The sequence below is a fragment of the Clinocottus analis genome, unplaced genomic scaffold (assembly GCF_023055335.1).
Source record: "Clinocottus analis isolate CAN_PGR_092001 unplaced genomic scaffold, fCliAna1.0.p SCAF_16, whole genome shotgun sequence".
NCBI classification, from domain to species: domain Eukaryota; kingdom Metazoa; phylum Chordata; class Actinopteri; order Perciformes; family Cottidae; genus Clinocottus; species Clinocottus analis.
In genome coordinates, this window is record NW_027175887.1 from 11471232 (window position 1) to 11615410 (window position 144179).

Genomic DNA, 144179 nt, shown 5'->3' on the forward strand with positions numbered 1-144179 from the left:
ACCAGGTTTGTCAAAGGGATTCTCACATTGAGGAGTGACATTTTAAAGCATATGGCACCTCTTTAAGTCTGTGGAAAAGAACAGCCGGTGGAACATTCCCTCTCCAGACTCCATCAGCGAAGAAGAGAGCGAGTGTTGAATATTCATAACCATATTCATGACAGCATAAGGTATCCACTGGGATGTCGGAGGGGCAGGTCACGGCTTTGAGCGTACTCACCTCACTGACGATTCTGTTAGATATCCGCACACAAGGGATTTTGGTAAGAGAGCCCAAACTCTCTGAGCCTCCATGTTGTGTCAAAGGTCAATGCTCCATTGACCCCGGGAGGCCGCTGGGAGCTAAAGGCCAATCAAATAAATTCCACCTGGCCAAGACTGGGGGTGGGGGTCAAAGGTTCTGTTTTTGTACGTGAGTGTCGATATCTGATCCCACACGGTGAGGGCGGCGACTCACTGTGACCCGCTCACAAACAGCCCATTAGTCATTTTGTATTTTGCTTGTTCGCTTTCAGACCAGTTAGTCATTTGTTTGTTCTCTGGATAAAAGGAAGAATTTGTTTGTCCCGAAATAATCTACTTTTCCCCCTCCATCTGCTCTTTTCACTTTGTGTGAGTCAAAGGAACAGACTAATTGGTGCATTAAAAACAGCCTGAAGCCTGAAAGCGAGGCGGGGAGTACACGGTCTCCAAGGTACCCGAGGATTGGGACAGAGAAAAGAGTTAAGAAGAGAAGAAGGGGAACCGAGACAAAGAGAAATAGAAACGATAGAAAAACAAACTAACAAACAAGCCCGAATGAAAGACACAGCCAGCCTTCTCACTTGCGCAGACACTTGTGAATGCATGTGTTGAATTTGTATATATTCGTCGTAGACAAATTGCAACACAGAGCGAGCGTCTGATGCCCGCTCAGGCGCTCGCTCTGTGCTGGAGAAACGAGGGGGAGGCCAGCGCGTCGGTCGCACCAAACCTGGCAGGAACCCCGTGTTTCTGAAATACAAGACTCTCACACTGAGCCTTGTTTGTTTGTCTGCTTTTCTATTTTCATCCCCTGCTCACCATCGCAACAACACCGCTTTCTCTTTTCTCTTTCGCCAAGAGCTGCGACGATAACCCGTCATTCTTGCTCTCTCTCTCCGAGGCCAACAGTGATTTTCTGCCCATGTCTCATTCAGTTCCTTTGTGTTTCACGCACAAAGTGACACGAGGACAGATTGCGTTTCATAATGAAGCGTAGCAGATGCATCAGCTGTAGCTTTAATGTTCGGTCCTATAGCTCTGTGCCCCGTACTGTAGAACATTATACATTGTGTGTATTAATGCAATGCAGGTTACATCATCCAACCTCAGATGATGACACCCTGCTGCCAGGCTTTCTTTAATGCGTCTGTCAGCAAGTCAGTGAAGCCATGTTGGCAAAAAGAGCCAAGGCCTGTCATATGTCTGATTTCTGCTTGCCTGAGTGTGCAATCAGCTTATTTTTACTCAAACGAACCTCTTCAGTTGACTTGATTCAATTCTGATTCTAAAGACATACAATTGATGGATGAAAGTGATTGGGCTGTGAAATGTCAGTGGTAGATTTATTCCTATACGCTGCCTGATTACATTCTTCCTTTCTGACACAACAATGTTGATAACAAGCTCACTACCAAATCAAGATAACGTAGCTCGGGCTGTTCCAAATACCTTCTCTCGGGCTTCAGAGTTTTGGTAGCAATCAACAGCAAATTCTCAAGCCCAGGTAAGCCCAGGTATCATTCAGTTAGTTAATTTGGTTACTTGTATTTATTCATATTTTTCTCATCTCTGTCCCCACCATTGTAGGTTGTTTTTTTTAACCCCTGAAAACAAAGTTGGGCAAACTCGATATCTTCAAAGTGGATCTTGTGAGAGCCGAGAGTCTTTAAAAAACACAGAGGCAACACTGTCCACCTTTCCTGAACATTGCCAAATAGAGACACATTTATGTTGATACAGCCCACTTTCTTTTTAAAGAGAAATCCAGAACAAACACATCATTTTTCAATCAATTTAAAAGATGACACTAAATCTATCAGCCTGATTCAGAGAGGTACAGTACAGACCTTCACCTCTCAGCCTTTCATGCGTTTCTGAGATGCCAATTTTAGGGCATCCTGGCAGCTGGCATCTCTGCAACTGTCTTGCATCGTCTGGCACTCACCCGGCCTGCAGCAGCTGGAAGAGGGGGGCAGACTGACAGTCACAGACAGCAAAGATCAAGGAGAAGTAAAGATGGAGGGACACAGCCCATCTGCCATCCTCAGCAGCCAGGTCCTGTTCAGGGCTATAAAGGGGGCAGTGGTGAAGACCTTTCTATCTATTGAGATCTTTAACATGAGTAAAAGTTACAATATCACCATTTATTAATACTACAGCACACCCTATTCCAGTGAGTGATTGTTACCCTCCGTGGATATATGTGTAACTTAGCAGCGATGCCTTGATGTGAATCCATGTCTGAAATAACCCTGCCGTCCATTTCACCTTTCACTCTATTTCCTTTGATGTGGAGACATTTATTTCAGGTGACTGTGCAGAATATAATTTGCATGAGTGATCAGGCCTCTTAGTTGTTAGTGTGTGTGTGTGTGTGTGTGTGTGTGTGTGTGTGTGTGTGTGTGTGTGTGTGTGTGTGTGTCTGTGTGTGTGTGTGTGTGTGTGTGTGCGTGTAGGTGGGTGGACCCAGTCGGTGTGTTCTCGTGCTCACTCGGCTTTGTTCCGTTAGCGGGTGAGCAGAACAGCGGTTCTCTGGTGATCACTGACACAGTTTAGTACAGTGGGATGAGGTCAAAGGTGCACTGAGACTTTGCTCATATGAAGAAAATCAATGTCAAACTAAAGACATACATCTTATTTATAAAAAATAGTAGACATTTTGGTAAATACGCACCGCCTTCTGGTGAAGATATTGTTTAGATGATCCTCCACACCACTAACTATAAAGAAACTTGTTGTGGTGCCGGGCATGTGTAGGTTTAATCATGTGTCCCTTTACATGGAATATTATATATAGCTTTATGTATGTGTTATGCGAGTACATGCATGCCTTTGCCCTTCCCCACGAGCAGCATATTGATGTAGTATAGCCTTCCACAATGCTCGCTGAGATACTGCGGCCCCATCGTGCTCCCTAATAACTGTCTGCTCCAGCCCACCTGGCCTGTCCATTGTATCTATGTCGAGTGGATGTATGACAGCCCTGGAGCTGAGCACTGCCACCATCATGGAGCACTCAACATCTTCATGTATTTATGACTCTATTAAAAAAGCTGCACAAGGACAAGGGGTTGGTGAGCTGCCATTCTTCACTCTCCTCCTCTTTTCTTCATTTCTCTTAGTCATTAGTTCAGATTTATGTAACCTTCCCACTGATGGGAAGTAGATGAATGTACGGTTGGTATAAAAAGGAGTCGACATACAAATATTCTGTCTCTCGTCATTTTAAGGTGACATTTATGTAATTTATCACCAACATTGAATGTATAATTCCTGAATTATTGCTGGCTGGATTCTATACTGTGTATCGGTACAATTATTTGAGAAAGTATGGGGATACTGTGTGTGACAATGCAAACATTAATTGCCTGTTGCTGCCCGACATTAAAGGGTAGAAGAAAGTTCAAGCTCAAAGAAGATGATGACCCTTTCACACCAGCGTTACTGTTAGTGAATAAAATAGTCTTTATGAGGACAAAGCATTTGGCAGTTTTGAAATTACAACCTTTACACATACTGGGAGATAAATGCGGTGTTGTTTCCAAATGTGCAATGACGAGCGCCGATGAAATGAGGTTCATCCCATTAATTGAGGGCCAAACAGCTCTAGTTGGATAATGAAGCATAATAATGTTTGCTTACTAAAGCGACTGTAATATGCTTGTGATATAATTTTCTATACACACCATAACATTCGTTGTGGCCTATATACTGTACGCATCATCGTCATCGTCGTCGTCGTCGTCATCATCATCATCATCAGTTTGTTGGGGTTTTCTAAATCTGCGCTTTGGATTTACAGAAATTTACTTTACAGGGCAAACTTTTTTAAAAGAGTTGAACGTAGAGAAGAATACTGTGATAGGTGTAAACAATACAGTTATGATTCAATTATTGCAAGTTTTGTCTTTTGACGTTGTTGTTATTAATAGTAATAATAATGGTCCAAAATATGTTATATAGTGTAAAATGCCTAGTTTTAAGTCACAAACCTGTAATTGACTGTAAAAAGTTCAGATCAAGTACTACATCTCCTTCCAAGAAGTCATCTCTGCTCGGTCAGTCCAAATGCTTTGATTAAAAACCACAAAAATGTTCAGACTGCAGCATCATATCGCCTAAATGAGCAATATGTACCATACTTAAATACATTAACTTAAATGTGCCAGACTTAGTTCAAAAATGGCTGTGGCCAGAGGAGGAAATCAGAATGTTTGGCAGCTGCATGAAAACTGATTACTGTAATGCATCTCAATAAATTCTCAAATGTCCTGCCCCAACCAGATATCGCCCCCAAAAAAAACTAGTTTCATGAAAACGACATGACTCCTTCAGGAAACGAAGGACGGCATTTACTTCTCTCACAGAAAAGCTCATCATGCTTAATTTTACAGCGGGGAGAAATGTTCAACTTCAAAGGACACATGACATATTTCAAGAGAAGCATAGAGATGTGTACTTTATGTGATTGTGCGCATGTTAATGTAAAGAGTTTTCTCGAGAATGGGTATCTGCAACCTCCAAATAGAGACATCTGAAAGGTTAAACAGCCGCGTATGGAAATGAAGTGCCCATAGATAAAAGTCTGAGGATGTACAACTCAAGGCCGAGGAACATAAGCTGTAATGTTTATTTAATTATGTTTCACTAAACTTCTTATTCAGAACGCCTCACAAAGTGTAAGCTCTAGGAAAACAACTGTCAGGAAAATCTATGGTGGTTTTAATAGCCTTTCCACCAGCGTGCTCATTATGTGTGTCTCTCAACAATATGTAGAGCCACATTGAGGAGTAAATTAGTGCTTGAATTGATGCAACTTTGTAGGTATGAGAGAAACTTCAATTACTAAAGATTTAGTAATATGAGCTGTCGCAAGGCAGTTTAATACATTGCAAACAAAGAGCTATTATTATAAAGGAGCACAGTAAATTGTCTCTGTAACATCCATGTTGACGCTTTACTCCTTTTCAAACTCGTACAGTCAATAAATTGGGATACAACTAGTATTTTTGTGGTTCACCATTTCATTTTTCTCCTCGTATAAAAAACATCACACTAGCTTGACAATGATGTCATGGAATCATTTTCTCATCAATAACACCCCCCCCCCCCACACACACACACACACACACACACACACACACAGTGTAACTAACAATCTCCACCTGTGATTTGTGATAATGCACAAAAATCCAAGTATTATTTTCCACCGTAGTGCAAATTCTACTGAAAATTTGCAGAACTGGAAAATGACACCAGTAATAAGAGGTGATCTGTATGCTTGATCCAGTTTGGACACCATTAGGATGGAAGGGCCTGCACAAAAGAGAAAAAGAAACTGAAGCACAAAAGCACAAGGTACAATTACAAATGTGGATGTGTGCCACTCAGGTCACCTAACAGGTCTGTGCATGTATATAGCTGCCATTTTGTGAAACCATGTAGTTTCTGTCCAGTCTCAAAACTGTGTTTGACTCGCACCTACTTAAGCCCTCCAGTTGTGAAGTGCTCAGGGTCCATGACCACTTAAAGCCCCTTAACACTACACAACATCATTCACTCATTTATACACTGATGGGAGGAGCCACCTGTCCAGCAGAGTTAAGGACCCAGATGCAGTATAACAAGCCTTCCAGAGTCGCTTCAACCCACTTTATCCCAGGCAGATTACAATAGAAAACACCGTCCGCTGAGCTCAGCGGACTGTGCTGAGCTCCACTGAGGTCGGTATCTTGGTCGGGGACAATAGGCTATGCCAAGGTAGTCTACATGGGCAGGCGCAGCAACGAGAGAATAATCAGAGAATAATAACTGTAGGAGGGCCTGGCATGAAAGCAAAGAACAAGGTTAACGATCTGGCTGTGAGTGTGAGTGAAGTTGGAACTTAAGTAAGTAAGCAGAGTGAAACAGGTGCGAGTGATGGAGCTAACGAGATGGGTGTAACTAACAGGTGTACAGCGTGAGCTGATTAGGTGAGTGAGCGACAGAGTGGCAGGAGAAACTGGACAAGTGAACTGTGACAGTCAGTACATAATGTGTTGTGGCGATGGTTTATCACACAGTTAGGTGTCTACTTCCAGACAAATCATTGACATTGATTGCTTTCCTTGTACTTAAAACTTGTATTGATTTGGCTCAGCTGTCTGATGTTACCTCATCGACGCCCTGACAGAGACATGCACAGACATACATGACCAAACGAATTGCGTCATGCTAAGTTCACCCACGGAGATCGTTTGCAGCACAAAACAGCTTCCGCAGCCTTGGATCAACACAAACCATCACATGACCACACACACAAACACACACACACACACACACACACACACACACACACACACACACACACACACACACACACACACAGCTTTCAGGCATACAATCCCTTACAACAGCGTCTGCTGATACATGGCAGTTCATCAATCTTTTGTGCCTCTCAGGTGTTCCCGCTCTCACTCTCTCACACACACACAGACACACACACACACACACCCACACACACACGCACACCTCTGTGCCCCAGTGTAACTTCTGGCTCTGCTGGGACAAAGCCGTGGGTGGGTCTCAGGTGATGAGGGAAAAAGAGGTTGATGAGTCTAAACTACCCCAAGAAATCACTTCTTTTCTCTCTGATTCATATTCCGTTTGAGTCGCTCCTTCTCCACGCCCCCCCCCCCCCCCCCCCCCATCCACCTCCAGATGTGATAAATGAGTCACTCCGACCGTGCGCGCTACAATCTTAAATCATATGCACCATTTACCGTCATCGGCATCTAAACAACCTTCTCTTACATGGGGAGAGAATACGATCTCCAAGGACAGAAAGAAACTCTTTTTCTCTTCATGTCAAATATTGTGTGTGGTTGAACTTGACTTCTTCACATTAACTAGCAGTATCCCTGGGCTACAGGCACAGTGTCCTTGTAAAAGTGTGGGTAGGACCCTAGGATTGGGAAATGCAAGTGGAGAGTGTAGTGTGAAGTGATTAGGTCTTTGTCAAACTGCCTCTGGCTGCTCTTCGACTGACTTCTGCCAAGGAGACAGTAGAGCAGGAGGAGGAGGAGGAGTAGGGTTTAGAAGTGTGCAGGTAAGTGAAAATAGAAATGAACACTGAATCTATTGAGGGTTGCTAGTTACGATCCCACCAGGACTTAACACCCAAGCCTGAAGCTTTCTGTCACTTTTCGCTCATTGTTTGAGGTTTTCTGGACTTTGGAGCAGAAAAAGGGAACTCCAGTGGGATACCCACATCTCTCCTGTTCTTCTGCTTTGTAAGTAATGAAAGACAAAGGATCAAAAGTTGGAGGACTTCTCTTAAATTAACTTAACTTCACATTTTGGTGTCATGGTAAAGTGTGGTGTTTGGCTTATTATCATACCGGTTTGAAAATGTTTACATCGGCAGAACTCTCACGATACCTGGAGCTAAGAAAGCAAATTCATTAATTAATTTATTTACATCCACAGTCAGACATAAACATGTATTAAATGGGGCTGAATGAAAGAGGATTACAGTCGTCATTAGGGAGCCGTCCAAAAACTAATCCTCGCCAATAACAAAACGGAAATGAATATCCATTAAACGCAAGAATCGTTCCTCTAAATGTGAGCAACATTTTGCACGATCGTAGCATCTCCCAACTGCTTAAAAGTGATGTCATCAATAGTTCAGTTGTAACCTTCACTAACAAATCCAAGCAGATATGTCTGCAATTCAAACTGACGCCGAATGGCCTGTTTGACGACTGCTGAGTAACGATGCATCGACAGAAAAGAGAGACTAGATCCTCATCGAATTTAGTATTTCTAGTATAAGTACCTCCTCTCTTGGGAACACAGCAAGAGTGAGGAGAAAGTAATATTTGGGGAAAAGCCTGATAAAGAAGTGCAGAACAGCAGAGGAGGGAGAAGGAGGTGAGAGACACAACACCCACAGTCAGCTCTCTCCCACTCCTCCTGGGCCTGTGGGCCATTGATCTGCCTGCTGGAAGCAACACTTCTAGTGGTTTGGGGGAGGGCACAAGGGGAGCGGGCTCACAGACTAATCGAACGGCCAAATGAAAATTGAGAGGCAATTTAGGGAGCCTATAGCACAGAGGATCCTTTATGAAACAGGAGCCTGGAGTGTGTGCTTGTGTGGGTGTGTTAGTGCGCTGAAGAGAGGATGGGGTGACATGAAAGAAAGAAACAGAGAGGGAAGAGACGGCGATCAATTCAACACATTAGAGACTCCGACCAGATCAGCATCTCTCCTGGCAGGGAAAAACACCCGCTTCCTCTCCTCCCATTCTTGCCTGCTCCGCAACATCTTCCCCTCTTCTTCTATATTTTCCTTGCTCTTACCAGTTGCGCTGCTTCTTTCTTTCTGATGACAATAGTTGGCTGCCTGAGAGCACGAAGGCTGCAATACATGTGGTGGGGTTGAATGAGGTGTGAAGTCAGGAGGGTGTGACGAGCCGTTGCAGTGGCATCGTGGTCTCCCCGTCACTCAATTTGGTCATTTGCAGTAGCATCACAGTTGCCATTAGCGCTCGTGCGTGCACGCAGTTGTCAGGTGTCCTCGTTTTGTTACACTGTTTGCAATGATGAGTGACAATAATGCAAAAGACATGACATCTAACTCTCAGACAGAATTATATGTCTGTTGATAAATACTATATCAGCTCTAGATGACAATGAATACACAGTCTGTGTTTTTCTGACATTTTTTGCATCTCTCAATTTTAAGATCCTGAATTACATTTTTGTTCCCAGCACTGACAGCTAGGCCCGCATCAGACTGTGGAGTCTTGATTCTTGTTCATATTGACAAGCTGTATATGGTCTCAACCGTGACATTATTGTATATCTCCCACCCTGTATTATCAAACCCCAAAAAACTGATATAATGTGACCAGTCAATTGGGGAACAAACTGTTAACCAAAAAAGATCCACTAGATGGCCGAAGAGTTTACGACAACAGTTTGAGTTCCACAGAGTTTACAAGGTATACCGAAAGAAGTTTCCACTGAGAATGAAGAAGGTGAGTCACTAATATCATTACTGTGTAATGTATGCAGCACAGCTCACTGAGTCACCAGGATTTCCTGAGTGGGACCGTTCTCAATAACAGAGAAAAGTTGCCTTCTTCAGCCATGCCTCCCTGCCTGCTGGCAATTACAGCTCCACTGGCTGAATCATTAGAGTAATTTACTTTGAAGACACAAACTGCCCCACCATCTCCCTCCGGCATTGGACCAGCACGCTCACATGTCGACCAAGTCGATATAAATGATCATCTTTCTCTGCTCTCTTATAGCAATGAGCTCTGAAGTTCTATGCACTCAGGTGCAGCATTCACAACACTCACAGGACCTGTATTGTGTCCAGCAGACTAGAACCTCTTTACATCGATATACCAATAGGGACAGAGAGTCATAGTAGTGCATTGTGTTTTCAATTGTTATTTTATGTGACTTTAACTACTCTTTTTTTTTTGATTGAACAAGTGTTATATGGTCCAGAAACTGTGCATGTTGCTCTGCTCTGACGCGTGTTCAACCATTAATATGCATGGTGAAAGGACATGGTCTCTTTGACACGGCTGTGTTCAGTCCGTTTTTATTTACATCGGTATTTGTGCCCTTAACCCCATTTTTGTACCGCTGGTGCAGGTATACATGTGGTACTAACAGCAATCCACACACCCATTACATGTAACTCCATGTTCAATACATTGGATTTATATTTGCAAAACTATGACTGATCAGTTTCATAAGCACATTGTACAAAGGGGGCTATGCTTTGTATATACATTTACACCATGATAAGTATCAACCAATCTCACATGGAGGAAGTGATAAGCTGGGAGTTGATTAGTTAATAAAAATGCAGCAAATGCACACACACACACACACACACACACACACGCAATTAAATCCGGTCATCATCCATTTCGTTTAGCCCAGTCTGTGTGGTATATGACATTTTCCAGAAAATCATTTTGTCAATTAATCAAATGTCAGTCTGGGAAAAGCAAATGGCAGGTGTTGGCTGATAAAAGGGATCACTTATGGAGGTTGGGGGGGGGGGGGGGGGGGGCATAAAAATAACTGCTGAATACCAAGTAGAAGCTGGAGCATTAAACTGGAATCTACAGAGTGAGGGATTGTACAATCATGGTGCTGCACCTTCATCACACAGCATTGTGATACTTGGCCTTGGATACAGACAACAAAGACATGTGTGGAGTGGGTGAGTCATTTTCACCTTACATTCTTTCTAAGTCAATTTTATCACTCTCTGCAAACCATTCTTTCTACCTTGGTTCTTTCACTACTCCTGAAATGATGTGTTACTGGTCAGAGTTTGAAATAAAGTGTCTGCTGTGTTTTAACCCTGCAGCTGATTTGACAGTTTTTTCCCCTCCCTCTGCCTCTCCCTCCACTCTGAGGTGGCATTGGACCACAGTTGTGCGCCCACCGGCAGACCCATCCATATTCAGTTTGGCTCTTCTCTGAAGCGGGAGCAGAGTGCCAGGACAGAGAGGAGAGCGGTGCCATGCCTCAGAGGACGTCTGTGTGTGGCCGAGGATCCATATTCAGACCGGGCTGCCTCTCTTTGGCTTCATCAGAGACAGTTTGCAGACAGAGTCATAAAGACACTGGGACATAAATGCTTTAGGAAAGCCTGACAAGTCTCGTGATTATATATTTCCATCATTTATTTATTCTAATCTGTTGGAGAAATGTCCCGTCGGGGAAAAAAAGCAACTCTGGAGGGAATAGCTGACTAAAACAAAAAGGGGGAGCTTCGGGGGCAATGAAATGAGAAATATGACCTAAAATGGTGATGCCACTACACAGAAGTCCTTAAAATGTATTTTCAGGATACATCGATGCACAAATGATCCAGTCTTTCTTGCGAATGTTATTTTTTAACTACTGAATTGGCTGATTTACAAGCTATAACAGTGTAAAACAGGCATGTGTGTGACTATACACTCATATTGGAGTATTTTTGTGTGTATTTTAAATAAAAGAAGTGATACAGCCAGCTTCAGAAGAAATAAAGAAGTCTACCTCCATGAGCTGTTTAGATGAGAGCTGTGAGCACCCTCTAGTGTTTGAAACCCACATTGAACTCTGCGATAAAAAAAAAAGATGAATGACAGCTGAATGGCAGATGCCACCCTCAGCATCACACACTGTGTGTAATAGCACGAAAAGCTCTGATCTGATGGACAACGCATTGACTTCCTGTTATCCTGCTGTCCTACCAGATATTTTAATATTGAATATTCAGCTTTTCAATCTCAGGAGGAAAATATGTGATATGCAACAGTTATAAAGGGGCAGTGGCAGCAACATCGTAATAAGTGTCTCAAGAGGACTTCATCATCTGTAAAATGCGTGTTCAAACACAAAGAGTAGCTCAGTGTGACTAATATTACTCCCTAAAACTATAGGGATGCACATTTTACAGTAGTTTTTTGCTAACAGATAGCCGACCCTCGTTAACTGACCATTGACAGACTAGATTCGTGCCGGGGCCTTGCATGCAGAGTGTGTGGTTGAAGTGCCTAACAAGCTGCCCATGCTGCAACAAAGACTGATGCACCAACAGATTCAATCCATCGTTTATCTCCAGCTGCGGTGTTTGCGCAAAACAGGCGGCTCCTGTTCACCTCTTTGGTATGTATATACAGCGTCATGGGCACATGCAGACAACTACCGATCTACAACATCAGTTTGTTTTGCTGCTAGGTCGTCAGCTGTGTGTCAGCCGGGCGAGAGACAGAGAGAGAGAGAGAGAGAGAGAGAGAGAGAGTGTGTTACAACAAAGCCTGCTCAGGTTCACTTAAGGTGGCCCGACCTTTAAGGTGGACCAGCTATACTCTCCTATCCTTAACACATGCTGAGACCACATCACAGCCACACCCAGTCACATACGTCAGGGGGAAGAGAAAAGGTGCACCTCTGGTTGGGTGACGCAATGAACGCCATTAAAACCAATTACATATAATGTGTTTGTTGTTGGGGACACAATCTCAACAATACACAATGACAGACACCACCCCTTCCTGCAACACAACTCTGACTCAGTGTATGACACCTTTATGTGGGAGCCACTCGTCACTCATGATGGCTTGAAAATTACTCCGTTGCCTTAGTTTCCTCACCTACACAAACCCACACTTATGTACTACACGCACACGCTACACACACACACACACACACACACACACACACACACACACACACACACACACACACACACACACACACACACACACACACACACACACACACACACCATTTTATAATTAGCTTGCACATTTTCTCTGTTGTTTTTCCGGTGTTGATGGACTCACCTTGACAGTCCTATTAGCACAAAGCAAAAGAAAACACTGAACACTGAGGGAAAATCATTTCCTCCAGCTATAATATAGCCTGCCCTTTACACCTAGATTCAATAATGACACATTCGGACCATATCTACCCTATTCTCACTTTTCTCTTTCCAATTTAGTTTGCCGTGCCATGCAAGTGAAAGGAGGAAGGCTGAAGAAGAGCTGATATCAAACCTGCCTTTTTAAAGGAGTAACATTTCTCTAGAAAGAAAGATTTTGTACAAAATGGCGTGAAACTATACAATACAAATTGTGCACAGCAGCAGCAAAGAAACTTTCAGTCGAAAGAGAAACATACAATAAGAAATGAGGTTTGTTAGAGGTTTGAAAAGGTCAGTACGTGTTGGACTTGGTTAGTGAAATGCAGCAAACAGACAAATGGCCCTGAAGTACGCAAGCAAGTTGCAACTTTAGTTTCTACGTTGGAAACTAAATGATTATGTCAAAAGTTGCAAAGTGAAGCGTCATGTTAATTGCAGTATTAAAGTAATGCCTTGAGGAAAATACATTTTTAAAGGTCAGCGCAGAAAATGAACGCAAAGCAAGTCTAAGTGCAATTAAGCCAAAAAGACCTCAACTGGTATTTTGTAGATATACTTGATCCACAGACCGTCTTTGTCAATTATGGATTGATTATTATTTGGTGCCGTTTCTTTTATTAAACTGCTATTAATTTGAGCAGAGGACAAAAACAGGTGCAACTCAGTCTTCACTGACATGCATTCACACTTGGCATTAAAATTAGTTTTTCCGTATTCAGAAAGCATATCCAGATCTAAATTGCATGTTAATACCGAATGGGGTCTATACAATTACATGTATTATCTTATAAATACATATAATATTGGAATATATTCCAACGTATGTTTTAAGGAAGAAAATGTGGGCCACTTTAGACGAGAAGGTGGCCTCGCACCGGAAATCCTGGCTCCTTTACGCCGGTCAAACCGACGATCATTGCTGGGTACAAAACGGATTAATTCCAGTAACTGTGTTTGTGTATTTGCCATAACGGAGAGCCGGGCTGAATGAGGATGAGGTGTCACTGCCGCAGCTTGAATCACCATCAAAAGACTCACATAGACGTAGTAGAAAGGTGTTCACTTCATCAACATTCAATGGATTTAAATCACTTTGCTGTGCGCTTTCTACTCAGAACTCACCATTATCATGTCTCATTTCTATATTAGAATAGAAGATACATGTTGATTAAGACTGCAGTTAGCGTATCCACAATATTGTATTTAAAAATAGAATGCCTTGATTAAAGATAGAAATACAACTCATACACACAGTGTGTACATATGAAACAGTAATATATATATATATATATATATATATATATATATATATATATATATATATATATATATATAGAGGCATTAAGTTGTCATGTTGAGCATTTGCATTAAATGCAGTGCACAAAGAGACTCGCACACTCGTACATACTTCCATTACAAACAACCATTTACATACAACTGTACACGCACATCTTGTTGAGTGATAATTCATTGAGGAGGCACATGAAATATGATTTTTTTTATCATTTGACTTGCCGCCTGTCTGAATCCAATCACCTCCCGCATTACCAGCAATGGGAATACATTATGCAGATTGGATGACCTTTACCATAAACCCCTGCTTCAGGAGTCTCAGCACCGTCCTGCTGAAATTGGACAGAAATACACCAATAAACAAATAAATGAGCAATACGTGAGCACTCCCCCCCGACCCGTACACTCGTTACACGCACACACACACACACACACACACACACACACACACACACACACACAGCCTACACACTTCTATCTGGAGACATTGTGTACACTAACAATCTCCACCTGTGATTTTTGATGATAATGCAACAAAAATCCAAGTATTATTTTCCACCGTGGTGCAAATTCTACTGCAAATTTGCAGAACTGGAAAATGACACCAGTAAGAAGAGGTGATCCGTATGCTTGATCCAGTTTGGACACCATTAAGACGGAAGGGTCTGCACAAAAGCACAAAAGAGAAAAGAGAAAAAGAAACTGAAGCACAAAAGCACAAAAGCACAAGGTACGATTACAAATGTGGCTGTGTGCCACTCAGTTGGCCTTGCAGCTGCACAGGTCGCCTAACAGGTCTGTACATGTATATATAGCTGCCATTTTGTGAAACCATGTAGTTTCTGTCCAGTCTGAAAACTGCGTTTAACTAGCACCTACTTAAGCCCTCCAGTTGTGAAGTGCTCGGGGTCCATGGCCTCTGCGTCCGCCCAGCCTATTAGCTCAGGTAGGCCCCATCACCCAGCTCACCCATGCATGAGATAGACCCTCTGTAATACAAATTGTCTGCACCACTTACGGTTGCTCCAGCGGAGAGCAAACATGACAGCCTTTAATTGGCAAGGCTCTCAGCGTGGGACAGGCATCAGGGGGGAGAGTGGAAGGGGGTGAGGAGGGAGAGGACAGGAGGGGAAAGAAGGGGAGAGGGAGTAAAGGAAGGGACGAAAGGGAAAAGGGAGAGAGGTGGATGGAGGAGAGATAACAGAGGAGACGGGAGGTGAGGAAGAGGGGCAATGTGAAGCTGACAAAAACTCATTTCCCACCGAATCCCATTAACATTTTACACACTTAAGGAGTTAAGAAAGCCGTCTTTCACTTGTGCTGAATCAAGGGAGTGTGTGTGTGTGTGTGTGTGTGTGTGTGTGTGTGTGTGTGTGTGTGTGTGCGTGTGTGTGTGTGTGTGTGTGTGTTACTGGAAAATGTAACTTTCAGGCTTAACAGATACAATAATACAATTTAAATCTTAAAGAAATCTAAAGTTTGATTTATGACGAATGAAACAGAACACAACTCTTTGATGCAACATTTAGAAACATGACATCAAAAGAGCTCCAAAAGAGAGTCATTATGTTTTAATAAGTGTTCTTTTCCGAGTTGTTTTATCTTTTCACAGCAATCATTGAAAGGTATGAATGCATGTATTGCCTGTTTCTGAATTCCATTTAAACTAAAGCAGAGGTTTACAAAGTGGGAGGCAGGCCTCCACGAGGAGGTCCACACAGTCTCATTAGATATTAGGTGATCAATGTGATGGATAATCCTGTGACTTCTCGTATGATCTCTTGACAGTTATGGTTGGCGTGTTAGCGTGTTAACATTTTCTCAATAACACTGAAAACAAAGTGGGGGAGGGGAGGGTGCTGGTAGAAAAGTTAAAGGCTGTTTTAAGTCATAAGATTACATTATGGGCACCGGGGAAATTATGACATATTGTACATTATTTTGCATGTGATTCAGTTGAACCTGAACAGTCGAACAAAGACATCCTTCCCTGTCTATGTGGCGGCTCATAAACTGCATAGAGTGTTAAACTGTTCAAATGAACACGACAATGCCTCAGATATTTCACCTGCTTCAACCTGAAGTCATTGAAGACGCAGTGGCTGCTGCTGTCTGAGCCTGGAGGCGGAACACACGCGCGCAATGATGGACGTTGCTGTCCCTACTCGCCAGAACTGCAATTCCTAACCAGCAACAGCAGGGGGCAGTGCAACCCTAATATTTTCTCTGGTATACGCTGCAATCCACGGTCCCGAGAGTTCATCCAGTTTTTTCACATTCACGTGTGAATCAAAAAGAAACTCATCTTCAAATCTGATACAAAGAGCTTTGCAGCGTTTTGTTATTTCTTGTATCCTTGAGCTTTTGTCATATTTTCTCACTAAGCTGAACGCGTTCAACATTTTCTCCTCCGGTTTTGACGTCATCACCCATTCCCAGTCGACACAGGTGCAACGTTTGTAAACTCAAAGCACAGCTAGAATGTAGGGACCTGATAAAGATGTGATCCGTTGATGTCAGGATCCAGAGATGCGAACTGCTCCTCATTTACAAGGGACATTAATATGTGTACAGCTGAGAACTTTAGAATATTGGCATTCATGAAACAGCATCAGCAGAGGAGCAAGGATATAATTGTGTTGCATTCCTTAAAAAACAGAAAACAGCCCCAACAGGTGAGCAAATCAATCGCTGTCCTTGGAAAGGATCATTAATAAAGGCAAGCATAGAAAGATACTTTGTACGGTGGACATACACAAATTCAAACAGGCATAAATGCACACATACTTGTGTATATTACAACGACAGTGCAGCATTAAGTGTTATCTCAGACTGTGTTAAAAAGTGTGATGGAGTCTTTACTCCACAAACATGACGACGCACGCACGACCTGGAAACTGAATTGAAAGATCCTACTGACAGACAGGTCTGCCACGTGTTTCTCCACCCACGCGCCAACGTAGGGACACACACACACACACACACACACACACACACAGAGCGAGTGAGTTCTATAATCTCTTAATCTCTCCTGGGAGAATCAGAATGGTTGTGTTGAGCAGGAGAGAAAGTAGATATGTTTGAGAACAGGTGTGCGCGTGTGTTTCTCTATGTATGTGTGTGTTTGTCTTAACGTGTGTGTATTTTTCTGTGTGCATTTGTGTTCATCTTGATATGTATTTCCATGTTTGCCTGCGTGAATATGTGTCTCTGTGTGTGCTGTGTCTGCCTGTGAGTTCCTGTATGTGTGTATTCCTGAATGTGTGTGTGAGTTGTGAAGTTTAATTAAAGGCCCGTTGGCGCTGAAAGACCCTCTAACAACACTCCAGTAAGAAACAGTGGCGACACAATATGTCTCTTTCGGGTAAAGGCAACAAACTGCAACAATGCAAACAACTTGAAGGGAAAAATAGTGTAAAACTAAACCTTGGTAAAACAAACATGGGCTCCGTATTCACTGCTTGCCATCCTTGCTATCAGCAGTCTTTATATCGGGCACCGCAGCTCCTGGGAAGAGTTTGAACACAAGGACTCCAGCAAAAGGTAAGTGAGCACGTTTCAAAAGTCACAATCCACCGTCCACATCTTGAGCTGTCACTACCACCACCCTCAGGGCCCTGCTATTAGCACTGCAATCATTTAAATTCTGACTGCAGCGGCTGAAGTAGCCATGAATTAATTATCTCCGTAATAACACTATTTTGGTTTAACAGTCTGTTTGGCAATTGTTGAACCAGCCAAACCTTGAACGGCCCCTTTACGCGACCATCATCCCTGTTCCTGTTATGTGGGAGGAGGGACTACCTGCTGTCCACGTCAGGGTTCATTTATTTCCATCCGGATAGCACATGCTTGAGAAATGTAGATCATCTTATTACTTCATTAAGTATTTAATTGCCTTGTCTCAGAGGGCATCGACATATTTAGCATTTTTATTATTCAGCGTACACGCTCTGTGAGCAGATCTTGCTCTGAGTCTTCCCCTCGGCTGTGTGAGGCAGAGATGCGTTGAGGCCTCGCCCCAAAAATCGGAGCTAGGGGTTATGAGATGAAGCAAGAGCGCCTCTCACTTGTCTTGCTTGTGCACTAAATCTTTTCATTTAACAGGATGCTTTATTTATGGGATGAGGGAACCTTACACCATGGGCGGACGGCTCAGTGCCTCAGTCCGTTGACGGCAGGGAGCAATTTGAGGAAAGATGAAAAAAGGGATGTGACCCTTTTTAAAAAGGAAAAATGAATGAAACGTGACCCTCAGTTCAAATCTGTCCAAAAAAAAAGAACAGCTAGCCTCCACAACTACCCTACTGGCTACGTCATAACAAATCACAGACGTGACAGACAAAAGGGAAGGAGCGTATTTGAGTTGCTCTTGCGTGAGAGAGGGAGGAATTCAGGACTATTAAAAACTCAATCAGTTTGCCCAACTATCCTGCAGCCAAGTGATGACACGACATCAGTTGTGTAAAGCCATTGAAACTCACTTGCTGAATTCCGAAAGGACGGGGAACGTTGTTTGCCTTCAAGTTGTTAGAAATCAAGTCAAGTGTTTATCGCGAAGGCAGAACGAGATTAAACTGATTTCCATTCGGGGAGGGGAGGAGAGGGGAAACAAAATGAGCGCGGCAATTTCACGACACAATATGAAACGAAGCACAAAGCGAGCCGTGTGCATGCGTGTGTGTGTGTGTGTGTGTGTGTGTGTGTGTCTGCGTGGCTCTGTGTACACAGATATCAAAGGGTCTTTGAGGTGGTGGAGCTGCGTCTGCGTTGAGGCCTTCAGTTCTTTCAGCCAGAGACTGTTGCGTTGCCATGGAAACGCCTGTTGAACGAGGGTTCTATGAATCTTTCAGCAGCCCCCCCCCTTTTTCTTTTTTTTTTTTCTTCCTCCGACCGCATGGGAGCTTTTCATAACCCACACAACATACACAACTTTTCCGTAGCGGGGAGGGCGCCCAGGCGCCACGCAGAGTGTCTTCACGGCGCATCAGCGCAGGGGGGCTGTTTACTATTTCTGCAAAAAAATAAACACCGGAGCAATGCATGCAGGAACATACGGCATTTACACAAAAGCAAAGCGGCCGAGTGGACCTCATGGATGCTAAAAGGATCCTTAAGGCGAGCACAGCAACAACCTTCTCCTCTTTCTATCTCTCCGTCTCTTTCAGTGGGCCATGAGCGCCGGGTGAACACGAAACTGCCAACAAATGTGCTGCGCTTTATCTCGTGTCCTTGTACTGAAACAAAAACACACACACACACACACACACACACACAAATGAGTCGTGGTTTGGCCAAATAATCTCCAGAACATTGTGAGAATCTCAGAGCTACGCTTGCTGGATTTATCCAGTGTGGAAGATAATATGCAGCATCGTGGGGAGAAAAAAGAAGAAAATGAAATTTGATGCGTGGCAATCCGCTGCAGTGATTAGTGTTGTGATTGTGATGGGAATACAGACACGAATGCGAATCAATATTGCAACTCACCCTGAGAAGACGAGGGGAAGACTCTCAAACACACATTGGAGGTCCAGAGGTTTCCAGGTGTGCACACAACACGTTGCCATCACTGCCTGGCACTCTGGCCCCGTGGCCCCTTTGGCATTAATGACTAATAATCCACTTCAGCTTTGATGAGTCTTGGAGGCTATAGACAAAATGTTCTGGCTCATCAGCACTTCATCCGGGCATGCTTAAGTAATAACGGTGACACGGTGCTGGATTTAAAGAGGAGCCTTTTATCCTAATCGCGCCCTCTATATTTGCCTGGCTTTCTCTTTCTACTGTCATCAGCGTTAGCATGAATCCAGTAGTTTCATTTAACGTCACGGAGCAACACATAGTGGAGAGAACAGCTGTGCATGAAGCGCATCACATGGAATGTGTTATAAGATTGCACAAAAGTCACATCAACCCCTTGGTCACGTTTCAGGAGGTGTTTATGAGGAAAAGGGAAATATTGACCAAACCCTCAGCTCAGGCAGATCTCGGTCCTGCCCACCAGGCAAAGCATTCTGGGACATTCAATCTCCCTTTCATCCAAAGGGCGAGATTTCATTTTGTAAGGACGACTGCGCTCAGTCGAGGAGACACTTGAAGATCAAACTCTTGCTAGTTTTCACCTCAGCTTTTGAGTGTTCTGACATTTCTAAGGGCAAGAGTTCTAAGTGAGTCTGTGTGTTCTGAATGTAGTTTTCAATGCTTTTGGGGTTTCTTTCCGGAAAAGAAAGCAGCACTGTGGTTGAAGTGCTGGATAATACAGTACAGTACAATAGTATTAGTAAAAAGTACAAAAAGTAATGAAAACTTGTAATTAACTAAATAAATTAATGTCCTTTATGTATTATATTACCATTTACTTTGGGCTTTTATGCTTTCCACTTTATAATCGCATACAATAGCATGTATCAACAGCATTGCATATGAATGTAAGCCACCTATTTTACTACAGTAATCAATTACTCTGTTATTACTGTTATACATTAGAGGCTGATGTTATCAGCACAGGCCTCTATGTAAAACGACTGGTTTTAACCTCACGCTAGTACAAGCACTGGTGTAAATGTCAACGTAGGAGTTTTCTTTGAATAGATCCATTAGTTTTTACAACATTGCAGTTTTTAAGCCCGGTGCTGACATAAAATTAATGAGTAAGGGATATTGTCTTTTCAATATGCGTAGGCTGATTTTTGAATTCTCTCCAAATTCAGCGCTTGTGCATGCAGTGCATCAGGCTCTCAAGCTATGGAGGTGGGGTTAGACAGAAGTGACTTTCAAAATGTTGTCAGTCAACAAAAAAAAGCTGGAAAATAAAGGTATTCGAAAAGTCTGTCAAATAAAGGCTTGTTGAAAGAAAGAGAGACTAATGTTTGCTCGACTGTCTTGTATGTTTGTGGAGCCAGATGTGTCACTTTGTCATGAGCATACACATTTGGAGAACACTACAATTGTGGCTGTCATGGTACAATCTGCTGTTGACAGTGCTCTAAGAAAGATGAAGAAATTGTAATAAAATTGAAATGCATGCCTGGGGGCCTAACATGCAAATGTGGTGACTGTGGGAGAATCCTAAAACTTTTTGATTTATTATTGTATTGTTGTCACCTGTATATTCAAACCTGCATCGAACTATTCAGCCACCTGGGAGCAGTGCAACAAACAAACTTATATAGGTTAATAATCTTTCACATTTTTGTTATGATTGTTCCTTGTTTGGCTGTGCTTTGGTCTCAAGCGCTCAGGCTCTTTTGCTGCTACTGTTCCATTATGTTCACCAGGTAGTTGCTGTGTCAGTGTGCTGTTTTGTGCTGGGCAGAGCCTTTTTTGTAAAAAAAAATAAATAAAAAAAACAGCTGCCTGCTGCTGGAAGCAAAGTGGAGGAAACTGAAAAAGTTAGTGGGCCACAAAACCTAAACAATGAGCCGATAGAGACAACACAGGACATCCAAGCCAGAGATATTTCTCGAGCATAAGCAACACCTTCTGCGTTATTACACATCAGCAGCTAACCATGCAAAACCAGTAAACCATCTTCTGACTTAAGACCCACGGGATAAGTGGCACAAATAACTAACTGACGGATGCTAAGAGTCTAAAGGCAGGAATGGATGGAATTGTAGTGGTGAGACCGATTAAAAAGTCATGAACTTTAAAAGTCATTTAAGATTTTGATTATTTTGCAAACGACAGGTTTTGGGATATGCTGGAGCTGGCAAAGGGCTTGATCAATCTCTTGAGTGAACTGATCAAGCGGGAGGTCAAATGTCAAGGTCAATAAGACATCTGCAATCTAAACGTGACAGATGTCATCACAAGAACGCCTTGAAAGGGCGGAGCTGCCACATGATATTAATCAGCAAAGAGATAAGATGGTCTTCTTAGTTATTATGCCATCCTCATCGCACTAATACTTGGCTCTTTTAATACGAAGACGTGTATTACAATGTGCACCTCTTCTCTTACATCGTCTTACGACAGATAGACGAGGCAGGCGAGAGGAATTCAGAGAGTGGAAGAATCCCCAAAGAGACTCAAGTGTGAGAAGAGAACACAGTAGAAGATGAATGTATTTTCTCTAATTAAAGCGAATGATGGCTTACCATGATCACTATAAGCTATCATTCAGTCTGCAGGCCTAATGAGCTATTATCCCCGCACGTGCCAAGCATCGAGAGACCGCAGCAGCCGTTTGTTTGTTTGTTCGTTGCTTCATGCCGCGCTTTCAGTGGCGAGAAAGACATTTTTCAATCCCCACTCCGGGAGTAAAAGGGTAATTGAAAACACATAACACACACGTAAACGGAAGAAAAGAAAACAACAACAAAAAAACGCTTGACGAATGAAAGGATGTATCAAGTGATTAAGCTCAGTCAGCGACTTTGATTGGCTCCAAATGCAGAAAAGGAATGGCTAATCAGTTCATTAAGTAACCATGTAAAGCGAGCTCTCCGGGCAGTGTTCATTAGTAACATCCTGGCATTCCTCCATACAGACCTTCACATGAAAAAGAGACACTGAGGCCTTGAAGCAGGTTTTTTTAGTGTTTTTCCACAGAGATGTGATGTCCTGGTAAGTACATCACTGAGAGACTGGAATGCCGTGTGATAAAATGATGAGTGACTTTAGTTTGAAAAATATTTTTAAGATTTATGGCGTTTGACCAAAGCTTGATTCAAATGCCTTTGCAAATCAATAACTTCCCGTATTTATGTGAAGCAAACCCAGCGTGAGGGAATGCGTACAGTTTAGCAAGTGGGTTTTAAATTGATTGACACGTGGCCCATGATAACGGCGCATGTTATATTACTGTGCAGTCCTACAGCTCAACATTGCACCCCTTGCCCGGGGTTATGGAAATATGGCTGATAGATGAGTTATATGTACTCTTTTGGGCCTTATTCAGGGATTCGCAATATTTGAATGACAATAATTAGCAAGCAACTCAAAGATCAGACTTGAAACGTGTTTTACCAGAATCAGTTTACATCTTGCTTTTTGCTTTGAGGCATCTGTAATGGCTCGACATTTGCTGCAGTGCTACAACACATCCATGTACAGCACAAGTATGCAGCAGGGAGACCATTAAATCTTACACTCCCTCAGATTTATGCACATATAAATGTACGTATGTGTTTGCATAATGTATCGGATATCCCTGGTAGAGCTGCAGTACCTCTTGTAATAGTCAACGTAAAGGCCAAACAATTCCTCTGTCAACCTTACGTTTCCTTAAATCATGAGAGAAATTTGGAGAACCCAACTAGCTTCAGCAATTTCTTTCACTGATTCCAAGTCTGCCATTTCACGTTTGTTATTTGTATCACTCATACTAGTTGTAAACTCAGCACAAGCAGCATCATGTTTGTTTATTTGCATCATCGCTCCCAACCCATTAATGCACATCATAACTTTACATTACTGATACATTCATGTTTCCATGAGCATTATTATTCTACAGTGTCCACCACTGCTGTTATTATCAGTAGTCGTAAAATTTCCATAATTATTCAGCTTACCACTCTCATTACATGAATGATTTATATAATATACATTGAATATATTGTTTATTCTGTACAAATGACATCTATTGTACTTCTGTCCATCCTGAGAGGGATCCTACTTTGTTGCTCTCCCGAAGGTTTCTTCCTTCTTTTTTATTTCTCCCTATTAAAGGTTTCTTTTTCCTGTCCCGATGTGAGGGTCCTGGGACAGAGGATGTCGTATGTTGTAAAGATTGTAAAGCCCTCTGAGGCAAATTTTCGATTCGGGGCTTTACAAAATAAATTGAATTGAAATTGAAGTGCACTCTGTTCAAGGCTGCAGTTACAGCAGGGGAGCTCAAATATTGACAACACATTGTTTCAACTCTAAGCATGTAAACCTCCTCTTCACATTGGTGAACAATAATCTTTTCACATCTTTGCATTCTTCTGCTGCTAACTGCATTATATTTTTGGTGCCATTGTGACACAGATGATCTCTGATCGCCTGCAGACATTGCCTCTTATTTTTTAGTTTGAATAAAGCGTCTTTTTTACACTGTCTAGCCATTGGCGTCTAGACGGCGTCTCGATATATATTTTTATTAATCCTTTATTAATCCCACAGTGGGGAAATTATTCTGTGCATTTTCCCATCCTTTGTAATTAAGGAGCAGTGTGCTGCTGTGAAGCACTGGGGCTCCAGTGTTTCGCTCAAGGACACTTCGACAAGTAAACTACTTGTTGTTTCAGGACGACCACTCTCTTCATCTACATGATCAATTTAAATAGTACAAAAGCACAAAGTACACGGACATAAAACATTGTTACGCCCTTAACAGATTACGCTGGTGTATTCGCGACTTGCCCATTCTTGGCGTTTTGCTAAAAGCTGATCTTCGTCAGGTCAGCTTTTCTGGTGTTGCGTCTCTCAAACAGAATACAGATCTAAGCTCAACATTGAGCATGAACTGAGAGTCATCATATCAAGACTGCAACCCTGTTTCAAGAAGATTTGGAGAGGGAAGCAGCTCATTGCAGCCGCGAACACTGATACATCCTGATGGCTCACACATATCTGCACTCATCTTGTTTTGTCTTGCACAGGTTGCACGTTATTGTGATTATCTTAAAAACGTATTCAGTGCAAAACAGGCGAATTGCAGCCACAATAGGCAATTTCTTTGTGGTGGGGCATGAACATGTTTGAGAACCACTGCAGTACGCCAATGGTCAATGCGGACGTACCTGTTAGGAGATTTGCACTCTACCGAGAGCACCTTTTCAGTTGTGGGTTAAATCGTGTGTAACCAGTTACTGATGCCGTGCCCTCTCCTTTAGCCCTATAAAACATCTATATTTAATGTCGGATTTCATTTAAAATCCTGAAGGGATGTTTCATAACGATTTCATGTTGGTTTAAGTTTCAAAACACCACATTCTGTACCATCTCGTCATGAACCGCAGCAGCACATTAATATGCCACACCGAGGCAGCATTCAGTGTGGTTATGTTTTATCAAACTGTTGAGCAGTGATGATTATGCACTTCGTAATTTTCTTCACTCCGTGTAACAGCTCTCTGCAGACATCTCCCACACACTCTTCCTTATGCTAACCTGACACTCAGGCTGAATTCACAAAACACCTATTACTGAAACTGAAGTAGACATCCAATTACATCGTGAGAGAACAACAGCAAGAAGTCAGACAGGGTTAAACACACAGGATTGACACATTCCTTTCTTTCTACTTAATGTTTCACACAAATGAGTAGAGATTTATTTAGGAAAATTAGGTCATGGTTTGCTGAATCTAGGCTGAACACAACTAGAGCTTGTTGATATGTCTGCATTCTTAATGTTGCATAAAAATGGCCTATAAATCATCTCATTTTTTCTATCCACATGGTGGCTGAGCTTGTAGTTTTAGAGCCTTTAACATAAAGTAGTTTTAGCAAAAACCAGCAGGCACGGCAACAGATGACTGCAGATTACCATGTAATAGATAACAATCCATCCCTGTGACGTGCAAAATCCATCAATATATTGAAATCTGTTACTGGGTTCAGTGAATGTGCATATGTATGTATGACTATGACGTACTTATTGTAGGGTTGAAGGCTGTGTGTGTGTGTTTTTTTTTTATGTTGCAACCAACTGTGTGAGTCAGCAACATTAGATGTGGTTTAAATTATGACAAAAAGAAACAATCACCTTCACTGCTGAAGAGGCTGTACAGACAATTGTTTATCACGGCACCTTGTGATTGGTGGCTGAGTGTCACTCAGTTAAAATGTTCAGCCATTACACGAGACTACGATGCACAACTGTGGCTATTCATAGTGAATGTGTTCTCATTTATCAATCACATATATTTGTACGATGTCATTGGCCATGATAGGTCAATCATTATTATCAAACATTAGAGAATGATTAACTGTTCAAACTAATTTTACAATATGATTGATCACGCAAAAGTAATGAATGGCCCTCTAATTGATATTTTACAGATTGCTCTTCACACTGCAAAACTTTCAGAATTTACATTTTTTATTTTTAATGAGTCTTTCTCACTAAGTTTCTCATCTCCACATTAACAAATCAGCCCAGCTGTGGCATACTTGTCTGTTCAAGTTAGTTTACCTCTTGAGATAGTTTGAACCTTAATTAAACTACAATACGATGTTGTTGCATTGTGTCAAATCTGAGGTTATCAATAAAGTGCAAGTCACATGTAAAATGCAGCCCCTAGTGCTGTGATCAAATCGTTTTATAAAAAAAACAACATTTAAATGGGTAAAATAAATCATAATATAAAAGGACACTTTTAGGTCCTATAGGCTGTTCAAGTTAACACGACACTCCTGCGAGTGGCCAGGTCTCAGCCCCAGCCATTATTTTGTAAACATCCGAAATACTTCAGCATTTGGAACAATCCCCCATCTCTCAGAAAATACTTCGTAATGCCGCCTTTAGACTTCAACTCTATTAACTGAAGGAGCACCATATTCTCTTTTCATCTTTTGGTTGGTTTGAGAACGCTTCTCTGCCAGACTTGTGGAGCTAGCTGCCTTTGTTCACAAAGAAGACGCTGTGTTGGTGCCTTTAGAAGGCAACTGTATAGCCTCACGCAGAACACAACACAAAAACACATATATTCTATGGTTTTTTTCCTCCCAAAGCCCGACTTGCAGGTTTTCTCTCACTGCTGCGAGCCTTCCTCTGGAGAGCACTTGAATCTGACACAAAGTCAGGGAAGGGTTGGATGGAAGGAGGGATGGATGAGCTGATGGATGGATGTGTATGATGTCTGGGGTAAAAGTATTTTACCTGAAGTCCTCTGGCAGCTGGAGCTCGCTGTCAGCCTGCAGCACCCTGGCGAGATGGAGATGAAGCTTTACCAAGTTTTGATAAAAAATAAAAAAAAAAAACACAGCAGGGAACTTTTCTCTTATTTTTGAAAGTGGGGGGAAATGATGCTCTTACTTGTGACTAATAGAGCAAGCAGCGGAGATACCCACCAAGTGAAATACAACTTCCTAAAACTGCACCACAACGATTGGTCTAGGAAATGAAACAATCGGGAACATGTTGACAGAGAACAACGATAAGAGATTTATTTTCATAAGCTATTCTGTAATATACTTTCCTAGACTAGACAAACAGCAAACACGCTGTTCAATTGGGAGTTTTGGGACAAAATCTGCTAACACGTTGTGAAATACTGAGGTGATAGTTTGTTGCAGACCAAAACTGAAAAATATGAGAGGAGTAAGAATGAAAAGAACATAGAGCTCAAAGGTTCAAGACATCTTTTTTCTGATTGAGGAAACTACATCTTTTTTTTTTCATCGAAAATCAGACTCAAAGCTGCCCTCAAGGGAAATAAAGAGGAATTATCTTCAAGAGTTATTGTTTGCACCCTGTGCGGACAAAGGATTACGGGCCAGAGGGCTGGAGCCCTGGAGGTGAGTCTGGAGGTGAGACGTTGAGCGGATAGAGAACGAGGTAAACTGGGTCAGAGAACAAAGGAATGGGAGCTGGTATTAAAGAAGCAGCAAATGTGGCTCATCTACTGCGAGTGTTGCAAAATATTGAAGATCTCGCACGCTCTGTTCTAAACACTCTTTTAATAATACAAATTTAGAACATAATCACTGGCTTGCGTGGCTGTCGAGATATTTCACACGCAGCCAGAAAACAATCCAGCTCCCATCACGAATCATCTTCCACCCCGTGAATCATCGTTCACTGTAATATATCAATAGCGCTTGCGCTGTATCTCAGCATCCGATCCTATTTGTCAGTGTAGCGCCTCAAGCCTGATATTCTAATGCTTACAGGATCTCGATTGGAGATAACGAAGGACAACTCTCATCTGTACGGCCCCAGCCTGCTCAGGCGGCATTAATCTCACTTGGTCCTGTTACACAGCGCTTTGTTTCCAGTCTGTTGATAATGGAACAAGTAAGTGCACAAAGAGTAGAGAACGACAGGGGAGGAAGAGGGAGAGACTTATAAGTACAAAAAAAAAAACAGCGGACCAGATATAAAAAGTTCAGGTACTATCAGTTTTTGCGTTTGTTCAGCACACTGCTGAGGTTTCTGAATAATTCACTGGGTGCTTAAATAGCTCCTTCCTTCAGGTACTGCGAGTTTGGGTGGCACAGGCTGCGAGGCTCGCTTATCGGGCACAGACAGAAACACGCGCAGGCAGAGTTGGGAGTTGGTTTAATTGGTTGAATGAGCTCAAATGGGATTAATCTACCTTCTCAGTGCTTTTCTCTTGTGCCATTTACTTTCATGCTTTCATTCTGCTATCTGTCTCTAATGCTTGTTTTTATTATTAAATCATCCATGCTTTATCTTTTTTCTAATGTTAATTTTTCTTCTCGCCTTTCCTCTACTGTCTAAATTTGTTTTTTTGTTGTCTGCCTTATTGTCCCTTCTCGACACTTTCATTTTATTCTTTTTTTTTTTTTACATTTCCTGCACCTCTCTTCTTTTACACTACCTCTATCTGGTCTCTGTGCAACCATTAATAATGCAGCAAAGCTGGGGTTCTTATTTTAAAGTGTTTGTTTTTGCATTGACGTCCAAAACACAAGCCCTCCTTAGAAGCAATCTTGTAATAATGTGTTACTGCTGATAGTATTCAACTACAAAGAAAATTATGCTTAACCTTCGGGCTCTTCCTGTTAGAAAAGCATGTATTAGTGAAATTGAAAGGAAGCTGGTTTTTTTGTTGCTTTAATGGCATATGTATTTGAGGAATAGTATAGATGGATGGGGAGCCTGTGGATCTATAGCTGAGGAACGTGTCTTTCAATTCAATGACAAAGTCTTTGGATTTCCTCAAGTCTTCTGTCGTCATCACTGTCCACAATAACTCTGAGCTTCAGAGGCTGAACCATGCTCAAATGGAATTGGTAAAGGAGACAACGCATGTAAAATGGCTTTTGTATTCCAACATGCACATTTTTAAATAATAGGCAACACGAGGGTCGGGTAATTCAGCAAAAGGGAATATTAGTGAATTGGATACCTTATCATCGGAAATTCTCACAATGATTACATTTGCTATCTTTGCATAAAGAAAAGAAGCTAAATACTTATGATATAAACCCTGGGAACTAGGGAAAGCTGCAGTAAAGCTGTTCTTGAGGCTAGTTGTTGACACTTTATGTGTGTTCCAGTCATCAGACTCTATTGTGAGCTGAAAGCCAAAAAGAACTGTAGTGAAACAGAAAGCTCATTCAAATGTTTTATTGAAGAAAAAGAAGCATCATCACAATGACCAACACATAAGAAATAAAACACCTACATTCAGATTTATGGATGTATAAATTACAGAAGAATGTTCTGCATGATCAAAAGAAAAAGCAGTCATTATGCGTCATAAACTATTTTAGAGAGCTACAATATAACAAACAACATGTTATAGGATCATTATTATTCATTTACATGTAAGTAACATTGTAAAGCTGCAGCAGGTTCAGATTCAACAAAACAATGCATCATATTTAATAAACTGTAACATTTAATGTGAATAGAAACTACACTTATAAATAAATGTGCTAACTAGAACCCTGGAGGGTCTCCAGCTCATCCCCATAGGAGAACCTGTTTGGTTCCTGGTACAACCTTTCCTCAACTTCCCTTTCAGAGGGTTTTATCTAGAACAAAGCACAAAGAGTTTTACCCAGAACCACATGCAAAGTTTCCACCCAAACGTTCCACAGAGAACCCTCATATGGTGGAACGCTTTCTCTCAAAATCTTCTCTGGAGGTTCTATCCAGATCTCACTACTGGGTTCCTATTGAGGTTCCTAAAGAACCGGGGCTACTTCACAACAAAGGCAAGAGGGAGAAGAAAAGGAGGAAGAGGAGGAGAAAGGAAGCCTCTGACCATTACAGCTCATTTCTTCTCTTGGTCTTCTTCTCTTCCTTGTGGAAGACTTTTCCATCCGGCTGCTTCTTCCAGCTCAGTTTGATGTCTTCGTCCAGCCCCTGGTCCTTCATCCTCTGTTTGAACTGAGAGACAAAAAATATTGACTTCCGTGATTGTGGCTGACAGAGAAGAACTCTTCACTAAAGCTGTTGTTCCTTTACATCCTGCATCCCTTCTCACACTGTCCTCATGTGGAAGCTCTCCTGTAACTCTATTTCCACTAGAGCAGCTTTGTTGTTTGCATGGTGTTTGGACAAAAGTCTAGCTTCAATAAGGTTGTGTCCACATTTTAGTGTTATGTTTGTTTCGAATGCGTTTAGGAGACCATTGTATCTTTAGTTAACTTTATTAGCTCAACATTAGCATAACATAGAGACTGTTCGTACAAATGCTCCCCTTCTGATATCACATACACATTCGCGCAGTGGTTTGGTTTTTAATATGAGGAAGATGTACCTGCTTCAAGAGGCTCTCCATCACCACCGGGTCATTCAGATCCAGAGAGGAGCTTCTCTTCACCCGAATTTTCACCACTCGCTTCAAAACAGGCTCAAAGTCTAAAACACAAACAACCTTCATCAGTCACAAGAATTCTTGCTGATAATAATCAACATCTTTGAATTTCTAACACTTTGAATGACACAAGAGAAACAAAATGGTAATTTTCCATCAGCTCAATCTTTAAATATGGGTGGTGCAAGAACACCTTAACTTAGCTTCACATGGTTTGCATTGCATTGGTGCATTTACAGAGGCCAGCCCTCTCCATCATCTGCAGTTGAACTGCACATTGCACAATGTGTTTTCTATCTATAACTTGATATTTATAGATTGCATATTAATCTACTTTTGATATTTTTAGGTGATGTTTTTGTTTTCTTTACTGCATCTGCAATTCAAGCAAACCTAAGTCCACATTAAAAGACTGAGTGAATGGTAGCTCACCAGTGTAGCAGATGAACGCTGACTTGACGTTACAGTTCAAGGTCACCCATTTTCCATTGGCACTAAAATCTGCTGCCACACAATCCTCAGAGGAACCACGATGATTATCACTCTTCCAGTTCTTAAATGAGGAGACACTTCCATCACTTCCATCAGACCATATCCATACATGTCTGTAAAGGCCGATCCAGGCTACTCCTCCTGAGGGTACCAGACTTTGTACCTTCAGGTTCTCCTCCATGTTCTTCACCATGGCCAGGTCTGTGTGGTGTTCTCTGCAGTAGCGCTGGCACTCGGGCCACCGCATTGCGGTTTTAATGAGGACAAATGTCTCATTCGGCCCTCAAAATAGAGCAGATTCATCAATTCAGAAGAATTTATAAATGCAGTTTGTGTCTATATATTGCATTCATCAGTGAAATACATTAATGACGAGACCAGTCCAGCGTGGATAGACCCAGATGTAGCTTCACCTGCAGCCTTGGAGGATGAGGAAGAGGAAGAGGAAGAAGAGGAGGAGAAGGACGAGGAGAGCTCAGCTTTTGGAAGCAGCAGCATTTCCTCCTCCTCTTCCTCCTCTACCTCTCCTCTTCCTTTTCTTCTCCTCTGAGACCCAGGACATTGCTAGACCCACTAGCACTAAGGGGGTCACGGGAGAACCAGAACTATGACTGAGAGTGGCAGACTGTCAGACCCTGCTGCAGTAAATGACAGCTTTTCTAAAGGGACCCTGGTGCTCAGCGACATTACCACTTTAGTCCACAGGGGGCGCCAGAATCAACACGACATGAAAGTTCCTCGTAGTAACTTTAATATTCTCACCTTTGACATCGATGCAGATGGCCGGGTAGGGATACCAACATCTGTCGTCGGCCCATTCCCCACCTGCTGAAGTCATCCATGCGCAGTGGGCTTCTCTGTAGCGGTTGCTCGGTTCTGAAGACTTCCATTGTCTGAACTTCGTCTCCCCGGGTTTGAAGTTTGTGTTTGACAGTGACCACCTCCAGCTGTCCAGGTCCTCGTACAGTCCTATCCAGGCCCGCTGAAAGCAATATGTTATTGTGATATGAAGAAATAGACTTTCAGTTATTTGAACTTCCCATTTACAGTCTTGATTGTGACAATCTGTCTGACTTGGAGAAGTTATTGGTGACGGCTGAGCTGATGGTTAGCAGCTAACGAAGTTAACAGTGCAAACAACGGCAACATGACTATTATGTATTTACATGGATGATATTTGATGAGATATTGATGCTGTAAATATCCATTACAGATTAACGGTATGTTGCATTAAATCATATGTTTTGTTTGTAAAATCTTAATCAGTAAAGTAACTGAAAAGTAATCTGAAAATGTAACATAATCTGAAATGTAACATAAAAAAAGCATTGAACTAAAATACTCAAGTGAAGTACACTACATACTTAGGTCCAGTTCATCTGCATACTTTCCACCACTGTGTGAATGTAAAACTTTCAGACTGTCACTGACGTAATAAAACTCACAAACTTGGAGTCGGCCAATCTGCTTAAATCCAGCATTGCGTTCAGGGTCTTCACGTCCTTCATGTCTCGTATGGTGACCAGGTCATTGTATTTCTCTCTGCAGTGACGCTGTGCATCAGTCATGTTCTTCCGCTCATAAACAACATGGTAGCGACGTACAGCAGCTGACGAGACGGCACACAGCCCTGGATTGACAAACAGTGAATTGATTCCATTTAATAGTAATAACATCATTCATTAATGCAAATTATCATTTTACATGAAAGTAAAACAGATACAGAAAGAAGGGGAAGTAAAAGGAATGTCACAGGAACCCATTAATTAAGAATATCATTGTAAAGTTGAAGATGTGAAAAGAATAAAAAGATATCGAAGTCTTGCCTGACGCAACGACGATGCTCAGGAGAAGTTTGTCCATCCTCGTCTCCTCTCCTCTCTGTCAGGCTGTTGTTGATGTGCAGACTGTCCTCTCTGTCAGGCTTTTGATGTGCAGCTCATGCAAAGTTCTGCAGCAACCTTTTCCCTGATGGATTTTAATATTATTTCACTTACTGTGCTTGCAGGCGCAGATCTCGTGTCTGTGACATCCTCTGACCTCTGGGTTACCTCTGTTCCCTAATGTACAGCATACATGAACGCTCCTATGCTGTTTTACTATTTCACGGTCACTTCAGGGAAAGTCATGGCTAAAAAAATACTTTTTGGGTATTTTCACCACAGTCAAATATCAACTTTGACCTAAACAGTATGTAAACACCGAGCCTCTTTGTAGGTTTCTGCTTGAAAATGACATACCCAAACTAAAATGGCTGTGTCTCTGCGACCACTAGCTATTGGAATAATCTTGGAGTTAATAAACAAGGATAATGTTAAGTTTTGCTCAGATGTGTAAATATCAGTCTAAGTCTTAAGAGTAAATGAAGTTGACACACAGAAAGAAATGTAAAGTTTTCAGGTCCGCCTAAAAAAATAGCACTTTTAGCATGATGTTTACCTTGAAGTGATGCATTCGTAAGCTTTAAAATTCTACCTCAAAGTTTTAACATAATGTTTGCATTGTTTTACTTTGATAAAGTGAAGCAGAACAAAGTTAGAGAGGATTTAGTCCAGAAAAAAAGTCAGGCGAGGGCTCACATTTGGTCACATTTGGAGAAGAAAAAAAGAAAAAAAATTCAGATTTATGTATTTATTTCTTTTTTTAAATTTATAAAACAACCAATATTTCCCTTTAAAATAAAACAAGCACACACATTAACAAAAGTAAGCAGTATTTGCTGATTGTACAGCAAATAAAGCGATTCATTTTTCTTCTCCATAACGTTGGTGACCGTAGAGGTGCAGCTCATGCAAAGTCCTGGGAACAATCATTTGCCTTCTGGACTTCAACATGATTTCACTGACAAAGAACAGGCTGTTAGTGAAAGTAGGCCATTTGTTTTTTCCTGGCCACCAGCTGAAGCGGGCTAGGTGAACCATCAACCTGGCATTCTGGCATCCCTAATGGACCCATGGAACTCTGTGGAAAAAGGTTCAAAATGAGACAACGTTGCAGGAGCATCACGTTCACCCGTGTCCAACATTTTCGCCGAAGGTGTAGCGGGTGCAACCTTGTTATCTGTAACAGGAAGCTCCTGGCCCCGCAGAAGGAACATTGTCACTCACAGGAATTACGAGCACCTTTAATTCCATTAGTTCTCTCATACTTGATTTTAGATTCCTTGTTTAATACCATACTTTTTTACCGAAACGTTAAAGTGCGACACACAACAAATTATCTTTCAAATCAACTCTTTGAAAACTGGGATTTACAATAAAGTCCGGTAACTCAAACCTCTGGTTACTCTCAACACAACTGCAATGACTTTTTTTTTTTTTTTTTCCCAAGGGAAGATCCCGGACGAGCCCCCAATTGTGTTATGTCCCCTTTTTTCTAGTCGAGGGGATGAAGAGGGACAGACACATGACAACTAAAGAAGATGTAAAAAGTCAAAGGTCAGAGTAACATTCAACAAGATGTATTTTCACTCAGGTGTATTTAAGCAAAAAGGTTCTCCATAATGTGGGAGACTGTAGAGATGCATCGCATGCAAAGTTCTGGCAACAATCATTTGCCTTTTGGGCTTCATCAAATTTAACAAACAAAGACAAGTGTCTGACCACGAACTAAATATAGTATTGTTTATCAATGTTTAACAAGATGTTTTTATAATCCGGTGTATTTAGACATGAAGGTTCTCCATAAAGTGGGAAGGTTGGGACAGGTTTGTTTTGTGCCAAAGAAATAGCAATCAAGCCTGGCCGCCAAGCTCAGGAAAGAAAACCAAACGGCTTAACAAAACAAATCCAGAGGGACAAACAACTAATAAACCTAATGTTTCAAGACACAGAGACGTTTTTGCACAAATGTAGAGGGTACCCCAAACTCTCCTCCTGTCCTCAACCTCCCACCAAAAACCTTAACACTGAACCTCAGTTTGAATCTGCACATGGCAGAGAACAATAACCTTGTATTGTTGTATTTGCATATATTTCAATTTTATTAGATACATTATATCGGGTGAAATTCACCCGACCTTAGTTCGCACGTTACCTGATTGGCACCTGAAGAGAAAAACAAGGGGGGAGAAGAAAAAAATGCATCTACAGGCGCTTTGTAATCAGCCTGATACGTAATATTGGTCATGAAGTGAAGGTTGGAGGGGTGCGATGAGAGAGCTGGCGTCTGGTGAGAGAGAGACAGAGAGAAATAGGGAGACATGAACCGGGTTGGGGAGAGATGTAGGAATGATATTTAACAGAAGATTCTATTTCAGTTGCCACCCGATTTTTGAGAAATAGGTCATGGTGGACAGCAACCAATTATTCAATATACACACAAATGGTAAAGTTCTATTCAACTGAAATATTTATTGGACTAACTGTATAATTTAACTACTAAACAGAAAGTGAATGAATGAACAATAAAATAAACACAATTAATGTAATGAAAAAAAGAATATGATGAAAGAGGACAAAGAACTAGAAAATGTCGCAAGAAATTCAGATGGTGTGGCGACTACTGCAGTAAAACGTTGCAATATATATATATATATATATATATATATATATATATATATATATATATATATATATATATATTATCGGCAGTGAGATATGTTCAGAATAAGATAATCCTTTATAAATCCTGCAGTGGGGAAATTGCAGGATTACAGCAGCAGTGCACAAAAGAGACACATGGTAAATACAAATCAAGAAAATATCAATGTGTATATACATATATGATGTTGTCATTCAATCAAACTTAATACAGACTCAAGGTGCAGATAAAAGAGAACCTTCTGAACCCCAGAGCTCAGTCCTTCATCGAACCTCTTCATCGATCTCCCAACTAGTCCAAATAGGGCCACTGGCGTGATACAGCAACAAAAAAAAAGTAATTAGAAATCAATGTTTTATGTTTATGACACTATTCCACAATATCATAATACAAATAAGTATGACTCAAAGGGACTCGAGAGTGACTTGGGAGAGCACCACGATTTTTTAAAATACTATTTTTTTCATACCGATAGCATGAAGCTACACATGATAAGAGCCTACCAAATCCCCTGGGAAACCAACCTTCACCAAGATACGCACAAAATTGGCATTTATGTCCAGAAAAATAATAATAATAATTGACTTACTGAAACATGATCAATCTTGTTCTTCTGGTCTCTATATCTTCCCTGCAGCCTGCAGCAGATGGAGCGAGTGAGAATTTTTAGTGTTGGCCAAGTTGATACGATCACTCGAAAATTCTGAACTAAAATAATTATTAAAAATACTTAACTCCACTCAATCAAAGCTAAACGAACTGTTTTGGTGCTTGAAATTGGTTTACCAAAGGTCTTATAATATGAATATACGAATAAAGGTCTAATACCAAATTGTGTATTATTGTTTTTTGAGTAGACGTTTTGTCTGTAACTACTTTTATCAAAATGAAAGAGAGACTGAGATGAAATTGGAGAGGAAAAAGTACAACCAACTTGACTAGGTCCATACCGCCACCTGTTGCACCGGAGTGGGAGCGTGTGTGTGCAGCTTCAGGGTGCTTTGCTGTCTCAGTGAGGAATCACAGTACAGAACCCACTCGCTGGCCGTCACCATGTTGAACCGGCGGAGAGCGAGAAGAGAGAGAATCATAGAGAAAAACAGAGGTGAGATCTGATTGGATGAAGAGCGTTAAGGAGCTTGCTTGAGGTAGACCAGCTCGCTGGCCAGACCAGAAGCAGACAGACCAGGCATGAGAAACATACAGGAGACAGGAGCTGTGCAATGAGATAATAAGCTACTAGGGACAACTAATTATAATGAATGTAGTGCGTTTGTAAAAAAAACAAAAAAATACATTATAAAATAGCTCTAACTTTGGGATTCTGTTTCGGCCAGCAGAGAAGGCCAAGCAGGCCACATTAGTATGTCCTGTTTTACATAAGACATTAAAACATAAAAGACAGAATTATTTCTGCGCCCTCTGACCTCTAGGTGAGGTTCTCTATGTTCTCTATGTGCAGCATATATAATCTCTCCTGTGCTGTTTTACTATGTCACTGTTTTATGTATGCTGGTGATGCCAGACTGTAAACATTTCACATAAAATTGCATATCATCCCATACTGTATTTCCTATAAGTACTGAAGGGTCCAATGCCATCTTAATGAGGTACACATGGGCTAAAGATACTGTTTAACTGCATTTTTTCACTAGTTCAACTTTTAGTTGTGAAGAAAACTTTGGAGGGGAAGGTGAAAATACTTTAACGTCAAGCTCCCGGCAGATGGATGATTTTTGTTGTTTCGGGCTTTGCACACCTGTTCATTTGTGTTGGGATGTACTGTTTCTGTCCCACTGAGTGGGAGTAAGCAACTGAATTTGTCACTTCGTCTATTCATATTTCAGGTTGTGGCAGCAGTTGGGTAGTATCGCCGTGGCCATCTACTCCCCCTTCCTATCTCACACTGCGTAGTGATGTTGTCAATGAGACTTTCGTGTGGGGATGCAGATGAACTTTAAGACACATTTTCCGAAACAAGTGAAGCCATTACATACATCTCAATTTCCTTTTCAAAAGCATATCCGCCATAGCTCGTCTTCCGAACTCACTTATTCTTTCTTGCACGCTCACCCCGGGTGAAGGAAAGGGGACGAGCAGATAGCGTCTTCTAAGATCTTCAGACATCAATGACTTGTCGCACAGCAGTCCACAGGTGCCGCCGAAGTCTTCCCAGTAGCACTAGCAGTCGCAGACGACGGTGGCAGGCCGTCCTCATCGAGAGCGAGAACTTCAAATAGGCCTCCAGATTTAAGTACCTGCACACACAGGAATACACACAAACACAGAGTGACTCAGTGTTAAGTCGCACACTTTCCTCAGACACACACGAAGAGCTCGGTTGCAGAAGAAGGTCTCCCTTCAAGCGTCAAACTGCGAGCTCCACACCCATGCGCTCAGTCAGGAACACCGCAACAACCCACTCTGAAGAAAAAGGAAGCGCTCAGAGAGGAAACAGATATTGCCACAGTGTCAGGCAGTTTCCCCCAAAAAGTTCTTCAACCTCACCAAGGCTTGATGAGCAGATCTTTTTTTCCTGTAGTATAAAATAAGCAGTGTTGCTATATTGGTGGATAAGACTCACAATAAATCTAAGATTTCCACCTCATAGTTGTTTGCAACCTGTCAGGCTGCAGTGTTGGGAAATGTAACGGGTAACAAATTATTACCCTGTTGAAAATGTCAAAAAGTAATGTAACTATGACCAACTATTTTTTTTGTAATTAAATTACACAATTTCTTCACATGTAAACAATACCTCTGCAGTCTAAAACCTTTGCATCAGAGGACTGACATAGCATCTAAATTTGCTCCTGCGGTATCATCACCACAAGCAATGGGCAACAGCATTGAAAAATGATTGCTGTATTAGGATTTTTTTTCTATAATCAAGTGTCAATCTCTTATTAGGTCAGGGTTGCACCATTTTCATTACTACATAAATCAACCTTATTAGGCAGATTGGATTGTGACCAATCCACATTAAATTCAGTGTTTCATCAATCATCTTTAAAACAGAGAACATGTCCCAGCAGTTAGGCGAGAGATGATTGTGTTGATCCATTTTAATATGATATAGCTAACCTTGTGCAACAAACACAGTTTGTAAATTGATCAGTGTTTCTTGATGTAAGGCTTTGAAAAACATGAACCTTAAATGGTTTGATGTGGTGAACTGCCCCATTCTCTCTGACCTCCTTAATTTAATCCATTAAAATGGAAGGCTGCATATTTTTTTTTTTTGCTGGACCCGAGGGCCCTGAAGCCCCGCCCCCGAGCGCTGTTTGCTTTGTTCTTCTAACTTTATTAATATTGATCGTGTCACGTGGCACCGCCCTCCCTCGGGTCCTCAGCAATGAACCCGCCAAGTGTGAAGTAGCATGAACACAGCGACAGACAGAAAGACAGTGTATGATGGAGTCGTCACTGAGTCAATGAAAATGCACTTCATACTAATGAGTAAACCAGACCACTCAGCAGGAGTGTATGTGTGTTTTTCATGGATCCATGTTGCATGTTGGAGCCGTTTGGCCGGCAGCAAGTCGAGAGACAGCCGAACACAACCAGCAGAAAGGAAGGTCAAGAGGAAATCCTTATTTTTTTAGAGGTTTATCGACAGAAATGTCCTGGAAAAAAATAAGAAAAAAAGTCCGGGGGGGCACGTCATTTGTCGATAAGGCAGGTAGTCAAAGACTGTCTCGGTTCGGCGTGTGCAATATCATGCATCCGCAACATCTGCTTCACAGAATGTGTCACTCAGCCACAGACACATAGCAGAAGTGTGGAGAGCGTTCCAGCGCCAAAGACAAAACAAGCACTGTGCTCTGCCGTGTGGTGAATGAAAACACAGCAACAGGGGGCATGCGTGTGTACACAACGGTGGGTAAAATTAGGAATTAGAGCAGGAAGGAGAGGGGAATGTCTCCATTCCGCGCGGGTCAGTGCGCAGCCTCGCTCCCCGTTTCCCTCTGAGACGGCTATAAAAGAATATCTGATGTGGATGCAGCGAGTGAGGGAGAGGCTGGGAGGACAAAAAGAATGCGATATCACTGTGGCGTTCGGAGCCAGCGGGTGTTATTTAATACCAAGTGAGTCCACGAAACCTATTCAAAACATCCAGATGTGCTTGCACACCTGCAACCAGAGGAATGACTGACAGAGCTGGGGATAGAGGAAAAGAGAGAAACAGAATTGCTTCTCTGAATTATTTCTCCGAGGTGCCGTGAGCCTCGGCCTCCAACGCTTTTCAAATGCTTTCTCGAGACAAAGGAGAGACCAGGGAGACAACGTCATTTCTTGTTATTTGAGCAACAAAAGCTGCATCATCGGCTGGTTTATTGCCCCCACAGAGACTGTGCCACAGAGCATGTCGTGCATCACAACGTAGACCCACAAAATATGATCAAATTTACTGTAAGCTGTTTTCATAATTGATTATAATCGATTGGAGTGTGAGCTCAAAGTATTGCAGGAGCAGAGACAGAAAACAGGTTTTTTTTTATTTTTTTCAAAAACCCCACCATTTTAAAAATAAAATTACCACTCAAGTGCAAGTCTAAGTATTTAAATAGAGACACCCCGACACACCCCCTGAAAACCAATGTGACGTCACTGTGTCGAAATCGTGACAGGGAACCTTTCAGAAGTAACAGTTCAGTTTGCCGTCAATCATGACGCTCAGATGAGGCTCAAGCTAATATCAGGCTCACGTGGCATTGCAATATATAATTAATGTCTGCAGGCAGCTTTAAAACTCATCAGGTCTTTGCTAAAAATCCATTTCCAAAGGAGACAGGTAACCAGTGGAGTGAAACTAAGATATGTGTCATTAGGATCTCCCTGTCAGGTCTGTATTCTGAAGCTACGGAGTGATAAAACAATGAATTACTTTCTCCATGTTGGCAAAGATTAGGTTTGATGCATTTCTCATAAGCAGAAATGCATCCTTCACCTGCTCATCAAAGGAGGTTGCTACGTTCTATTAATAGTTTTTCAGTCATGTGACTGGCGCGGAGACCTGGAGGGCAAAACAATGTTCCAACATGGAACTGTGAACTCTGTGGAGCGGCCGCACACGCCTGTCAAATTGTTTAGCTTTTTACAAACAAACTGAAAATCTGAGGCATGTGTGACCCATATACAGCAACCGCTGCCGCATTTCCATCACTATAAACAGCCAAGTCCCTGCCAAAGAGAATCCCTCCCCTTTTGCTGCTGTCAGGATGAAAGAGTACAAAAGTACAGACAGTTATCTGAACTTTCTATCTGGATGAATCAATGCCGTTTGGGAGGTGAAAGACAAAAAAAACTCTTCATCGTCGAAGCAAAGACGTGTGCTAATTAGGTGCCTAATGTTGGTTTCAAAGATTACACGACTTCTTGTCAGCGGGGAAACAGTGTGTAGAGTCAGCATATTTTCACATCTAACTCTGGGAATTAAGGGCTTATTTCAACCAAACTAGAGTTGGAGGGACTAACCGAGACAGTTTTGATGAGTTTTAATGGGTTTCTGTCAATTTTGAATGAAGCTTCTTTTTTTTTTACCATGATAAGTGAGCGTAAATTGACTGATTCTGTCATTGGAGTCTTGTTGCATTGAGGAGAGCATATTTTGTATGTTTTGAACAAGAAAGTATGGCCATCAGGACAGCAAAAGGCTGACTCTTGGAAAAGTGACTTTCCACTTGCCCGATTGGACAACAGCATGAGGCATCCCACTTGCCCAAACACAGTTTACTTGTTGCGTGCAAGCTAGCCGGCATCACTGTGGAGCAATGAAACTTTTTTTCCCCACTGTCAGGTGAACTACTCCTCCAGTTTAAATGACTCACCACCCGGATCGCTCCACAGAAGGAGGGATCGGTGCCATTTGTAAACCTTCCTTTGTTACCAGCTTTCAGAATACAGTACAACATCCTCCTTTTGGTCCACAAAGCACTTGCTGGTCGGGCTTCACAGAACATCTCAGACAGGCTGTCAGTTTACAACTGAAGCAGATCTCTCGGTTCACGAGGTAGAAATCTCCATGTGCCCGGAGCACTTTCTCAGTCCGGTGAGATGGCTTTGAGCATTTACACACCCAAAGAATGGAACAGTTTGCCTGCTCCTCGAAGACCTCCAACGCCCTTTTCTTTTAAATCGAAACTGAAGACCTTCTTTTGGCCTTTATCATTTTTTTACACACCGTATTAGTGCAGTGTGCTGTCGTTGGCGGGCAGCGGAAAGCAACATTTTCATGAACAAATGGCCTTGTGGTTTAAAAAATAGTACGTTGAAATAATCTCCCCTGGTGCATTTGAATAGAATGGCAACTTTGAGATAGGACTGTTGTTGAAGTTGTGAATTAAACTCTTTTAAAAATGACACAAAGTCAGCCAGCCTAAGGCATTGTACTGCCGCTCTTCTCCATTGGTATTCTTGTATTGTGTTCATGAATGTGGCAAACACTTTGTGTCCGACTATAAATGGACGGTTACATGATTAAAGAATTCTTGCAAAGACCTTTCTTTCAGTTTTTCTCCATTATGAAAGCTTCAATTGACAAACTGTAGAAAGTGAATTACACTTTACTCATGAATAGATTATGAAGCGTAAATGGTCCTTGAAAACCATTGAAATTGACTGTGAAATATTAAGCCTTAAAATTTTTGAAATCGAATGGCATATAACATTAATTGAAACTGAATGTGAAGATTCTGGGAATTGGTTGTTGAAACAGTGACGCATACTGCCACTTGAAGCTAGTTATAGCTATCAATGACCTCCTGATATTGTCGTCATCATTTAAAAATAGAAAATAAAAAAACAACCCCACTACGACTTCACCACCTCTATATGTGTCTTGGTATGAAACATAAAATGTTGTATGTCACAGTGGGCTCAAACAAACGAACAAGTGGAGGCACATCCGTGTCCCCACATTATCGTCGGATTTCTGGGAAACATTCCACTTCATTTGGTTAACATGGAGCACCTTAAATCCGCGTGTTGCCAAATCCTCTCCAAGCCAGAGAAAGCTTGTGGCTCACGGATGAAAAGGTAGAGGAGAAAGTGAGGGGATGGGGCGGCGGGGCACGGGGAAGAGGCAAGGAGAAAGAAGTGGGCGTGACACCTTTCAGAGGCGCATCACACTAATGAGAGCCATTTAGTGTGATGCGATGCAATATGGGAATCCCTCGGAGGGTTGTGAAAGTATTACGCTGGTGTTAAGCGGTACACGATTAAAGCTTCTTTATTTGGAGCTCAAATCATTCAGACTCAATTTAATTACATTCAATTAGTTGTCTCGGCAAACCGATTTTAATATTGCTTTTCCCTGTTTGTCGAAACAATAACTGGCACGCTTCACAGCTGAATGTGTTCCTGGAAAGCCGTCAACCAGTCAGCTCCAGGCTTATTCCAACTGCAGCGCCGGCTGGATGACTGGTGTGTTCAGAGCAGCAACTGGAGCATTCTGCAGCAATAACTACTGTTTATTAAGATGGACTGCACAGTGGTTGTACTTCATCTCATTAAACCATATATGCATGACAAGTAATGCAACAAAATACAAAATGAGTTCCTTCTCACCTTAACTACGATTGGTGTGTAATGCGTTTACTGTATCAAGGGAGAAAATATTAACGGTTCCACTTTGTAGCAAAGGAGGCTTGTGGCATATGTCTTTACACACTATAAATTAGCGATACATCAGTGACCACAGAAGCCCACAAACTCCAGCTGCTCTTGTGGCCACCTCACGGTGTCTCTCAGGTTTGTATATTTGATGAGATGAGGACCGTTCACCACAAAGAGCAACACCATCGACCACAGAGGTTGTCAAGAACACAGAGGGCTGCAGGCCAACACAGAGCAGAACACACCGTAAGACACACCATAAGCATGTTCGCTCCAGGCAATTTATAGTTTTAAGCCAACAAAAACACACCCAAAAATGTGAATATTAGCATCTTAATCACAATGCTTTAAAGAGCCAGAGTTAATGTACTCCACAACATTCATGGTGTCACTTACTTGTCATGGCTCCTCCCAAATTGCAATTATATTAGCTAAAGATATTAGCTGGGATTGCGTAATAACACCTTGTTAAGGAATGCATGCACAATGTCTTGAGTTTAGAACAAATGTAAATTTTAAAAAAAAATGTAGAAGATAAAAACATTATTCTTGTTGTTTATATCACAGATTTAATTATGCAACATTTACATATAATTGTAATTGTCTTCAGTGTGTTGACCGGTTTATGGGCGGAGCCACAGTTCTTTTTTTTTTCACGGGGAAACATCACACATGTCATGCATGTTAGGTTTATCTGGTCTAATGGTTTCTGACTTGGTGTCTTGGTCTGTGTAATCCAGCTGATACAGATAACCAGCTCTATCGTATTAAACTAGAGCAAACTACTTCCTCTCAGAATTTCTCAAGTCATTATCTTCAATGTTTCTCAGGATATAATTATTTTTGCAGCAAACAGAAAACAATCAGGTCATGCAACAAAGACACTGAATTATTCTCACATTAGAAGAAGCTACACATACTTCCTCAATGGATTTAGCTCTAAATACAGCATCCAAAAAACTGCTGAATGATGCAGTTGTTGAAAATACATTGCGTTGTGGAAAGTCTGCAACTCCGCAGACTTATCCGACCATGTTACTGTGGCAACACAATGGTATTTTGAGGTGAGATCTTGACCTTTTACTTGAGAAACAGTCATCTCAGATCACAGATTGTTTGACATGACGTGGCACTTACATCCTCCTCTGACTCCAGAGCTGGTTTGAGAAAACTTACATAATGTATCATCGAGCAGAGTTAGAGAAGTCTGGCATAGTTTTCATAATCTTTACTCCCGTTCATACATGTTCAGAAACATTTCCTGCATGGTGTCATGCGTGGATGGGAGCAGGGATCGATATGCCTGGTGACACCCCGTACATTGAAGCAGTAAATCGACAATAAGCATTCCCAAAGTTATTCTTTCCTCGTGAGCTAACCCAGAGCTCATAACCTGGATGCCATGCGCTACATCCGGCAGCTCTACACTTGCTCCAGACAACATCTGGCAGCCTTACACATCCAGAAGGCCCTGTCTCAATCTCCTGCGTCCCCTGGGTGCGGATGCTGCCAGGCCGGCCCTCCCTTCTGAATGCTGAGCCCAGCCTCGACCTGCTGCAGCTGGACCCGGAAAAGCTGCCACAATTGGCAGACAGCACCGGCGGTTATGATATTAAGACCTTTTGAGATACCGTTGATCGGTCAGTTATTTTTGGCTGGGTCCCAGAACTCAGCTGAGAATCTTAATGGCCACAGACTTCAGTGTCATTGTCAATAAGTGTCTGCTGCACTGGTTATTGCCCTTATCTTGTCAAGATTTCCTCATGGATTAAACTGAATTTTCAGACATACTTTTTTGCGACTTTACTTTCTTCTATCCTTCTCAAGAAATATGAACTAGGGAAGTGAACTGTGTCTGTATTAAATGTATTCTGTGAAAATAAAAGGCATGGATCAGGTGTACTGATGTATCATTCGTGATCTTACATGAGTGGTATGTATGTTTATTGAATTATGGTCTGTGCGTGAAGCGTTCTTTGTTGAATAATGAAATAAATGTTCTTATGGGGAAGTCTTACCCAAACCAATACAAGTGTTGTTTTAACTGCAATATGATTCAGTGAACAGACCTGTAACCACAGTGTTTTAAAATAAATTATTAAATTATAGCCACAAACCAGCTATTCAAAGTTGTGCACTCTGTACAGGATTTAAGAAACAGAAGAATAATAAGGCATCTTCCAATGTTGGCGTAGACTTATCAATTATGAATGGGAAATGTACTTGATCAATCTGTTTCACCCATCCAGTCTTTGATTTCTTTAGTATCAATGCAAACATGAAAAAATAATAATAATAATTAATTAAAGCGTCTTTGAGTACTTAGAAAAGAGCTATATGAAATTAAATTATTTGTATGATTATTATAATAATAATTATTATTGTTGTTAATAGACAACATTCTAAAGAAAAACTCGAGAATTGGCTTCATATTTATTTCATTTTATTATCAGATAAACTGTGTGGAAAGAATGTATTCTCAAGATATTGTTGCAGTTTGGGTTATTTTTAGATTTATTTATTCTTTTTGCTGCATTTATTTTTGTCTTTTTGAGTTAGCACTCCAAACTGTTTAGGAAGCGGAGTTTCTAGCAGGTGGTGTGCTGAGTTTCACTGACAGAAACTTGACTTCATAAACACGCGTTGTAACACACGTGTATGTTGATGAGGGAATTTCATGTTTTACTTTTGTGTCTCATTCTACAATCAGGTTTGTCTAATATTACAGTAGATTTACTCGTTGCGTGATTACTCCTTCAGGTATGAAATGTGTTACAGTGCATGGGCACTTGATCTGGGAGAAACGTCAGAATCAACATGCCTAGTTTCCATGGCAATCTCCTGCAACTTTAAGATCATAGCTCAAGCTCTTTAAAAACAAAGCCTTCCACTTAAGATGCTGTCGACATCTGAGCAAATCAGGACTAATATGCCTTCTTGTTGGAATGTGCGGTGGAAACAGAGGCGTTTCACAACATGGTGTCAAGTTCCATCAGAATCGGACTATTGGTGCCTCGGTTCTCCTGCCTCACATGGACAGACCAACAAACCAGCATTATTTGGGATGCTTATTTGTGTTGCTTCAGCTCAACGTTTCTCCCAGAGTGCACCCGAGCCGTCCTGCAGGCAGCTGCCTTCACTGCTCATCATGTAGATATATCTCAGTCCGCAATAAATGATCTTCATACAGCAAATCAAGTGTGACGCTCGCACATTCACGAGAGGTAATAAAGTGCACAACCCAGCAGAAACACATAAACTGCCCCACACACACACTCACCTTCAAATAAGGGAATGTTACATGAAGACTCATGGGACGGACTGCTCTTACTGTAGAGGTTAATTGATTTTTCAGTTGCTTCATTTCAAGTGGGAGTGTGTTTTTTTTCTGATCACAAAGCTGGAAGACGAGGCCCGCCGTTCTCTCGGGGTTGTGCGGCACATTCCTCAAACAGCCCTCTAAACACCGGGCTGTTATTAAAATACAGAAAGAGATTGAAAAAGAAATCTCTCAACAGTTAGTAATATCCATTGTCGTGCTAAAGGGACTGTGTGTGAGAGCTGAGTGCATTTTATATTACTCTCAACAGTCGAGGTATGGAGAGACGGGTCACAGGAGGACTAACTGCATTCTGAGCATTCCAATCGCAGCCGTTTAATTGATTTCCTTTATTTTATGGTTGTCGCTTCAAGCACGCACACACAAACATGCACATGTGTTTGCACACGGAAACACTGACTCATTATGGACGGGCGCTGGTGGCATGCAATGTGGTGTTTGTGGGCGGCCATTCCCTATGGCAGCGAGTGGATTACATCAAGTCAACCTGTGAGCCACCCTGTTTGTTTTCAGTCATGGAGCTGTGTGCTTTTGCCGGAGACTGTAAATTAGACGTCATCGCCGATTCCACATGATGCAATGCGCACAGCCTTGAGAGCAATGGAGCACGTCGCTCAGAGCAAAGCGTGAGCTCTTTAGAATAAATCTGTTCAATATGCCGGCAGACCCTGAGGCGTTCATAATAGTTTACCTGATAATAGGTTACTCCTCAAAACGCAGCAGAGCACTGTTGGAACGCTACGACAGAAGTCCTTTTGACCTCTGCTGAGCCAAATAAAAAAAATGTTCCACATCGCGTGACGGTGTCTTCTTTCATTTGCCTCTGCATGCCGAAGCTCAAGAAAAGCCAACGTGTCTCCGATAACCTTTCTTTCACGTGGTCCCACCCATTTCTTTTCAAAGTGAGCGCTTGAAGAGTCTGATGACATGACCAAGACAGAAAGAGATTAAGTTCTTTTCAATTTGAACTGGATGATTCTCTGCTCAATGCCATCCTGCACATCAAAGGAATTGGCGGGCTATTGAACTAAGTCAATCTGGGCTTTTTTTTTAATTTTTTTAAGAAGGCAGCTGTCCTACATCCAGCATGATAGTTGCATAAAAAGTCATTAATGATGCACATGTGGAGAAATAATGATCTAATTTCAATTGGATGTGTCTTGCAGCACTGCAATTGGAGGGAGAAAAGCTATCTATTTGTTCTACGCTGTATCCTCTTTGCCAATTAATTTACCAAGGCTAATCATCAGATGGCTGGATGTCTGTGTTACAAAAACTTAAGAGTCAAGTTCTGCTCTCTTAAAGGACATGAGGGAGTTACAGTAAAGTCTCTCTGAAACTGCATTTGATACAGAGCCTGATGTTAGTTATTATGTGTAATCTACAATGTGTGGGCTGGCAGAACAAATCACTCTGTGGCCATTCCCCTGCGATGCAACTCACTATGAGGTGACTATCCTGTAAGCACTTCTTTGTGCATCTAAAGGATGCACGGAGAGTACCGGCCACTATGTGAAATGGATAAATTGAAACTTTATATGATGCTTTATCCTCCGAAAAGACACGGATGCATTAGTAGGAAGTGGAAAAGGAAGTATAGGGTGAGATTACAGCCATAAAATCCACAGATGAAGGTGGTTCGTGTGATTGGATGGGTCAATCAAATACTGGACTTTTACACAAGAGACATTTTTGCTTCCTGTTTCTTTCCTGACTTTAACCAGGAGGTCAACCTAACTAAACCTAAGGTAAACAAAGCAGTCTTGGGTAAAATAAATAAATACAGAGATTAGGAGAAGGTCATGATTCGTGCACACAAGTTATTATCTTCTGCAACAATATAAAAATGACGTAATTTGCTTTTCCTGACTTCCAAGACACCTCTGTTAGTATAGTATGCTTGACAATTTAAAACTTGATAATCCCTGTATGGTTGCCGTGCCATAAGTGTTTGAATGGGTGTCAATGAGGTGAATGATATGTAGAGTAAAAGTACTTTAGACAAGAAAGATGCTGTACAAATACAAGTCCTTGAACTATTCCCATGCATACCAACATTTGCCGCTTTGCACAGCTCCAACCTCAGCGGGTCCAAACAGCCACATAACTGAGCTCACATGTGTGGGTGTGTTAACAGTATAATAACGTATCATATTCTCTAAGTTTCTAGAATTGTTTAGGTTTATCATACCATTTTTGCATTTAATGTCAAAATAACTGCAGCTTTTGAATACATGTGCTGAAGTAAAAAATACACTGTTTCACAAAAAAGTAAAAAATCCTTTAAAATTACACTAAAGGGCAGTACTACTTGAGTAAATGCACACGTTTACAAGAAGGCAATGTACAATATACTCGGTTCACTATGAATAATGAATCCACAACTCACACCAATATGCATATTGTAGGTCGACGGCAGCGGCATAGGGGCAGAGATTAGCAGCCAGCAGATGCCAAGACATCGCCTACAAGCAGATCTACAGCAGGCCAATAAAGCAGCTGCACATTGGCAAGCACACAAACAGCGACTCAACAAAGCCCGAGCATCAGCTCACGATATTCCACCAGCTTGAAGTGCTGTTGGAGGCTGACAGCTGATGCGAGGAACAAAAAGAGATGCTGAATAGCAGCAGCGGGGAGTGCGTAGCAAACACGATTATTCCCCCACAAAGTCGTTCAGGAGCAACATTACTGTTGGAAGGCGTAGTAGTTTGCAAAGGAGCCCTGGTCTGCCGCAGCCCGAAGCTGTGTAAATAGAGTGTTTATCACAAAGGGAGCGATGGATATATTACAGCAAGGAGAGTCATACTGTACAAAAGTATGTACCACTCAGTCAACACATTTTCACTCGTCAAATACTGACGCGAGGCCGGTTGCTCTTTGCTTTAAACTATGACGCTTTATGGATGTAGCAGGGATAAACCTCGGTCTAAACAGGAAGTTGGGTTTAGGCAACCAAACCACTTAGTTATGTGCAAGTAAAAGAGCGTGGTTGATGTTGACTTCACTGACCGACGCCTCTCATCACTACTGGGACTTCTTGTGGACACAAATGCAACATTAACAGCGTTTTCCTGGACAAAATGTCCCGTTTGTTTGTTTGTTTGAAAGCCTGTTGCATCGCAACCAGACCACTGATCAACGGTAACGGTCAGTACTTGACAAGTTGGTGGTGATAACAGGTCAACTGAGTCGTCTGAGTTGTTCGTGAGTGTATTCCCACTGTGCTTTATGCCTCTCGATGCTATATGTTTTCCATGTTACCTTCAAAACATAAAGAAAATACGTAATATATAGGCTACAGAAAACCTACAAAAGTGCAATTTCAAGAGCTGCAATTTATATAATGTTGTATTATTCAAAGCTTTTGGAGAGGAGAACATTCTCAGACTTTTATTCATAATGTCTTTCACTGCAACAAAGATTTAACGCTGAAAAAGCCACAACGCGTGTGTGCGTGTGTGTGTGTGTGTGTGTGTGTGTGTGTGTGTGTGTGTGTGTGTGCGTGTATGTGCATTTGTATCATGATTTCCTTGGATATTTTGTTCTTTGTTCATTGTCCAGAAGCGTGACTGCAGTGTGCATATTCCGAAAATCTGACTCACAGATTTCACATTTACGATGTGCTTCTCTCTCCTTTGTGTCCGTCTTGGTTCGCTTCCAAAGGCGTATGTGCTCTGTGTGCGTCCGCGTGTCCTACGTGTGTGTGCTAGCCTTGTGTAGGAGTTGTTCCGGCCACAGACAGCTCATGTGGATGAGCAGGTATCCAGCAGCAGGTGGATGGATGAGAGATGAAGGCAGGGTGAGAACACAGGAAGAGAAGTGACTAAACGTCCACGGGTCTGTCATGCGGGGTGAGTGTGGCTCCGTTCAGAGGCTCTGGGTGTGCAGCGTCCACTGCACCAGCGTCACGCTCAATAGGTGGAACTACAAAGTAGTGAAATGCCAAAATTGTGAGTAGGAAGGTCTGTAAAGGCTCGTGAAACAAGCTTGTTCAGAAGATGTCAGAGAACTGCTAAAGTCTGAATGGATTCATCCCCAAATGTGAATTAATTCAAAATGTCTTGGTAAATACGTGGTCTCACATTCACAAAGTATTTTCACCAGTTGTATGTTCACCTAATGATTTACCAAACTCTTTTAAAGGAGCAGTGCAGATTGCAACCAACTAAATACCCATCGTGAAAGACCTTATGTAAAGCCAGTGTTTCATGGAGACTCTGTGATCTCCAGATATGAAGAGCTTATTCAAAAGTGACAAACCACAATGTTTCTTAGTAGCAGGTAGTTAGTTATATTTAAATGAAAACATAGTTATGAATAGTTGATCCATTTCTGCCAATAAAGCGTCCCATTGGCCCTTCAAAGTGAATATGAGCAGGACAAATGCAGTTTCACACAACAGTTATCGAATCAATACTCCTTTCTTTTAAACTGTTGGTAATAAAAACGTTTTCATACAATTCTGCTAATGTTGCGGCTGTAGTTTGTGAATGTGTTTTATTGAATTTCATCATATTGAGAGGAGGAGAGGAGATTTATCCTTCAAACATATGAGGACCAGTGTGTGCATTTCTCTGTAAATCAGTGCTTTTGTTTTTCCAGACAAAAAAAAAGAGTCTCATTGCATTTAGTAAAGAGCAAATTGTACCTCTGAAATGTGTTCATTTATACGGGAAACTTCAGACAAGAGTTCAATCCCTGCTGACATCTTAACACTCGCTGAGGGCGCTTAAAAAAGTAAAGTTACTTCACCCCTGCACTCACCAGTTGCAACATGAAAGGGAAATAACTTTATCCCATCAACTTTGAAGTGAAAGTTGTCATCTATGCTCAGTCTTCAGTACTCCCTCTCCGCTTCTGCCAGCGCCGCGCTCACCGAGGTGGGAGTGGTGGGGATCAGGGAGGATATAAAGTTTCCATGGTGATTGTGTGTCCCTTTCCCCCCAGGGGACCTCTCATATGAGAAACTGCCTTCCTTAGCGTTGACTTCACCGGCCGCTCCCTGTCAGTCCCAGTTCTGTGTTCCCATTGTACGCTGAGTGTGCATTAATGCCGGCTGACATTCAGCTCTTAGGCCCTGTGAGCCGAGAGGAGCTGATGGCTGTGACGGGCAGCGCTGGAGTGCTGCACACCGCGCTAAGAGGGCATCCCGCATGGGCTATCACTGCCCCACCGCGTCATATTTTGAGGGAATTATCCTGAGAAATGAAAATTGATGAGGCAGTTTTGGGAAACAAGACGTCTCTGCGCTCGATAACAGCCATGCTGCGTGCGCTCCATTCATAATCTGAACTGAGTCGACGTCTGGCTTTGAAGTTTTTTCATATTCCACAATTCTAAGCAGGTATCAGACAGACGCCTGCTCCCTTATCTCAGTTTGACAAAACATGAAGGGAGCTCCAAACAAAACCTGCTGTGATTCTCTTCACTGTCTATCATCGTCAAAAGAGGCTAATGGTGTCATCTTGCCACCGACAAGCATCTGCCTGCAGATTTCTAAATATATAGAACCGATAACGTCAAATCGTGTTTCACATGCAACAGCATGGAACTGCTATGTACTTTGCTGCCGAAATAATTATCACTTCTTTTCTAATGTTGTTCACTGTGTATTTTGAGACGTGTTCACGTCCTGGAAAAGGCTTTGAGGTCTGTTTTCTTCGAAGGTTTGGCGCGTTGAACGGCGTGAGATTTGTGTCAGGGGGGATATTTGAACAAGTCTTTCACACAGTGAGGTTTGTGCCTCCCTCTTTCGATGGATACATTTTTCCCACTTGGACTGCAATCGACAATTTGAGGAACTGAAACAGCAACATTAATTTTACGTGCTATTTTTTTTTTTCCCTTGCTGTTCCTGTGAAACTGTTATCTAATGGTTATAGGATAAACTCCCACCAGCCAGATTAAAACAAACACCATGGATTATTTTTAGTTCTATCTGGCCCAGGTCACAAGTATTTTATTCACCACAACCACACACCACAATTAAACACGAACAAGCTTTCCAGTAAACCGTCGCATGGCTTTATTATGAGCAATGAACACATAAAATAATTACTGCAGCACTGCGTCCTCACATCAGCAGCCATATGTGCCATATCAGCCGAACACAAGAAAGTCTGTGAAAGCTGGCTCTACAAAAACATGTTTCAAAACGAGAAATGGAAAAAGAAAAATCCTCAGCAAGGTTTGAGAGCAACCTGGAACAAGACCCCATAACGCAGAGTGCACTGGCTGTTTGAATAGGGTTACGTATAAGTCATTATGTTATGCTCTATTGCATTATATTATTATCTGCATGAAATTTTAACAGCAAACTAGAGCCAACCTGTGACTGTATTCAGCATGTCCTTGGTGCCATTCAGCATCATATTTTCAAGGCATGTGTTTAAGTTTAAGTCAAGTGTTCGGTTTCATTAATGTGAAGTGAGAATGAGAATAAAAGTCATTTTCTTATGCACAAGAATGAGAGAAGGCAACGAGGGAGCTGGTTTTAATTAAAATCCAGTCATCAGACTCCTCATTTGAACTGTGGATTTCAATTGGAATTACTAATCCTTCAAGTTTGAGGTTAGACCAAGTGTTCCCTGTTGAAAGAAAAGAAAAGATATTTTAAACAAATGCAGACTCTGAGGGGCAAAGAGAGTGCAACAATCTCCTGATGCAAGAGCCCGGCCGATGTGAAGTTAGCAATCAATACTCACAGTATCATACTAGTGTGTATCATGTCCCTATCACGAAAGTTTGATGCTACAATTACATCATAAACTACACAAAGCCCGCATAGTCCTCCAGGTGGTATCACGCACGCATAAAAAGCAGGCACGCAACCGAGAGCCTGAACTCTCAAGTGTTTTTTTTTTTACACGTTAAAGCCTCAGCGCATTTAAACAGGTCATAACGAGTCAATGAGATAGACTCATGAGTTGGGATTCAGGGATGACGCAGCTACTGTATCCTGGAGCTGAATAACCGGAGCGCGCAGATGATGAGCGGAAGCGCCAGTGCGCACCTCCCTTTAATAATCTGGCTGAGCAGCGTCGCTGTCTTTTCAGCACCGCTCACTGACAATCCAGCCGACCGGAGAGGCAAGACAGACTGACTTCTCTGCAACCCTCTGTGGATTTTTACAGAATCAAGATTAAAAATTAGGACAACTTTTGCGTCCCTGTAAGAGGAGCTATCAGACCCTGACACCGAGTTCCCACCTGCTGAAAGTAAGAAATGAGATTTGTTGGTGTCATTTTCTTTTTTTTCTTTTTTTCTTTTTTTTGCAGGAGCGACCATGTGGTTTGTGGATGTATGATTTTATGATTTTTCACTGCGGATTTTGATTTTTTTTCTCTCTATCTCTCTCTCCATGGTTTCAATATAAACTAAGTTTGGTCTATTTAAAAGTCGAGAAAAATGCCTTCAACCACTTGAATGAACGAGTTGCTGTAATAAGTTTATTATTTCACGGGAGACTTCAAACCTTCCGTCAGTCATTCCAGAGCCTTTTTTTTTCCTCCTTTAAGTGGAATTTGCGATAGCCAGTCGGGATGCTGGTTCTAGTAGTTGGACTTTTATGCCTGGTCAGTGGACGCACGGTGCGGAGCCAGGGTGCTACAGGTAGCCGCTTCGTTTGTAACGCCATTCCCCCGGGCGCAGAGCCGGGCTGCGGGTATGGTCCCACGGGGAACCGTGTCCAGAGCAGCAGCCCCGTGGAGGACGAGCTGCGGAACACGATCATCCAGCTCCGGGAGACCATCCTGCAGCAGAAGGAGACCATCGTGAGCCAGCAGGGGACCATCAAGGAGCTTAACTCCAAGCTGGTGCGCTGCGAGGCGGCAGGCGAGGAGTCGCCGCAGGGCAAGTCCCGAGGTCAGGGCTCCAGGCGGAAGGAATACGTCAAGAACACCATGGGGGACCTGCCCCGGGACCCCGGCGATACCATCGACCAGCTGGGCAAGACCATGCAGAGTCTCAAGGGTCGGCTGGAGAACTTGGAGGTAATATTGCACAAAAATGCTGCTCGTGCGTAAACGAGCCAGATAAGCACTTTAAATTTAGTTTCCCCCGAAACATGTTAATTACTTCTATTAATAGCCACCAACAAAGCCACATGCAGTACACATTTTCATGCATTTTTTTTTTTAAATCAGAGATACACGCGCCTTGGTATTACATTTTATCCCTTTATATTCCTTACTATGGAGCGCTGCACACACGTCTGATAATAGGCCTGCTCCGTGCTGCAAGAGTCCTCTCAGGGGGATCGTGAGATCAAAGGGTCACGTAATAGGCATGTCACATCAAAACGTTTTTATCATTAAAAGTTAACTCTGAGGGCGAAGCCCGCGGTATAAGAGTCATCATTAAGAAATGAGCAACAACAAAAAAACATGTCAAAGGTGTAATCACGCGTGTGGGATCCGCAACGCAACCTTGAATAATGTATGCCAGTTGTATGTGTGTGTGTGTGTGTGTGTGTGTGTGTGTGTGTGTGTGTGTGTGTGTGTGTGTGTGTGTGTGTGTGTGTGTGTGTGTGTGTGTGTGTGTGTGTGTTCCACATCATGTTTTATTTGCACTCGTGCACACCCAGTTATTCATAACAGCTGATGAAACTAATTCTGCAGATTTCACCTGCATCAAATGCTAAATGGTTTAGTCGTTCATAAATTCCCGTTGCCCTGCACGGCTTTATCTCCACCAGCCTCAGGAGACCTGCTGTGTGCATTCATTCCACAAGCCTCTGAGATCACAACTGATATTGAGGTCACCTCGAGTGGAGTGCTTTACATACAGCAGAAGGCCAGCGTAAGCCATGGCTTTATCTCTTACGTCATGTTACCAGTGTAGTACATTTTTTAGCATCTGACAACCTCGATGACATAAACAATTACAATATTTAAATTCAAGGTTGTTTCTACACACGAGCATTGCCGATGCATCCATCTCTCTGGTCCTTTAGTCCTTTCCCCGTCTCCCTCTCTCCTTGATTGGTTGTTGTAATACCACGATCAAATCAAGGATATACTGCAGCTGTGAGGATACATATTATATGGTATTTTAATCACATATCTATTGATCTGCATCTGCTTAACATAATGATTGTAAGACTGACTGATAGTGCATGGATCCCTTGAGCGAGACCTCTCTAACTAATCAAACCCATACACAACTTAACAACTGCATAAAGGACCTCGTGTTTGCAGCAGCTTACCTGCGGTATCACTCATTTGAGCTATTCAGATGGCTCCAGTGTGTCTTGAAAGGTTAACCGAACACTGTCAATGGGTCACAAAGTGTGTGAATCCCAGACATCAGGACAGCATCTACACTTTAGAAATGAACATCTGAGGGCATTTTGCTGCATGATGAAAGCACTACAAGCGTGGGACTGTGCAGCTTTTTATCTCCCTCTTTTTTTAAAAAAAACCTTCTGCAATCACGCCTGGTGTGAACTCAGGCGACATCACTACCTTTAATACCCTGCCACGGTGTTTGGCAGGTCACCAATGAAAGTCGGCCGCAGGGACAAACTGTCTTCATTTTATTATTGCTGTATCCAAAACAATGGTGCTGAAGGATATCAGGGCTAAAGGGTCAATACAATCAGTCCTCTACTGCAAATCTAGATCTTAATGCAGACTGAATGCTTGTTTCCTTGCACAGGATTAATTGGATTAAATGTCTGTGTCATTGTTCGTATGTGTCACTCCCTTCTGCCCCATCCATCCATTCATGCATCGTCCATCATGCATCATCGGTCCATTCATTCATCCATCCATCTATCTATCTATCTATCCATCACCAATCCTCCATCCAATCATCCATCCAACCTCCATCCTTCATCCTACTTCCTTCATCATCCATCTACCATCCAACTTCCATCCATTAATTCATTAATCCATCCATCCATCCATCCATCCATCCATCCATCCATCCATCCATCCATCCATCCATCAATCCATTAATCCATCAATCCATCCATCCATCAATACACCACTCCATCCATCCATCCGTCATCCATCCATCCATGCAATATTTCCCTGTCGGCCTCCCAGCAGCAGAATTTGCGTCTCCCCAGCACAAACGTGTCAACTGGAGGGGTCTCGGTTCTGACTCCTCTGCCACCAGAGCTCCGTGAGTTGCTGCGGCAGCGTCTTGGGGCGCTGGAGGGCCAGCTTCTCCGGAAGGTGGCCGATCTGGAGGAGGAGAAGAGCCAGCTCTACAATGAAACTGCGGCCCACCGCCAACGCACCGAAAGCGCTCTCAACTCCCTCCTAGAGAGGATCACGGAGCTTGAGAAAAGTAAGTGATACAATGGGTGCTGTGAAATGTTGGCCAGAAGAAATGCCAGACTTTTTTTTGTCTGCCAGATTTAGCTCTAATTAGTCAATCCCTGTGTCCTGATGATGCAAGTAGAAACCTCATAACACAAGTCTTTTATTCTCGGAGCCGTTCTCGGAGCAGCTCCTGGTCTTGAAAAATAAGGCTTGGAAAGCAACACTGAATGTTTAATTAGTTTAAGAAGTATTGGAGAGATGTCCACACTCCAGGGAATCACTTTGATGGTAGACATCAGAATAACAGAATATCTTTGCTGAAAGCAAAATTACTTTTGAAGATTATGTCACCACTCACTGGACATCTCCTGTGAGACCCGTGTCCCCCGAGACGTCGTCGCTCGAGTCAGGGGCTGTAAGAGGAAACACGTTTCAACCAAAGTTGATTGCTCACAGGAGGTGTCCAGAACAGCACACCCACCTGTAGAATATAATGAGTCAATACAACAGCACCACAATAAATAGTATACCTTTGTGAGCCTTATTGAATTCAATTTACGTCAAGGCAATGAGAGAGGTGTTAAATCAATTCTACACTGACGTTTGAGGCTTTGTGGTGTTGTTTTGTCAGCTTGAAATGTGAAGTTTTCCTACTGATGATCACCCTTCTGTGAATGTGAAACATGATCTGGTTGTCTCCCTGCTCTCGGCTTACCATAACAAGTAGAGATTGAGTGCAGCACCCTGTGACCCTGAGAGGTTTGGGCTTGAGACTGTCGGAGAACATGATGACAATCTCCTGCTAGTGGCAGCGGACCATGTTTATTGCATCAACATCGGAAAAAGACTTTCTTCATTGCATCAAGTCATGAAAACATATTACAAACATATGTAATTATTGTCCATCAACAGGTAATAATGCCTTCAAATCACCCGAGGATTTCAAAGTGTCCCTCTCCCTCCGCACTAACTACTTGTATGGACGCATCAAGAAGAGCCTCCCAGAGATGTACGCCTTCACCGTGTGCATGTGGCTCAAGTCCAGCGCCAGTCCCGGCATAGGAACCCCGTTCTCGTACGGCGTGCCAGGCCAGGCCAACGAGATAGTCCTCATCGAATGGGGAAACAACCCCATTGAGCTGCTGGTTAACGATAAGGTAGGTCCACAATGAAAAACTGGCCCACGCTGTTCTTTAATTATTTGTTAATGGAGAGGAGAGCAAATTGGATTTGTTCCCTCTGCCCTGGTTTTGTGCAGAGGGAAGCTCAGAATCATTCATGATCGCCTGGCAGCAGCGCCGGCTGTAATGATGCTGGTAGAAGTGGATCAGCAGGGGCGCTAATTAAATGCAAAGAATGCATGAATATGTATGTTTATGTTTATGTTCATGTTGGCAGTTACTGTATGTACATGTGAGAACAATCAGGATTCAGCTCAGAGGACACTCGCTGACCATCAGCTCTGAATATTCAATTTTGCACCTTATAAACATTTCATATCATTGACCGACATTCCCCACACGCACACTCACACGCACACACACACACACACACACGCACACACACACACAAGAATACCAGTAATTCATGAGTGAACTGGTGCTGCCATGTGTGCTTATTTGAAGGCATCGCTGTCTTTGCTCTCTGTAGAAAATACTGTTGCTACTGTGAGGATTCAGTCAGTGAACGGGATTTAAATGACTGGAATAAAAGTGTTGGAAGTATAAATATTGTATGTCCTTTAGCCTTAATAGCAAAATAACTATAATTGTTACGCTGTGCTGCAATAATATGTTTTCTGAGGTGGTACAGTTGCTTCTGCAACAGTGTAACGTTGGATATGGGGGATTTCTTTGTAAAATGCCCTCCCTTCTTTTCCTTCCACTGTGTTGTTTACGTTGGCCGTTATTGGCACCGGCAGGTCTCCTCACAGTTTCCCCCTTTACCATGCATTATACATGTGTTCAAGTCAGACAGATGAGAGAAAGATGGTGGGAGAAAGGGATGTGAGTATAAGGGAAAAGAGGGGAGGGAACAGAAGAGCTGCAGCGCTTTTGGAGGCGACAGGGTGCCGAGGAGAGCGAGGGGAAAGAGCGAAAGATCAGACGATGCCAGGAAAAAGGAAGTTATAATGTAGCAGAGAGAGAAAAGCATCAGAGAAAAAGAGAGCGAAGTGGAGGAGAGGCAAGACTAGTGAATATGAATACCGTATGTGCGGCAGCACATCCATGTGTTGAACTTGTTCACAGTGATAACACGGTCCACTGGGGAATAGTTTCTAATACTGTTTATTTGGCTGCAAACTGAGAGGGAGGCAGAAAGCTGCCTCGCCTACCAACAAGTGCGACATTGTATTTTATATTTGTGGGTGGCTAGAGGGACTCTTTATTGTTGTAAAGTAGCATTTTCATCCGGATAGTCAGTATCTCAACTTTGTTATTGTGTCTCCCGCCCCAAAAGGTAAAACCACGTACGGCATGGTTATGGTTATAGTTATGGTATCTTCATTTTCCAATTAAAGGCACCTGCCAGAAGGTTCATCTCTAATGGTTTAAGCTGGTCTTGAACAACATTAAAAATTTGTTTGTGTGCATGTGTAATCTGATCGGAAATCTGGTGTCATCTGGAAGACAGTTTCCCCACATTTTCGAAAGTCTTTAACAGTTCTGTGCATTGTACCAGACCATTCAAAATTCATATGGTGGACTTGTTTTTCTTCGACACCGTACATGTGAGCTGATTTTTAACAAGACCTTTCTGACTGTTGGTAAGAAGTACATAAGTATATGACCTTCTTGAAACATTCTATCTGTAGAACCTTTTGGAGCTGAAGAAGAAAATGTCCTTTGAACCAGATGTAAAATCCAGCATATTTCTTTGCGTCAGACATTTTGACATTTACAGCAGGAGAAGCATATCCGTATATCAGTTCAGGTGTCAGGGTTCCAGCGGTGAGAAGTCAGAAAGTGTAATTCTAAAAAGGCCAGTGGGAAAATAATAATCTCTACTATTCTATTCACTAAAAAATTGTACCTTTTTATTTTTGCGATCGAGATAATTTGTCTTCTTTTAGATGAAAAACAGTGAGTCATGTATTCATAGTGTATGCTCTGTGGATATGGTGTTTAAATATTCAACTCTTTCTGTACAAAACGTCACTGCTGTTATATTTTAAGTTGTGCGGAATATTAAGCAAAAAAATATTTTTCATTTCTAAATTTCTAAATCTTTAACAGTCAGTGAGGCTGAGTCTCTTCCAACTCAGACTTCATAATGACAATGCTGCGTTCCCTGTCGTCCCAGTGGTGTTAAGATGCCACCAGGCATCCTCAACCAGGACAATTGCCTCTGTAATTGCAAGTGTCTTAGATTTTATTTCCAGTGGCTCTTCCCATCTTTTCAGGTTTATGTGCAACTGCAACAAGACACGACTGTGAAGTAACTCTGCAGGCTCAGAAGGAAAAAAGGCTAATGAGACACTCATAATCTCATGTGATGTTCTGTATCCTCAGAGGACCATGATGTCATTGGTTGGTAAAATCACCAGTTGTTTTTCTTTGATCTCTGAACAAAGCGCAAAAGCATAAGAGGACACAGTTTTGCTGTTAGCGACCCAACTGCTTTGAAGGATGTTCCATCCCTTGATGTCACCTGGGTAATCTAAATTTTATATGTCACACTGGCTGCATCTGGAAAATTCTCTGCAGAGGGCTGTCTCTTTGAAGCGCTAACCCTTCTAATTGCTGTCCTTGTTTCTAGCGTGCCCCAATTAATCTCAAATCTCTCTTGACTCCTCTTGCCCCCTTGTGCTCCTCCCTCCCTGCTCCTCGCTCTTGGGAACTCCGGACCAGGTGGCCCAGCTCCCTCTGTCAGTGAGTGACGGACGCTGGCACCACATCTGCATCACCTGGACGACCAGAGACGGCTTCTGGGAGGCTTACCAGGACGGCGAACGTCTGGGCACCGGGGACAACCTGGCCCCCTGGCACCCAATTAAACCTGGAGGGGTGATCATCCTGGGCCAGGAGCAGGTGAGAGCACGCGAAAAAGCTTAGCGGGTAAAGAACAGGTGTGCTCGCATGCGTTAGCGTGTGTGTGGCTGTGTATGTGTGTGTGTGTGTGTGTGTGTGTTTCCTTGTGTCACTAAGATCCCTCGGTGTGTTCTCCTCTGAGTTCAGTACCGGAGGCAGGGAGCAGGGGAGCGAGCGTAGGGAGGCTCTTCTCACGCCATCATGGCCCTTTCCGTTACCTCATTCGTCTACTTTTGAAAGGCACCTTTACGCCCTTTGGAGCTGGGTTAGCGAGTTATTTTAGCGGTTGACTTCATGACAGACCATGTATATATGAAAGAAATGTACAGTGACAGATGGATGAAATCCTCAGAGAGACATTACATCATATTGCATTAGAGAGGAGCCTAAGGACGGATGTTTCCTGCCTTCCCCACAAGGTGAGATTGCTGCATGTTGCAATGGTATTGGAAACTGCACAACACTTGGATATTTAAAAGTGGCAGCGCACTGAAAAATATTCAGAGCTGTTTGGCAGCTTGATGAAAATCAAACAGAATTGATGCGTTTTAATTCAAGTTTGATCACAATTCCGTCCGAAATGAACTCACAAACTCTCATCTCCTGCTTTTCCTTGAAGGACATAGTCGGAGGTCGTTTTGACGCCACGCAGGCCTTTGTGGGCGAGCTGAGCCAGTTCAACATGTGGGACCGAGTGCTGCGGCCCGTGGACATCATGGGTCTGGCCAACTGCTCCGCCTACATGCCGGGCAACGTGGTCCCTTGGATTGACGCTAATGTGGAAGTGTTTGGTGGTGCGAGTAAAGCTGCTCTGGAGATCTGTGAAGATCGGGCTTTTGATTCCTAAAGGATCTGATGCAAGGAAATTCAGCACTGCCGCAGGGATCGAGAGGCCGAGTAAATCTGACTGTTGCTTCAATCAAATCCCAAAGAAAAAAGGGAAGCGGTGCAAGATTTTTACATATTTATATGGTGTGACTGCGCATCTGTTGATGTGTCCATTGAATTTGAACCCTGCAGACATTACAGGAGACTTCAAATTAGTGTGCTCATCTGAAGAAGATATGCTGTTGCATCAGTCTACTGTAATGATATGACTTACTGTCATTCTGTGCTTTCTCTCCAGGAGATCAGCTTTCATTTGACTCCTCTTTGAAAACAGCTCTTTTTGGTTGCATTCCTTCTTCTGACAATGCTGCACTGTATTCGTAGTGAATGTGAGCTCAAGCAGGCTTTGATGTGCTGTGGAACAGTATGCCTGAGTTACATGGTAGATTCCTACACGCTGTGAGCTTCCTCCCCGTTTGAGGAGAAATGAGGCACCGAACCAGAAAGCACAGGGAAAAAGGGTGGAGGGTCATGAGTTCAAAGTGGACAAAGAACCACCTTCACTGTTGATTCCTTTGAAACATGACAAAATGTCTAAATTGTATGCATGAGCCCAAGCAGTGAATGGACGTCAGTTCAGAAGTGACAGTGCATGCTTTCTGTCAATATAGAGTGTGTGTGTGCGTGGTGCGTCGAAGCAAGCCAATGCAGCATTACGCAAGAGAGAGTGTGTGTGTGTGTGTGTGTATGTTCACGGGCGTATGGCTCGTCTTGCGTGTAAAAAGACCAGAGATTATGAGGGAGGGAGGACATTTTCATTCTTGTAAATCTATGCTTAATACCTCTCTGCCCCTTGAGCAGCTGCCATATCCCAAACAGCTTTATGGCTGGCTCTGCTCAGGTTAATAGCGATGTCGGACGGCTGCCCAGGACCGGCACACGACAGAGTTGTGGAGCCCTGCCGAGTGCCCAGTGAGGGCAGGGACTGGGCTTGACCTTCAAGGACAATCCTTAATTCCTCTTCTGGGTAGTAATTGTGATCATGAATGAGTATGGTGGTGAGCAATGCAAAGCTGAATGCGCTACAAAGATAGACAAATAAAAATCCCTAGTTGCAGACGTCAAACGGGAGAAGCACTCGACGGACATTTTGAATGTCTTAATCGGCTTCTCACTGAACAAAAAGACAAGTTTTGTTCAATGGATGTGGTTTATTTTTAAAAGAATGAAGAAAGTCAATGGATTTTGGAGCAGCTTAGTGAATAAAATTGATGCAGCTTGATTTGTGTTCTTTAATGTTGTGGTGAACATTTGTTTTAATGCTGTTCGTCAGTATAATAGTATCAAGCCTGGTGCTGGAGCCTCATAAGAAGACACTGCAAAAGAGGCAACAAAGACATTAGCATCGCTATCACCTCCAAAGTTTATTTTTTTCTTCCTTGTAGAATTTCTTTGCTGAGTAGACACTAGCACACAAGCCAACGAACAGCTTCTATCCACCTGAGAAAAAAAATGCAGTAAAAAAAATAAATAAAAACAAGATGGAGTCGGTTACTGGACAGCACAGAATGTTGTAAAAGGGAGGGTGCACTTCTTGGATATGTCACCAACACAACGAGAATGTTCCTCTTTTGAGTGTCTTTGTTAACAATGTTTCAATGTAAAGTCAAGAGACGTCTGTTAAGTTGAAAGTGTATTCTTTTGCTGTTTCTGCTCATGATTTTTGTCCATTAGCAGCACAAAATGTCTGAAAAAGTACCCACAAAATGCAGAAGTACTTCAAGAGATGCTTTGTTTATATGGTGAATGGCCTTTTTGTAAAAACCATATGTGCTTTTGCTTGTTCAAACTTTTCTTTTTTAGCTTTTACAGCACTGACAGCTCAATAGCACTTCAGTAGAGGGACACAAGAAAAAGATAAGTGTGTTCGCTAAATCATTGTTTTAAAGTCACCTTTCTGACGTCTAGTTGAATGTCCTTTTGCACCCAATAAAAGAGTGAACCAATTCCAGGTGTGGCAATTAACGCAGCGACTCAAAAACATGACAGATTGCATTGCATTAGTGATGAGGTCAGAGTTGAATGTAACCTAGCCAAGGTCATGCAGCATTTATGTTTCTTAATAAGAAAATTGTGTTCTTTGATTGAAATGATCACTTCTCTTTTTTTTACATTTCCGGTCCCACGATTTCAAACAGACATGTTTGTGTTTGTCTACTTGGTATAGCCATATCATTTGTATGACTAGCCATAATAAACATGCACGGATACGTCCTCTCATCTGGGCAATGTCATGTTGTCAGCAGTGGACAAATCCTCTGGACTGGCAGACGTCCAGGTGGAAATGAAATAATCTGCCCATGTGGATTATGGGCGCTGCCACAATGTAGGACACTGTGAGCCTTCTTCATTCTCCGCAGCTCTTTGTGTCGATGCGGCTGCCAGTATGTTGGTGGTGACGCACCAGGGGGGCTTGTTTTTTTAACAACAATCTGAGGCCTCTAATAGACACCCAGAATTGTGAAATACGTGTGTTGTTGTTGTTTCTTTTAGCATATTCTTTACTTCTAATTTTATATGTGTTGCTGCTGTAACATTCGCTGCACATCATGATGCTCTCAAATGTTAAGCACTAATGAATTATTAAAGAAAAACATATCGACTTGTGTTTAAATAAGTGAAACATGTTGCAGATTGTCCTCAGAAGCCCGGAGAACCAAAAACTGAAAAAGATATGAATCATGGGTTCATTTGTAAAACACCACGTGGTTCCTCATCCAATTTTTATCTACACGAAGATGCAATGTGCATATTACATTTTATGCAAATGAAACAACCATTTCAGAATTCCGTTGCCACAAGACGAAGTTGGTGCAAGGCACGAAGCCGCAAAACATTTCTGTGTTTGAGTCCCGGTTTCATTCATCCGTCTTGCTGTCAATGGAAAAAACGAGGAAGCGTGTGTGTTGGAGGAAGAGGAGGGTCCGTGTCACCCGTCGGGAAATATTTGGAGGGGTTTACGACAAACTGATTGTTGCTGACAGATCATATCTCATGCTTTAATTGCAGCTGTTCTCCATCAAGTCGGTTGAGTATTAACTAGGCATGAGACAAATGATCTTTCAGAAAGGTGTTGCATGGAACTAATGAAACCTAAGTGGGAAGATATCGTATCATCTGTCCACATGACGGTGGTGTGATTCCCCAGGATATGTGACTGAAAGCAACTCTTTGTTGGTAAATTGGGAAGAGTAGATTTGTTCAAGTGATTGAGTTTTTCTCCCACTGCGGTGGAGTTTGTAAGGGAAATCCCGGAGGGTTTCGTGAAGAAATTATCTCAGCAGCTGCTGCAGATGTAATGATAACAGTACATCATTTAAAACAAATTACCATCCCAGCGACATCGCCAACTTCCTTCATTTCACATGACTGGACAGAGCGACAGTGAATTATTATTTGGCACAAGTTTCTTAAAGCTTTCTTTCACGCCCGTACGCTCTTCTCTCAGCACTTGAGATAATCTGGCTTTTCCAACATCGCCCGAGGTTGTTTTGAAGTGTGTGAAAATCCCGTAATTAAAATCGAATCACAATTTGATTGCCATTGGATACATGTGCTGATCTGCAGAGGGTGGAGGAGATGGGTGTAGGGCGAGGGGTGGATTTAAAGTGCCATTCTGCTTCTAGCACCCTCTCGCTCTCACACACGGGTCCCAATGGAGCTCCAAAGACGAATTGCAGTAAAAAGAAAAACTAAAAAAAACTGCAAGAAAAACAACTTTCGGGATTGAGACTTTGGCTTGGTAATTAAAGCCTGATGGAAGAAAAGCCTGTGCAGAAGGCAAAGCTCTCCGAGGCATTTGAAAACTGCTGTTTTCTTGGATGTCACAGACTGTTAGAGAGACCCACAAAGCCCCATTAGCCTGTATCACTGCCTTTATAAAATTATGCATAACATTTTTTTATATTTTGTTCCCATCTTTGATTCTGTCCGGCAGCCATTTTTTAAATCCGACACACAAGGGCTCTCACTTTTCTTTCGGACAATATGTTCTCTAAATATACATTGTTTATTAGTATCAGTGAAGTATTGATCACCTATTTATGGGGGACAGACAGCGCACATGTTTTCTCCAGGAGAGGAGGTTCAACATCCTTGCATACCTAACGCTTTACATGCTTCTGCTCAAGAGGCAGAAGGGTGCTGTTTCAAGGGACTGAGAATAAAAAGAGGAAAGGCAGAGATGACGTGAGGGAGGGATGAACAAATTAATCAGCAAAGAAAAGGAAACAGCTGCTGTATGTGTGCAATGCCACCTCACTGAAGATCAAAGAGCCTGTGGATGCGAGATGAACATATCCATTCATCTTTATTCACTTGAGTAATGCACATATCTATATAGCATCTGTACAGCAGAATATATTAAATCAGACATTTCTTCTTACAAAGCTTCACTGCCACACTGTTCTCTATTTCAGAGGATGATACAAAATATGTTCCAACAAAGACCACATTTATAACAATATCTGGGAATCTGCTTAAGAAACTTTAATATAGAAATCTGAAAGACAGGCTGTAATTTTATATTTGCCAGGATGAGAGCATATGACTCTGCCACAATCTCTTCAGCACCTGTGTGGACTGCAAATTCAACACAGTCCTCTTCTGTCTGTCTTTCAACAAGCAGAGATGCTCTGCAGCTCCACATTTCTCATTGTGCATCACTGAATGTTGTTGTATTCAAAACACTTGTGTTCCATCGCAATAAATAAAGAAGTTGACTGCAAAATAGCTTGCGCCTATCTGTCTTTCCTTGTGTGAAACATTTACTGGGAAGTGTGTGAACTTGGTGGGTTCTGCTCAGTTTCAAGGTCATTAAACATCCTTCAGTATCTTTCATGTTGGCTCAATGACACGTTTCTTGCTATATATTAAACATGGAGCTACAACCAGTCGCATGTTAGCTTAGCTTAGCACAAAGACTGGACACTGGGGGAAACCGCTTGCCTGGTTTTGTCCTAAATCGCAGAAACTGACTCAATATATCTTGACAAATCGTGGTTTTTATTTTGGCTGCGCGCAGCAGCAGCTTCTTGGAACCTCTGTTGCGTGGCCGGCAGCCACATAGTGATGACAAGATTTGTGACAAACAAACAAGTTACATCATGTTATTAAGAGAGCTTTAGAGATACTGCTTGTTTGATTTTGATATCTTTGGACAGAGCCAGGTGCTAGCCAGACTGTATGCTAAGCTAGGCTAACCGGCTAGCTTTATCTTCGCAGTATGAACATGAAAGTGGTATCAGTCTTCTCATCTCACTAAATCTCCGAAAGAAAGTACAGAAGCCTGTTTCCCGACGTGTCAAACTACTCCTTTACACAAATACTACAGTATGTCATTGGTTTATATTTAATTCATTCACATGGGAAATTCACATTGGCACATTGGCACATTTTTGGATGCTTCTGACCCTCAATAGAAAGGAAATTCGAACAGCTGTGAGAATCAGTGACGTAGAAAAGAAGAACAAAATGTGACCTGAGTTGAGCAGGTGCGAATATTAAACTCACCTAAGACCGCAAGTGCGATAAACAAATCAGCGCCTCTTGACTGGAGATTAAACACAGAAAGTCATCACTTTATTATCTGATGTCGATTCATAGGATAGACTCTCAAAGTCACCCAGTAATAAACCAGACATGTGACTCTCCATGATCCTTTTATCTTTGTGAAATCTAATCAGATGTCGACAGCTCGCCTTCCCCCAGAGGTGCCGTGGATAAGTGTATTATCGAGATCATTCCACCGCTGCTAACGAAGTCACCACCAGCCAGTGTTTCCTACCCAAGAGACGAACCCACCCTCCAGTATATCCAGCACGCGCTTGCGGTGTGATTAAGCCGCTGCTCTCTGCTGACGTTACTAGATCACGTGACGTTCATCAGGAAAAGGATCTGGGGATATAAAACCTTATATTTGTGGACATAAATCCATGCAGGCTCTATTTAAAGAGCGGTGTACTATTTATGAATGTGAACTTCCTGTTTCCACTGGCTGAAAGTAAGCCCATGCATCCTGTTTCGGATCAGGCAACCAACTCTAGTTTATTACTCACAGATAAGAGGCTACGGGTCCGCGACAGATGGGGAACATGGCCGAGCATGTTTCAGTGACTAGTCTTTTGAAAAAAAAACAATAGTTTTAGCTGGATGTTTGAGGGTTTTTTTCAACTGAGGGAGGACACTGGATACGCAGAATAACAGAGAGCCGGAAAAATAAGCATCTGTGTGTCAAAGAGTGGTGTGAGAGGAATGGTTATTGCATGATGAGCGCAAGGCAGCTGAAATCAACAGCCTCGTTGCCAAGGTCGCTAGCATCCCGTTACCCATATGTTGCTCTTGCAGCCTCCACGTGGCTTAGAGGATGCTGGGCCAAGCTTCAGCAGATGTGTTGTGTCTTCGCGCGTGCTTTACAGAGAAGAAGTGTCCGGTTTACCATATGAATGTGGGTGCGCTCATGCTGCTCGAACACAGCGTACCTTGTTAGAGATCGGATCGATTGAATTAGTCCGTGATTTGTCACTCTGGGATTTTCAGAAACGCTAAGAGCCTGTATTTGTTTAAACTTAACTTTGAGCCACACACAGATGTATAGCTAATGAGAGTTTTCTGCACACAAGCATGCTTTGCCAAATAGGACACAGGCGGAAAGTCCATGAGGCAATACACTGGATCAACAGAGAGGAATTGCGTAATTTGATTATGTTTCCGCCTTGCTCCATTTTAGGCAACTCAATTCTTGTTGACAACGCGTCATGAATAGCGTCAACACCATTAACTAATCAAGCACTAATACATTCTGTTACGAAGGCGGCGAGATGCTATCGATATGCTCAGTTGGAGGAGATTTAGAGGCAGGCAGGCACTCAGGAGACTGTCGTTCACCTGAGTTACAGTGGCCATGATTGATCGCAGCAAGAGTTTTGACTGACTCATTGTGCCAAAGACTTTCAAGGTTGTTCACATTAACAGCAGTACATTTTGCATAATTGATACCAGGCTTGTACTACAAGTCATTCTTCATGAGGCTATAGACAACAAAAGGCATCCTATTACTCACTCCTCAGCTCCGGATGTGATCCAGCTGGATATGAGTACGGACATGTGGTTTATGGACTTAAGAAGTTTGCATTAAAAGTTGTTTTGGAAGCCGTTTTATGGCTCTGACACAGCTGAGATGGTAATTCTGCTTTAAATGTTGAAGTGTGCATCTGTTGCTTAAAAGATCTTTTTGTTTGCAGCCAGCAGATTTCCAAAATCAAGTTTGTGTTCCAAATCCTGACGTCTCTCTTATCCTCTTGTGGGATTTATGAACTAGAGCCCCATGCTATGATGTTTAAAGGGCTGGAGGACATTGCGTTATTTCCACTGCTTTTCAAAGTGGTGCCCTTTGAGGACAATTCAAAGAGTGTGTAAATATGTGCCCACTCAAAGGTGAGTTACACGTCCATGGTTAATCAGCTAAAGAAGAAATGCACAAGCACGCACACAAACACAAACCTTTAACCTCTGCATCCAAAATGCATGATCATTCTCTCCCTGAATCTTCATTCTGGGAGGATGCTGCTGCTGAATCATGAATTAGGAGCAGCATTGGTTACGCCATGATACATACCTTCATCCCTTCTTGACTGATGTCCTTCTAGCAAACAGGACACAAACGCGACAATGTAAATTCAAGATTTTGCTGTGGAAACGCTCTCATATTCCCAATGGATTCTAAACTCGATGTATTTGCAGAGAGGAAAAAAGTGCAATACATTTAATGGAAAGATAAGTCCATGAATTACACGTTACACAAAGCTTCTCTTGTCTGTCATACGGCAGATTTAGACGGTGAGGCGTAGATTCAGAGGGATTAGGAAGGTGTAATTAACCCAGATGCAAACCTTGAGTATTTAGGGAAGGAAATCGTGATGACAGAAACAGCAATTAGCGCGTTTGCATGTGTGTGTATTTGTGTGCAAAGAGCCTTCAAACGCTCTCAGTTAAGGTCCCGGAGCACAGAGCTTTGCAGCAAGGCAATGACAGCTCTTGTCTCATTCAGACAAGATTTGTGGGCGAGATGTCTCAGAGCAGCATTACGAGCTTTTGTAGCTTGGAGATGTGACTTTGGCGTGATCAAAAAGTGTCTGGATTCCAAAAGGAGTTCTGCATAAACACAATTACGTGATCATTGCTCATATAAATGCCTGCCGCCGGCGGCCATGGAGGTGAGTTTCAAAATAGTATCTGTTTGCATGTTTAAATGTGAATCTACGCCCTGCACCCGGCTTCAGGCAGCATTACATTATCCACTTGTTTTCTCCCTGGAGAAGAACTTCATTTGTGTGGCATTTTAAAGATTACACTGATTAGCCCCGTAAGGTTGCTGCAACGGCGGGTCAACAGAAGGTGGGAAAACAGGGCTGCATCGATCACGGCTACATGGCCCCTCTGCTGCTGCGTTGCTTAATATCCTTCATCGCTAATGAGAGCATTTTCTCCGTGACATTTACCGATGGCAGTCAATGCACAAGCTGCTCTGATTCTGGATCCGTTAAAGTGTTCGGTGGCCTCTGACAGAGCGCCGAAAACCAGCCTCCCGATGGATGAAACGACCACTTATGGTCGATGCAGGGGTCGTAGCTGCTCTGTTTCCTGGTTGTCAATGTTTTGGAGCGTCGGTGAAGCATGGCGAGCTCATACATGGCAGGGGACTTTAGATTTACCCGACACGGCTTATCCAGTCAGATGTGGCGCCTGACATCAACTGTGTTATTAAATTTTCACACACTGCTGACCGCAATATCATCAGGAGCAAACACTCAGTGCTGTGTACCTCCACATGCCAGGGCCTACTTACAGTGTGTGTGTGTGTGTGTGTGTGTGTGTGTGTGTGTGTGCGTGTGTGTGTGTGTGTGTGTGTGCGTGTGCGTGTGCTGGTGGCGGCTTGCTCCATGATTCTCTGTTGGGAGATACAGAAGTGCAGTCACAGTACCTCCACCTCCAACACTGTGGGTACTTTCCTGATTTATTTCACACCTTTAGGGGGTCAACACAGACTTGGCTCTCTGCCCTGAGAATGATTAGTTATTAAATGTCTAGCTTACCTTCAGAAGATAAAGTTATTGGACATGAGTGGGAAATTAAATGGCAAAAAAGGGGCCGTGTGATATGGAACTGTTCTCTCTCTGTCGGTGAGCTGCACATCAATTCGGCCCTTGACTTCTCTCAATATAATGTTGAAGAATACCTGAGCAGATGAGTCAGTGGTTTGGTGAATCGGCAGTTTCTCCTCATAAGAAGAACAGTTCAGACTTTGTTCTTATCAAGCGAGAATACGAATGAGTTCAGGAAAATGCTTTTACAACTGAGGAACGGCAAAATTTACATTTCTTTTCTTTTCTGTCTGTATGTGGATGCCATACAAATATGTTTTAAATTAGAGTGAAATAGTTTTGACCGGTCTAAAATCTATTCCTTTAGAAATCTATTTTCATACGTGAAGTTTTTTCCCTCACTAAAGTTATTCCAGCCTCCTTCAGGCACCAGCAGATCATCATCTATTCAAGTTTTATTTTAGACTGAGATTCATGTCTGCCTCGACTTGAGAAATGTCCTGGGAATGATTTGGTGCAGTTCAACCCCAAAAGCTGCTCAAATCCCAGTTTCTGTACCCATCACGATGAGCCTGTCAGAGCTCAGCGCCTGGTGTTTACCGATGATTTGTACCATGAATACTGTGACTGCAATGGATTTTCTGTAGCTGGTGTGTCACTAAAGTGCTTGGATATATGTTGTTTTTTTGCTAAATGCACCATGCAGCGCTTCCATTGAACAACAGATTTGTACAAGTGCCTATTGTGTCTATTTTTAGCCTTCGTGGTCAAGCTGTGACTTACAAACAACATTGTATATGAGAATTACTTGTTTGGTTTCAGGTCTTCACTTAGCCCAAATGCTCAAGGCTAGATTTATGATCTGCTTGTTGAAAGTAATAAGCTTCAGCGTTGCAGCTCAGTCAGAAAATAATAGTCTTACAGCACATCGGGCCAAGACGTTGGTCAAAATGAATGAGTTTTGTATCTTTTTCTTCCTTAGTTAGTTGTTTTCTGTCCTTGCAGTATTTTAGGAACGGCGCGAATGACGTCAATGGAACAAAGAAATAAAGAGTTTCAGAGAATGAGGGTTTAAGTTAAGATATTTGAAAACTGTTCTTTATCACAGCCGATGTCGGTTAGACTGGATAGATTGTGGACTGCGAAAAGCATGAAGTATATCTTCAAGGGGAAAAAGCAAATTCTTAGCTGTCTCCATTGTCCACCGCTCTGTGAAGCACTGCCGGGAAAGATATGGCATGCTGGAAAAAAAAATAAATAGTTGGCCTTGCTGGCACAGCACAAGAGGGCTGTCTTTTGAAAGCTTTGCTGCACTATTCCGTCACAACAAATGGGAGTTGTGCTTGCTGTCCTTGAGAGGACATACACAGCAGAGACAATGAACCACAGGTCAACACTGGCAGCGAGTACAGTACATGCAGAACATATGTGATGTTTTATTTAATGGAATACTGTGCAATGTTTTTATTTTCTGCTTCCTTTCCCTTTTTCTTATTGGGGCACCAAAGCTGATGCTAATACCATCAATTACTTCATCACAGTTTGGCCGGTTTTATGATTGTCTGAATGGTCAACTCGCTGATGAAGTACAACGGGCAATGATGGCAGACCGGGGTGTTTTAGAAGTCTATTTCATAGCAACACAATCTGCGCTCAGCTGGGCTTTCCAATTTCTCGAAAATGGATGGAACAGGTCAAGTTTAGTTAAAGTAGATCTTCAACGTCCAAAAGATCCCCTGACGGGGCATGAATACTGACAGCTGACTAGCCAAGAGTACTTAAATTGGATTTAGATTTGCATCTAGAGCTCAAAAATGTAAAAACATCCGTCAAAGAGCGAATAAAAGTTAGTGAAAGCCTGATGTTACTTGTCAGCCCTTCAGAATTGACCCTTTATTTGGCCTAATATTCCATAAGTATTGATTTATGCCAACAGGAATATAATTCAGTGGGAGGTTGTCAGGACGGCCGTGATACAGGAGAGAGAAGAGTCGAAAACCTCTGCACCGAGTAGCTTTAGAGACTAATTAAGTTGTATGTGGCACTTCCGTATAGCGTTTTTGAGTGTCGAAAGCAGTGGTATGTGTTCAGAGCCTGAGGGCACAATCTCATTTTACATTCAGCTCCTTTTGTAGCTCCCCTGGCTGCGGGGAGCTTTCCACAGTTTTAACATCAAATGACATTTACAAAGCAAAGGCTCTGCATATTTGCTCTCGCAGTTGACACTTGTGATATTTGACACTGCTTTGTTTGATTTGTTGGGCGTCGAAAAAGAAATGCAGAAAGTTTAGGGCCCCGTGGGAGTTTGAATTGGTCATTCATTAGTAGCGATCATGTCACCTTGTCATGGAACATAGAAAGAAAGAGAAAAATCACACACACAACAAACACTGAGCATTGAAACAACAATAACTTCAGGTGTAAATACATGTTTGATGCACAGATAGGATCTTTTGATCTCAAAGGTTATGAAACTTCTCTCAGCAGAGAGAAAACCAGCTGACCATGAGGGACATCTAGTGGTGAGTCATGAAACCTCCTCCATGGCGTTACATTATTCACGTAACGAGCTTGTTACTTCTCCTACACTGGTTTGCGTGATACTTATTAATTAAAGGAACACATTTAATTCCAAAGCGGTAGTTTTAATATTTTACAATGTATCACTGCAATCTGTGGTGTGTTTGAGTAAAGTCTACATGTTGTTAAAGCTGTTGTCTGTTACACTAGGAAGAAATAAATGGGTAAAGGGGAAACCCTTTAAAAGGGAATCGTTCGTGTCGATTAAAACAGAAAGTTGGAACTTTTCAAATAAATAATGTAAATGAAACTTGACCTGAGTTCCCAAATGAGGGCGTGATGAGTGTTTGCATTGTGTTGTGGATTAGTTGCCTCCAGGGAGCGCCCGTCTCCAGTTTTAGTTCACTGGCCACCTTTTCTACCTGCCTACAGAAAGTGTCACGCTTAGACCGAACTATATAAAGAGCAATACTGGAACAAGGCCTTCAAAATAAAAGCGTAAAAAAAAAAACAAGGACGAACCATATTTAGGGGAATCAAGAGAGCTGAATCCAGACAACCACAAATATACGGAGTTGTATGAAAATGAGGACATATTGTCATAATAAAAAGTAAAACTAAAATAATTTGTCATTCAGTCAACACGTGTTAAGTTTCTATGGTAAGAGAGGAAGTAGAAATGGGTTGATTTGGTTTTCCAGAGAGAGGAAAGCAATGTTTTTGTCAAGCCTAGTGTTGCTTTACCAAGTCCCAGATATCATCATTGGAACTGAGAAAGTATTTTTAAAAGTATTGTTGCATCCAAAAGTAAACAAAGCATTTACTTTTGATATTTTAACTAAAGCTTCACTTTGCAGATCATACGTTTGTACTTTTACTTTATTGAAATGTTGAATGCAGGACTGTGCACTTTGTAAATGAGTGTATTAATGTATCGCCACAGTGCGGTATCACCAATTTAACTTAGATTGTAATACTTTTTTTTTTTTTCCCACCAATGAAAATGTTGCAACATGTTGCGCTCAACGACATAAGAGCCGACAACAGATTTAGTTTGAAAGCAGCCAACCGGAAGGGGGTTTTATTCTTGCACACGGGTCCGCTTGACACCTGTCCACCTAATACCTGCCCACCTCCACGGGCCTGCCTGCCCTCCCTCTTCTGAACTAACCACCTACAACAAGTTTGACAGCTCAGCTTTTTGGGCTCATACGCAGAGCAGCAGCAGCAGCAACAGGCGTCTGGTCTCCTTCTCTGGACTTTTCTTTGTTTCTCAGCTGTTATCATCTGTTGTTGGCATGTGTGCGTCCTGCGTCTCCTGCTGGATATGAGGAGTTTCATGTGTCCGTAGCTCTGGTCACTTTTCCCTGTTGGATTTTTTTTTTTCCTTTTTCTTTTTTTTTTCTTTCTTTTTTTCGGTGGCGTCGGTTTAGTGTTATATATCTATATTTTCTCCATAATCGTGTGTAGCGAGAGGATCTATAAACATGTCGAGGAGCGGCGCGGAGGAGGTGAACAAGCTCACTGAAAGTACATACAAGGTGGGTACTGGTGTGAAAACAACAGGTGCGACCACGACACGAGAGACACGAACCTCCATCCAAATCAGCGCGTCCACTCATAAAACACCTCCACTGCGGTTCAAGCTCCACGTTTACCAGCTGAAGGGGTTTCAAACAGCTGGTTGACTATACCACTGTCCTCTGATAGTGCAGGATGCAAAGATTGAGGGAAACCTAAACTCAAACTGGAATTGCTTTTATCTTCTTGTGTGGCTAATAATATATCCAAATGTGCATCTGATGATATGTGTTATAAATGAGTGTCACTGCTGTACACGAGCTATTTTACCGTCCAGGTTGGGTGTTGTGACTTGTTAGCCTCTGCATCAGTAGAGACAGACTGTGTTGAAACAGGTTGCATTAACAGATCTTGCTTGGAGTGGCGTTTTACAGACCATTAGTGAGTTTGGACCACTGGTTTGGAAGAAAATAGATCCACACTAAGAGTTCCATTTCCTCACAAAAGTGTTGCCTGGGTTGGTCAGCATCACGGGAAGTGCTCCTCAATGTACTCTGGCATCTGTGCCATCCAGTAATTAGCTTGAGTTTATTTTCTAAAGATAAGTGCATGCTTTGAGAGTGAATGGTTTACACTTACTCTAAACTGTTGGATAACAGGAGAAAGTGTCCATCAAAACATCATCAATTATATAATTTGCTTTTAATGGAGCACTTTTTGTTGTGGTTTCATTGAGGTTAAAAGAGAAATCTGACCAAATGAGTAAAAAGATCATGCATAAATGGATGTGAGCCCAAATTCTAGGTCAGTCCTCGACCAACATACGTTGATGCAAGACTGAGTTTCTCCACAAAGAATCACACAAAAGCACCACTTTAAACACGCTTGATCACATATGGGCTTATTAGTTTAACAAAGCATTCAAAACAATTATGAATCAACTAAAGACATAATATCCGGTAAAGACCAATTTATTGACTAAGGGAGTCCCAACATGAGCTTTAACTGTGTAGCCAGTCTGCGTACTCTACAGGTGGTGAAGTGAAGGGGAGGAGATGAGAGTGGGGTATTTCAGTATTCTTCTCATAAGCATTTAGTCTTTTTCAGTAGCTTTTACCCGCTGGCCTCCTCTCAGGACAGCCTCCACCGCTCCTTGGTGTGATGAAATGCAGGAAAAAGACTCCGGGTTTAATAATTTAGCTGGCCGAGTGAGTTGTGTGGTAAGATTACACAGCGAGCTCCTCGGCAGCCATCACCTCTGGCTCGCTGCTATAATCAACAGTATCTGTATGTTTACTTGAGTGACGCAGCAAGCCAGTGGGAACTTGTGTGGCTTAAATATTGTTGTGTGCACATTTCATAACCTCTGAAAGGAGAGGATCACATGTGTCCTTTTGTACACTGAGACGGACAGCTTATGTGTCACTTATTGACAAAGGTCTGAATCGGGAATGGGGGAGAAACCTTGTGTGTGTCTTAAGGTGGATTACCAAAGTTTAATCATTTCCTGGATTCTGGTCTTGGGTAGGAACCTAAGCTAAGGCGATATCATGATGTGAAACTGGAGAGAGAACGGCTCAAAAATTGCTGAGATAGGAGTCTAAGATGTGATTACTGATGATAGTCACACTTCTTGGCATTGATGGATGCTGGATGGTCTTTAAGTAAACCAAAAAGATTTGTTGGGAAAACCTTCTTTTCTTCTAATGTGTCTAATTAGTTTCCTCTCATTGACATTCTTTTGTTCTTCCTCATTCTTTTGTTGGCGTCTGATCGTCAAGCTCTGTGTAATTTTCCATGGAACAGCTTTTTCTCTTCTTTGACATCATGTGTCAGGAAGATCAAGACCGCTTGCATACCATGTCAATTACTTTTTGCCTAAAGGCCATAGGTCATAGCTCCTGTTAATGAATAGTCAGCAGGTTTTAACACGACTGTGTGTCCTTGTTCACATCTAATGTCACTTAGTCGGGTTGGACCGTCACCCACCTGCTGAGTCAGCGGCGTTACAATGGCATAACAATTACAAGCTTGAATGAAATCATGACTAACTGTCTCTCTTCTGTCTCCACCCTCTCAGAGTGTAATGGACCAGTTCAACCCAGGACTGAGGAATCTGGTCAACCTGGGAAAGAACTATGAGAAAGCAGTGGCTGGTGAGCACGTGCGAATAAACATTCACAGTAACTCAGAGTTTAGAAAAATAAATGCTTGGAACTAGAAGGTCGAGATGATGATAAAGGCTTTTCTTTGGAGTCCAGGCATACCTGTATAGAGAATATTCAGGTTGTTGTTTAATGCTCTTCAACATGCATTAGGGAGCCAACATAATACTAATGGTCGTTTTATCGTTTTCCCAGCAATGATCCTGGCGGGAAAGTTGTATTTTGATGCAATGTCTAAGATTGGGGAGAATGCTGCAGTGTCTCCTGTCTCCAGAGAATTAGGTAAGTTTCCATGTCGCCTCGTCCTCTGGATCTCTACAGCTACTGTAGGACATCTACAGTGTGGATACAGTTCCTGCTTACCTGAAACAGCTGCTTGTCTCACTTAGGACCCTGAGGCATTTAACGTTGGTTTCCAGTCGTGCGTTTATAGAGTCTAGGTTTATTTATTGAGGGCATTTTCTGGATTACTTCTTCTCCATCAGACATCAACAGTTTCGTTTTCTACCCTCTGTGAAACACGGCTGTGAAAACAGCTGCATTTACATAATCAGCAGAAATAAAAGACGAATCAATTAGGTAAACAGTAATAAATGCAAGATAAAGCAAGACAATATAAATACCACTCGTCATTGTTTTACAATGCTGCCGGCTCGCGCTCATCGTGCAGGTAAGCAAATTTCCCAAAAGCCCTGATAGCCAGACCTTGGCAGCTTTTTCTTCCGCCTGGACCGAGAGGAACGTGCAACGAGGAATCCCACAAAGAAACAATGAGCTGATACCAAGCACAGCGAGAGGTGCACGCAAAGGAATAAACTGAATCTACAAAAAGGCCCATCGCTTTCACAGATGTGGTCGTGCCACGGCTCGTCATTTAAAGGCGTCGCTGCCGAATCTTCATGAAATTACGGTGCCTATTTCTTTTTCATTATTGAGATACACAAGCCAGTGGGCACTGTATCTTGAACACAGCAGCAGTTAACCTTTCATGATTGCCAGCGTGCTGCTTGGGATGGATGTGCGTGTGGTGAGCTTAATACACTGTAGCAGAGTTTTTGTTTGCTTCTCACCAACTCCCCAGGCTTCAGTTCCCACAAGCTCATTTGTAGTCCAAAGATGTCTGGCCTCCTAACTCGCTGTCACTGGTGGCACACTTTGATAAACAACGCTGTGTCTCTCAGCTCCCCCGATGATTAGCAGCCAAAACTGCTAATTAATTTCAGCAGCACAACGGGAAGATCCACCTGGTGTCAATATCCTGGCACACAAGTGACACTCCATGCAAAAAAAAACAGGAAACGTTCCTTTATATTTGAAGGGTAACAATTGGTAATCCCCCCCACAATGAAGAAATGTGTCAAATAAATGGGTCGCAACAGATTATAATGGTGACACATTTCTATTGTGCAAAACAGCGCGATTATAAATCCAGACGCCGGCTTTCCATCTGTTCCGCACGTCGGAAACAGTCTTTGTTTCTGCTCCAAATTCTTGAGCGTCTGCAGCATTTGAAACTATGAACGATTGAGAAGAGACTTAAGTTGAGAAGTTTACACTCAACATGGTTGAATGTTCAACATTCAGCTTTTTCTGAATCAACAAGTGGTTGATAATCACAATACATCTAAATGTTGATCTATGTTGGTTCATCAGTTAGTTTGTGATCTTTTTCCATTGTAGAAACTAGAACGTAATCATTTCCTCTCCACGTAAACATGATGACATGGCAGAAACACCAAGGTGTGTCATCTCTAAGTCATAAAATGAACTCAGTTGGCAGGTGATGTACTTTAGCTGTCGGTCTCTGCAATTACTATAATTACTATTTTAAAGATAATAGGATGTTCACTCCAAAATAACCAAATTACTTGAAGAAAGCTGTTCTTTATTTAGTGTCCATGTGTACATAGCTTTCTGCTGAGCCTCCTTTTTATTTAGAGCAGTTTACAGCAAAGATCCTCTTGTGGCCTCTTGGATTATGCTTCCTGTCATAGTAAGTGAAGAGGAAATGAGGGGAGGGACCTAAACAAACTGATGGATATTATCATTGTCCATCGAAGAGATTTAAAAAAAACAATTATCACATGTTTCAAAATAAACACATAAATTGCCCTTAAAAACAACCTAGAAATGATGAGTCCGAGGGATGACGTAGACATGCCATTAGCATCAGAAAACAGTTTTAACGTGAGGTCACACTCGGCGCCCACTAATCCCTGTATTACAGAGACAGAGAGACACACGGTGTCATGGCAGATCAGTTTGGTCTGAGTCGTGATGGGGATTATGCAGAGCAGTTGGTGATTAAAGACACACTACAAACTAATGAGCCGGGCCTTTTAATGTAACAGGAGTCTCTAGAACCAGGAGCATGGGCAACCTTTGAATGTGTTTTTACAGGTATGAATATGAATTATGAGGCAGCAGAATTCCCGGCTAGAAACATGATGTGTTTCACAAAGAATAGAAAAAGTCTCTCCACCCTGTGGACTCGGGGATGCAGTGAAGCTGCCCCGTCAGAAACCTGAGCTTCAGTGACGCGGAGCCAACCAGAAACCAGATACTCTTGAGAGGCATTGGAGGACCGGTGCACCTCGCCGTCCGCCCTTCTTCCTCTAATTCCTTTAGTCTCCCTCCTCCTCTTCCTCTGCCAGAGTTCAAATGTCAACAGCTCTTTCATTGGAGCACTCGGGCGTCTTACTTGTTTCCTCCGCTGGTCAAACCAGGAGCAAGAGTTAAGACCTGAAGCTCCAGGATGTTTGTATTTCAGGCAAAACTAAATGTCACAGAAGCTTGAACCTACAATATCTTGTTGGTTTCCCCATACTATTTTCGACGAGGACCTTACAACTGTTGGCAAAAAACAAAACCTGAAGAGTATTTACCAGCCTGAGAGACGCCGTGACCGTGGAACATTTTGTTATCCGCAGGGAATTGAATTCCATCCAATCTTGTCCTTTTACAGCAGCAGAGGCTTTAGAGATGCTTTATAGACACACACGCACAAACACACAAGCCGCATCCTTTGATGGGCCTCGCCCGATCAAATGGCATCAGGCCCACTTTACATAATCCAAGCATGTTTGCATAGTGTGTCAGGTGGCTCTCTCCCATGCCAGGATTATTGTACCCACAGTCAAAAAACAGTGTAAGAACTGTGGGCCGCTTTGCATGCTAGCAGCGAAATGTTGCTTACAGAAACAGCTTAAAGTATGAGTTTATTTATCTCCCTCTCTTTCTATGTTTTACACACGTTCCGTTTCCTTGAAATGAACAGACTTCCTTGGTTTGACTTTAGTTATTCGACTCCATCACTGCTCCGAGTTCATGGCTCAAGAATGAAGTTGATCACATTTTTTAATGTTTTTATCTGTTGCGATCAAGCCGTCGTTGCTCGCAGAATGCAAAAGAGCCCGAGCCATCGATCTGTTCATGAGAAATAGGAACGAAAAGAATGATCAACAACACTGCCTTTCCTCCTCGTGCCACTTACTGCATGACGACGTGTCAGAACAGGACATGTTTTCTCATGATTCACGCCCTCGCCAGAGGCAAGGTCAACCGATTCAAACCACTAAGTGGTGTTGAATGACGTCGCCTGCAATGCTTAAAAGGACAACAGCCCGTTTCCTGCAGCTGTTCTGTTGTCTTTCACATACTTCGAGGAACAGAGGAACCATTATAGCCACAGTTTGCTCTCCAACCATAGACCTCTTTGCAGTTTCACGATTGCATACTGTCTGGCTCATCCGAGCGAAAAGTTCAACATCAGGCACTTAACTTGCTGAGTCGTCAGATGCTGGCTTCTGTGTTTTTGAGTCACAGCTGTCAGCTCTGTGATGTAGACTGTAAAACGGTGAGTGCAGCCAGGGCTGCAGGCCCATGCACAGCTTGGGCAAACAGGTCTGGACCGTGTGGGTTTATCTCGGCTTGGTTTTGTTAGCTAATGGCGGTGTAATCCACATCATGACACGCTTTTTGCCCTCGCAACTTGCTCGATGGAGAACACCTGTTGCTTGGCAACGTTTTGCACAGGCCGTGACAACAATAAACAAATGAGTGTGAACTGCTCGGGGATAATCGCTGTGGAGTCTGTGACGCTACTGTAGCTTTGTGTCAGTAACGTTACACGCTCGCTTTGATTTCATTATTCAGATGTGCTCTGTTGATGACTCACAACTTTGGGGCCAACAAATAAACCAGTCTGTCAGGTATTTGACTCTTTACCACACCTAGTGACGTTTTTCAGATTGCATTGTTCCTAATTGTAAGATAAGGGAACTTTAAGGTCAGATGTGGTTGTTAGCCAGGCCGTTCCAGTGTCTGGTTTGCGTCGAACGCGGCGTCCTTCTGAGTAATGCGGTGAACTTTATCTCGCACTCTGAGCCAGAAATCCCCACTTCAGTGTTACTTACATACAGCAAACGTTCCAGTTTCATTCCTATCAATATTCTAAAGGTTTTTACTTGTGGGCGTGTTCATATATCATTCATAGCCTGTTTATGGAACGTTTTATTCCGGAAGAAAATGGCGAAATATAGAAAAAATGCTCTATTTGTAAAAAAGAGAAAAACTTAGTTTTGAACCTGGTTTTATCCAATGTTCAGATTTCTTCAGTTTCAGAAAACTTGTGATACAAAACCCAATTATCTTCGCGTTAGTAATCAACTGAGGAAAGTTTCATTGCAATCTCTGTATATGAATCCTCACCCCCCAGTCCCTGTCGTCCAGCCCTGTCGAAGGACAGATTTAGGGGGATGATCTGTCGGCCTTTATCCGTGGAGCTGAGGGAAAGAGCCAGGTCAACATAAGGCAAGGTGGGGCAGTGAAAGCCGCAGTGGGGAAGGGCTGCGTGTACAATGAACAAGACAGTGATGCATCAGACGAGCAGCCTGTTGAACGTCAGTCAGAGGTTTGCGTCATGAATTTTGAACGCGTCAGAACGCTGTTGAGAAAAAGAAAAGAGGAATAGATTTTTCTTCACTGGAAAGAATGACACCTTTTTAAGGAAATAGGATTTCATATTGATGGGTTGATTTGTTGAATTCAAACAGAAATGACTACTGTCAAGGCACAACGACAGCTGCTCCCTTTTATTACACTTTAGAAAAGTGAGGTGTGCGGATGACTCCTTTTCTTATTTGGTGCAGTATCGGTCTACAGCATCTACAGACATGGACATATTGAATAACTACAGTCTTATTTATTCACACAGCATAAACGCCTCCACTCTGTGATGGCCCAGGTCTTCTATTTATATACAAATTAGCTAGTTTCTGAATCAGAAGCCACTGTAACTATGGAAAATGTGGCTTTGAGCAACCGCTCAAGGTCACATCCCTATCTCCAGCCCTGTGTACAGTACAGCTGCACAAGTTAGCTACTGAAGAATGTTTTTTTCTTTTTTTTTTTGTCGTGACATTTTCTAACTGTACACGGAAAATAAAAGTCCTATGGGAAAAGCTCAGTGCAGGAAACATACATAACATCCTGTATCAAGTTTCCATTCTGAACATTTGCATCCTGCTTTTATATCTAGACGTCACATGACCCCGCGGGAGAGAGATAGTGGTCATTTTGTCACGTATCCTACTGCACGCACAGAAACAATACCAAGCATACACGTTCTGTCATTTTTACTGTAGTGTGATTTAGATTCTTCGGACAAATGGACACTGCTGACAACCGTCCAAATGCAGCTGAATATCAGCTGCTGTAGTGTTGATCAGTCTTTCTCTTCAAAGTGACCCTCCATCTGTGTGAGACGAGTTCGCAGAATCGTTGGCCCACACACGCATCTTTGCAAACACACACATTGTTCCTTCATGTCTTCTGTGGGGTGTTGAAAAAATGGTGTTTGTCAAGGGACTGAATGGACGACACACACACACACACACACACGCACACCTTTTCTATCCAGGTCACAGACAATATGTTAACAACAAACACAAGTTGAAATGAAGGCCATCTGGCTCAGAGTAGAGTTATTGCTCATAATATGAATACTAATAAATGTCCTGTTTTCTATTATTTAGTGGTTTTTAAGAAAGGCAAAAGTGTAATAATGTATTGTTTGTTTTCATCAACAAATGGAGTTTTGTGAGTTAAAATGTGTGTTTTTTTTATCACTGAAGGTGTGCACTGTAATGGGGAAGTCATTAAGAAATGTAATTATAATTTCCCTCATAATGCTCCATAATCCTAATTTGATTGCCTTCGGGAGCAACGTGCACTATCAGAATGTCTTATTTTGTGGCTGCCTGCCATCTGAGCTCTTTTTGATTAGCTGAAACAGGAGGTGGTCCAGTTTTTCTGGTCCAGCAGCATGGATTTATTTTACATTCATCTCAGCGATGGAAAACATTTGTAACATAATCTGTAGCCGGAAACCTGTGATGATTCTTTAGGTTAAAGATGACGCACATCATTTCTCAGTGACGCTTTGAATCACACACTGTATATGTTGTGTATACAATGTGTTTATTGCCATTGTACACTGTGTATTTCTGCTGAGAAAGCAAACAAAAGCAAACAATGACGTTCCTGCCTGCCTATCCATCTTCTGACGTGTGTGTGTGTATATAATGCGTACATATTTATATATAATCAGTGCATATGTCTTTCTCCTGCTCCTCTTCTCTCTGGAACAGGTGTAGTGCTCATGGACATCTCAGAGGTCCACAGAAAGGTTCATCTCGAGCTGGAAGAAAATGTGAGTAGTGGATATGTTTTGGCGCCAGCGCACATTCTTCCTGAAAAATTCCTGTGTAACCGAAGTTCTCACTAATTGCGTTGCCTCACCCAAACGCATTCATGTCGCTCCCTCTCTGAAACTGTTACTCGAGACGAGCGCGAGCGAAGCCTCAATTCACTAAGCACCATTTAGTTGCAGCCAGGAGCTTTCTCTCCTCCTCCTTCCCCACCTACACTCCCTTGGACGGGCATAACACAAAGAAGTCGGATGAGGAAACAACAGGTTTGCGTTGTAGGAGCACCTGTTGGTTTCCTTCCTTCTTGAGAACAAGGGGGCAGGCCCCAGCATGCCTCGGGAAAGCACCAGCTGCTATCTGTCGCAGGCTAATTTAGGTTGTTAGCATGCTTACAACGGTGTGACGCCGTAAACGCTGATTATTTTTTATTATTAATTATCATTTAGTTGGCTGTCTTTGAGATAGAAGTCATGTGGTCATTGGAAGTTCCCGGTGCTCAAGGTTGAATCTTGCAGTTGTTTATTTTGTCACAAGTTGAAAACTCAAAAAGGTTTGTGATGATTTAAGCTCAAAGGAATGCTGTAAAATGTCCCATTTGGAGCTATAACCTACAACTGTTTGACATTTCCGTTAGATAAATGGCATAAACAAATAAGCTGATAATTAATGGTCCACTTATTGTGAAATAGTTTCAACATTATACCACAACAATTTGTACTAGTTACGTTGTTAATGGAGCCTTTTAGATCTCTGTTGAAGAACACTGTGCCCACGCGATATTAGCTGCACGAGCAACTCGTTTGGGAAAATAAACAATGCCAGAGTTTAAAAATAACCTGTTAAATCTGAACTTTGGGGCAGAAAAGTTGCGAGGCACTCCTCCGAGACATTGTTGCTATCGGCATCCGTGAGCGGGGTTGACTTGTTAATGTTCTCCAGCTGGTGAGTCACAGCATCAATTCAGGTCAGAGAAGAAGAAAAAAAAAACGATGGAAGAAAAACATCTCACAGACTTCGATGAGGGGTGAGTGTCGTGCGCGACAAGTTCCCCGCGGTCTCCCGCGTGTGTTCAGTGATGGAATCTTCTAGTTCTTGGCTCCGCCCCATGCGGGGGGGCCGCCGCATCCCATCAAGGCTGCGGCGACGGAGGCACTTTGGGAGAAAGTTTGAGAGAGAGGGAGAGAAGTCTGTGGGCATTCCCACGCTTAGTTTCTGACTCATTCATAAGCGCAACCTCGGACTTGGCTCTACTCCCCGCACGCTCGCACAGATACTCGCTGAAGAATCGCTCGACATTTCTCCCTTTTGAGACTTGCCATGTTGTCTCTGTTTGCCTGCTGACAGCAAAGCTGAGCAACTGCAGCACTTCATCCTCCAATCAAGTTTAAAATCACCAATGTGTCTTCTTCCCTTCTCCTCTCTCTGGTCCCTCCCTCTCTTCCTCCTCCTCCTCCTCCTTCTCCTCCTGAAGTTCAAGAGGTTCCACAGGGAGATAATATCCGAGTTGGAGAGAAAGACTGACATGGATGTCAAATACATGACAGTAAGTCATGCATGTGCATGTTTGTGTGTGTCTATTCCCCTCACGAGAACACACGCTACTATACAATAATGTTTTGATATGTTTTTGACATGTCTGTGAGTTAAGGGCTTCATTTTGAAACATTTGATGATTGATAGTTGTAATCATGAGCAGGTAGATGGATGGAAAACTGAATGACACGAGGGTTTCAATGGCACTTGAACACTCTGGTCGAGGGAAGCAAATCAGTGCTATAATTTTCTGTCATTATGACTTCAGACATGGCTATTACTTTACGCCCTAATGGGAGTTATTACTGCACCGCAACACAAGAAAAACAAGGTCATATTTTTCCAGCACCATCACAAAACATATTCAAGTTATTACTGTTACGTCATGATAAATTATCCTATAAAACCATGCAGCATACTTGATAATGTGATTGATAAATGATGTAAAATGAGATATGGACATAACTTTTTGGAGAGAAAAGTCACAAAACTTTACTCCACGAAATAGAAATTGAGCCGGTTATTCCAAAAGTGCAAACTCAGATTTGATTTCTGCCACCCGACGGTTCTGCGTTCACGTGTGTTTCCTCTTCCCTCTGCTGCTGCAGGCCACGTTCAAGCGGTACCAGATTGAGCACAAGATGAAGCAGGACTCGCTGGAGAGATCCCAGTCCGACCTGAAGAAGCTGAGGAGGAAGAGCCAAGGCAAGAACGCCAACAAGTACGAGAACAAGGAGAGCGAGGTGAGCTGGACGCACACGCACTGAGACACACACACACGTGCCGCTCCGTCTTTGCGCGTTCATATGCGCGCAGACAGAATTACAGAGGAAAAACGCACTTATTCACAAACCTCGACACCCGAGATGCACCGTCCCAAAGACAGTGTAACAGTAGTCGGGGACAATGTGCAATGTGTCTGTCTGTCTTTGCGGTCATGCAGGAGAAGATCTGTTTGTTGTCGGCTTCTTTTGTCCGCTCCACTAAAACACCCGCATGCCATCCTCTCTGGCTCCGCCCACATACTCGCTGATAAGAGGACACACACACACACACACATGCACAAAGAAGCAACTAAACAAGGAGGGACGTTAAACATCTGAGTTGGCGGATATGTACAGTCCGAGCAGCTATTTTGCAAAGATACAAGTGCTGCACTGTCTCCAAACTCATGACAACCTCAGAGATCAATGTATGAAGTGGGCATTACCTTGATGCATGAAAAACAAACCTATGATCTAATAGTTGTCCCAATTCTGTTTGGTATATGACTCATTAGTGACCCTTTTTTTAGACAATAAGTAACTGATTTTGTCATTATGACCTCAGCTGTTTTCCCTGCAACAATACATCTCTGAGGAATGTGAAACCGTTAAAGCCAGTGAAAGATACTACACCCCAACAGGGCCTCTGTGGCCTCAGAGGAGTTTAATGTCAGAGCTGCGACCATGAGAGGATGGCCTCAGATGTTACATAACCGCCCTACCATCGATCCTGTGTGCGTGTGTGTGTGTGTGTGTGTTTGTGTGTGTATGTGTCAACACACAGTCTACTGACCCCGAGCCTGGCTGAGGGAGCGCGGAAGAGGGAAAAGAGAGGCGACCAAAAATGAATAAAACTCAAGGAGTTATATAAGTAATATAGTTTTATTTCCAGCTTTAACTATTAATTCATCATCACCTAGAACATAATGATAATAATTTCATACTAACAGTAGTCAAGAGTTTTCTCTTGTCGTGTAAACCTAGATTGTCTCTTTTGGTGTCAGCATCATTCAACGTCTTCTGTTTCCTCTTTCCTTCCCACCTTTCCTCTCTCCCTAACCGTCTCCCCCACCGAGCCATGAGTCAGCTTGTTCGCTCGATGCTGTGCTCAGCAATCTAATTCAAGGCCAGGTATTAGGATTTAGCAGCAGACACGGATTGTCCGAGCGGACAGACACGGTGTCAGGGGCTTAGAGGCGGGACTTCACCAGGACACACCAAAGACACTTCAATGCCTGAAGGTTTTACAGTCTGTACACAACATAAACAAAGATCAAGATGCGTATCACGGCTCCTACGGGTCAAAGACAGAAAGTGTGTGTCTTATCTCTCTGTTGATCCCCCTATCATAAGACATTGGATAGCATTTCACACTCCCACTTGTTTTCCCTCATCCACTTGTTGGTCGAAATTATGCCACCCACCTCTCCAGTTCTGGAAAGGTGTTCACTCTCTCTGTTCTCCATCTCTCTCTTAAGTCTATTCCGTTGAAACAATGTTTATTGTTTATTGGAGAACAAACACAACAATAGTGAAATTACAATTACATAGTGTATTATTAATTCCCTCCATGAATACAGATTTTAACAAGGTGAAAATCAGTTGCCTACTTAGTGTCATAACTAGTGTGGCACACTCACCTTTCCTCTCCAAGGGCAGGAACAGAGGAATTTATAATACAATCTTGATCTTGAAGCCGATATGTCTGCAATGTGGTAAAGAATTAACTCCCAGTTCAATCTTGCATCTAGATGTTTAATAATATGGTGCTGAAAACATTCTTCACAGACAATTGATGATTAGTTAACATAAAGGTGACACAATCAGTCAGATTATTATCATGAATACTATTTTTAAAAACAGTCATATTCGTTTTAGGAGTCAGCAAAGCAAGATTAATGTTGTCCAGAACTAATCAAAAGCATATCAATCTGACTTTGGGGTCAGACATTATGTTCTGTAAAGATTCTGCGTGACGGTGAGTTGATTGTGCTTCAGAAGAGCTTGTAGTTACGGCAGCAGGGGGAGATTATGGGATGTATTGCGTCAGAAATTTGCATTTGCTTGTTTGTCGACGTGTAGCCACAGAGATCCGCGTTTTATGATCTTGTCTGTCCGAGATATCAGCAACCCTAAAAAGAGAAGTTCATGTCAGGACTTCCTGGAATGAAAGAGACGGACAGATTCACATTCGGTCCGGCGGACAGACGGCGCTGTTTGGACAAGGATGATGTCACCGCCGCTCAAAGTCGCTTTAGTCACTGAATACACACGCAGCTGTGCAGAGGTCATGGTTGTTGTTTTTTAACCATTCTCCTCGTTTTCATAGAAATAATTCTGAATTGTTTGTTTCTGTTTGACTTATAAGGGCATGTTTATCATTTTTACACCCGGAGGAACAGTTCTACAAACATCCTGGTTACTTAATTAAATAGGTATTAAGCATTTTAATGATGTTTATTTTTGCTAAGTAACTAAAATTCTCCTATCAAATGGCTGCCACATATGTTTCTGGGCATAATTGCACTCAACCCACCACAACTTCCTGGTAAATAAAGCCCTCGGCGATTTAAGGCTTTATCAGAGGACAGTTGTAAAAGTGAATAGAGAGGGTGTGTGCCATTGTATCAACAACCGTTCTGGGCGTGCCAATTCCAGGCATAGGGATCAGGATGACGATATGGATCTCAGGTGGAGCTTTGAAAGGAATCAGGGACAAAAGGCGACATTTAAAGAGGTGCGGGGGACTATGACTGTGTTTTATTACTCTTTTTGAGAAGAGTTTAATGTGTGTTATGTTAAAGATTCTTTAGAAAATCATACAAATGCATTGTATGAGCCAGAATTCAAATCCCCATAATGATTATATGTAGGTAACGTTTGCAAAGGCTTACACCTGGGCCCTGGTTATTAATGGTGACATTAATAATACATTAATACAATCCATTATGTGTGCTGCTTTTTTTTCTGAAACCACAACCAGGAATTGAGTTCATTTTTCCTCACAAAAAAGGATAATATCAAATAAACCAAGAGGATAAAATAAGTGTTTATTCACGTACATGCACAAGGACACACACAAGTCAAAAATCCTTTCAGTAGCCTTCTGACCTTTTTATAATCTCAGGTTGTCGCTGTCGATCACACATCTCCTCCCTACGACTGCTGCGCAGGTCCTCCCGTTGCTCCGTCCTTTCATGAAAAACACCCAAACAACGTAATCTATCAACGCAGTAAACTCTAGTCTAATAATACCTTTCCCCATGCAAGAGAAAGATTAGGATATTTAGAAAGGAAGCTCCTTTCATAGCATTCGCCCTGGTTGTGTGCAGATGGGCAGTGAAAGGGACGAGATGGCTTCAGACCGTGTGGCGGGGAAGATAAGACGTGATCTATTTAATCACTTGTGAGACAGCGGGTAACAAAATACAAACTAATGGATTTCAATCCATTCGTCTTAACGTATTACAGTATTGCTATGATCTTCTGTTGTATGTGCGTTTGTTGTCAGTGCCTGGAGACGTTGACCAGCCGTCAGATGGAGATGCAGCTGTTCATCGCAGACGGCTGTAAGGAGGCTCTGCTGGAGGAGAAGAGACGCTTCTGTTTCCTGGTGGACAAACACTGCATGTTCTCTTACCAGTATGCTTCCTTCCACGAGAAGGTACAAGCCCCTTCTGCTCCTCAGTGTGTTAGAATCAAGCAGAAAGTCAGACTGTCCCTTGTATCGACGCTTTAGTTACAGGCCACGCTGCAGTAAAATTATCTTCATGTTGCACTGAATGTGTCTTTGAGACGGAAATCCAAATACGTCTCGGAGGTTTTTAACTTCAAGCACATCCGATTGTACCGCACCTGAATAAACATTCAACGGTTTAAGACGTAAGATTGAACACCGCATTCCCACACCCCCGATCTCAAGACCGTCATGTTGCCATAGTGATGCGAACGTGTGCGCCTCTCCTTCTGATTACTCATGTTTTCTTTTAATATCTTTTCTGGTGTCCGCGCCTGCTGGACAGGCCCGAGACCTGCTGACGGCGAAGCTCAACAGCTGGCAGGACCAGTGCAACGACGCCTCCGACATGCCCGACACCATCACGACAATGATCGAGGGACTTCGCACGCCCGTCTCCATCACACCTCTGCCCTCTCCCTCCCCGTCGCGGCACAGCATGGTAGGAAGGGAGGGCGCGGCCTCACGCTCGACACGCGCTGCCTTGTTTCAAAGTGCTTCTTCTCTGTTGTGCGGCAGAACACAATATCTCGGCAGTGATTCATGATCTCCATCCAGTGATTACGTCCTTGCAGGTCACACGATGTGATTCCTGAGCACGCTGCTGTCGATTTGCCCATCAACGAAGAGAGATGGAGCTTCTTTGAAATGTTAATATGAGGAAACTAAATGTGTTATGGCAAGATGTCGTTAGAAGGAGTCTTGTTCATATCTTACAGTTTGTTTGATTAGGGACTTTTAGTAGATTGTTAAAATAAGCATCTTGCTAAATAAGCTTTTGGTTAATGTTTAGTTTTTGATGAGGCCACTAGTGCGATCATTAAACAGTACAATATAGATAGCAGTACTGGCTTCACTCTCAAAGTGCTATAAATAGTAGGCGAGCCAGGAAAAATATGCAGGATCTCCTTGCATCTTTGCATAATTTACTCACAAAATGAGGTGTATAGTGATAGTAAATAGTAACATAAAAATGCCAGCATGTTTTAGTGTATTTATTCAATTATTTGCTTGAACATTCAATTCATTTAAAGGCCGGTTAAGAACACAATTATTTGGGTTTATTACATGACAGAGAGTGGATTTGTCTATAACAGGGTGACTTCTACAAACACGTAGGTCATTCCAGCGGGTTCACTTTCTGTGTCTTGGCACCGCATTTGCATGCTAACGTATTCATTAATGTTCTTATGGCAGAACATGTCGGCTCCTCCGGCCCCGCCGCTGAAGGCTCAGACCAGTCCTCTGGCAAACATGTTCACCCAGGAGAACAACGCCACCACCGTAACCAGCACTACCAACAACAGCATAGGTATGATGGCGCGGGATGGGGCACTGGTTTGTCTTTTATCATAAATGATCGTTGGTCTGTGTGACGGCCGGCTCACCTCTTTGGTCCAGACTGAGATACCTTAACAAGTGTAGCAAGGGCTGTCGGGAAGGTTGCTACAGCTATTCATAAGGATACACTATGTTGACTTTTCCTTTGGCGCCACCACAAGGTTGATATTTTTGTCTTTTTATATTGAAAACCTTGAGAACCATTATGTGGATTGCTAATGAGCAAACGCTGCATTGGCTTTGCGAGCATGTGAAGATGTCGGAGCTCATCGCAGCTTCTTGCTCAAGTTGTCGTACTCTCACTGTTGCTCCCCAGCGTCATCCTCTCTTGTCTTCCTTCCTCACTCCCAGACCACGGGAGCAGCGAGGAGAACAATCTGGCCAGGTGTGTGTCTGTCGCCACCGGCCTCAACAATATAGTGAAGAGGCCGCGAGTGCGCACCATCTTCCCCCACACCGCCGGCAACAACAACACACTGCTCAGCTTCGAGGAGGGCGACGTCATCGCCCTGCTCATCCCCGACGAGAGAGACGGGTGGATGTACGGCGAGCTGGAGAAGAATGGAAAGTGAGTCGGATCACACGTGTTGCATTTCTCTGAGTTTTATGTTATTAAAGGATCAGATGGCCTGCTGTTCATACAGTACATTTGTGATGCTGTGCTCCCGCGTGACCAACATATATTTCAGTTCCCTTATATAAAACAGAATATAAGCAAGGAAGGGTTCCTTCTGATATTCAACATAATCCCCCCCAATACACTTCATCATAGCCTTCATCATCAATGTTTTTTTTCCACCCTCCTGCCGGTTACGTGATTGACACGAGTCGGACCGCGCTGGCCAGATGGTCCCTCGTCAGATTGTTATGCTGACCGTGTACACGCACTCGCACAGCTCGAGGCTCACCGAGAGCTGCCCGAGCCGGAACACTCGCTGATAAGGAAATCAAAGTAAAGTATGGCCCGAGGGTGGGATGGAGGATAGCGGACTGGAGTACCACCTGCTCCCCCACACAGACGGGGCACCAACCAAGCCCGCTCTGCCCGGGTCTCTGATGTCTGACTTATTTATTTAAACAGGGATTTGATCTGACATCTCGGGAAGTGTGTTTTTTGAATTTTGATCCATTGGTTTGATCTTCATCACCATCAAGATAAATTACCTGGCAGATATATACATTATAGAAAACTGATCAAGGGGAGAGAGGAAGTGAGTCGAGCTGCTTCCACTCTGCAAGCCGGGCGAGCTGCAGTGCTCAAAGACCTAAAAAGTGTCCATCGTCATGTTTGTCAGATCCCTGCGCCTGATGAGAGGGTTTAGTCTTTGACGCATTTGGGTCTCTCGTTGGGTTTCTCCCCTTTGTCTTTTATATCTAGCTTTGATAGTGTATCCCGGCAACTTGCCTGGCAACACCCAGGCTGATTCAGATATCCACACACACACACTGGTGATGGACTGAGGGATGAATGTCAGCAAGACACTGAGGAATGAACAATACGCCTACAGCTACATTTCACTAATAATGACATGAGACTGAGTATTATCGCCGTGGTCAATTTTCCCACATCAATTTTAGATTTAAATCTGTCTTATTATTCAAACAGGCTTTTTAGAGTTTGGCTTTCATGTCCAGGAAAAGTCAACACCCCGAGCTACCAGTACTCTTGAGTTGTCCTTGAACAATGTTTTTATTAATGCCTAGTGGTTTCAGTGAACCTATGTGGTCGGAAACCCTTCCCTTGATAAATATAAGCTGCTATTAATACGAGTGAGATTGAGTGAGGTGTATTTTCCAGTTGGAGTCTTTTTTTATCTTAGGTGCACAAAGGTAACACTCATTTTCCATGTCAGATGTGCAAATATTAACATTTATCCACATAGGTGTACTGATTACGAAGAATCTTGTACCGTACCAGCACAATGACACACAGTCCTTGGTCTGAGCTTTTGATCTTCGAGCTGTGACTCCTTTTTTAAACCTTTTTTTTATTCTCTCATGAAAATTTCTTTCAACTAAGTTTCAACTAAACAGTGAAATTGTTTTGCTGTGTGTTTGTGTGGCCACCAACACACAACTGCTTGATTTGATCTCCCCTCAGTTACCTTCATGGATCTCTGCAGCCTGACTCGGGTATCGACTGGTTTAATAAACGAGCGCAAAGATTCATTCAAGCTCCAAACAAACACTAATCGTGTGTCGGCTTTGCAGCTTTGAGATAAGACTTTCACCACAAGACCTTGATTCATTGAAGTCATTGATTTCCTTTGCTTGTTAAAAAACATGAAATCTAAACAGCCCCTGAATAACAGGGGAGAGCAGCCGAGAGAGAGCGAGGTTCACTGTCATCCAAATAAAGGCATTTGAAATGCCACCCCTTTGATCTCTGTTTACAAATCTGAGGCACCCATCCCTGAGGATTCATCTTTTCTGTCATGAATTCCAACTTTTGCTGCCACAGTTACCACAGGAAAACAGCCACACAGTTTCTACAATGAGACACACGATGGCTCCATGGCTTCTCCTCAATGGTGTGTTTCTTTATCTTCTGGTTCAGAGATGGAGGAAGTCGTCGAGGTGAGGGCCGACCAGCGTAGCGCGTCGCTAATGATTTAGAGATTCCTGTGCATTGAGAGCCGATGGGCCGGCCGGCAGGACGACACACCTCAGATGCAATCATCCCTAACGTGGCTTCTCTGTCTTTGTCTGTGTGTTGCAGGAGGGGCTGGTTCCCTTCATCTTACTGCCGTGCTCTCTCCGAGCCTCTCGTGAATAACAACGGGTAAGGAGACTCCCCGTTCCAGCTCACACACACACACACACACACACACACACACACACACACACACACACACACACACACACAACAGGTTTTATGTTGCAGCCAGCTGTATTGTTGGCAGTGTTTCCTCTAGTTACTCCTGTTAGAGTGATAACCTTTCTAATCCTATGCGGGACTCTCCCGTTCCTCAACCTTTGATTCCTGTTATTTCCTCAATCTTTTCACCAAAACTTTTCTGTTTTAAAAGAGTTTAAAACGATGTATGTTTTGAGTTACATTATACAACACAGTGGGATGTATTCTTTAAAGTATTTATACAGCCTAAAATATATATATGTTGCTCATATAAATTCTGTGTAACCAGCAAATCTGTGTAACTAGAATGAATCTAAAATGTCACACAAGCTCAGCAAAATATGAGGAAACAGGATGTTTTGTGCTGATGAAAAGATTTTGCTGCTGATGAGAGAGATAGAGAGAGAAGGTTCAGCGAGTCGACCCCAGCCTTTTCTTCAAAGAGACTAATCCCAATGGGATTCATTTATTAGATCGTAATGTGCTGCACCTCCCAGAGAGAGGCTGCCAGCCAACTGCCACAGAAAGTTTAAACTCTAACCAGCGCTTGGGGAAACAACACGCAGAACGCATCCTGGTCCTTTTGTCCTTTTGGGGACCCTCCGCTGACTGATTTAGTTTTTGCCCCTAACCTTATTTTTTATCGTTATGCCTATAAGCCAAACACGAGTAACCCAAAACTCAAGATACAGCCCTTGAATATATAAATACAGAAACACATGCAAATTAGTTAAAGTGGCTTTCTTCCTCCACCTCTCCTACTATCTTCTTCCCTTCCATCTTCCCTTTCTTTTCCTTCACATATCTATTTGTAATCCGTCCCCTCCTCTTCCTCTTCCTGCTCCTCCGCAGTGTGTCCGCGGCCCCGTACCGCAGTAGAAGTGTGGTCAACCTCCACCATCAGGACTCGGAGACAGACGAGGCGACCATGGTGCTGCCCCCGGCGGACTACGGCAGCGTCTCGCAGCGCAGCGCCACCAAGAACAACATCGGCGCCGTCGCCACAAAGTACAACCACCAGCATTCCCCGACGCCCTCTGCGGCCTCCTCCTCCTCCTCGTCTGATCACCTCACGGTCAGTCAGCGGGTTCACGTCCATTCGTCTCACATTTTCACACTTTCAGCGAGAGGGAAATGTTCTTCTAAACAAAATGATTGTTGCATGAAATGTAATCGGCCCAGAGCACTTTGACCTTCCTGCCGTAGTGCCGTGATAGAACTGGCAATGTGAGGCCTCGTCTCACCTGATACCTACTGTACCCTCAGCTGTGTGTGTGTGTGTGTGTGTGTGTGTGTGTGTGTGTGTGTGTGTGTCAGATGAGCATTCTGTATCAGCCTTGGAAGCGGGGCCACAATCTGATACACTCTCAGTGTCGGCTGACACGCACAATAAAAAATTCTATACGAATTCTATGGCGTGAACATCTTCAAATGCGTGTGTGGCACAAGCACACACGTACAAGTAGTTATCGTGGGTATCTTGTACAAACAATACACGGCTGATTTGAGCTTATTTTCTTATTAAATTGAAATGATGAATATACATTTTGAAAGGCATACAAAAGGCAGGGATTTTCTTGGCTTATCTGAGGCTGAGGTGTTACATGATGTTGGACGATGACTCATTTATTATAAAGACAATAATGGTGTTTGTTTACCTTTTTTAATTAAGAGGTTTACATTGATCAAACTGCTGCTTATTTATGTATAAAAAAAAACTTCAGTCAGGGGGATTAGAGACTTTAAATTGCCAATTGCATCCCCATGACCCTGAACAGGACATGCAATTATAGAATATAGAAGGATGGCTTTCCGTTGACCTCAGATTCAGATCAATTTTCTTTGTGTGGGAGATAAAAAAGACCAAATATCTAAATTGTGTTATAAAGGCGAATGCAAGGTCTACTGCAGGAAACCTGCCTTGTTTTCCAAAAACCGCGGTCCTCTCCCTCTGTTCGTCCTCTCATGGCTGTTATGGCCGAAGACAGAGGCTCAGTGGGGCACAGCTGGGAAGCAGATCGGCGTTGTTACACTAATCCCCGGTGTGCTGATAATGAGTCTCTCCTCACTGGGAGAGAGAGGAGAACCGAGTCTGGGTCAGCAGTGCATACGCAGTACGCTCCGATAATTTGATGACTTTCTGTATCTAAGCAGCAGATGTCTTTCAATATGTCCCTTCTCACAAATGTAACACTGAATGTTTATATAATATGATTATTTCATGGAGCAACAAGGCTGTAGTCATAACTTTATTTGCAGGCCATGCAAAGTGTCAACCAAAGTTGTGGCTTTTCCTTGATGGAAGCTTTTGTTGTTTGCCTGTTCTGAGTGAATGTAAATGTGTTGTGGGTCAAACGCACCTGCTCAGTCTCTCCACGATCGCATCATACACAAACGCTGCACTACATCACATCACACTTTCATAGTCTACCTGGAGACTTGTGACGACATTCAGCACTTTTTCTTAACAAATTAGTGACGCATGTTTCCCTTTCAAAATATTGGAAACATCTCACACTTGACTGTCTCTTCCTCAGTCTGCGCCCGGTCAAGTGGCCGATGATCGCATCGACCAGCAGTGATATATTGTACATGCCACTGACACAAATGTAGTTCCTGAAGTTTACCATATGGTCTAGAATTGATACTCTGGGTGAATAGAATTGATACTCTTGTCAATATGCAATAAGTCACTGCGAGTTAAATGAACCTGTATGCCCCTAAAGTTATTTATATACTTCATAAAAGTTTATTAATGCTGCTTTCCAACCAAACACACTAACAACACAATCCCCCCCCCCCTCTCCCTCTCTTCTCCAACAATGTGTCAGACACTGACTCTGCTTTATGGTGGAATTCCATTCCTGGTGAACCCGATACGCAGCTTCCCTCTTTGTCGCTCTCTCGTCCTCCTTTCAGTTTCTCCCGTCATTGTTTGTCTGTGTATCTCAACGTCGGCACTTTTGTCTCTCCATCTTCAATGCCCGCCTCTCTGATTGAAGTCCGTCCTCCGTTCGCTCCTCACCAACCAGTCCTCTAACTCATAACACACGCAGATCTCACAAAGGTTCTCCACTGCTCCAGTCGTTCTGTAATACTCTGAGCTGTACGCTGTGTGCTGGTGTCTGCACATAGTTTGTTACGGGAATTTTTAGTAAGGGGAAGTGGTAAAGCGCGTTTCCTCTGCACTGATATTGGGAGGAAGTCACTTTCATTTTCCTTTAATATCTTATGTTTTTCAATTCATTTGTTGATAATCCTAAAAATCTATAATATAATCTGTACTACTGCTATATCAACTGTTCATATTTTCCCTTCACGTCAAACTAATTGGAATTTTTTTTCAATGTTGTTAGTTGGTCCAGTGACAAAAATGGGAGAGAAGCAAAAGGAAGGGAGGAAGGAAGGAAGGAAGGAAAGAAGGAAGGAGAGAGGAGAGGAGAAGAGAGACAGGAGTGCTATGGGAGGTTGGGTTACCTTGTAACGCACAATGAAAAAAATTGCACCCTCACTGTGCTTTTCGTCGACCGCTTGCTGATTGTAGTCCAAACATCTGTAAGAAGAGGACAGATGTTAAGCGTTGTATGTCCTGTGGGGAATAACAGGAACTGTGCCGAGACTGAACCACTTTGTACAGAGCCGTGAGTCACTCGATCCTCCTCTGCCCTCTTGTGGAGGCTCTGCAGTACTGCAGGTTGACAACTGGAAGAAAAGGCCAGAGGGAAGAGCAACAGTTTATCTTCAGCACTTATGCTGACGAACTGTTTACAAAACAGTGTCTGTGTCCGAAATTACCCCCTAATTTAGTCATTCACTGCTCCCTGTATAATAGACTATACTTTTGAATAAATTGCGATTTCTGACAATTATGATTTTTGGAGCAGCATTCACATACAGTTTTGTTCAGTTGTAGGAATTTACTGGCAGAACATCAGATACATTTGGACACTGAATACAGTGCACTATGTAGCGAATAGGTAGTGATGTAGGACACAGTCTGTGGTCACATTTCAGATGTGTTTTACAAGCAGCAGCAGAAAAGTTGAAACTCTAAACTCTTGACTTGAGTGATTGTGGTTCTTTATATTTCTGCAAGATAGATTGGCTCCTTCTATTTCCCACTTCCCAGTCACTCTTGTTGTTTCGCTGTCCTTCTCACACAAAGTCCTCAAGAGTACAAAGTAAAAAATTGAAATGAGGAGTGAGGACTCTCTTGAACAGAATCCTCCCCTTCAGGGTTTAGCCCTTCCCTAAACTTTCTGTGGTTAACTGTGGAACAGACTTGAATTTCCAGAAGGTCCAGATTCCACTCTCTGTCTCGTGATGACGCAACAACACGCTGCGTTTTTCCCACGGTTTCCCTCGGCCATCTATTCATCCAGTGTGTCCAATCCATCAGTGGCCTTAAAAAAAAAAAATATGACGTGTTACTGTCCAATCACACGTGTCAGAAAGGGGAATGGTTGAGGTATTCATGGTTATAGTTATGGTTACTGTATAGTGTCTAATAAGATGTATGATAGTAAACCTGTGTTTTCTCCACAGGCAGCGCAGCCTAACGGCACCTCAAGACCTCAGCCTGCTTACCTCGCGTGAGTCTCATCCGCACATGAACGAGATGCTCGGCCTTTTCCCTCGCTCAGACTTGCACTCATCACTTGTCTCTGCTGCGTTTTCACAGGGGAGGGAACCCGTTCTCCACAATCCGGCTACGTCCAACGGTCACCAACGACCGCTCCGCACCGCTCGTCTGATCCGTCCACATTTACGCACAACGCTCCGTTCCCGCAACTTGCCGTCCGCCTTGCTGCATCATCTGACATGGTCGTGCGGCTCTGCCCTGCCTTTACCGTCCAGCGGCGTCTGCTGGTCTGGAACCAGACAGAACGTAGCCAGCACTGAGACAAAACAATGCCATTTGAATCTGGGATTTCCTCACTGCTGCAAACTCTCACATTGAAGTATTTTGGGACCCTTTTATTTTCCAAAAGAGATGCTTACGTATTTAAGATGCATATATATTTTCTATTCTGTCCCTCTGTTTGTGGTGGCGATGTTAGGACCACATTCTTACCGACACTTGAGAAATGGATGAATGTAATCGGTCAAAGGAAATACTGCAACGTGTTTATGCTGTTTATGTTGGAAATGGTTTTCTGTTGCCACAGGACAGGAGAACGTACAGTAGAGGACCTCTGCATTTCACCTTCAGGTCCTTAAACTGTTGCCGCAAGCAGAGAAATCCCGTCAAAGAGATGCCTCCAAAAAATCTCTCGTCCCTCCTGTATATACACATTTGTAGAACCGATGCTATAAATAGTCCTTTGCCATCTAGAGAGGACTTTTGCCTTAATGACACAGACAACTTCTGTAAAAATATCTGTTCACTGTTGTGTTCTTCAAATCGTGGACAATCACCTCATCGTCACATTGGCAGTGCAGTCATTGCTGCTTCAATCATTGCACATGCAATTATAAGACCACAGTCTGTAGACTTGTTTTTGACCAACATTACAATCTTAATAGAATTTGCTGTATGAAAAATAAAGATGTCTTTCTTCAATTTGCAGTTTTGTTTATCATGAACAAGTAGTCTACAAAGAAGTGTCTGTCTGCGTGCTCTTATGTATTCCTTTGTTCAGTTATTTAAAATGGTCGTCCTTTTGAAAATGAAAAAAGAAAATCAAGCAAGTAGTCAAAAACATAAGTAGCATTCATTTTTAATTACAGTAACCGATATAAAAAGTAAGAACCTCAATCATAAGAGCGTGCGTAGTGTGTTTTTTAAAGCAAGATTTTCTTTAAAAATCACTTCCACCCAGTTCTCTCTCTCTCTTTTCTGCCAAGGACAGTTATTAACATCTGGCTGAGATGGAAGACGTAGACACTGCAGATACAGGGACAAAGACATTCTCAGTTGATTGTCTGATTGGGAGGAATGGGGCAGGGTTACTTGTCACAGAGTACCAAGATAAAAATCCAGAGATTTATACACATGATTGAGAGATTTCTGCAGTTTTCACTCTCAGCATGCTTCCTTGAATTGAAACTCTGCACGTTAAAGGAGGAGTCTGCGCTTTGACATAAGAGTCCTCGAAGTAGGTAGAAGTCTGAAGTAAAACAGTGATTGAGGTTGTAAAGTCGAGGGCGTTTCAGATTGTATGTACCTGAGGTCTGCATTGGCCCTGGAAAAGCACAACCCAGCAGAATAGTTGTCAAACAAACTATCAGTGCAAATATGGCCCCTAGAAATAGTATCAACAAAAACAGACAAAATGGTGCAGGCTTTCTGTCTGATACGAGTCCATCGTTTCAGACGGGACAGTTTACGTCTTTCTTTTCTTTTAGATGAAGTTGGATGCGCTTTCCCTGTGACACACTGAGCCAAAAACAAACTAAAAAAAAAAAAAAGTTTATGTTTCCGGAAAAAGCTAAGCATTCTAATGGGTATGCAGTGTGCCACCAAAGAGAAAAAGGAAGGAAAAAAAAACATAAGCGCATGTTTTCGTTCATTCTGGCTTGAAAAAACATGAAGGAATCTGTTCAGATCCTTGGATAACCGAGCTAAAATCTACAGGAGAAATCATGACTGATGGAATCTCTGATGATCACTCAGCATGTAGTGAAGGCACTGACAACAGCTGGACACGTACATGTGCTAGAATATATCCTCAACTGGCAAATGAAAATAGATTTCTACGCGTGCCTCAAATAAAACATCATAATTCACGGTAATATCATCTTGATAATTTGTTGTACATAACATAATGGCAACAGCAATGTGCAATATTAAGAAAAGATAACAAAATAAAAGAGGCATAAATGCTGGATTATGTGTGTGCGTGTGTGTGTGTGTGTGTATGCAAGGGAGCGCGAGCAGGTGCACAAGCTGTGGTTTGGTCCCTCTAGCCGAAGGTGGCGCCACAGTTGGGACACCTTCTCTGACGCAGTGCGAAGCAGAAGAGGAGACCCAGCGGGAAGAAGAAGATGGCGCACAGGATCCCCAGGCAAGTGAAGTCATCCTCCAGGACACCAACTCTGTAACACACACACACACACATTTCATCACAAACTAGAAGTACCGTCTTGCGGGTGTATGCCTCCACAAACTGTCTGTTAGGAAGTATGTACACGTCTTGCAGAACAAACAATGTACAGTTTGTTATTATAATAAAAAGGTCGTAGAAGGCCGAGGTCTGAGCAGTATCACATTGTGATGAAAGATTACAAAAGTTTCTCTTTATTATCTCCAATCTGAACCATGTCCTGACATTACACCGTAAACAGCAATTAGGAAGACACCTCCTCGTGCAAGTCTGACCTAAATGAACTCAAACTTAGATTTGCCAATACTTTACTTCCTGTTTAAAAGTGTACAAACATGCACCCTTTTAGAAGGTATAAAAGGTTGCTCAGAATTTGGCTTACAGTACTTATTAGTAGTATTACAAACAGGCGAAAAGATAAAGTTCAATCTAGAAAAGTTGTGTGTCTCCTGTGACATGAAGACAACCAATAACAAATGATTGTCAGAACTTGAAGAAACGGGTTTTGAAGTGGGAGCGTTGAAGCTCTCCGAGCAGCTGTAATCCAGAGTCACGGTGAGCAAAGTGCTCACCGCGGTCTCATGACCGCCCGCACCAATCAGCAAGGCCAGTAAATCTGCTGCAGGCCTCAAGAAGGAATTAAGAAATGCAATGTTTCAACCGAGACCCTAAAGAGACGGGAAATTAAAAGCTGCCTTGGAAAGCCCCTCACGCTAATGCTGTAAAAACAGACTTTTCACTTAAATATGGATTTCTGACTTGTGGGATGTAGATACAGTAGAAATAATCATGATGAATAGTCCTTAGTTAAACTGACAATATCAGATTCTGCCGCAGAGGTGACCTACGTTTGACCTTATTAAAAGTCGGGATAGCTTCTAAAAGAGGGCATGCTTACATAAGCCGACAGTGTTTGATCCACTGTGGCACCACAGCACACCACGTGTTGTGTAGTGAGTATTTACACAATGTATTTGTACACTGGTGCCAGCAACTGTGGCTTCTAGTTAACATGGCCATGGCCAGCAAATGCCGACAAAAGCTCTGCCAGACACACTCAAGACTTCTGAAGGTCTTACGTACTGTGGACATAAACGACATACTGCTGTGCAAGTTATCACAAAGTGTCTGGAAGCCGCATACATGACAGTAAATGATCAGGCACATATTAACCATGTGAACAGAAGTATTCATTCACCTCGTGACAACAATAGCCCTCGCATGCTATAAAATGAAAAGCTGCCCAGCCTGCTCCCTTAAATCCCTGGAGCAGATACACACTCTCCATTTCATTATTCACACACACAACAATTGGATGAGAGGGTATCTTTTTTTTAAATTTGCTTTTATGAACTGTGTCCTGAAGCCACTTTGGCCTGGATCTGCCCACGTCACATGTTTGAGGCTGAAATCATCTGATTGACGGGAAGTTGACTCAGGCGCAGTGAAACCAATGTATAACCATCTCCCAAAACTGAAAGTCACAGCCGCTTAACGTTTGGTCACAGTGTGTGCCCGACAGACACCCACATTGAAAATATCCAGGTCAAATGAAGACGCACAGACAGAAACCGGCCTCATCACAGTGAGCACAGGACGCTCATCTTTAACTGTTAGCTAATCTACAGCTCTATACGCATCTCGGTGTGTGTGTGGTGTGTGTGTGTGTGTGTGTGTGTGTGTGTGTGTGTGTGTGTGTGTGTGTGTGTGTGTGTGTGTGTGTGTGTGTGTGTGTGTGTGTGTGTACACTCACCTGCAGGCGGGGCAGCCCCCCACCACCACTACAGACGGTTGTAAGATGGTGTAAGTCCCAACGTAGGGCTGCTGAGCTATGGCAGGGCTCATTTGTGCAGGTGGGAACCCTGTGGTTGAGAGAATATATTTGGGTTTGTTTTAAACCAATTAACCATGTCACCATACCATGTTTGGCTTTTTTTTATGACTGTGTTGCGAGTGTGTTTGAAGGACAGTTTGGCATTCACACGTTCATTTCACTGACCCTCCGGCCATATTGATTTTGTTTCTGTGATGTTTACCACCTGGGTCCAGCCGCAGTTATCCTTTAGCGACGCAGTAAACTTTGATACCGTCACTATGCTTGTTTAGCTCTACAAATACAAACACACTTTAATCTTCACAGAAGACCTAGAACATGTCGTTTAGAAAATAGGAAGTAACAAGCAACTACCCCAAAGGAGATTTGATTTTAGGACAGAGTAACTTCCTTGTCACTGCAGCTCTTACGCAATCAGTCAGTAGATGAGTGATTCCCTCATATAAAAGAGACGTAATGCCCAAGGTCTGGTGCTCCAGCACGTAACTTGTGTCCTTCTCACATGCTGTCGCTTCCCATAACAAAAACACCAGACTGTGTGTTGACACCGCAAATCATTCGACTGTAAAGCCGATTTCTGGTGAAGCGAGCACTCATATTAGCCTATACTACCTTTAAAACCTGGTCAGTATAAATACCAGACATGGCTAGTGCCCTACTGCGCATGCGTAGCACCTGATAAACGAAACTTGTTTGTTTGCCTTCCGCGTTTTTGCTCCTTTACTCAGACTTGTTGGTTCAAATTGTGCCCGCTTTTGAGACGAAAAGAGAGTGAAGCTCCGAGAGTTTCGAGTCACAAAACAGCGGCCTTTAAAGCTGGACTTGAAACGGAGACGGAAGTGGGAGTGCGAGACCTCTCTTCCCGTCCGGCCGCTGCACGTTCCGGTAAATGTGGAGCATGTCACGCCGCGTGCAACGTGAACGGGGCTACTTGCCTTGGGCATCGGGGTACGGGTATGGCGGCGGGGCCGGCGAGGGGATGGCCCCGTAGCCGGGCTGCTGCGGGCCGTAGTCATATGCCCCCGGGACGCTGGCGTAGGCTGGAGGTCTGTCCTGAAGGAGAGGTTTGCTGCCCATCTCAGCCGACGTGGTGCGTCCTCAAGTTTGACTCGTTTGGTCTGCCCGTAACTTTTAATTCTTCGGCCACGACACTGGACTCCGGTTACTTGACGTTGGTTGTCCGCGTGTGACGTCGGTTGTCTCGCAGTGGCGACAAAAACAAAGGAAAGACGCTGCGCAGAAATGAAACTTCGTCCCTCTCCATGCGCCAACTTTGTCCCCTTTTGGCGCAACAACCCCTAAATGTTTCCCAAATGTCCGCTTTAAAGACAGGAATGGTCCAACTCTCTCTGCCTATAGTTAACTTAACTCCATGTCGCTCCTAATAGTGAGTTCTTTAGCACCAATGCGACAGCAATCTGTCATCACAGCGTCTTCTAACTCAGCTGGAACTCACGCAGGCTTTTCCTTTCTGTCTGGATTGTCACAAGAGAGGAATCATGTGATGCGCCGCTGTAGCGCCCCTGCGCACTGAGAGGCTTCTTAAAGCGACAGTACATGAGACTACACGGCTCAGTGCTGCATGCAGTGTGCACTGCAGAGCCGGCGCACCGTGACCTCCCGGTGCAGACTGGCAGGCCCGATGGCTCACGTGATGAAGTCAGCGGCACGCGATTCATCAGGTTAGATATCGAGTGTGTTCACACTTTGCATAGCAGCCGTTCTCCTTATCAGTACCCCTTCATGTTGCATAATATTGGATTTACATCCTCAGATTCATTCACGAGTTCAGAGGTTTAGTCCGTCATATACATATGTCATATTTATTAATAATACTATACAATACATTATTATTATCATGTTTACTGCATTTCAGTGTCGTTGTTGTGCTAAGTTTAGCTCTTTTATATACAGTTGATTAGCAATGCATCATATTTTACAGGATTACCACCTGTGAGAACCAAGCATATCTGAAAAGTCAACCAAGAAAATAAAGCTCTGTTTTCAGCTTTGTGATGATACGTTTTTTTGAGAGGTTATGTTTTTAATACTCTATTTTCTTAAGAAGTAAGTCCTCAACACAGAAAGGGAGCGCCCCTTTAGTTTATAAAAATAAAATATTCTTTAATATCACCAAATTTGGAGACACTTAATTACTTAACTGCACAGAAATGGTAAAAAAAATAATTATGATTTGAAATGCAAGTATGCTGTCAGACACATGTAGCGAAGTAATAGTACAAGGTTGCATATACTCAAGTACATAAAAAAGTACCTACAAACCTACAGTACTTGAGTTAATGTGGTTAGTTACATTCCACTAATACCAAACGTCAGGGTTTAATAGGAAAGTTGTCTTGGTCGAGCTGTTGGTTGGCGATGAAATATTCCGACCTGTAGCCAAACATGTAAAACCAACCTCGTACTTCAATAATTCAACTGGCGCTGAATAAATTATTAAAATATGCTCGTCAATCAGCGGAGTGTCAGGAGCTCGTCTGGCTCCACCAATAGGAGGGCGAGATCCCGCGCTCTGCAGAGCCTCACCCAATCAGAGCGACGCTTCCTCCATTTCCTGTTGTGGTCTCGGGAGTTAGAGACGGAGCATTCCTCCGGTCCGGAACGTGAATTAAAACCCCGTAGCCGGAATATGCATGAATGACTTCACTTTTCGTCTCCAAAGGGGTTGCTCTTGACAGAGCCTCGTCTGTAAGTGATGGCGGCGTGGGTGAAAGGCTCCGGGGGTCGGCGGACCGATGCCTGAACCCTTTGGAGATGTAAACAGCTTATAGTCGACTTTGCGGCATTCGACTCCATATCTGTGTGTTTGGCCGCTGCTCTGCGTGTTTTAACTTCCTCCCGCTGTTCACTAACTTGGGTTTTCTGAACGTGTCAGCGCGCGCCTCGTGATGGCAGGTGTCGGCTGCTGCACCTGATGTCACGTCGCGTGTGTTGATATTCCCTTGACAACCGCGGATCGGACACCTATATTCAGGTGAGGTGACGTGTGTGTGTGTGTGTGTGTGCGTGTGCGTGTGTGTGCGTGTGTAAAGATGCACTGCAGACGCAAAGGTTAAGTTAATTATAGGAAATTAGTCTAATGTGATGGGCTATCTTTGCTCTTACAGCCACTAGTTTCGTCTTTTTGAATGCGAGAATAAAGTTCTGGATGCTGGATGAGATCAAAATAATTCATATTACGTAATATTACAAAATGTCAATAAACCGCACACAGGCCTGTATGATTGGTGGTTGAGGCATAGTGACTGTCAATATTGTAGCGGATTAGTATCAATCAAGCGTCAAACAGAATAAACTGACTTCCGGTCAGAAATTTCAAGTTAAAAGCCCGTTTCCACGTTTAAGTTGTTAAAAAAAATGAATTCAAAAATGTATCTCACAATTTTGAGAAAAAGTAAGAAAAAAAAGAACACCAAGAATTTGTTTTCATGATTAAGGTTAAATATGAGACGGAATTCAAGACTGAAGTCCAAACTTTGAAAGTAAAGTTGGAATATAATAATAGAAAATAACCACATAATTCTGACAATATGGCAAATCTCATTACATTTACATTTCTTTGATGTATCTAATTCTCTTTCTTATTCATATTTAAGGATGAATGCAAATGTAGTCTTCACTCAAGGTTGTATCTCTTCAGGATGTCATAAAATACATGAGTGCTGTCTCGCTGTGTCCATTCAGGGGCCATCATGCCCATCACGCTGCTGTGGGCCGTGGATGTGTACGGCAGGGTGTACAGCCTCTCCACAGCCGGCCAGCGCTGGGAGCGTGCAGATGACCTGCTGCTGGAGCTGAAGCGTGTCACTGCGGGGAAGGGCCGCTGCTGGGGCATCGGCTGCGACCACCATGTTTACCTCAACATAACGCCCAGTGAAACCTCCATCCGATACCGGGAGGAGACTTATGAAAACCAGGTAGGTCGAGGCACTTGCAAAGTAGACGCTGTATGTCGTGTAGGCTCATGCGCTGTTGCTCTGTGTGCGTGTTTCCAGAGGTGGAACCCGGTGGACAGCTTCACCGACACACTGCTGCCCACCGACCGCTGGCCGTGGAGCGACGTGACCGGGTTGAATCCTCAACCGCTCCACAGCTTTGAGCTGCCCTCCCGCAGCTGGGAGTGGGAGGGAGACTGGTATGTGGATCAGAGCTGTGAACCCAACCAGACTGGGGTAAGAAACAGCACGCAGTCCTTTTTTTAATGTATGTCTGTGCATCTGTCTGTCTTTCTAATTTTGATGCACGTGATATAAATTGTGTAACCATACTTGACACACTACTCCAGTGAGGGTCTGTTTGTGTGTCTCCTCAGGCCTGGGAGTATGCGGTCGATTTCCCCGCCAACTTCTCCCCGGACAAGAAGTGGAACTCTTGTGTTCGTCGCAGGCGGTGGATCCGCTACAGGAGATACACAGCACAAGGCACCTGGGCAAAAGTGTGGACACTCTAGAAATATCGGTGTAGAAAAGTTGAGTACAGGTGCGATTGAAGATTCAAGCAAAGCCGCTGTCTTTCTGCAGATCCCCCTGGACTATCCCAGGAAGCCGCCGCTGCCGCTCTGTGACATAAGCTGCGGTGGTTGGGAGATGAGTGACCAGTCTGGGAGGTATCCCTACCTCTGGGGCGTGTCCCAACAAGGAGAGGTCAGTCTGCTGGACCACCAGTCTTGTGACAAATGTTTTCGTGCTTGTGAAGTAGTACACTTTGCTGAAGTGAAGGATTACATGCTCCCCACGCTACTATGGTTTTAAGAATTTGCAATCCTGGTGTTTATTAGAAAACACTTTGTAAATGTTCCTGAAAAGTGGATGCAGCACCGACTATGCCCTTCTGCTCACAGTAGTGTGTATTCCTCTCTCGACAACCTCTACACTGCTGTTGAACACTCCACGGATAAGGGCTAACATGAGATAAAATGCTTTAAATTTAGGTCCTCTTTGCTATTTTTGCATCGCGCTGCTTTTTGGTGCAGTTCACTTTTCATTTCTGGCCACAGGAGGGCAGTATGACTTCATACAATATTCAAACATTGTCAAACTTAAAGGTGCTCTGCAGACCATTGAATCCTCTATACATATAGTATAAAAGTATGCATCAGTTCGATGCTCTATTCGTGATGGAGACATTCTTATTCATCATGCTTTGCCATGCCCCACCCAGTCCCATCTTAAGATCTTTACCCTGCAGGTGTGGTTCAGGGAGGGCATCCACCCTCGGGTCCCAGAGGGCTCCGGATGGGAGGAGGTAGAAGTGCCCAAGGAGGTGGCTCAGTTATCGGCTGGCCCCGGAGACCTCCTGTGGGCCTTACTGTGGGATGGGAACCTGCTGGTCCGTACTGGCCTCAGCCTGGACAGCCCGACTGGTCAGTATTCACTGTAATTCACATTTACACCCTTCTGGTGTTATGATTTGTAAATTGTGGGAACTGTGTCAGTATATGTATGACCTTTTGTGTCTCTTCATCGAGATTGCTTGTTATTATTATGACAATTGGAAAGAGTTTTCTTTGTTAAAGCATTATAGTATATGAGGTTACTTTTATTTATTTATATATATAATTGGAGAATGGACACAAAACTTTTCAGAAAAGGTGGAAATTGACTATAATCCAGAGTGCAAGTTTCACCAGATTGGTGAGAACCAAAGAAAACAAGCCAGATATAAACTGCCCTGCAAATATTATCGGCAGCAATACATCTCTACATTTTTCAAATAAGTAATGATGAACTATGATGGTTTAAGCTTCAATGTCACGTGAACAAAAGGTGCCAGGTTTGGCTTTGGAGAGCAGAATCTCTTACACATAACTAAAACTACAAAGGTAAAGCTGGCGGCTTGCTAACATACGATCTTCCCTTCATGCGTCAGTAAACATGCAGCATTTTCTTCCATCAGGCACATCGTGGGTGGAGGTGGAATCACCAGGAAAGGAGGTTGAAGCGCTCCATGTGGCTGTTGGAGTCAGTGTGGTCTGGGTGGTCACTAAAGACTACAAGGTGAATCAATACTCCTCACACTCCAACTAGCTGTTGTTCACTGTGATGGTAACACATCTGTATGTGTGTTTGTGCATGTTTCCAGGTGTGGTTCAGGCGTGGCGTGAACTCCCACAACCCCTGTGGCTCCGGCTGGATCAGCATCGGAGGGGAGATGATGTTGGTGGATGTAGGACTCAATGAGCAGGTGAAAAGATTTCTCTTGATAATTTCACCATCACAACTTTTTGGATGAGAGCCTCAGCCTTATCACAATATATTGAGTGTCCTATTTAATATATAATTAAAAAGACTAAATCAACTTAACGTAATTGTGTTTATATAGAAAATACGTAGGTTCAACAATGTCGGGTGTTTTTATGAGGGAAAAACTTTTTTAAAACTGTAACATTTAAATGTATTAGACACCACAACACAGCCCTACTGGATATATTTTGGTCAATTACATTTTATTATCAATCATTTCGTTTAACATTATAATTCTGGCCTTTTTGACCTTACTGCAAGCACTCTAGCTGATTCCCCTCTGACCGATTCACTTTACCCTCAGCTTTTAGATCTGGTTTCAGGACGAGCCAGATCAGGGTTTGGGGTCAGGGGCAGAGGGGCTTTCTCTCCGTATCTCACTGCTGAGGACTTTGCTAGCACTGCAAACCAACACCTCACACCTCCTCCCCTTCCGTCTCTCACCCTCGTCTCCCCCTTCTACCTCGGGCCTTGAGTCTTGCCCCGCGGTCGCCCTGTAACACGAGTCCAGCCAATGTCCCGGCAGTAGCACCTCAGGCCCAGCCTTATATATCCCCAGACTATATTCCTACTGGCTTGACATACGGGAGACTCCCTAATTAGAAGCTGGCCAGGCTGTCGTCATCATGTCCCATATTTCATATTTCAGGGTTGGATATGGATAATTATGGATATAGCTTGTGGCAGGTGCCAGTGTTACAGTATATGGCCTTATAAAGTAACAGTTGCCTGTGACCTTCTAGTGCTACTGATACACCTTCGAAGAGTGAAGACAAGTGTTATTCTATTTTATTGGACAGGATTCTGCCATTTATATCCTATTAGTTTTGTGTCGCTGTTACTGAATTTACTTCTTAGCAATTTAATGAATGATTCAATAAAAAAACAACAGGTGCGTGTGCGCGTGTGATGATTGTCTTTTTTTTTTTGTCAGGTGTGGGCGGTCGGTGAGGACCGAGGCCTGTATTTCAGAATGGGCGTGACGCTGTCTGAACCAAGTGGGAACGGCTGGATTCCTGTTGCTGCCCAATGGGGGAATAGCAAAGAGGTTATCCCACCCAGGTCTGTATGAATAAATGATCAAGTTTAATCTCCTTGAATCTCGTAATTAATCTGATTATATCCCTTATCTTCTCCTGCTCAGTCATATGTGTTTGTGTTTCATAGGAAGGAGTGTGAGTTCAGTGGGCAGCTGGCCGAGGCCTCAAAAAGCTCCCTTCTGAGCTGCACTGACTCCGACTCAGAGTTGGGTCCTACTGATCCACAAAACGGCACTGAAGACGTCCGAGTCCTGGAGGCAGCGGCCTCCTCTGTTGTCCCTTTAGGGGGAAATGACACACATACACCTCCCCTGAATACAGAGGACCCTCCCTCGGCCTTACAACAGGATGCCCCCAAACCATTTATCCCTGCGAGCGACAGCTTCATCAACAGCCTGGTGTCAGACCGGGACAAAAGCTCCACTCCCCAACTCCCCGTCACAGAGGTACCGCAGGAAGAAGTCAAGGAGCCGTCCCCAGCTCCGATACTGCCGACCCCCGAGACTGTCGGACACGACGTCCCCTGGATGAATGTGGATTTGGAGGGAGCGGAAGCGGCTCGATGTGCACAGGCGGCGGGGCCCTCGTCGGGCGCCCTGGGGACCCTCGGGACCTCTCAGGGTGTTGGAGAGGAGGACGCACCGGTGTGGACCTGGATCTCTGGTGGAGGCTGCGATGTTGATGCAAGTTCATTGATCAGCTGGCTTAGTCCCACAGGTACATGGGCAGCTAGTGATATTAAGTATTTATGTGTATTTACCGACCATTAAATGAACAATCTTAGAAAAAAAAACACTTTGAAAAATATATAAGAGATAGTAAAAGCTGCAAATGAGATGAGGGCTTATGAAAATTGCATGTCAATGAAGTGATGTCAGTTTATCTGTTTATCCGTTTTTGACTGTTATACTCTGTGTTGTGTGTTCGGGCTTTTACTTGTGGAGAAAGATACGGTGCGTGTCATCTCTATGGCTGGCTGGCTGTCTGTCTGTCTGTCTGTCTGTCTGTCTGTCTGTCTGTCTAAACGCCTGACTTGTCTGTCAGGTCCTCTCACCAGCTCCCTGTCTCTGACTCCAGTGCAGTCGGCAGCGTGGAGCAAACAACAACAGCAGCAGCAGCACAGAGAGGAGATCAGCAAGAAACCACTGGAGAAAAGCCACGTAAGACTGGCTGCTTGTGTTGGACACTTTACTAAAACTCCTCTGTCTTGTCTTGATCACATCTCCTCTCTATGTGCTCACGTCCTCCTGTTTCCCTCGCCAGTCGGTGTGGGTGCGTAAAGGTACGTTGCGCTGGTGGAGAGACTGGAAGCCGCAGCGCTGGGTGGATGTGGGCGTTGCTCTTGAGCAGTCCACAGAGTCTGACGGCAGGAAGAACAGCATTTTCTTTGTCTACTACACACAGTACGATGAGAAAAAGGTTGGTTACGGTCAGTTAAATACTCACCTGTCTACTCACGGCTGTTCAGTCTCTTCATCCTCATTTTCCTTCTCTCTTTTTCTCCTCCAGTACCTTCATGTATACATACATGAAGTGACAGCGCTGGTTCCAGTGATCATGGACTGCCACTATGCCTTTGCTGTGTACACCACGCAAAGGACCAAACAGAGGTGGCCTCTGGTCCTGGCGGCACAAACTGAAAAGGACATGAATGACTGGGTAACGGTTACACAGAAAACTACATATTTGACGGCACACAGAGGAACACTTCAAGTTAAAATTGCAACTTAGCGTGCCGCATGTTCGGTAGGATGTTTCATCTTTTACTTTAGTGGGATTTACGCTTACTAGCTGAAGCTCATTGCTGACTACGTTGCCTGTTGTTTCTGGGTATGTCGTGTGTGTTTAGTTGTGCCTGTTGTCGGACTGTTGCTGTGAGTGTCGCGGGATCACAGGACCCTCATCCAGACAGGCCCTGTGGTCCACAACCTCAAAGGGAGACATCATGGTCCACGAGCCGTCCTTCTCCCTGGAAGCCTCTGCACACACACTGGCCTGTGACCTCATGTGAGACCGATACCGAATACTACACTCTGTCTGCCTGTTTTCATTCTCTCTCTTTCCCGTAGATCTAGTTTCTTTATGCCTACCTTGTCTTAATTCTGCTCCATGTCAGTTAACACGCTAACATGCTCTGCATGGTGAAATCTCCTCCATACTCTGCACCTTGTCTCTTGTGTGCTCACAATAACGTGGCTAACACCGGGTGCTTCCGCTGTATGGTGCTGCAGGTTCTGGCGCCAGGTCCCGGGCCACCTGCGCTGTGTAGAGTCTAACAGTCTGGGGCTGGTGTGGGGCACCGGGTGGGACGGCACCGCCTGGGTCTACAGTGGGCACTTTGGGCAACAGTCCACCCCGGGTAAACTTACCCATATGTTTCCCACAAATTTAAAACACAATTCAGTTATTAACACAACTTGACTCTTTGATATTCATAAACTGACAAAAAATATAAATCCTTTTTTGCTACCATTCATCAAGGGTGCAAATAATAGATGTAATACTTTTTGTATGCAGACAAAAAGCTTATTGCTCTCAAAGTTTGTGTAGAAGTGTTTGAATCCGTGTTTGTGAGCACTTGATCCATCCACCAGACAGGTGTGGTACAGGAAGATGCTGATTAGACAGTATCATTATTACACAGGTGTGCTCTGCTGTTTGTGTTCAGCATCAAGGAATAGACCTTTTTTCACAACAGTCATTTTGACGTTTCATAGTAGGGTAAACAGGTGTAATTTACCTAATCATGGTCTTTAGCGTTTAGCTCCTGCAGTCGGCATGCACATGGCACACTCAAAACTGTGACATGGTGTCGCGTGACGACAGTGCATGTTGTCGAGTGGCCTTTTATTGTGACCAGAACGAGGCACACCTGTGTGATAACGACGCTGTGTAATCAGCATCTTAATGGGACACACCTGTCAGGTGGACAGGTGGTGTTTGTGGCAAAGGAGACGTCTTCACTAACACCAATTCAAGACAAATTGTTCACCCAATTTGAGAGAAATAAGGATTTTGTGTCCATAGAAAAATCTTTTTATTTCAACTTAAAAAAGGAAAAGTGTACATTTTTTTTCAGTGTATGTAGAAATCATCGATGGTCATTTTTTTAATAAAACATTTTAAGTGGCCCAGTAAAATTGATCTGCCTAAATATGTATCAAGTATATATATATATATATATATATATATATATATATATATATATATATATATATATATATATATATATATATATATATATATATATATTGTAAAACTTCTCAAGCTTACATTATCTTAAAAGCCACGTCATTTTAAATTGGCTTTTTCCATAATCTATATTTGGTACAAAAATCTCTAAGGAAAATATTCATCAGCTGCAGAGCTGTTTTTTTCTTTAAATGTCAAATATATGTCACTTATCTAATTATTTACTGGCTAACACACAATAAATAATCAATCTTCTTACGTTCAGCTTGCAGTTTTGTGTGTAAATGCTAAAGCATCCGTTGCGTCTGTAGAGACATGTATGCACCACATCTGTAGCTGATTCATTGCTAGCGTCACATTCTGGTGCCTGCTTGTGTTTCCAGCAGGAGATGCCGTTCAGCTGCACCAGCAGACTGATGTGAGGAGTGTCCATGTGTATGAGAATCAAAGGTGGAACCCGATGACAGGATATACAGACAAGTAGGAACATTTCATCTTGTACAAATGTGTTTTCATCTTAATCTTTGTAGCTGTTGACAGGACTGTCAAAGATTACTCTGAAAACATAAAGCTTTTGTTTTTTTTTTGCCTCCAGAGGACTTCCTACAGACCGCCCTATGTGGAGTGATGAAAGCGGACTAAAGGAGTGCACCAAAGGAAACACACACCCGCCCTCCCCTCAGTGGTCCTGGGTAGGTGCGATAGAAACCGCATTGGCTTTCTTGTTTCATCCGCGGCTTATTCTCCCCCACCAATCTGTGTTTCAGGTGTCAGAGTGGGTTGTGGACTACGACGTCCCTGGAGGGACCGACAAAGAAGGCTGGCAGTACGCGGCAGACTTCCCCACGTACGTTATTGTCATTTCTCAGGATGTAAAAGAAAGATCCGCGTTATAAGAACGACAGGTGTTCCATTTGTCTGACTGATCTTCCTCCTGCAGGACGTTTCACGGCCACAAAACCATGAAAGACTTTGTCAGGCGCAGAAGGTGGATGAGGTAATCAAACGCACATACACACTCGCTCACATTTCTGTGCTTCCCAACTCGGTTTCTTTGGCATTAAAATATTCCTATATTCTGCATACAGGAAGTGTAAGATTATATTAAGAGGTCCATGGCAGCAGGTCCCACCCATCCGTCTCAGTGACATCTCTCTGATGCCATGCCTGGCCCAGAGCAGCATGGAGCAGGTCCCCGTCTGGGCCCTTAGCGACAAGGGAGACGTCCTGTGTCGTCTGGGTGTCAGCCCCCAAAATCCTGCGGTGAGATTTGCTAAAAAAAAAAAAAAAAATTCTGACTCTAAACATTTAGTTACTTTTAGATCTTAAGAGAGATTTACAGTTAGTGCAGCTGGAGCTATTTCCAGGTGGACTGAATATATTCCTTAATCTTTGAAGGAATTACAATGACGTCATTGTAATCAAATCAAAGTGTTTGTATTCGTCTTGTTCACTGCAAACGTCTTCTCTCTAACTACAGTGTGTCTGATCCCACAGGGAAGCTCCTGGCTGCACGTCGGCACAGACCAGCCCTTTAAGTCCATCTCTATCGGCGGGGCTAACCAGGTGTGGGCCGTCGCAAGGGACGGCGCTGTGTTCTACAGAGGGTCCGTCTCCCCACAAAACCCTGCAGGTCTGAAGCTGTTACCACGCATTGCACCTGCAAGGCTAACATCTAAATGCTCATAAGGAAATGTGTCGGCATATACCATCTATCCTTTTCCTTAGTAAACTTTGTGGCGCTCTCGTCCCCCTACAGGAGAATGCTGGTACCACATCCCTTCTCCCCCCAGGCAGACTCTCAGACAGCTGTCTGTTGGGAGGACCTCTGTCTTTGCTGTGGATGAAAACAGTGAGTGGCAGGAAACAAAGTGTTTTAAACTTCATGAGAAAATCCAGTTAACCCTTCTTATCTTCATACAGGTAACTTGTGGATCAGACAGGGCCTCACTCCCAGCTACCCTCAGGGCTCAGCCTGGGAGCTCATCTCTAACAACGTCACCAAGGTTTCTGTGGGACCGCTAGACCAGGTCAGGCACATGGCAGTGTATGCAAATGTGTATGTGTAAACTATATATGTTTGATATACCATGAATAGCTAGTGTTTGGCTCAGTGCTGTTGTTCTCTCCAGGTCTGGATCATAGCGGAGGGAGTTCCAGGCTTCTCGGCTGAGAGTCCTGGAGCTGTCTGTCACAGGCTGGGGGTCGGACCCATGCAGCCCAAAGGCCAGTCCTGGGACTATGGTATAGGGGTGAGTCCACGAGCATTAAGTATACCCCTTCTAATTTACATTTAAATCATAATAAGAAAGGAAAAGTTACATAACAAACGCATACATTTGACCCTTAATATTAGCTTTTCTTGTCAGCACTCAAGGAATTGGAAAAAATATATATATACTTTAAAAAAAAGATATTTTTCTTTCGGTCAAAAACAACAATGTTAATGTCTATCAATACTTTAAAAACAGATCCCACAGTGCAGGACTACAATATGTCTGATACAGATATGACATAAAAGGTTTGTGGTTAACCGAAGGGGCTCAGTTTACCAACACCAAGCTACACGTTGTACTATTTTTACTGGTAGTGCTTTGAGTCTGAGGAACACAGTTGAGCAGGACATAATCGTCCTGTTTAGCATTGCTGTTGTGTCCGTAGCAACAAACAACCAAACAGCAAAACCAGGCAGCTAGTTTAGGATATTTTGTATTCATTCTTTATGAGATTCGGTTTAGTTTCCAGTGTGTTGTGGCCTTTTTGGCTCCCTCTAGTGCACAAGTTAAGTAATGTGCAAGCAAGTCATTTATTTTCATTCATGTGTGTTTTCATCCTCAGGGAGGATGGGAGCACATCAGTGTGAGGGGGAACTCAGCAGAGGCTCCTCGTGCCCCCGTTCCTCCTCCTGCTGCTGGACCGCCGCGCAGCCCACTGCCCCCGCAGCCTCCCACACAAGTGAACGGGACCGCTGTGGGTGTGTAGCACCAAAACTCGTCCTCCGCCCTGTTTGTGCCTGGATCCACGTTTGTCTCCTCAGACCATTCCCACGGGCCCTTATTATCCCTTCGTGTCAAGGGAACGCACAACCACACCACTGATCGATGGATGAATGTTACTTCCTGGCTTGTTTCCCAGGCAGAAGTCGTGTCGGTAGGCAGTGGTGACGAATCAGAGAAGGGAGCACAAGAGCATTTAATGGACCTTTGATGTGTTGTGGGACAAAAATGTAAAAGTGAGTGCATGTGTTTGCTCTAACTAGTTTTTGGCTATTGGGTTTGTTGGGCTCTAGCAATAGCTTTTATTCGTCTATACGATATCCTGTGAAAACCTAAGAGGGTGGGACTCTTTGATAAAGGGCTATGACGTGGCTACGAATAACTTGTCTTCAAAAACACAATCCCACATTAGCCTAAATTGTCTCGGTTACTAGAATCTTGTTTTGTTTGGGTTTGCCTGTTAACCATTTGCATGTGCTTTTATTTATGTATTTATTTATTTATTTATTATGCATTTGTTGACATTTTGTTACTCATGTTTTGGCCTATTACGTTTGCAATGGAGTGTTTTTTGCCCATATTGCTACGACAAAACTTCCTAATATTGAACGCTTTTTCAAAGATCGTCATACTTCATGATGGGTTTCCTAATTATGAACAGCAGAGCAACATGGAAAATATCAAGACATTTCATTACATTAAAAAGACACATCTCTATCCTCCTGCAATAAGGAACGTTCTTCCTGCCAGTATTATATCCATCTACATAACTGTGAGTGTTGTAATTCCACAGCAGCTCTAAATATCACCATGCATTGACATTCATCCTACCACTAGGGCATTGAAATGTGAAATAAAAGTCTAAAAATATTGATTCATGGTCTGACATCATTTCAGTCGGTCTGGAAAACGAGTTGATTGCAGTTTGAGGAAGAGCAGATGGTAATTCACCTCGCTTGGAAGTTTTTATTTTAATAAATGGACTACAAAGCTGAAAGTTTCACGATGAAAACAGGAGTTGTATCACGCAACTACGGTCCCAGGACAGAATTCAACCAGGGATGTAGCAGTTAAATATTGTATGGGTATTAATCGCTTGGCAACTAAACGCCACCCGATACTGACCCCTGGGACACGCGCGAGGAAAACCTGCAAACTTTTGTTACACAAGTTCCCCTTTTCCTGAAGACAGGTGTGGTCGAAAGCTTCGAGCCAATAAGTTGTATTTAGAGTACTGAACACTATTTACAGTATCTGAAGACATGTACAGATACCTTAAACAGCTTAGATGACTCATGTGCTTCATCGTAAAGGTTCGTAGCAAGGCAAATCAAACAGTTGTGTGACCTTCTTGTATTGTTTGTGCATGAAACACGACATTTGTTTTGTTCTGTTCATCCCGGCAGCTGAAGCCTCCCTGCTGCTCCACAAGCTCTGGCTTCTTCCCACCAGTGAGGTTACGTCTTCATCCAACAAGCATGTGTGTGTAGCCAGGAGCGAGACGCACAACACACACTTACGAAGTGCCGCAACTAAACTACACAGAGAAATGTCAAACACGGTACAAATTAGAAGTTCATTTGAATTTATTTTCATAATAAACAATGTAATTATAAACATTTCATTCAATTACACTAAGCATGATAAATATGAAGTAAAAATATTTTTTGAAATCTACAAGTTTAAAAGGACAGAATGAATTCACATCTGCTTTTGTGTCTTAATTTAACTGCTTTTAGCCGATGACGTGATATGTTCCTCCGATCAACTCAGCTTTAAGTTACAAAATGAAACCTCATACCTAGAACTCAAAGTTACATCATTTCCCATTTACAGACAAATAAAATTACATTTACATACATCGGTACAGTTCAACATTAAGTTACATTTCTCAAATGTGCAAGATTAAGCAAATGTATACTGTAGTCAAAAAAAAACAAGATTTCCTTAAATAAATGTTCAAGTTTAACTGAAACACAGGCTGCTGGTTTAAACAGAGGTTAACATTATCTAAGATGCAGTGCCTTCTGTATGGGGGGATGACATCATCTAACACAGGTGGAGTTTCAGCAGGTCGTCTGTGACAAAAACCATTCAGTAACTGCATAACTTACAGTTGTTGTTTTTTTAGCTGTACATAAAAAACCCTGGAGGGAAAGCATATAGTGATCAATAACAGTTTGCATTATGCTTCTATACAGAAACCGATCTTTATACACACTCACCCTCAGTCGACTCTGCACAGCCACAGAGACGACGTATGGTCTGGAAACGATAAGATACAATAACGAAATGCTCAAAAAATGCAACAGGACGAGTGGTCCTTGATGAGGAAAATGCCATAAGAACCGGTTAATTAAGTTTGACACAGTAAAATGAAATAAAAATTAAAAAAAGGCAGAAAACTCTGTCCATGACACTGATACAAGCAGCAGTGTTTGTTCTAGTAGTGAGTTTTTTGTGAAGCTTTAAGTCCCTGCACTTTACTGAAGCAATGCCGGCCTGTTTGCCAGGTTGTTCTACGAACTCAAATTTCCACAAATTAACAAAATTCATTGCACATTTGTTTACAAACAGCTCATCAACATCTCTTCATTCTGACATTTAAAAATAAAATCTTGCACTTTTTCTTTTTTTACACAATCTCACAAAACGTGTGATTTTAAACTTTGCAGTGATAGTAAATGGAGGAGCGCGGCCATCTTTACAGCATCACAGGCACCGCGAGAAAGACCCAGTGACAAGTCGTCAAAACCATTTCAGAGCATAAAATGAAGCATTACAAAATGAATAACTTGTCTTTAGTGTTTCCCCACAACTGTGTTTCACTTGGATCAACTCTGCAAGGATCAATACATCAACCCTCGCCCATTACCAGCAACGATTTTTACTGGGCGGTCTCAACAAAATGAAACTACTTACTGCAAATGTTCCTTTCAAACATAAATAAAAAGAAACACTCAGCGTGTCACCTCTGTAGTGGAGGGGTTTTCTTTTAGTTAAGATACATTTTAAACCCTTCTTATTCAAATGCTGTACAGAAGGATACCACACATAGCTTCTCTCCAATTAGGAGATTGTGACATAAAACACCTGATGAGGTTACGAAAAAACTAATTCTTCCAGAAGAGGCAACCACTGAAATAATCGCACAACATGAAAGAGCAAAATTAATAAAGTTAGAGAAAAAGCTTGGATCTTCAGTTTTAGGTCTGATGAAATCAAAGAGCTTTTTCCTATTTGGCTGGAGTGACGAGTTTTACCAGCCCAGTGTGTTCAATTCAGAGCGTAAAACGAGCTTTTTTTTTTTGGTGGAAGTCCTGGAAAATGAGTGCACCTTGACACAACAAAAAAGAAGCAGCCAAACATCTGGAATGCACACGATAAGTCTTTAAAGCAAACATTTAGAAACTCTTTTCCTCTCCAAGTGGAATTGCACTGAAATTTAAAATCACACACTGATGTAGCTGGAGAGGTGGTGTGGCTCAGACGGGAGCTGGGCCGTGGCCGTCTCATTGGCTGAGCGTCGTTCTTCTCATGGGCATCTCTGTGTAGGAAAGGAGCAGTTCTGCCTGAGAGAAGCATCCGCGGTTTGTGGGGCAAACCGCTTCATTTGTCCTGTTCTCCATTCTTAAAAAGTGCGAGTTTAGGTTCATTTTTCAACAGTGTGATGATAATATATCGCACTAGTCCTTTTCTCCATCTTCACTGCTTCCTGGGGTGAACAAAAGAGGATGAATTGAGTTTAAAGAGGAGTTCAACTGATTCATGAATATTACTCAAACATGACTATTTCATGTCATTTAAAGGTCCAATGAGCTAGTTACATGGAAAATATGCAAATAGTAGTGAGATAAGATAAAAAAATAGTCAAATTAAATCTTACTAAATTTGCTATGATGAGATTATGACTGCAAAGAAAACTAACTAATTTTAAAGGAATAGCACTTTGGGAAATACACTTAATTGCATTTTAGCTTAACAGAGATGAGAGTGGTGTCGATCTTTTTATCTAGCTCCTGGCATGAAAGTGATTGAACCCAAAATGTGGATCTATTCCTTTAAGCCCGTGTAAAAACCCGTACAGGTTTGGTGCGACTGCATGCTTAACTTGCCTCCTTGTTCGATGTCAGAGTCGGTGAGATGCGTCAGGGAAAAGCTGGCGATGCTGGCCGGTGAGATGGAGAAACGGGAGTAGTTTGAGGAGCTGGACCAGCTGGGCTCCAGCACGCTTCCTGTTGCAGGTGGCGAAGAGTAAAAGCGAGGCCCCGCAGATGAGGACATGGTCTTTGATACGGCGCCTTTATCCGTCTTGGCCAGGAAGGCAGGCGCCGGAGAGAAATCATCATCCCACTCAAAACCACCACCTGCAGGATTTCATAATTAAGTCAGTGCATGTAATGTACAGACAATTAGCAGAAGCTAAACACATTTAGTGTTTTTCTTCTCTTTTTTTTTGTCCTTACCTTCTTCATCCGTGGAGCTTTCAGAGTTGGTGAACCGGTTCAGGTAGCTGGCACTGGACACTGGGCTGCTGAACTCTGGAGCCTGATTATGTGAGCCTGAGGAGTGGTCACCCAGTTCCTTGGTGGGGGTCTCCTATATCAGAATAAGTTGGATGTTAATTAGAACGGCCACACAAAAAAAAGTGTATTTTTTGGCAATGAACAACAAAGACATTACCTGGTCAAACAGGTAAACTGTGACGTCATCGAAGAAAGACACGGCTCGTCTGGAGTTATCCGAATTGGAACTCGGAGAAGATGACGCCTGGACATTTAGTGTGGTGGGTTTCAACAAGCTCTTCAGGTTCTTTGCACGACTGTCATCTGAGACAATAAACGGCACCGTGTGCACGGTTTCATCCTCGCTTTCCGAACTGGAGCTGTGCAACTGGTATCCACGGACGTCATCGTCAGAGTCGTCGCTGTTCTCGTCCTCCTCGTCCGCGTCTACGTCTTCCTCCTGTCCGTCCCGCCTCCCCAGGAAACGCCCCTCCATGTGCGGCTCTTTTATTTTATGCCCGTCGCTCGCGTAGGTCCTGGTTAGCTTTGCATGACCCGAGTGCTCCGGCACTGGCTTTGAAGGGGCAACAAAAGGAAGTTGAGGAAGGAGTTCAGTTGAGGTTTCCAGATCTTCCGATTGATCGGGAGATGTGACGTCCTTGAGAAACTCTGGTTGGTCGACACCTTCATTTTGACTGTTGGGAGACACCGTCTCCTCCATCTCGCATTTTCCTGCGAGTTCTGAATCTGCCTCCGATAATACGCCCCCCGTATGAGGCGCTTCTCCATCGGTCTGTGCCTCGGCAGCTACAGAAGATTGGTGCTGGGAAAATAGAGAATCGACATCCCTCTCCACGTTGACCTCCGGCGCTGGACCTGCGGCGGCCACGCCGGTCACCACAGTAGAGTTCCTCAGCCACGCGACTTCTCCAGAACCTCCCGCAACCGTTTCTTCAGACTTCTTCTCGGGTTCTGATTCATTGTCTGAGAAATAGGCAGAGTCTCTGTAGTTACTGCCCATGAATGGCTCTTCAGCAGGAGCTACATGAGCTGGTTGCTGGCCCTCACTGGGGTCCTCACTGTGAGTATCCAGCACAACCTCTACTTCAGAGATGATGATTTCTGGTGGAACCAGATTTGGTGCAGCCGTGAGCTCCTCTGCCTCCTCTTCTTCTTCGGCAACACCGTTTTTGACAGGAGAATCGTCGTTAACATTGGGCTGAGAGTTCCACTCAGGAGACTCCAGGTTCTCCGTCTCATACCCACTGTCGGATATTTTGTACGGAGGTTGGAGTTTGTGTTGGGCTATTTGGGCATTCAGCTCATCTCCTTGTTCACCTAGCCTGTGGATGTCAAGAGAGTCTAAAGAGTCTGGGGTCTCGGCTGAATTATCTATAGTTGGTAGAGTGGTGGACATACTGTCTTCCAGTAAACTGTCCTGGCTGATCTGGTCCAAAGATGGCCCTGAGACCAACAGAGAAGATCTGACAATAGGACACCCATCAGTGTCCATAAAGGATTCTTCGTGGTCAGATAGAGCGCTTTCCAGTTCTGCATCTGCATCCTCAATAAGCTCACTCAACAGATCATTACTCGTGAGGTCTTCACTGTGTCCATTGTCTGAGGACAATGCTGGGACTTGCAGGTTTTCAGGCATTTTACTTTTTATGAGCTGAACATTATTCTGAGAGGTTCTAAGGTCTTCTTCAAGGCTGGGAATTTTGGCATCTGTGCACAATGAGTCTGTAGTGGCACTTTCAGAGATTGCAGGGGTGTGGCCATCAGTTTGACTGATAACAACCTCAAACCTCTCCGAGGTAGAATTAAAACCAGAGTCTGCACCTCTGTCAGAGGATTGCAGCAGACCAAGGTCTTCTGTGGAAGAACTATTTCTAACTGGCAGCTGGTTGCTTGTGTTATCTTCTGTGACCACCGTAATGAAAGGCACCAGTGTTTTATTTTCAACCAGAGATGGAGAAAACTCCCCTAAGCTGATACTTGGAGAGTCTAACAGTTCCTGTCTTGAGGATGTGCTACTTGTCGCAGGTTTTAAATAATTGTCTGCTGAGATTAAGCTACCTAAATTCTCAATGTTGTCCCAAGAGCTCATTCTGAAGCGTTCCTCTGGTTCGTGGGCTCGACCAGGTAGAAGAAAGTTCTCCTGTAGACTTGAGAAACTTGATCTGTCTTTCATCAGGCTGTGGTCTTTGAGAAATATAAAGTTGTCAGCTAGTTTTTCAGAGTTCAGAAGCCTCTTCTCATCTGTGTTCTCCCGCTCCACTTCTACAGAATCCCCCAGGTAACAGGCTTCTGAACCGTCCCCTAAAAAAGAATCCCCATTGCTTTTATCTATTTCCACCTCCTCGACTTCTAAAGGAGCACCTTCAAGGAAAGGGTTCCCATTGCGCTCTGGAAGCTCCATAAAACTCTGTCTCCAGGAAGGAGAGTCCTCTTGTTTGGACCCCCCGTCAGTGAAAATGTTGGTGTGGTATGGACTGTCATTTTCAAGAGACGACCAGACATGGCTGTCTGGTAAATAGGAATCCTTGGAATCAATACTTTGGTGGAAAAAATCAGCATCGGTACTAGACTCATCCAGACGGACATCTTGGAGAACAACAAAGTCTTGGCGGCCTGAACTGAAGTCAATATCTTGCCCTCTATTCCTATCTTCCTCAACAGTGCTCTCCCCTTGTTCTTCTAGTTGTATGTAATATTCATTTCCATTAGATGGCTTTTGTGCATCAAACACTGGTACAATTCCAGAAAATCCTGAAGGAGCGTTACCACTTTTTGGGCCCGCTGCTCTGGCAACAGGATCAGGGAAATGGGCCTGGATGTCTTCACTGGAAACAGGAAAGAACATGCTGTGATAGTTCAATGTTGTGTCCATGCCCGAGCGCCCATGGTTGCCCTCATAGTGGTCGTGCTTGGCTGCCTCCCAAACATACTCAAAGCTGAGACCTTTGCTTGTTTCAGTGACAGTAAGAACTTCGTCGATCTCTTGTCGCAGGGCATCATCGGCAAACTGTTCCAAGATTGGGTACGACGAGTGGCTAGCAGTGGTCTGCCGTGTGGAAGTGTTCGGCTTGAGAGCATCCCAGCGTTGCTCAAAGTCTTCTTCTATGTCCTTCTGGCCTTGCATGCGCAGATAGATAAGCAGACGGTGCACTTCCTCTGCTGTGGCCCGCTTGTCCGGAGACAGCCAGCAGAACTGCAGGACCTCATGCCTGCAGTAACAAGGAGACCAGAGATCTTTTTAATAGATGTATTACTTTGAATCCTGCTTTAAAAGGTAAACCAATATCATAAAGTTTTATTTTACACTATTTTACAGTATTTGTATTTCATTTGTGCCAACAGTCCTATTCCAAAAACTCACCATCTGTCGGAATAAGGAAGCTCCAGTTGTGACTTAAAGAGTTTGACTTGTTGATCCTTGATCACATGATTGAGAACCTCCCGGTCAGTAAGGTGTGGGTACGGCTGAACAGCATTCTCAAAGAGCTCCCACAATGTCACTCCCAAGGCCCTAAGGACAATGGAGGACAACATAGCTGTTGGATTTCACTGCAGGACAAAAGTTATCTCGAGCAATTTTCATTCAGCAAAAGACCTTGACCTCTTGACCCTAAACCACAAAACTTCATGTGGGGAGCTGTTATGAACACCCTAACTCACAGCACATTGCTGTAAATATAAATAAATGTATTTTTTCAAGAGCAGCTATGACATTAAAACTACTTGACGTAGGTGTGCATTTTTTTTCCAACCAAAATGCAGTTTGGCAATGATTTGTGAAGTCCAGGAGAGGCTGAAAAGACTGAGTTGGTATTGTGTCAGTGTCTTCCCCTACTCTTCTGGAAATAATCCAGATTGTTTGGTAGTTAAAAGCCCTTGTATTTGCAGGTAGGGCTCATCTTCCTCAGCAACCATCCAGAGGTGGACTGCAGAGCAATTTATTGTCTTATTTCAAATATACTAAATGTCATCCATCCATCCATCCATCCATTTTCCGCCGCTTATCCGGGGTCGGGTCACGGTTGTCATGTAAATGTCATGTAAACTTAAATATATAGTCTCTCTCAGAGGCCCTTGAATGGGAATATTTTAAATGCATTCAGATTAAATGCATTCAGGTTACACAGTCATGAGTTATGGGTTTAAAGAAAATGTCCTCTAGTGTCAGTGAAGAGCTGCAGTTTGGTGCCTACCACACATTGCTGGGCTTGGTCTGCTCCATCGTGATCACACCCCCATGGCGCTCACCCACCAGCTCAGGAGCCAACCAGCGAAGGGGTGCAAACACATCATCTTCTGTGATGACGTAATCCTCCTATAGTAACATAGTAAAATCAAATCAGTCACACAGGGTATTTGCTACAAACTGTAACAATCTAGATTACACTGTAAGTAACTGTGCAAACACTAAAGCTCATTCAGTAGCCGTCTGCAACAGGAGACATTTGACTGTTTGTTCGCTCCCATCGAGGCAGTGCAGTCTCCCTTTGCCTCTCCCTTTCTTTACAGAAATAGATTTACAGGGTGACCTTATCTTGGAGTATTAAATTCAGACAGGCAAACTGACGGATCAGCAGTATTTAAGGAATGCAGCAGACAGAACTGCCTTGGGACATAACAGTGTGTCCAGTTACAAGACAACCATGAATCTTCAGTGAAACATACAACTGATCGAAGGTAAATCCCTGCACAGCCTCCAATAAAAAAAATACTTATTTTCTGTGAGGTCACCTGCACAACAATTAAAAAGACTTCAAATTGGACAAAAAATACACAGCTTCAAACTACTAAACTCTCATTAACATGGAATAATTTACAGACATATAGCAGGCCACATTTTTTTATGAAAATGGCAGAAAAACTATTTAATGCAAGGTGCTACTGCAGTCTCTAAAACACTGTTGCTTCTTTTTTTGCAAACCACTAATTTCATTACATATTTTCCCTCTTTTTGGCTAATCTTTCTAACTATTACACTAGCATCAATGTTGATTACTACAGTCTGTTGGACTGACGTGCTGTGACCTAACTCCACCCACATCCTGCTATTACCCCCCCTCTCCCTCCCGCCTCCCCTGCCTATTGAAGATCTTGAGTAACCACTTCATGAAAATAGATGATTGCCCAACCCAATTGGATCATGTTTATTTCAGAATTAAACTATGACTGGTCTTAGCAGTTCCATACAGTAATTACCAATAAATGTTTGCAGAAAATATCAGAAACTTAGTTTTTTGCTTACTTTGTATCTGTAGGGTCCAATTCCATAGTCTCCCACTTTGACAGTAAGATCTCCAGTCAGGTAGCAGTTCCTCAGGGCCAAATCACTATGACAGCAAAGAGAACAACATAAGGATGGATTAGATACTTACACAAAGCCACAAGCACAAAAACATATTCACTGATTATGGAGCTTACAGGCAGCCGCATGAAAAAATAAATCAAATCGATCATATAATTTTCATCAAGGAATCCACCATCTCCCCTTAGCCTTAAAAGGCTATGATTACCTCACAGGAAATCAGGGTAAAAGGAATCTGGCAAGGATCACAAGTGACTTTGGCAACTATATGACATTCTTCTTCTGTCATTTGCCTCTGCTCTTCACCTTGCAACAAGGCTCATACGGGGGCTATTCCTGACCCGTGCATATAGCAGCAACATACAGTTTCTTGAGGGAAACAAAAATGTTTTGTGACGCTGCCAGTAGAGGCGTAAGGATCTCAGAGTCTCTCTCTGCACATTAAGCAAACATGTATATGGTAGTTAATTTGCACTTTCAACTGTCAGACCAACTGAAAACTCTTTCAGATGAATGGGGATATATTTTAAACTCGCCAGTTGCCCTGCCTGCTGTTAGCTGGGGGGGCCGACATACAGTAAGGAAATGGGTCCAACTTCTCAGCCCTACAAGGCTAATAAGCACCGTGGCAGTGATTTCGAAATTAGCAAACCTAGCAAGTTCTTCTCCTGAAAATATTTGTCGAGCAATCCCTAAACCATGCCTTAAAAGAAAAACACTTTTCAAAATTTCTGACTGAGAATATATCAAGACGTTTTGCTGTTTTGCTGCCCCATTCCCACCCATGCATGATTGCAAAGCTGAGGTTTCAGCTTTGGATATCGGCCCACACAGCACTTGCCCTGAGGGTTTTGTGTCTGGAGCTGCACCATAAATCACTTCTCATTCAGTTTCATCAGCATGTGGCTACACTCATCATTCAGCAAGTTTAACCTTTTTTTTTTTGTGTAGCATTTTAACTTAAGTGCCACCGAAATATTTTTACGATTGCAAATGAAATTTGTATGCATGGGGGAAGCTTGTCGAACTCCCTTTGAGTTGTAACAAGGATTAAAACACAAGGCCCAATATGAGGCTATCCCTTACAAGCAAAGAGCAGAATCATCATATCCCCTGGCAGCGGACAGCTGACACTGTGGCAATGCATGGGAGCTGTGTTATTGGAACCCTCAGAGCTTATTCTGAGCATGCAAAATAGAGCTGATGAGCTGAGCATCGTATGTAACCCCGAGCCACATGAACACCCTCTGTCCCCATACTAGCAGCCAGACATCCAGTACTCTGTGGGGTAAAAATGAAAATGAACTGCAGCCTCTCTGCTGTACACACCTTTTTTGGAGAACACTGGTACTCCTGACACTGGTTGGACAGTAAGCTCTCGAGTAGAACTAGCACTTGAACCAAGTCTTAGTCTTTTTGCCTTTAGTGACATTAAACATCCAGTAAAGTACCTATATTTGTATACCATAAACATTGTATTAGTGTTGATCTTGATTCAAATATGTGCAATAAGCATATGTATTATGTGTTGACAAGATGCAATATGCTCTTGTTTACTGAGATATAACCATTGTCATTTAGCTTTATAAGTATTTAGATGTGTGCAGTCGAAATGATAAAGACAAAAGTCTGAAAATACTAAACATGATTACCTATGCTTTCTTATAAAAAATACATACATGTAAAGAGAACTACGTCAACATTAAGTAATACCTATTAAATTAAGAGAACTACTAATCTAATGAATTAACCTGAGGCAGAAGATCACAAAATACTAGGTTATAAATAAATTATGGAATTGCAATGCGCTTGTCACTGAAAAAGTGAGCGGCACCATAAACAGCAGCCGCATTCTTCGACAGACAAACAAAAACACAACGCTCGGCTCAGTGCCTCTTAAACCTGTGAGCTTGTATGAGTGTTGCAATTCTGATGCGCTACCTGTGCAGGAAGTTGTGTTTGTGAAGGTGAGTGACACCAGCAGCGATTTCACAGGCCATTCTCTGCAGCTGCAGCAACTCAGCAGTTCTGAACATCCAGTCCTGCTGAGACAGATAGCCCCGCAAATCCCCCTGCAAAAACACACGCACACACATTTAACAAAATCTAACATAACAGGGTTCATACACATTTTGACCAATGGATTTCCATGACTTTTCCATAACCTTAAACTAAATTTCCATGACCAAACATTTTGTAAAACTTCGGTGTATTCATGGAAAAGTGAAAAAAATGTAGTATTCAAACAAACAATGACAAAGCATACAGTAAACCTTAAATGACACAAATAAATGAGAGACAATAGTTTGATTAAAATAATAAACATTTATAGAGCATCATTTATTTTGAGCTTCTTTCTTTAAAAAACATATTCATCATTTCAAACTCAGCGTAAATGAACGACATGAACAGATGAATATAACACATTGCCATGACTTTTCCAAAAACGTTTGTTTTTTTTGTTTTTTAAAGGTGTTTTTCCAGGCATGGAAATAACCATTTAAAAATGCCATGACTTTTCCCGATTTTCCATGACCGTAAGGACCCTGCATAAGCATTCAATCAATCCAGAGGAATCTTATGTGTATTACAGCAACAGAGAGAATTGGGAAAGCGATGTTCGTTAAATGTAATGGGGAGAGACCGCCAGACGGGGGCAGCAGATGTTCCTTTTTCTGTCTCCTCAGCACTTCTCAGGATGTGGGAGAGGACCAAATAGGGGTAGAACTGTTTAATGGACCTCTATACCAGGTCACAGAGATGTATAAATAAAAAAAAAAAGTTCAGCTCAGGTCAGTGAAATAAACTGTGCTTGTGTCCATTTGGGTGTCCAGAGCCTCTGAGTGGAGGAGCGTAAACAACGAGGTGTCCCGAGAGCAAAGCAGGACAGGGCTCTGAGCTTTGAGATGATTGACTGCGCCACATAATACAAACACGCAGGCCTCCACAGGGTTAGAGGGTGATACCGAGCGTCAAGTTAGAATGTAGCTGACCGGTGTGACTGATCATAGCGCTGTGAGAATATACGAATATGAACAAGGAGTTAATCTCTGTTCAGATCACAAACCCATAGGGCTCATTTTAATTACAAAAAGTGTGTCCGCTGTGTGCAGGTTCACAATACAGGGTTGGTTGGTAACCTCTATGGACACCTGTAGTTATTCACACACATAACACATACTGTAAATGGAGACCGTAGACATTTTATAGAACAGTATATTTAACTCTGACTTCCTAACTGTGAAAGCAAAGGGTTGTTTCAGTTATGTGGGGTTTTGGGATCATGTTCAGCAGAGCTGCAGCGAAGGAGACTCCCAATTAGCTAGCAGAACGGAGCTCCCCTGAGGAATGCGCTCCTGAGAACATACTGCACGCACGATGGAGTCACAGACTATGTGGGGTCCTGTCGTTGAAAATATCAAAATCACATGCAGCTACTGAGCGGTGAAGTTTGAGCTTGAGTGTTTACAAAGAGTGTTCTTTTCCATGAGATATCTCACAACAAGCAGCTTAAGTTAGATGAGTCGCATTACATAAGCAGCATGGTTTGCTTCGACCACATTTACGCACGCACACGCCTCTGAGAAGCAGTCTTCACAGAAGAGCTATATCCAATGTATGGTAAGTGATACCCTCTGCCCGTCTTTATTTGTGATGGCTCCTCGGCAGGTGATGAGGTCTGAGTTTCAGGGGGAGGATCCAGGGCCGCTAATGAAACAACATTTACTGTGAAAGGCCAAAACAATTAGGCCTTGTGTCTGACCCGGGAATAAACAAGAATGTAGTAAGTTCCAAATGAACAGATTTGTGTCTGGTTCAGCTATCACATGATCAAGTTATGTAAAAAATATTTTTTTTAAATCAAGTTATTTAAGACTTTTTTGCTACTAGTGGATACTAAACACAGGCTATATTCTAAATACCGTTAGCCAGTGTTGCTTAAGACAATAAATTACTTTATACTTTTCAAAAATAATTAGTTACATTACTCGTCAGATTACTACATTTAAAGTCATTATTGCCCAATACTGCTGTCAGCATGGATACTTGTAAGCTAAGTAGAGCAAGTGGCCCATAGATGGTGTTTTTGTAACCACAAAGATTGTAAGCAAGTTACATTAATATTAAAGATTTAAGACTATCAACAGTCTGTAGAAGTCAAAAAGGACAACTTTACCCACAAGAGGAAATATAATACTCAACATGCCGAAGTAAGTCAGTAATGTTTAACTTAATGAAACAGTAATAGAGTCCTTCCATAACATTGTGAGGATTGTTGCTTTAACAACCGCAATAAAGGGAACAGATCAACAACTTTCGAAAGCCAGGAGTCAGCTGGCTCATGACCGAGACCCTGAACCAGAGAAGGGTCTGCCGAGGCCCTAATGTCTTAGCCAGTCACCAGGCAGGAGATCTGTGCATTACAGGCTGTCACTCACTCCATGGTATGTGACATTCTGTGGCCCCGGCACCAGTTGCTTGATATATTTTGATGTGTAAAATGCTTTGACTCAGGGTTACCCCTGACACAGGCGATACAGGACTGAAAAAACACCATCAATGACCAGGCTAATCAAGCGGAAGTCACAGCCGAGTGGCTTTTTGGGATTCATCTCGTCCACCGTCACACTTTATGTTTCGGCATCTAGAGGATGATTGACGTGGCCTAAAGTGGTAAGAGCAGGTTCAACCCTGTTCTTTTGACATGGAGTTAATGTTACATGCAAGCAGTGCAAATGAAACATGAACGCTAGATGCTGAAAGAGAGGCACAGTGCCGGACCAAATCCCACTTGGACGAAGTCCTAAAAACTTTCAATCTAGCTAGAGATAACGAGTATAGACATCAGTCAGTTGTTCTACCTTCACACATTATCACCTTCAACCAACAGGACCTGGTCTTTATACAAAATCCTTCCAAATGACTCGCACACACCTGTGATAAGTCCTTTCCATCTCCTGTCAGAAACTTTACGAGAGCTGGCCCACAATGCTGGGACACCGGCCAGGCCCAGGCAGCTGGACAATACCCGCCCAACAACATTATGCAATGTCTGGCGAGACAAACTGGACCACGCTGGACACAATATCAGGTCGGATTTATGGGAAGGCAAAGTGGGGGGAGCATTTCTGTCACCTTAACAGCAGTAATGCTTTTCCTACGAGCAAATATAATGTGGCTCAACATCCAAAAGCAACTAATAAAGTCAGATTTTAATATACTGACTGGATGTCCCTCTAAACAACTGTGAAGTCGAACTTCATGACTCACGTTGTATTAATGGAAACCAAATAAAGGACAGTCAGTATCTTGGCATCAGGCAGTAAGTCAAGCAGGTGGAAACAGCTGCCTACTGCGGCCAAAAACAACACCACGAGAGCAGTGAGAGCAGGCTAAAAGTTAAGTTACAGACAAGACATCAAAACAATATTTCTGAAACTGGCTTTATTGAATAAGGCAGATAATTACTAGTTGCAACTCTATTCTGAAGTTTTAATACGCCCTCACAACAGATCCACATAAACACAGCTGAGAGACAGACACACAGACACACACACACACACCCTTACAAATCAGTCCACCAGTAGCAATAATTACAGACATGTAAGGACTATTTAAGTGGACTGGATGTTGTCTCCATTCTGAGGTATGCTTTGAGGCTCCAATTAGCCTACGTCACATTTCACTCAAATGTTGAATCAACATCTCTCTCTGACTGACTAGTTTGTATTACAGGTTGTATTGCATTACAATGTGCAGTGTTTATAATTTCTTGGTTACTTAAGTCCATGGTGCAAAATGCTACTGTGCTTCCCATCGTGAAGGTTTGTCCGGTTATTAAATCAAATAGACACCAAGGTGGTGTATTTCTTTAAGTGACGTTTTTTGGCTCTTTGCATTCATCACTAGGCACCCCATATGTTTTTTGAGGAACAGTTTAGTTTACTTTAGATTCAACTTAACAGTCTCTTATCACGCACAATGTGCAATCCATAAAAATGTACAAACACAGCAACTGGTGGAGCTGACACCAGAGGAGCGTAAATGGAGCCTGTTCTTTACTGGGTGAAGTGGGAATGTGAGAAGTCCAAGGCTTAGACGAGCTATGCAACTTCGACCAAAGTAGGGAAGCCGAGGAGGAGGGAGGGCTGGGTGCTCCCAGCAGTCGGGGAACACACAGAAAAGCTAAAGAGAAGCAAAAAAATCAACTATTGTGGCCGTGTCCGAGTTACTTCATAGGAGCTACTTCGACTGCAGGCTTCCAATCCAGATGGTCAACAGGGCAGCTCAGCGATGCACGAATGCTGGACAGTATTTAAACAAGGTCATGCTCTATGAATTTGTGAGCTTAGCAAGCTGACATGAGATCATTTTTAAATATCTCAATTAATGAAGCCTTCCATGCATAGCAAGCAGTAAATCTCTCAATCCTTTAACACTAGTGCACAAACATTGCATGTTAAATGGGAAAAGTCCACAGAAAATAAAAATAGGATTGCAAATTGCTGATTTATTTAATTCCCATGAATATATATATCATTTGAAATCATACACAATCAACATTGTGTACATTAAAACGGGGTTGATAGTGCATTGTGTGCTTTTAAATAACATTTAGCCACTCACCATTTCACAGTACTCAAAGACAAGTAAGAAGGGAATGGCCTCAACACACTGTCCAAGACATTGGAGGATGTTTGGGTGCTGCAGCACTCTGAAAAGACAAAATACCACAAAGCCTGTTTGATACGGATGCTAATGAGGACTGCAGTATTTTAATGCCTTAAAATAATATCTGTAAGATTTGAGAGATTAGGTCTGAAACAATATGTATGTCTGCTAACTTTACAGAGATGTCAGAGATATTTTGTGAGCTTTTATGCAAAAGAAGTTAGAAACTATTAATGAATCAACAACTATTGTGATTATTTTTTATTTAAAAAAAAGTCTGAATTTCCTCAATGTGTATTCTGATTGTTCCCCCACTAAAACAGTAAAGTGAATGCTCGAGTTGTGCACAAAGCAGGACATTTGTGGACGTCTTCTTGTGTTTTGAGAAACTCTAATTGAATCCGATTAAAAATAATAATAGCCTGTATGTGTATATGTTTACCTGTATGGATCCCCCTGCTGCAGGAAGTCATTCTGCTCCTTAGCACTTGCATTAGCTTTTAACTCCTTCACCACCACCCTGGCTCCTCCTGGATCAGTGTAGACTTCACTCAGAAGGACCTGTTAGTACATAACAGTACTTAAGCATGAACAAAATACAGCGAAAAGAGCCAAAGAGTATGCCTTTACGTATAACATGTTAAAAAGAGGAATACAAGGCAACAGATTGGAAAGATGGGGGAAGAATGGGTATTCCACTTGACATGTTGAGAATTATTCGGAAAGCATGCATAAATACATACTGGCCTTAATGGGGGAAAACAGAGAAAAGCAAAAAAAGTAAGATACAGTCGTCCCTCGCTATAACGCGGTTCACCTTTCGCGGACTTGCTGTTTCGCGGATTTTTATTTTTAATTATTTTACAGCGTGCAGTATGAACGCGCATTGTGTTCGGCGTCCTGATTAACAGAGGGACTGTACTGTACACCCTTGTCAATCAATCTCCTCCGTGCAGTGTCTCCTGTAAAGTTCAGAATACGTTCGGTACAGAATACGTTCGGCTAAAAAGACAGCGGAGCGGCGCCAGGGTTAGAGGACCTCGTAGATTGATCATTAAAATGAAATTTGTGAAACATGTTTGGGCTTTTGTTTGAAATTCGCAAAAGTTTGAACTTTGAGAGTGTCTTAAAACATGTATGATAATTGTAAAAAATAAAGCTCATTACTTCGCGGATTTCATCTATTGAGGGTTATTTTTGTAACGTATCCCCCGCGATATACGAGGGACCACTGTATTTGAATGAGGCAGCTGTCCTGTGTCTGTATACAGTTTAATTTCAAATATATGCTGCAAACAAATGTATTGAGTTGTGAATTTAATGGGGAAATAAAAAAAATTAAATTGGAAGATGATTTGTGCTGAAACCTTCAGTTATAAACAGATTTAGAGAAAATATCCAGCCTGTGGCCCATATGGCGCAGACTGCACCCTTTAGCATCCTCTAGTTTGAGACCATATAGAATAAATGTGTTTAACCAAACATTACCCTAATTTAACATTTTTTATTTTATTGTTTTATTGTTTGGGACTATGCAAAACTTGTATATTAATGAAACCAATCTTACCTGGCCAAACCAGCCGTTGCCAATCTCTTGGATATAACTGAGACTGTGACGTGCTACCTGGAAGCCTGTGGATCCCTCTGTGAAACCGAGCACAGAACAATGTTAATTAAGACTGGACTAATTTACAGGTTTCATCATTTGTTGATCTTAACTGAGGTGATATATATAAAAAGAAGTCCATCCAAAAACCCAGCTATTACATTTTTTTTAAGATAATTATGATTCTGAAAGTTTGTCTACCTGTGACACAGACAGGAGGTTGGAGGTGTGGGGGTCCAGGCAGGGCCACAGGAGACACGGCGAGGGTGTACACCTCGGCAGGGGACTGCATAGAAGGCGTGTCCTCCGCCGGTGGAGTGAAGTCGATCTCATCGTCGAAGTGGTCCTCAAACTCCTACATCAACAGAAATCAAGAGTGGATTAAAAACAGGCTTGCCAATCGACTACTACACAAAACTGCAGGGCATACATTTCACAACAGAGCCGAAATTCACACACTGTGTCCTTTACAATCGATCCTCACTCCATGATTCATTAGAAGTGGCCTGCATAGGAGCAGGTGGAGCTGAGTCCGTCTGACTACCTGCCTGCAAGGACTCTCACCTTGAAGTTGATCTCTCTTTCCTTGCAGCAGGTCACACAGTTCACTAGCAACACCACCAAGGCCAAAAGCGCTGTCAGCGATACCACCAGGGATAGGGAGACAGAAACAGGCAGTGTGTCCCCATTGCTTCCACCTGAAATGAGAAAAAAAAACAGAAGACAGAAACCAAGCTGAATTATTCATATTCACAGCTCTGCATTACTTTGGAATGAATGAAGAAGAGGATGAAAGTTGGCACAAAGCAAAAGCATAGACGTGCGTTTGTTTTGACAGTAACCCCACGCACCAGTGCTCTACCAGCTTCTTTTCTAAATCCACCCGCAAGAAAGATTAATTTAAGCTCGACTGCAGTGCTCTTTAATTTAACATCTAAAGCGTATTGCGCCATTTCACAATCAACACCACTGCAGTTTAACACTAAGTAAGACAAACAATAAATTATGATTGTATGAAATTTCAAAACAGTAACTTTGTTATATATATATTTTAAAAAAAAGGTGCACAATTTCTGCCAACATCACATGACAATTGTGGCTCTTCAGGCCAACCTCTACTCCTCATCCGCCATTCAGAGAGACAGTTGTGGGGGTGTCCACTGGTTGATGAGCAGCTGATGGTGCAGCAGTGGTGACAGCATGTGTTAAGTCTGCACTGGTGGAGATGCTGCTGGCCCAGCAGTCAGCTCGATTGTCAGGGCTGACAGCAGCCTTGCAACCCGCCCACTGCGCTGCTCAGCTGCTGCTCCCACACCACACTGATGCCGACCAACATTCGCACAAAGGTTTGCCAATTCAGTGCAACACAACGGCTTTGTTTTGGAGAGACTGCTTCACATGTAAAGCACATTAACTATTAAAGGCCCAATTTATTCTAACTCGTTATCTATTCTTGTAATTAACAAACATATATAACATTCTTGTTTCCAAATGGCATTGCTCCTTTGAAAGGTACTGGTCGCGTTCAAATTAATCTCTCCCACTTGATGGTTGCATGGACTTTGTGGATGTTGTTGTTTTTGTTCTGACTGTATCATTCAGAAATAATGTTGGATGTCATCTGTGGAATCTTGCTGAACGCAAATGCACCATTTGTTTAACTTGTTTTTGTAATTTCCTTTTTTGCTATACCACACTGTAATAAATGTAACAATCTCAGCCCACTACATCATATCTGGCATTGTGTGCGTGCTAAAAGAATAGTGAGATTTTGTGTCCCCATTCTTCCTCCTGTGTTTATTCTGTCTCCCACTGGTTGTAGCTTGTCAGGTACATCCTGTCTGCTGGAGGGAAAATCAACACCTACTGAGTCTCCTTCTGCTGAACTACAAATTCCTGACAGATGAAGGTGGGTGCTGAATATATCCAGACTACAAACATACTTGTAGTTGGTTTAACATCAGCAAACGGAGGAAAGAAACAACCGACTTGAAGTATAACTGTAAAATAAGATGTAAAATAACATGTAAGCCCTTTGGAACTAACGAGAAGCCGGACTCAGGACAATGTGTTGACACAAAACTGCTTTTATTTACAGTATATAAATTTTGCTTTTGCGGATAATATCCACCTGAAAGATTCCTTGCATTATAGTGAGAACGGTGCATGCAAATCTCTCCAAATGACGGCAGATATGCTAGTTGGACACAGTCTGGTCGTGAAATGTTAAAAAAAAAAAAAAAAAAGTCCCCAAATCTCTTTGAATAGCTTAACCCACAGTAAATGTGTCATCATTAATCTGTATTTATATTTAGGTTGCTTGAGGAGTCGTTTTCACAAGCATAAATTGTGAACGAATAATTGTTCTTAGTGCAGCTAGCGGCACATTAAATTATTGTTATCTCAAGCTACTTTTTTAATAAACTTATTTAATATCAATGCAGATTGCAAAATAAATATAACTTCAACTGATTGTAAATTAGATCTAAACCGTGTGTTCTGCCTTATCGAAACCTTGTGTGTAAGAAGCAAGCAGAGAAACTGGGATGGTGAGTCACACTCACCATCCCAGATTTTTCAATTATTTTCAGTTTGCAGTGATCTCCAGGAAATGTGGATGCATGTTGTTTTTACGTGTAAATTTTATCCACATAGACATGGCCTAAAATCATTGACCATGTTATTGGTAAAAGGTGACAGAGTGGTAACTTTAGCCAAATCCAAGCCTTAGTGCCAAATGTCTTGTGCACAATCAAAATAATTAATCTGGCAGCCTTTTCCCTATCTCATAAATAAATCAGTCCCCTAAATAAAATAGAGGTAAGAACTTGTAGAGGCCGAAAGGAAACAACCGGCTGAGCAGTGATCTTACAACAACTCATGTCTGTTCTGAACATCAGGTGGCAGACAAGAGGAGCAGCCATCACTGTATCTCTCCGGGGAGCATAAGAAATGATCCAGAGTGTCAGCCATGATTGAGATTCATTTCATGTCTAGCAGACTATGTCAATCTATCGGCAATAAAAAATAGAAAGGATTGCTCAACCCGGTCTCTTTACTTGTGATCAATAGGATCACAATATTACATAGAGATCATGCTTGGTTAAAGACATCACATGTAACATGGCCTTTAGGAAAGGTAAAGGCAGATAGTATGTGATGCCAACTGTAAAAAGGTTTGAATACAGAAAACACTGATATTTTGTCCATTTCTAAATAATGGATGTTTCCTCAGGATTACATCCACAAATCTCTTCTCGGTGCTAAAGATTGTAAGAGAGAAACACTCTCTGCGTTAAAATATTGATGAGAAGAGGAATTAAAGATTAAATGGATCCGCTCAAAATGGAGAGGTGTACTTATAATTGTTAAAAGAAAGCATTACCCATCTTGCAATGTATCTTCGACATCAGGATGGTGGGTCTTGTTAAGTCATATATGAGCTGCTCAAGGTTATACTTAATTCCTCCTAGCTACAGTTATAAGTGGAAGGCACAGGTGGACAACTGCTTGCTGACACTGCTCAAACGCCGGAAATCTGCTTAACAGGCATCCATTAAAACCGCAGACGGCACAACATTTTACAACAATGACACATCCAAGAACGAAGAAAATACACGCAGGGAGTAATATAGAGGAATTATCACTCTCTGGAGGGCAGAAACAATGTCAAAATAGGTCAACAACGGCAGAAGACATGATGGTGTGTGTCCCAGACACTGCTCAGACTTTCCCTTCTAAATATAAAGTAAGAGCAGTAAAAATGCATGACCTTCAGCGAGAGAAACGGGTTTTACCGTAGCTTAGCATACATTAAGAAATCAAATGTTGGTCTTAATCTCTATTTGGACAGCTGTTAGTTGGACCCGTGAGTTACAGAGCTACACATACTCTACGGTTTAGATCAACATAGTATCTCCATAAACATTTATAACATGAAACGATATATACTGCATGCATGCATGCATGCATGCATGACTGTACTGATGACCGTCACACAACAGCCAACTCCCCCCAACACCACAGGCAGGTTGCTATCAGCACAGCATCATACAGAGAGGGAAACCTCTGACTGGGGTCATCCACAATGCCATGCAGAAGATGAATTCTTTCCCAAAGTTCAAAACTACAAATCCGTCAGATCAAGTTATTATCAAATCAATACCATGTAGTCTGATTTTGGAACAAGACCCTCCTTTTATGAAATGCATATGTAATAATTCTAGAATCCACGAGAGAGCTGAATGATGAACAGAAAATGCAAATCCTTATATGAGTCGGATTCAAAATATGTCCTTCTGCCTATTTTTCACAAAACACTATCTCCATCCACAATTATAGCAAAAAACGTGCGTATCAGTCACTGGCAGGAGCAATCATTTAGAGAGAATTCCAATTGGCTTTAATGAGGCTTAACTTCACAACAATCCTGCGAAAGATATTGGCTACAATGGCACACAGCTTTTTGATACAAACAACCCTGTCTGTTTCAGCCGAACAACAGGGTTCCAGGCAGTGCAGGACACCCGCCGAGGCTGCAGCAGCAGTCGATAGAAAAAACAGTAGCTGGGTCACGGCAGCGCTACATGGGATCAGTTGTCCACGGTTAGGCCTTATCTGAGTCATGGGTTCATATTATAAGTTGGCAGGCCCTACCAAATGACTCAACTGGTTTTTTGGGAGCAATACGGCAGGGAGCTGCCAGGTCTTATTTCAGTTTCACTGCATATTTCAGGAGGCATTCACGCAGAGGAGGAGCTGACCCATTTTTGCACATTTCACCCACCAGTGTGCACAAGTGGATGTCTGTACTTTCAGTTATGTACAGGATGAGGGATGGCATGGTCTGGCTGGCATGTTTTGGTTTCACTAGGATTTGTCTGGCTGTTATGATAAGAAGCACTATGCCTCATCAATCAAATGCAGAGTCAACACTTGTGGCAGCCCTCGTAGGAATCCATATTGGATATGCTGGTATTCTGTCATTTTTAATTATAAATTAGCATTATTTCTACTGTCAAAACATCACTTAATAGACTGGTCCACAGTTTGTAAAAGCAGCATTCCCTACAGCTTGCGGTGGGTATCGCTGAGCTATGTGGTGGAAGTTTAAGAACTAACAGATCGGACAGGCCGCTATCACATGGCTGTTACTGCAGTTGAAATATTGACACATCTGTTAAAGCTTAACTATCTACCTTTACTCATGTTTGATGTGTGTAAACACCACGTCACTTGGAGACCAGCTTTGCATGTGACTTTCCAGTTACAGTTATATCAAAAATCGAAAGTTTTAACAATTAAGTATAACTGTATCACATCTGGACACACTGGAAAATACAGATTGAGGAAGTGGGGCAAAGAACAGGTTGTAATAAAAGCATACAATCATGCTCCTCATCATGCTCCCTTAGGCATGCTCATATAATTGTAACATAACTTTCCGGAAAGTTGTAATATAATTAGCAAACAACACTGTTGCAAATCATTGACTGATGTTGATAAGATTGGAATGTGTTATGGTTACACATTACCAAGCCTGACTGCAGCATATTTACATCTGCAATTTTTAATCTGCAGCACGTTGACAGACTGAGCATCTTACTTTGAAAAGCTGCAAAAAAAGAATGAACTGCTGTAACATCCCCTTGTCTCTATGAATGAGTGGATCAAGGGCATCCGCAACATAAGGTTACAAGTGATTAAATATGTGGTTGATTAATCTACTTTATTTACTGTACCATTTCTAGGTGACTCAAAATTCCATTTCATTTAATTAATTTTGTTTGGAAAACTGTGAACATTTAAAAAAAAACATTCAATTTAAAATGTGGTGAAACCAGATCAGTACAAATATCTGACATGCTAAAACCAAATGATTGTATATACATGACATTAATTACTAAGGAACATCAAAATTGTAACAAAACAGTAATCTTATAGAGTATTGCAAGTATAAAATGATTGAATTGCTTCAAAAATAAAATTCCTCCTGGTTCTACAATTCTGCCCTGAACAACAATCTCTTAAATCAACATGTGAAGTGTTTCATCACCGTTTTCTTCTATGACTACACTTTGATTCAACCAAAAATACTGAAATGATCACACCCGTGACACAACGTGTGATGAGGAAACAGTGGTGCCATGCTGGTAAGCCAACATTTAGTCTATTGTCCCATAAACGTGGTTAAATGTCAATGACTGGACCAACCCCACTGACAGATTAACATGTCTGTCCCTGCAGTTACAAAAGCCTGTACTATATTAACTCACACATTACTGCTTCCTAAAGGTCAACTCATTTGAGTTAAACATCAGTCAAAATTAAACTTGAAGAGATTAATAAGTATCTTCTGAGTTCTGGTTGAAGACAACTGTAAAGTGTTTTGAGTGTTTGTGACGATGACATCCTGTTACTTTTACGTTATAACTAATAAAATATGCACCCGTCCATGAAGAAAGAAACAATTGCCATCCTGTTAACCATATTATCAAAAAAGCAATAGCAGTCAGTCCAAGTGTACGTGCATTGAAACAGTATTTAACAGGAAATGCAGCCAAGTTGTTGTGTTGTTAGCTTTTAGCTGCTGATTAGCAGAAACACTTGCTAGCTCAGCAGGTACATAGACAGGAGTTGTATTGAGTAAACAAACAAACGCTGTGTCACAGCTCCACAGTCAGCTGTCTCACCTGATTTGTGGGGATATTGAAGAGGGGCACCTTCCGACAGCCAAACCGCCGACAGGAGAATCCCACCGGCCAGCAACAACACATATCCGTGGCGGCTCCTCATCCTCCTCTTGGCTTAGCTAACACAAATGTTAGCTATTTGGAATCGTCGTCCTGAATAATAAATGTCTGTTTTGATGCCAAACCACGTTTTCTAATCATTGATATCCAGTTCAACTTCAGCGTGGGCTACATAAACAAGCATTATACTATATTATGTTTAACGTTAGCTACTTACTGTCACACCAGCTAACTAGCTTCAGCTAGCATGTCAATGCTAACAGTTTCAGCTGACGACAGCAAACACCGCTACGAGACGTTAGTGTTCCGGTGTCCATGGAGAGCAGCTCAGCCTTTACGACGTGTCATATTTGATGTACAAAGCCTCGTGTTATTTAAATTACCACAGATAAAGGGAATTAACTAATAGCCTCGACTGTCATGAAACAGCTACCCACCAAAGCGCCATGTTCCTGTACAACGTCACATCACGAAATGAGGCGTAAAACCTCAAATGATTGACAAGCGATCAAGCCAATCACGACGAAGAATACCTTCGAGTGAAACACGCGTAGCCAATCAGCTTCGAGCTTTATTATCGGGCATGTAAATCCAGTGCTGTGTATATCAAAGCTGAAGAGAGCTTTATACACCCAGTCACTTGCCAACCATGTGAGGCACGCAATAATCATTTGTCTCCAATATATGTTTGTTTGGGGATTTATTGCCAACCATAAACTGCCGAGCAGCATTTTATAGCTGGTTTGGGTAATTTGGCTGGTACCATGCGCACCTTAACCTATGTCATGAAGATTCGTTTTTGTTTTATTCTTGTGTTTTCATATAAATGTTGCTGGGTGGATAATTTACCGGGAAACAATATGAAATACTCAAAGCCAAAACATTGTTAAACTCTATTTTGGTTTCAATAGCTACAAATGATGCTCTTAAAAAGTCAACTTGTTATTTATCTCAGCTATATATGTTTTTTAATTGTAATTATTTTTAAGCCATAGCACATGATAATTGTTTTTTAAGAGCTGTGATAAAGAATATCTCACCAGATTGAATTATTGTAATATTGTTATTGTAATCTGTATGTTTGTTAACAAGACAATACCACATATATCCCCTGTGTTGTTTATAGCTAAGACTTACAACATGACAGTGGCATATTCATCTGTTTACAAAGTGTCTTTATTTTTATTTTATTTATTTTTTTACCATACATATTCCAAACTCAAATTAAATTTACATAGCTAATGGATAATTATCACGTTCATCTCTTGAAAGATGTTGCTTTGCTTCAGTAAACTTTCTTCCTTATTTTATAGTAGTATTCCTCATTAACATTTATATAAACAACAGTATAAGCGTTAGTCGTAGCAATATCAGTAAAGGCAGATAATCAGAAGATGAATATTATATTAAATAAATTCCACTTAAAATACAATCATATTTAAGATTGATTATTAGCAGATTAGATTGTCATAATTATGTCCTGTGCCTGCAGGTTTGCACAACAATATGAGTGAGAAAATTATCTGCTCTGATTAACTGATGAAGGAGGAGGAGGCATTCTGTGGCGTGGGGCAAATCTCCCTGGGTTTGAGGACAGATACGTCAGGTTGCTTCTTGCAGACCAGATCACGAAGCTGCAAAAGAGTGTTGCAAAGCAAGAGAAGCAGAGAAGCAGAGATCTTCACATCGTAAGCTCAGAGAGTGCAAACCTCACCCGAAGCACGGTGAGTTGCAAGCTATTTGCAAATGCATGTTCTCAGTAATGCTGTGTGTGATGATTGTTAGCGGTTCTGTGTGATTTTGTGCCTTAAAGCATCTCAATTCTTCTGCTTCAAAATAGTGGGGAATAAAGTATTTAAATCTTGTTGTTTGCTCCTTCAAGTTGAAACTACTTTCTCCTTCATTTTGTAAAACATAGCTTGGGTCTGGTCATCAAGCCATTGTCATATGATTTAAATTTATGATACAAAAAAAAATGTTTCTCTCTCTGAGTGAAATATTTAGCCAATATGTCTGTACATTACTGCTAAAATAGCACAATCAACTCAGCAACTTAGTTTTTGACAGTGTTAATGTATCTGAAGACTACTCGTAGAGAAATGATTGTGCTTAATCTATCCACACATTTCTATCTGACGGAGACAGAAAACACCTGCACTAGTGTTATTTACTGTCACCTTGCATTTCCTCCATAAATGTGTGTTAGCACCCCACGGGCAGCTACAGAGCACCATGGCATTTGCAGGGATACTGAGCGACGAGGACATCAAGACTGCGGTCCAGGCTTGTCAAGGTGAGTCAGACAACACGCGCGCAGAGAGACACACACGTTAACACAAGAACACATACTTTACACTTAGTGAGTATAAATCCACACACATAATTGCAGAGAGAGAGAGAGAGAGAGAGAGAGAGAGAGAGAGAGAGAGTGCCTTTGTGAAACCCATGCAGTCCCAATAGGGATACCAGGATGCTTTGTTCACAGTGGGGACAGGAAGCCTGCAGGTAACCAGGCAGCCATGTGGCAGGAGAGCAGTCACCACCCAGATACCGAAGTGTTTTTTACATTCAGCGTTCACAAAGAGGACCAAATATACAGCCCTCACTTCCCAGAGCACTTAATCATTCATCTCTAGCAATTATGTTTGCATGACAACGCAGACACAGCACAAGCCCTCAGATGAAAACCAAATGTCAGTGCTTATATGCCCTTTATTCAAGAGAACCCTCCTGTTAGCAATGATTCAGGCAAAGTAACATACACGCTTTGTCTAATTCTTGTGAATGTTTAAAAGGAGATATTTCTAGGATGTATTTCAAGAACTAACATGTTTTATTAAAGTGGGCACAGCAGACACATTTTCTTCTGGTCAAGGATGCTTTCTTTGTTTTTAAGATTTCCCGTCCTTTATTATGAAATGAATATTTTGAAATCTTATAATCTCTCATTCTGTGGCTGTGAATCTTATTCAGCGAATGATTGGTGTACTTGAGGATAACTTATCCCAGATGAGAATTTCCTTTTAACAGCTTGATGAAAAGGGGCTTTTAACATTTATGTTTGCATTCGGCCCGTGGGCGATATTCAGTGTGCTTTGAGTG

The 144179-nt window shown here is 42.6% G+C and overlaps 6 protein-coding genes across 9 annotated transcripts in view; 4 read left to right on the forward strand and 2 right to left on the reverse strand.

Annotated features, from left to right (window-relative positions):
* Positions 1-53410: 53410 nt before the first annotated feature.
* nptx2a (neuronal pentraxin 2a) lies at positions 53411-66254 on the forward strand. The gene is made up of 5 exons (XM_068579559.1): positions 53411-54401; positions 56460-56706; positions 57594-57838; positions 60533-60712; positions 61332-66254. The coding sequence occupies exons 1-5, from the start codon at positions 53952-53954 to the stop codon at positions 61557-61559; spliced, it is 1350 nt and encodes a 449-aa protein (XP_068435660.1). The 5' UTR covers positions 53411-53951; the 3' UTR covers positions 61560-66254.
* An 8222-nt stretch (positions 66255-74476) lies between these two features.
* baiap2l1b (BAR/IMD domain containing adaptor protein 2 like 1b) lies at positions 74477-99358 on the forward strand. Of its 2 annotated transcripts, XR_011077592.1 has the most exons (15): positions 74477-74762; positions 76823-76898; positions 77103-77189; positions 83558-83619; positions 85089-85160; positions 85759-85893; positions 89426-89578; positions 89937-90092; positions 90848-90962; positions 91343-91559; positions 93711-93773; positions 94701-94923; positions 98394-98440; positions 98530-98809; positions 99017-99358. XR_011077592.1 is itself a non-coding variant. In XM_068578737.1 (14 exons), exons 1-14 carry the CDS (start codon positions 74709-74711, stop codon positions 98600-98602), a joined length of 1533 nt encoding a protein of 510 aa, XP_068434838.1. In that variant the 5' UTR covers positions 74477-74708; the 3' UTR covers positions 98603-99358. The 2 variants fall into 2 exon arrangements, 1 of the variants encoding a protein (XP_068434838.1); XM_068578737.1 differs by having other exon boundaries at positions 98530-99358.
* Positions 99359-99565: 207 nt separating this feature from the next.
* bri3 (brain protein I3) lies at positions 99566-104213 on the reverse strand. Its single transcript, XM_068578735.1, has 3 exons — positions 103664-104213; positions 102648-102756; positions 99566-100886 (listed from the first exon to the last, which is right to left on the reverse strand). The coding sequence occupies exons 1-3, from the start codon at positions 103803-103805 to the stop codon at positions 100754-100756; spliced, it is 384 nt and encodes a 127-aa protein (XP_068434836.1). The 5' UTR covers positions 103806-104213; the 3' UTR covers positions 99566-100753.
* Positions 104214-105319: 1106 nt separating this feature from the next.
* tecpr1b (tectonin beta-propeller repeat containing 1b) lies at positions 105320-117073 on the forward strand. 3 transcript variants are annotated; one of them, XM_068579106.1, is made up of 25 exons: positions 105320-105723; positions 106434-106666; positions 106745-106921; positions 107062-107184; positions 107270-107392; positions 107937-108111; positions 108645-108745; positions 108831-108932; positions 109926-110053; positions 110159-110748; positions 111076-111191; positions 111295-111450; positions 111541-111690; positions 111881-112038; positions 112263-112390; positions 113607-113703; positions 113819-113915; positions 113991-114070; positions 114164-114220; positions 114312-114486; positions 114721-114856; positions 114983-115075; positions 115147-115253; positions 115356-115475; positions 116062-117073. In XM_068579106.1, the coding sequence occupies exons 2-25, from the start codon at positions 106442-106444 to the stop codon at positions 116203-116205; spliced, it is 3558 nt and encodes a 1185-aa protein (XP_068435207.1). In that variant the 5' UTR covers positions 105320-105723; positions 106434-106441; the 3' UTR covers positions 116206-117073. The 3 variants fall into 3 exon arrangements, with proteins under 3 accessions (XP_068435207.1, XP_068435208.1, XP_068435209.1); XM_068579107.1 differs by having other exon boundaries at positions 113610-113703; XM_068579108.1 differs by having other exon boundaries at positions 111109-111191.
* A 2518-nt stretch (positions 117074-119591) lies between these two features.
* lmtk2 (lemur tyrosine kinase 2) lies at positions 119592-141549 on the reverse strand. The gene is made up of 16 exons (XM_068578112.1): positions 141515-141549; positions 141295-141409; positions 141018-141170; positions 134890-135023; positions 134527-134680; positions 134287-134363; positions 133162-133280; positions 132675-132762; positions 127989-128119; positions 125988-126072; positions 124939-125060; positions 124107-124256; positions 120903-123954; positions 120686-120818; positions 120335-120586; positions 119592-119934 (listed from the first exon to the last, which is right to left on the reverse strand). Exons 3-16 carry the CDS (start codon positions 141118-141120, stop codon positions 119906-119908), a joined length of 4629 nt encoding a protein of 1542 aa, XP_068434213.1. The 5' UTR covers positions 141121-141170; positions 141295-141409; positions 141515-141549; the 3' UTR covers positions 119592-119905.
* Positions 140388-144179, forward strand: part of LOC137786314 (parvalbumin beta-like) — a 5071-nt gene continuing 1279 nt past the window's right edge. Inside the window, exons 1-3 of the mRNA XM_068578115.1 lie at positions 140388-140477; positions 142623-142801; positions 143284-143370. Of these exons, the coding sequence (XP_068434216.1) occupies positions 143310-143370 (61 nt within the window). The 5' untranslated portion in view covers positions 140388-140477; positions 142623-142801; positions 143284-143309. The remainder of the gene's footprint in view (positions 140478-142622; positions 142802-143283; positions 143371-144179) is intronic.

Excerpts from the sequence above, each read along its gene's own strand:
- bri3 (XM_068578735.1), bottom strand. The coding sequence starts at position 103,805 with ATGGGCAGCAAACCTCTCCTTCAGGACAGACCTCCAGCCTACGCCAGC. Across the intron at positions 102,757-103,663 it reads CCCGTACCCCGATGCCCAAG|GGTTCCCACCTGCACAAATG; the intron begins GCAAGTAGCCCC and ends TCTCAACCACAG. Across the intron at positions 100,887-102,647 it reads GGGGGCTGCCCCGCCTGCAG|AGTTGGTGTCCTGGAGGATG; the intron begins GTGAGTGTACAC and ends TGTGTGTTACAG.
- lmtk2 (XM_068578112.1), bottom strand. The coding sequence starts at position 141,120 with ATGAGGAGCCGCCACGGATATGTGTTGTTGCTGGCCGGTGGGATTCTC. Across the intron at positions 132,763-133,161 it reads CAGCAGGGGGATCCATACAG|AGTGCTGCAGCACCCAAACA; the intron begins GTAAACATATAC and ends TTGTCTTTTCAG. Across the intron at positions 126,073-127,988 it reads AAACACAACTTCCTGCACAG|TGATTTGGCCCTGAGGAACT; the intron begins GTAGCGCATCAG and ends TTGCTGTCATAG.
- tecpr1b (XM_068579106.1), top strand. The coding sequence starts at position 106,442 with ATGCCCATCACGCTGCTGTGGGCCGTGGATGTGTACGGCAGGGTGTAC. Across the intron at positions 110,749-111,075 it reads CAGCTGGCTTAGTCCCACAG|GTCCTCTCACCAGCTCCCTG; the intron begins GTACATGGGCAG and ends CTTGTCTGTCAG. Across the intron at positions 114,857-114,982 it reads CTCCCCACAAAACCCTGCAG|GAGAATGCTGGTACCACATC; the intron begins GTCTGAAGCTGT and ends GTCCCCCTACAG.
- nptx2a (XM_068579559.1), top strand. The coding sequence starts at position 53,952 with ATGCTGGTTCTAGTAGTTGGACTTTTATGCCTGGTCAGTGGACGCACG. Across the intron at positions 56,707-57,593 it reads GATCACGGAGCTTGAGAAAA|GTAATAATGCCTTCAAATCA; the intron begins GTAAGTGATACA and ends GTCCATCAACAG. Across the intron at positions 60,713-61,331 it reads TCATCCTGGGCCAGGAGCAG|GACATAGTCGGAGGTCGTTT; the intron begins GTGAGAGCACGC and ends TTTTCCTTGAAG.
- baiap2l1b (XM_068578737.1), top strand. The coding sequence starts at position 74,709 with ATGTCGAGGAGCGGCGCGGAGGAGGTGAACAAGCTCACTGAAAGTACA. Across the intron at positions 90,093-90,847 it reads CCCCGTCGCGGCACAGCATG|AACATGTCGGCTCCTCCGGC; the intron begins GTAGGAAGGGAG and ends TTCTTATGGCAG. Across the intron at positions 98,441-98,529 it reads CCTCAGCCTGCTTACCTCGC|GGGAGGGAACCCGTTCTCCA; the intron begins GTGAGTCTCATC and ends GCGTTTTCACAG.